Source organism: Eulemur rufifrons, chromosome 7, assembly GCF_041146395.1.
Source record: "Eulemur rufifrons isolate Redbay chromosome 7, OSU_ERuf_1, whole genome shotgun sequence".
Classification (NCBI taxonomy): domain Eukaryota; kingdom Metazoa; phylum Chordata; class Mammalia; order Primates; family Lemuridae; genus Eulemur; species Eulemur rufifrons.
In genome coordinates, this window is record NC_090989.1 from 145,377,935 (window position 1) to 145,522,113 (window position 144,179).

Below are 144,179 nucleotides of genomic sequence, written 5' to 3' on the forward strand. Positions count from 1 at the left end.
TTTGCCAATTCAAGATCATTAATATTTTCTCCTGTGTTTTCTAACAGAAATTTTATAATTTAGCTTTCCATAATCACAGACTCAAGCTGAGAAGGCAGGCACCATATTGCTCCTACACCCACCACGCACCTTTGTCCTTCCTAAGGGGCTTCACTCCCAGTTTTCTTCTTGCTTATTCCCACACAAACATTTCCCAACTCTGGCCCAGACCGAGGGAACCACAGGGGGCCAGTGGGTCCTGGGGGATCTGTGTGATCCAAGCCTGGACATTCCAGGTGAGCTGCCTTCTGGAGAGAGGGACAGAGATGACCAGAGTGCTAGCTTTCCTCATTCAGACTATTTTCCTCCCCTTCCCCTCTGTTGGTGCATCCACCACACTGGGGCTTTCACAGAGAGTGGAGCTCAAACCTCAAGACCTGCAGCAAACTAAGGAATGCTCAGACTGTGAGCTCTCTGCTTACTGGCCCTCCCTGGTGCTGCTTGCCTGGCTGCTTCATCAAAGCAGGGCACACCCTGAAGCAGAGGAACATTGATCCTACTTGAACACCCAATAGGCAACTTGAGACCAGCATGTCTCTCCCTGGCATGGTCAGGGATAGATCTTTAGGGACCTGGGAACAAGACCACAGGCCAGATCCGATACCCCCAGGATTCAATTGTGTTGCTTGGGGGCTTGGAAGGGAGATTTGTGAACTGATCTCAGGAGATGAGGGAGCCCACATGTGCAGAATTGAAAAAAGGGTGCAGTGTGGGTCCCAGCCACAGTGTACTTGCAGAGCACCCCTCCCCCCACAGGAAGGCCATGTTCTCAGCCAGGGCAGGATCCTGGACAGTGAAGCTCCCAGCCTACAGTGTCATCATATGGGAGCTCAGATACTTTGAACTCCTGCATGCTAGCAGACACTGGAGGGAGACCATAGAGCAGGGGAGGAGTGAGAAGAGCAAAACCCACTCCTGATAGCCAGATTGTAAATCTAAGATAGCCATGTCCCCACAAGCAGACTTTCTGGCTGCGTGAGGCCACTTCAGCCCCTCCCTAGCAGCTCTCCCCAGAAGCCTGGCAATGGACCTTTGATCCCTGCCAAAACAGCTACCTCACCAGCTTTTGTGGAGCCTGGGGGCAGGCTTACCAACCCAGACCCACCCACCCTAACTCCTCCACCCATTGAAGCTGTGGTGGAGAATATGGACTCACCTGGAAGTTCCAGGGCCCAAGCCACCACCTGGGGCATTTGAGTTCTTCCCTGAAGAGCTAGAGCTGTTCATACATCCCCAAAATGACACTGCAGCTTGCTCCTTCTGGCAAGCACCACCTACTGACAGGGAGGTCAATTTGCACAGCCCTTTACAGCATTTACTGACTCAATCATACAGCATGTGATTGATTCATACCAACAAGCAACACCTACTATCTCAGATATTAAACTGGGCATGCCAATACAATTCACACTATTAAGAAGTCCATGAGGCTGAGGAAAGAGAAAGGTTTTCAAAGACCTCCATCCTCCTTCATCAAAGAGAGACAGGGAAACTGCCCACACACATAACTCACTACTCCTACAGCCTACAAACAACTAGCAACTGAGAAAACCTGGATATATTTAACCAAGGCATCCATCCAGAACCTACATTGCCATCAAAGCACCCACAAGCAAAGCCATAAGTTCTTACCTAACATATACTACAGACATACACTTATGAATATGTGTGTTGGGGGGGGAAACCACATCTAAACAAAAGAAAATCCAAAAATAAGAAGTGACAGCTAGTCCAGATGAGAAGAAATCAGTGAAAAATCAGAGCAAATGGACACCCCCAAAAGGGAACACCAGCTCTCTAGCAATGGATACCAACTAAAATAAAAATATTGAAATGACAGATAAAGGATTCCAAGTATGGACTATAAGGAAGCACAATGAAATCCAAGAGAAAATGGAAAATAAACTCAAAGAAACCAGAAAAACTGTTCAGGAAATCAATAAAAAATTCACTAAATATATCAACATATTTTTAAAAAATTGAACTGCTGGAAATGAAAATTTCATTTAAGGAAATACATAGCACAGTGGAAAGTTTTAAGAATAGACTAGACTAGGCAGAAGAAAGAATCTCAGAGTTTAAAGACAACTGTTTTGAATTAATTCAGTCAGTCAAAAATAAAGAACAGATAATTAACAGGAATGAACAAAGCCTATAAGAAATATGGGATTATGTGAAACAGCCAAATATAAGAATCATAGGCATCCCTGAGGGTGAAGAAGAAAATGTACATGGGCTAGAAAACTTATTTGAGGGAATAATAGAGGAAAACTTCCCTGGTCTTGCTAGAGATTTAGACATGCAGGTACAAGAAGCTCAACGAACGCCTGGGAGATTCATTGCAAAGAGGCAATCATCAAGACACATGGTCATCAGACTGGCCAATGTCAACACGAAAGTGGAACTCCTGCAAGCTATGAGGTGAAAACATCAAGTAACTTACAAAGGAAAACCCATCAGGCTAATTGCAGATTTCTCAATTAAGACCTTATAAGCTACAAGGGATTAGGGCCCCATCTTCAGTATTCTTAAACAGAACAATTGCCAGCCTAGAATTTTGTACCCTGCAAAACTAGATCTCATATATGAAGGAGAAATAAAGACTTTTCCAGACAAGCAAACACTGAGGGAATTTGTCAAGACCAGATCTGCTTTTCAGGAAACACCCAGAACTGCATTATACATGGATGAGCACAATAGACACCCACAAGTGTAAAACCACCCAAAGGCTAAAGCTCAGAGTTCATATAAAACAATAGCACAAGTGGTAAAACAAGGCAATAAGATACTACCCTACAGGATGAACAAAACAGCATCCCACATATCAACTCTGTCAACCAAGGTGAACCTTTTGATTGCCCTACTCAAGAGACATAGGTTGGCTGAATGGATGGAAAATACAAGCCAAGTACCTGCTGTCTCCAAGAAACACTTCTAACCCACAAGGACTCATACAGACTCAAGGTGAAGGGATGGAAAAAAATATTCCATGTAAATGGAAACCAAAAGAAAACTGATGCAGCCATTCTTATATAAGATAAAATTGACTTTATATCAATAATGTTAATAGTAAAGAAAGACAAAGACGGTCATTATATAAAGATAAAGGGAGCAATTCAATAAGAAGACATAACAATCCTAAATATCTATGCACCTAACACAGGTGCACCCAGATTCATAAAGCAAATCTGAATAGATCTAAGCAAAGAGATAAACAGCAGTATTGTAATTGCTGGGGACTTCAACACCCCACTGAGAAAAGTGGACAGATCATCCAAGCAGAAGATAAATAAAGAAACACTGAATTTAAATGGGACTCTAGAACAAATGGGAGTAACAGACATTTATCGAACATTTTACCCCCAAACTATTCAATATACATTCTTCTCATCAGCACATGGAAAAATCTCCATGATTGATCACATCTTAGGCCACAAAACATGGCTCACCAAATTAAAAAAAAAATAGAAATTATTCCATGTATCTTCTCAGACCATAGTGGAATAAAACTAGAAATCACCTCCAAGAGAAACATTCGACTCTACACAAAGTCATGGAACGTAAACAACCTGCTGCTGAATGATTATTGGGTCAATAATGAAATTCAGATGAAAATGAAAAGATTCCTGGAACTGAATGACAAAGGGGACACAAGATACAAAAATCTATGTGATTCAGCAAAAGCATTCCTAAAGGAAAAATTCATAGCCTTAACTGCCTACATCAAGAAAGATGACAAATTAATAATCTAATGACACATCTCAAGGAACTAGAAAAAGAAAGCAAACCAAACCCAAAGCCAGGAGAAGAAATGAAATAACTAAGGTCGGAGCAGAACTATATGAAATCGAAAATAAACAAACAAAAAAAATACAAAGAATCAATGAAACAAAAAGTTGGTTCTTTAAAAAGATAAATTAAATTGATATACCTCTTGCTAGATTAATCAGGAATAGAAAAGAAAGGACCAAAAAAATTCAATCAGAAATGAAAAAGGTGATATTTCATCTGATACCACAGAAATACAAAATATCATCTGCGGATACTATGAAAATCTGTACACACCTAAACTTGAAAACATAGAGGAAATAGACAAATTTCTGGAAACACACAACCTCCCAAGACTAAACCATGAAGAAATAGAACTCTTGAATTGACCAATAATAAAGCAATGAGATTGAAGCAGTAATAAAAAATTTTTCAATAAAAGAAGCCCCAGGCCACATGGATTCACAGCTGAATTTTATAAGAACTACAAAGAATAACTGGTATTGATACTGCAGAAATTATTCCATAATATTGAGAAGGAGGGAATTCTCCCCAACTCATTCTACAAAGCCAGTATCACCTTGATACCAAAGCCAGGAAAAGACACAACATAAAATGAAAAATACAGACCTATGAATATAGATGCAAAAATATTTAATAAAATATTAGAAAACCAAATTCAACAGCACATCAAAAAAAATCCACCATGACCAAGTGGGCTTCATTCCAAGGATGTAAGGATTGTTTAATTATGTAAATTAAAAAATGTGATTTACCACATAGACAGAAGCAAAAACAAAGACCATATGGTCATCTCAATAAATGCAGAGAAAGCATTTGACAAAATTTGGCACCCTTTCATGATTAAAAACCCTCAACAAACCCTCAACAAACTAGGCATAGAAGGAACATGTCTCAAAATTATAAAAGCCATATATTGCAAACCCACAGCCGATGTCATACTGAATGCGGAAAAGTTGAAAGCATTCCCAATGAGAACTGAAACAAGACAAGGGTACCCACTGTCACCACTTCTATTCAACATAGTGTTGGCTGTCCTAGTCAGAGCAATAAGTCAAGAGAAAGAAATAAAGTGTATCCAAATCAGGAGAGAGGAGATCAAACTATCGCTTTTTGCTGGTGATATGATCTTATATCTAGAAAATCCCAAAGAATCCACCCAGAGACTCCTGGAATTGGTAAATAAATTCAGCAAAGTCTCAGGTTACAAAATAAATGTACATGAATCATTCCTTTATGCCAAAAACAGTCAAGCTGAGAGTCAAATCAAAGACTCAATACCATTCATAATAGCTACAAAGAAAATAAAACCTAGGAATTACTTAACCAAGGAGGTTAAAGACCTCTACAAAGAGAACTATGAAACACCAAAGAAAGGAATCACAGATAACACAAACAAATGGAAAAACATATCATGCTCATGGATCAGTAGAATCAACATTGTTAAAATGTCCATACTACCCAAAGTGATATACAGATTCAATGCAATCCCTGTCAAAATACCAATGACATATTTCACAGATTTAGAACCAGAAAAGAGCCTGAAATAGCCAAAGTAATCTTAAGCAAAAAGAACAAATCTGGAGGCATCACATTACCAGACTTCAAACTGTACTACAAGGCTATAGTAACCAAAACAGCATGGTTTGGGCACAAAAATAGAGACATAGACCAATGGAACAGAACAGAGACCCAGATATAAAACCATCCACATATTGCCAACTGATCTTTGACAAAGCAGATAACAATATACACTGGAGAAAAGAAGCCCTATTCAATAAGTGGTGCTGGGAAAATTGGGTAGCCACATGCAGAAAAATAAAACAGGATCCATATCTCTCACCAGTCACAAAAATTAATTCAAGATGGATAAAAGACTTAAATGTAAGGCCTGAAACCATAAGAATTCTAGAAGAAAATGTTGGGAAAACTCTTCTAGATACGGGAGAGAATTTATGAGGAAGACCCCAATGGCAATCATGGCAATAACAAAAATAAATAAATAGGACTTGTTTAAATTAAAAAGCTCTGCACAGCTAAGGAAATAATCAATAGAGCAAATAGACAACCTACAGAATGGAAGAAAATATTCACATCCAATACATCCAATAAAGGGCTAATAACCAGAATCTACAAAGAATTCAAGCAAAACAGCAGGAAAAAATCAAAGACCTCCATTAAAAAGTAGGCAAAAGAAAACATGAACAGTAATTTTTCAAAAAAAGATAAACAAATAGCCAATAAACTTATGATAAAAAGCTCAACTTCACTACTCATCAGGGAAATGCAAATCAAAATCACAGTGAGATATCACCTTACTCCAGTTAGAATGGCTTTTATTAAAAAATTCAAAAACAATAGATGCTGGCATGGATGCTGAGAGAATGGAATGCTTATATACTTTTGGTGGGACTGAAAATTAGTATAACTTCTATGGAAAACATTATGGAGATCCCTCAAAGAACTAAAATTAGACCTAACATTTGATCCAGGAATCCCACTACTAGGTATTTACCCAAAGGAAAATAATTCATTTTATTAGAAAGACACCTGAACATGAATGTTTATTGCAGCACAATTCACAATTGCAAAGATGTGGAATCAACCCAAGTGCCCATCAATTCATGAATGGATTAACAAAATGGGGTATATGTATACTATGGAATACTACTCAGCTATAAAGAAGGATGAATTAATGCCTTTTGCAGCAATTTGGATGGAATTGGAGACCATTATCCTAAGTGAAATATCTAAATAATGGAAAAACAAACACCATATGTACTCATTATTAAATTGGAACTAACTGATGTGTGCAGAGGGAAATAAAACTCAGTGGAAATCAAACGGGGGGGGGGTGTGGTAGGAGGAAGGATTGGGCAAAAATCTACTTAATGGGTACAATGAACACTATCTGGGTGATGGGCACACTTATAACCCTGACTCAAGCATTACAAAAGCAATCCATGTAACCAAAAACATTTGTACCCCCATAATATTTTGAAATAATAAAAGAAATGAAAGTTACTAAGAATTTTAAAAAATGATCAATTGAACATATACATGTAGGTCTGTTTCTTTTCAGGATTCTCATCTGCTCCATTGAGCTATTTGTCTGTTTACTGTCTTGATTACTATAGCTATATAATATTTCTCGAAATCAGGTAGTGTTAGCCTCTCCAACTTTATTCTTCTTTTTCAAAGTTGTTTTTGCTAATTCTAGGTCCTTTGTATTTCTGTATAAATTTTAGAATCAGCTTGCTAATTTCTACAAAAATCCTTCAGGGACTTCAACTGGGATGGCTTTAGGGGAAAATTGATATCTTAACAACATTGAATCTTCTGATCCATGACCATGGTGTTATCTTCTTTAATTATTTATAGCTGTTTAAATTTCTCTCAGCAATGTTTTGTAATTTTCAGTACACAAGTCTTGTACCTGAGTTGTCAAATTTATTTCTAAGTATTTCATTTTTCATGCTACTCTAAATTTAACTTTCAATTGTTCTTTGCTAGTATATAGAAATACAAATGATTTTAAAATAATGATCTTGTACCCGGATGCCTTCCTAACCTCACTTTTTTAATACATTCCGTAGGATTTTCTACATAGTCAATTATGTCTTTTGCCAGCATATACAATCATATTTCTTTCCCAATCCATTTGGATGCCTTCTACTTTTTCTTGCTTTATTTCCCTTGCTAGAATCTTCTGTTCTATATTGAGTAAAAGTGATATACGCAGACTTCTTTGCCTTGTTTCTGATCTTAAGGGGAAAGTACATCAGCATGTAATTAGCTCTCATTTACTTTGTGTCCTTCTTCAGTTGAGGAAGTTTCCTTATATGCCCAATTTGCTGAAATCTAAGAGCATTTTTTTTAAAGTTAAGGAATGGATGTTAGATTTTGATAAATGACATTTTTCCATGTGTTGAGATGATCATATGTTTTTTCTTTTTTAGTTCATTAATATGATGCATTACTCTGATTGCTTTTCAATTAGATCAACCATGTATTTCTGGGATAAATCCCACTTTATGAGAATATATTTTTAAAATTATATTTCTGAATTTGATTTGCTAAATTTTGTAAAAGATCTTTTAATCTATGTTCATGAAGGATATTGGTTTGTAGTTTTCTTTTCTTGATATGTCTTTGGTTTTTATATCAGGCTAATGCTGGCCTCCTAGAATGAATTGAAAATATTTCCACTTCTTCAACTTTTTGGGAAAGTTTGTGTAGAAATGGAATTATTTTTTCCTTTGATATATGATAGCTTTCATACCATCTGAAGCTATCTGACCTGGAATTTTCTTCACGGAAAAAGTTTTAACTACAAATTCAATTTTTAAAATAAAGCTAGCATTATTAAAGTTATTTCTTCTTGAGTGAGATTAGTTTGTATCTTTTAAGGAATTTATCCACTTCATCTAAATTGTTGAGTTTATCAGAATAAAATTGTTTGTGATAACCCCTTATTTTCCTGTTATTATCTATAGAATCTGTGGCAATACCACTGCTCTTACTCCTAGCATCGGTCATTTATGTCTCTTCTTTTTTTTCCTGGTCAGTGTAGCTAGAACTTTATCACTTTTATTGATCTTCCAAAAAAGCCAGCTTCTGGTTTCATTGATTTTTCTCTATTATTTTTCTGCTTTCCATTTCATTAATTTCTCTCTTATCTTTATTATTTAAGTTCTTCCGTTTTCTTTGGGTTTAGTGTACTCTTCTTTTTTATGTTTGTTATGATGGCAGCTGAAGCCATTGATTTGGGAACTTTCTTTTTTTTTTTTTTTTTTTTTTTTTTTTTTGTTGAGACAGAGTCTCACTTTGTTGCCCAGGCTAGAGTGAGTGCCGTGGCATCAGCTTAGCTCACAGCAACCTCAGACTCCTCGGCTTAAGCGATCCTACTGCCTCAGCCTCCCGAGTAGCTGGGACTACAGGCATGCGCCACTATGCCCGGCTAATTTTTTCTATATAGATTTTTAGTTGTCCATATAATGTCTTTCCATTTTTAGTAGAGACGGGGTCTCGCTCAGGCTGGTCTCGAACTCCTGACCTTGAGCAATCCACCCGCCTCGGCCTCCCAGAGTGCTAGGATTACAGGCGTGAGCCACCGCGCCCGGCCTGGGAACTTTCTTTTTTTAAACATAGCATTTAGTGCTGTACATTTATCTCTAAATATTGTTTTAGCTGTATCCCACACATTTTCATATGTTGTGTTTTTAATTGAGTTAGAAATCAACAACAGAAAGGTATGTAGAAACTGGAAACTATAAATAACATACTCCTGCTCACGCCTGTAATCCTAGCACTCTGGGAGGCCGAGGTGGGCGGATCGTTTGAGCTCAGGAGTTCGAGACCAGCCTGAGCAAGAGCGAGACCCCATCTCTACTAAAAATAGAAAGAAATTATATGGACAGCTAAAAATATATATAGAAAAAATTAGCCGGGCATGGTGGTGCATGCCTGTAGTCCCAGCTACTCGGGAGGCTGAGACAGGAGGATCGCTTGAGCTCAGGAGTTTGAGGTTGCTGTGAGCTAGGCTAACGCCACGGCACTCACTCTAGCCTGGGCAACAGAGTGAGACTCTGTCTCAAAAAATAAATAAATAAATAAATAAATAAATAACATACTCCTAAATAACTCATAGTTCAAAGATGAAGTCAAAAGGGAAATTAGAAAGTACTTTGAACTAAAGTTGATTTCTAACTCAATTCCATTGTGATATAATAACGTATTTTTAAGATTTAAATATTTTTAAATTTATCGAGACATTTTATGGCCCTATCTTGGTAAAAGTTCTACAGGTACTTGAAAATAATGTGTATTTTGCTCTTGTTGAATTCTACAAATATCAATTAGATTAAGTTGGCTGACAGTTTTGTTCAAGTCTCCCATACCTTTCTATATTCTTACCCAATCCCGGAGCCGTCACTCTTAGCTCCAGGCAGGCCATTTCCCTTGTTGGGTAAGTCTCGCTAGGTTGGTGAGCCATCCCTTGAGCCTCTGCTGCGCTCTCATGGAGTAGTAGAAACCTCTCCTTTCGAACTTTAGTGCTAAAATGGGTGATTCAGGACCTTATTGAGACCTCCATTTAGATCCAAAGAAAATTTTTTCTCAAGTATTTCACTTTAAAGCATTAATTTATGAGGAAATCTATTGAGGAGTCTGACTACGATTCCTCAATATGAGCCATCAGTGTGATTTGGCTCCAGAAGTGATTTTAAAATATAGGAAGAACTTAGAGTATGGAAAGGGGGTAAGGGAACTTGAAGCTGTGTTGTCACAGCAGATACACTATTTTTACTGAGCCTGTATATTCATTCAGAGTATCTTGAGTTAGGGGATTGAAGGAGATTAGAAGAAGCTACATTAGTAACCCTAGGATACCTCTTGGTACCATTACTGTCTGACTAGCACACTTACAGTCTACATTAATAGAGGTATATTGTCCAAAAGTAGGAGATAGTCCACTATCTCCTGGGCACCTGGTTTTAGAGGAGATAGATTACCCAGAATTTTTCTGAAGAAGGAGGGAGAGAAACATAAAAGGATGGAAACTGACAAAATATTCAGGAACCAAATACATCCACACAACTGAGTATATGAACCTTGGAGAGGGAGCATAGAATCTCCTCAAAGCAGGTTTCCACACTGTCAAAAGAACTTTTAAAATATACATTATCTCCGGATGATAAAAATCCCAAGGTTGCCCCAGAAATGGATGTTGAAAGGCTCACAGACACTACCAGGAAAAGCCCATTCCCTCTCTTGGACATCAATCATGGCGTCCTTTTTGTCTGTGGAGCAGTGCAGTGCAGTGGTTGGTGCCTGGATTTGAATCCTGACAGGGCCACTTATTGGCTACGTAGCCTTGAACAAGTCTGTTATTTTTTCTACATGCCTCAGTTTCCTCATGTGTATAATGAAGGTTAAAAATTGTTTCTACCTACTAGAGCTGTTATAAAGGAGTAACGCTGGTAAAGTGGCTACCTGACCCAGAATGAGTGCTCAATAAATGTGAGCTCTTGTTTTCTCAGTGCCACTTCCACTACTCCTTGTGTGTCAAGGGACAGGATTGCCCATTCAATGACCCTGGAGGTTCTGTCTGGGTTGCCAGGCAACAAGCTAGCTGGGCTCCCCCTCCTTGAGCAGGAGGAGCTGCACAGGATTTCAACTTCCCCAAGGGCATTGGGTACTAGTGGCTGACATTCCAAGACTGCTCCCTGGAACAGCTGGCTCCTGAGCCTGATTATTTATAAGGCAGGCTCTCATCCTTGCCCTATAAAAAGGTAGAGGAGTCGAGGGATGGGATCTGTTCCTGGATCCTGCATGCTTCTTGGTGGAAGGGATGAAAAGGTGGGACTTTGCATCACATTTTGTTGACTGAATTTTCCAGTGATGCCTGCTCTGTGCCTATAATATGTGTCATGGTATTTACCTTCACCTACTTCCGCACATCCTTCTCTGAACTGTCTCACTCCTCTTCATCTTTATTCTCTGAAAGCATGCCCCCACAACCCCCAGGGAAAGTCCTCTGCCTCCTTCCAGATCTGGGTATGCTCTCTCTCCCAGGACATCATCTGCTCCTGGAGTTCCAGACTCACTCTTGTGCCGAGGACTCCTCTCCACACCTGTCCTCAAGTTCTAGTCCTGGCTGGGCATCATAATTTGGACCTGGCATCTTAAACCTTTAAAATATTTAAAATTGAATTAATTTTTAGGTTTTCTTTCTCCTTAGCTATGAAACAAACAAAAAGAAAAACAACAACAAAAAAACTCTTGCTCCTCATATACTTATTAACTTGGTAACTTGTACTATCATCTATTCTGTCACCCTGATCCAAAATCCTAAGGTTCCCCCAGACTCCTGCCACACGGCCAGTCAGTTGGCACAAGCATCCTAGAATCACACCACATTGCTCCCACCTCCTTCCTGGCTCAGTGCCTCTTCACCGCCAGGAATGGTCTCGTTCTCCATTCCACTTTGCACGCCCTGTGCAGTTGATTTTCCTTCCCTGCTCAAACACCTTCAATGCCTCACTCTGGCATTTGAGGCTCTCTACAGACAGTCCATTTCTAAGCTTCAGTTGCTGCTGCTGTACTGTCTATACCCTATGTCCAGTCAATTGGGTAACTCAGACTTCCTCACACTTTCTAGCTTCCATGGTGCTGCCCGTGCTGCCTCCTCTGCTTCAAACACCCTCCCAAACCATTTGCACCTGTCAAAATCCTACACACCTGTCAAGTGCATCTCAGATATCCCTCTCTCACGAAGCTTTCCTGTGAGCTTGTCTCCATTCACATCCTCAGAGCAGAGGCATGTCCCTGGTTCATGGCACTTGTTATGTTGTATTATATTATCATCACATAAGCACTCATCTCATTCTCCTGACGAGCATATATGCCCTTGAGGCTAAGGACCACTGATTAGAAGCAGTTTACACAAATGTATTGCGTTGGTCCTCAGGAATATGTCTGTTGATTGACTTGTGCAGGGGCTGATTTACCTGGAGAAAAGAAGACTCAGAGGATGAGGGGATTGGTTTCATGTGTCCGGAGGGCTGTTTACCGTGGAAGATCAGTATGTCCCAGGAAAACAGTGCTCAGACCAATATCTCTGCTTCTGGCAGGGGTCCTGGATCCTTGCACAGTGAGCAATATCTCTGGGACTATCTCTATGAGCTTTCTAGCCCTCATCTAGGGTTTGGAAAATTCACCACTTCCTGCCTTGGCCTTCCTCCCCTCAGCCCTCTGGCTCTGTAAAGGCCAGGTTCACACACACCTGGGGTGCAGCATGCTCAGAAAAGAATGAGCTGGACTTAGGCTGCCACCTAGCGAAGGAAGCATGGTTCAACCTCCTGCTAAAGTGAAGCAGATACTGTTCTCTCTCTAGGAGGTGGCTCCAGAAATCCAGCCCTGGGCAAATGGAATCATGTCAGGGTGGACAGGTGCGTGGGGTGTGGGGAACGAATCTTCTATGCAGAACAGTTCACGTCCCTAAATAGTAGTCTGGAATGGGCAAGACCATGTCCTTCCAAATCCTCCGTTATCTCTAGCCAAGAAGTACCCTTACTGGAATGATGACCAGCCATCATTTTCAGAAAACTTGGTAGGAGTCTATAAAACACCCAGAGCTCATAATCAAGGGCATCTTTTAAGGGAGCTATAGGTCATTCCTGGTGCTTCAAGAAGAACTTTCCATGAGGTCTTCACAGTATTGCACAAGAGCCCCATGGCCCAACTCAAAATGGGACCGCCCACTCCCCCTTCCCTAGCATGGCGCAAAGGCTCAGGCTCTACCAGGCACACGCCTGTGTGCAGGTCACTCAGCTTCTCTGAGCCTCAGTTTTCTCATTTTTAAATGGGATATACCTTCCTCATTGAGTTTTTAAGAGATACAAATGAGATTATTCATGACAAATGCTTAGCCAGTGCCTGATGGGTGGCAGCCACAAAATAAATACTAGACAATGATATTATTACTACTTTCCCCAATGCTCCAGAGCACAAGGCTGCCTGCAAAACTCACAAAACTCAGGCTCTGGATATGAATACATCATCATGTTAGATCTTGTACACATTGAAAATAATCACCCCGCAGCCCAGCCTGGATCCAGCTGCCCTTTCTTCCTTCTGCTGGACAGTGTGGGTAGGTGGGAAGCTCAGACCGCAGACTCCAGGCTGCTGACAGACACGTCAGCTCTTCCTGCCTGTCTGAGATACAGGATTCCATGGCTATTTCTGAGGTTTTCCTCTACACCTAGATTGTCATAATGTAGGCTCTTTGCCCCTAGTCCAGCCTCTTTGGCGGCTGAAAGCCTAATTCCTTGTTTGGCCTCTTAGTGTCTCCAGTTTTTAGGGAAGCAGGGAAGTCTTGGGCTACTCCTGGGGCCAAGTCCTTCTGATGGGCCTTGAGTTTTTCTCTGGGCTGGATTTCATGAAAGCTTTCAGCCAGAACTGAGTGCAGGGCTCATCACATGGCTAAGACCAGTGGCTAAGAAGTATGTTTTTAGCTCCCCCACCCTGTGGCCCAGGTGTTGCTAAGAGGGTGTTCTCTCCATCCAGGGGTCCCACTGCAAATATTTTAACCAGTCAAGCAGGGCTCTCTCATGAGTTCCAGCAAGTGGTGTGCTGGAGCCAGCTCGGACCAGCTCTTGAGAACTTGTTACAAGCGTCTCTTCCTAACTCCGTATCTGGTAACATCATGTTGGTGGCTTGAAATCAGCCACGATGGCAGCATTCACACCACAGAGATGAGTGAATGCTACAAAGCATGGCTTTCTTTTTCCCTGAAGAGCCAATGGTTAAATACTTATCAGACACACAGCTGGATCCAGTCTTTAATTCCAAGCAAAGCACCACATTTAAACCACTACTTATACAACCACTGAACAAGAGGGAAGTATTAGTGTACTGGCTTAAAGAAACATAAACTGAAAGTCTTGTTTATTTGTTTATTTTCAAAACAGAGATTGTAGCTTGCAAAAGATAGAGTGGTAAATGACAAGTCAAGATTGTGCCTTTAGGTTTGAAATAAACCCCAAATATTTAATGTTGGTAAAAAAAAAAACATTTGCAATAAGATATTCATTTATTGGCAGGCTTCAAGTTTTTTTACTTAGCATGCAAAAGAGCTATGTGATAAACCACACACTTGTATTGGGAAAAACATTAAACAAAGGTCTTTGGGCAATGTACTTAGAAACATATGGAAAAACACACCTTAAAATTTTAATGTGCTTTTTGTTTCTTACTCTTTTGTTTTGACATAATATGAACTGTGTTTCAATCCTAACATTAGCACGTCCTTTGCAGCACATTCTAGTCTCTTCTTTCTTATTAAAGTATACCAGGGGTTAATAATTAGGCAGCCTTATCTTCTATCTCTGTAAGACTCATTTAAAATGAAATAAAAATATATCACTTCATTTAGCTAGAAAACAAATGGAATGGCTAGTTTAGTGAGTCCACTGCTTGTTCTTACACTGAGCTGCAGACCCCTGGGGCTCAGAGGCTATAGAGGCAAGGCTGTGTGTGGCTGTGAGGTAGGGGTGGAGGTGAGGGGCTCAGTCATAGTGGGCCTTGCCCTTGGCCACCCCTGAGCTGGACAAGTCTCCATTGCAAAGAGTCTCAAATGGTGAATGAGGCCTGGTTTCCAAGTCACCCTTGGTCATTTTCCTATACTTTCGAAAGGCCTTTTGAATAATAGCAGCACCTCTTTCCTCTTCCTTTCTCTTGGTGGTGGTGACTATGGGTTCATATAACTTCTTGAAAGGATTGGCTTCCATGAACTTCTCCTCCATCATTGCTTTCATGCTATCCAGGCCGCTGGAGTCACCAAGCACCCTAGTGGTGAAGGCGAAAAGAATATCCATGCAGTGGAGGCGATCTCCACTCACCATGGGCAAGTCCATTACTAGGAATTGAAATTTATTTGGCTTTGCGACACGCAAAGGCTCAGGTAGGGAATCAGCGAAGTCAGAAAGAGCAGAATATCTGATAAACTGTGTTGCTTCTGGGTCAAACTTTTCCCAGACTTCGTAGAATATTTCAAAGTCATCTTCACCCAGAGGGTCCTCACTTTGTTCAGTGGCTGTATTGAAGTTCTCTAAAATCACAGCAATATACATGTTGACAACAATGAGAAAGGAGATAATGATGTAACTGACAAAGTAGGTTGTGGCTATGACAGGGAGGTGGCGACAGTTGTCTGGGGAGGAATTACAGTTTTCGGATCGCAGCATGGGCTTGAGGAGGGCATCCCAACCTGCTGACGTGGTTATCTGGAAGAGACAGAGCATGCTGCTGGCAAATGTTTGGAAGTTGAATATGTCATCAATTCCAGACCCTGGCTTCACTTCGGAAAAACAGTTCATACCAAAAATGGCATAAATAAACATCACCAGAAAGAGTAGAAGACCGATATTGAATAGAGAGGGGAGAGACATCATCAGAGCAAAGAGGAGAGTCCTAATTCCTCGGGCTGCACGCACAAGTCTCAGGATTCGGCCAATCCGAGCCAAGCGGACAACTCTGAAGAGCGTCGGAGGGAAAGGAATGTGCTCCTGGTGTTCCAAGGCAGAAATCATTGTACCTCAGGAGAAAGAAGGGTCAATAAATTTCCAGCAGGCACACTGGTTTCAGACCCAGCCTGTCTCCCACCTAAGAATCTTACTGGGGCCAACTTTTTATACATACTTTGTGATTTATGCACACAACTAAGAATTTTCTTTACCAATATCAGGGAAAATATCTATCCGTACCTTAACTTGGAAAATAATTTCCAAAGGCCAATTTTATATGGGACTTTATATGGGAGAGGATGTCTAAAATATTGATGACAAGGAAAGGAATGCAGTTTACAAGAGGCTATTTTGTGAATTATCTCATGTACTTAAAGTATATTATCTATGTTGAGTTCTTAAAGCCACTTATGGAGAAAAAATTACAATAGGTTTCTGTACTTACTGAATATGTAGAATGTAAAAGAGATAAACTACAGCTTGAGTCTTTTAGATTAGAGTGCAAAGAGAAATTTCTGTTGTTGAAGTTAGCTTGAGCCTGAGCTGCTGGTGGAAATTATGAACCTCTGACTCCAAAGTTCTACTCCAAAGGGGAGGTTCTTATTTGTTTGGAGGAATTTGAATACAGCCCTGCTACAGGTGAAGACTTATCTGCTGAAAGAGCCACAATGTACGTAGGGCTAGAGGCAGATGGCAGCACTGGAATGCTCATCTTCAGGCTAAAGGTGCCCATGGGTCTTGCATATTTACCATTATGCTCACTCCTGAAGTCCAAACTCAAAAAGCCCAAGGGACAAAATTGGGAGTTATTTCCTCTGCTGCTATGAACACCCCAGAAATGGCATCTCAAGCAGAGGTTTGTGCAAACAGCTGAATATTGGCCTAAAATGTCACCCTGTTCTCTCATTGCCTGCCCTACAAGCAAGTGATACATGGATTTAAATAACCCACATTTTGGCTGGAACATGCTTGCTATGTGTAAACATAGCCTTTTTCTTGTTCTGAGGGTCCTCTAAGGTCATTAGGGGTCACAGGTAGTCAAAATGCTTCTGCCAGTACCTAGTGACTAAACAGAACTAGTTGATGATATATTTCACTGACTGCCCAATTATGCTAAAGCACTTTAACTCATACATTAATTGGAAAGTCAAATATGGTAAGATATGAAATTTATTAAATGCTAGTTTAGCAACAACTGGAGGAGGTCCATGATTTAAGGCCTACCACCTCCACAAATATTTCTTTGGCTAATCAAGCCCATAGTAATCTGTCCTTTCTCTGAGCTCAGTTCTGTGAACCGTGTGATTTGGTGTTCGATTACTTCCTCTATCTTCTTCTGACACTTTAAGGCTAGTAGGTTTTAATACCTCAACTGAATTGTTAACTCCTAGACAGAGATGGACTTCAAGTCACACTCATTTTGTATTTCTCTAAGAGCTTCAGAAACAGCTTGGGAAAGTATTGAGGCTGGACGTTGGATGGCAGACCTACTGGCAAAGGCACATAAAATTCTGCCTACGCTGGTGAGCAGGATTTGGCTTAACGTGGATTTTCTCATCCATTGGAGCAAAATGCTGTACAGCACATGTAACTGCAATTGTCTAGCAGCTGTTCAAAGGACAGAAGTCAGAGATATTCACACAAACCCAAAAACTGCACAATGCCTGGCACTGTGGAAGGAAGAAACTGCTCTTCACCTATCAGAGGAAGGGCTCTTTGAGCTCCCCGGGGGCTGCCTCAGACTCATCCTACCACCATTAGTTCTACCTGTTTTTACTTCTGTCAGTTTTGCCAGGACTTGTGATTAGAATTGACTGAGAAAAATCAAAGGTCTATTTAACCACAAACACACAGAAGAATCTAGTGCTAAACTTTATCAACATTAACTTCATGGCTTAGAAACCAGAACACACTACGCACTGTAGCTTTTTTTTGTTTTTGTTTGTTTTTTTTGCTCTCTGAAACATCTGCAGTGCAGCAGCAGCAGTAGGAACCAAAATATTTTGATCCAACATATCTCTTTGATGTATCCTTTCTGAGACTGCACCAAAGCTTCTACTTGTAATATCAGTTTTCCTTGTCTTCATTGCTTTTTGAACTATGAGAAGGGCTTCTGGACAGTTTTACGCAATTATAAAAAGTCAAATTAATGGTTTAGTTCAAACCAGACTTCAAAAACCCAGAGTAAACTCTATGGTTCAGCCATGACGAATTTAATTTCAATGCTGATGTGTGCGTGTCTGCGCTTCATAAAAAAGAATATGGCAATAACCCTCTTCCTTCCCTATTCTCCTTCTATAAACCTATAGTTAATCCTGCCTATGGTTAAGAAAAATATAGTCATTATAGAGTGAGGCTAGTTGGTAAATGTATGCGAGCAGTTGATACAAGCATAGTTCACACCGTGGTTTCAGTTAACATGGGGTGTGGGATAAAAGACATGCACTGCTTCTCTGTATCGTACACTCCTGGAAGCCCAATCTAGAGTGGGCCATGGGCCCTGTATAGGAGGTGAGGGAAGGCACGACAATGCCACAGGGGCATAATAATTGTGATCTGGCATCACAAATTACTCACAAATGAACAAAGGAAGAACATGGGCACTAAATACCAAATCCTTAAAACTATAAAAGGCTCATTAGGGCTTATAGTTGCAAAGGAAAGCTAGAACTTTGGCTCAATTACCTGAATAAATCAGGTACCACCACAGAAACTTCCAAGTCATCTTAATTTTGTCTATCTTCATCGAATAAATTATCCACCTAATTATTTAAGTCTCAATTTCAATTGTGTAGACAGGCAAGGGAATGGAAATTACCCCACTTCCTAGCATCTTCCCAGTAGAGAATGGCATTAGTACACCTATTTTTTCAGAAACCACATTGAGCCTAATTTGCTGAGTTGTGGGTAGTTTGGACATACTTAAAACGATAAGTCTTTCGTGTTTACTTCTGGCTCTCAGTTTAAAGCCCCTCTGGCTGCTGATTTTACTTACTAACAATAGAAAGAACCACGATCACACAATCAAATAAATTCCAGCCATTGATGAAGTAGTATTGCCTCAAAGCAAAGATTTTGATGAGACACTCTATTGTAAAGATGACCACAAAGGCCAGGTTGAGACGCTCAAGGATGAATTTCGTGTTTGCAGGTTGGTTATCTGATTCAGCCATCATGCTAATCATGTTTAGGATAATGAGACTTATGATGACGATGTCAAAGACTTGGTTTGTTACTAGGTCAAACACGACACCTTGACATTTGTTCTAAGGAAAAAAAAAAGAAATCATAGATCACTTTGAGTTGCAAGAATGAAATCACCTATATTAAAAAGACACATTAATAAAAGAAAGTTTGTTCTTTGTTACAATTAAAGCAGTTCTGTGAAAAACGCACAGACCCCTTATAAAGGGGAAGAAATTCTTACAGAGACCCACTGTTGCCTTATGTATTTTCATTTAAATTTAATTAGATAACTGGTTTTAAGTGCTTAGGCTTACAGCTTTAATTCCATTTTACAACAAAAAATATTAATAAAAAAAGTCTTAGTAACAACATAACTTTGATGTGATTGATGATGTTGCTTTGCTGAAATAAAACAGTGCATGTTGGATTTAATATTAAAAAGATGAACCTTGGTCTCTACGCTTCATCTGTTTTTTTACTTCAGTAATATTAATGCAAAGAATACCTTCGCACACAAGTATGTTGGGCAAAATGGAATTAACATCTCCAAGGCTCCATTTGCCAGTTCAGAATAATCAGAACTTATACTTAACAAAAACTCTGTATTCAAACAATTCTTGAATGCCAATTTTTAAATTCTCATTTACTTTTAGATAATGCTACACAAATGGGATTCTGATCCAATGATTACTAAAATGGAAACAGAAAAACTGATAATTTTATATTACTACTGATGGTGAACTTGCATATTTGTTTCTATATAGATAGCCATACTGTCCATCTATAGTGTGTATATGCTGATGGCTCTAGTATAGGTTCTAACTCAAGTTTGCACACCTAAGCTACCATGTGCAGTGAAATGACTCAATTATTCCATGATTTTCTTTCCTGTAAGTGCTCTGAAGCACTACTTTGTTCTTTACTTAGTGGAAAACTGTTCCTAAACACAAACTTGGGCAGTGAAATTTCATGGCATTCTTGAACTATATGTTGGTTATTTTATTATATGTGCATATGTTGGATTATTTTATATTTTATCATCTAATCAGAGTATCATACACTATTCTATTTAAAGAATTCATAGACCCCTAAGAACATCTTTAGACCCCCTCAGAGATCTGTTATGGTAATCCAGGCAAAAGATAATGTTGGCTTGTGGTGGTGATGGTAGATAAAGACAGAAGCATATAGTTTTAAGAGCTAACGTGGAGGTAGAAGCAAGAACAGTCAAGAGTGTTTGAAAGTAGTGAGCTGGGGAAAGTTAAGGCTGAGGTTACGGTTTCTGGTTGATGAAACCATTTAATCAGCCAGAGAATAGAGGATGAGGAGTATCGAAGGAAGATGAGGAGATCTGTCCTGAGCATGTTGAGATGGAGGTGCCAGTGGGGCATCCCGGGGCCAATTTACTTCTCCAGGAGCAGGTAGAAGTACGGGTTTGGAGCTTGGGGCAGAAGCTGCAATGCAGATATGGAGTTTAATGGCATTAATACTGACATTTATTAAACCCATGAGAGTAAATCATATCATTCAGGGAGAGCAGGAACAATGAGAAGAAGGATGGTAGGGACAGCACTGGGGGGACACACATTTTAATTGGTCACTTTCAAACCATGAGCCAGGAGCCCTAAGGCTTGTATTGAGGAGCCTGGAGAAGACACTTAAAAGCCAAGTGCTTTTCCTATATGAGAATGCATCTGGGAAGTCAGAAAGGAGCTGGAGAAAAGATACTCTTAAGGGCACAGTCCAGGGAAGTAGAATAAGGGGCAAAAAGAAATACGAGGAAGGGTGAGCATTGATTTTATAGTTATCTCTCACATTTAGACAAATAAAGGAAATTAAGTTTATAAATTACCTAAAGTGTTAGATGATCAAAAAGCATTCAGTGTCACTTTAGAATGTATAGACTCCTATACTGTAGTATGAATTTTTAAGCAAGTAATGAAGCCACCCTGTGGGGATGCTTCAGGAGAAATCAGAAATGATTCTAAATCCCTTGGTTTATTGCTGGAAATGAAATGCATCAATGCTCAGCCTAAAACAGCTGAATTTCCCTCTCTATGCAATTGCTATTCATTTGTTCCAAAGGTCAAAAGATAATATTTAGATTTTAGGGATTTAAAAAAAAATCTCTGGGGGAGATAAAGTCATGGGTCAAGAGCTAACTGTTGATTTGAATTCTTAGTTCAGACTGAAGGACTTCTGGAGATATGTTGGATTTATCTCATGCAACACTGCTCTCTGGAATACAGAAGCTAAGATAAATGTGCAGCGTTAACTGGTGAGATTGTACTTGGTTATCAGAATCACTCATTGAAGGTTTCATTGCTGAACTACAGCTATACAAGGAGGGCTGTGACTTGGCACCTACGCCCAGATGAGCCATGTGATAAACATTCTGCAAAAGATAGTTAAGGAGTGCAGGTGGCAGCTTTCCTGTGGTAAAGTAGTCCACACTCACTTTCTGTTCATCTCTTGCAGCCCAGCAAGCCCTGTGCAGAAGAAGGGCCAGGAATCTGCGTCTGTGCTGTTGCAACTTCTGTGTGGCTGTGTGCTGAATTGCTTGACAGACACTGGTAAATATGTGGGAACATGTTGTGTCTTGTGAGTCTTTTAGTTAGTTCCAATCCTAGGACCAACTGGTATTGAGCCAGTGGTTGTGTAGCATAAACAAAAATTCTCTTTTTCTTTTTATGTTGGCTCAAGTTCAAATAAGGATTTCAAAGTGAAATTTGTACTAGAAAGTGAGATTGGTATTTAAAAGCTAGATTCAACTGAGGTAAATTGAAGTTTCATATACTGTTGACAAATTTAACCTCTCCAAATACAATTTTGTCATTAACCCTATGGTCAAAATCTCTTACCATGTAAAGGACAAATTCTAAATACTTGGCTCTAACATTCACAGACATTTTTAGTGCAACAAAAATATTTAATCTTAGTAGAATGAAATCTGTTTGTGCTCTAAAATATATATTTTTTCATTCAATAAATAATTACCGAGAACACACTTTATGCCAATCTATATTCTGAGTGCTGGGAATAGCAGTAAATTAGACATATCTTTGATCCTTTGAGGTCTTGTGTTTGAATGAAAATCTCCAAATCCTCTACATGTTTGAGATTGCAAGCTCTTCTTCCATACTGCTTTCTCTGACTTTTAAGCCCCTGCCAACCCTCCCTGCCTTGAAAGCTTTCAAACTCACTGGTCAGAGCCACCAACGGTGCCTGCTGTACTACTTTATAATTTAATGTTCTCAAATATGTATATAGCATCTCAGCTCCTTAATTAGACTGCAAACACGGAGCAGCACTGAGTACTGCCTCTGTCTCGCCCTGTAGTGCCTGACACGACAGGATTCACAGAGAGCTGGGGCAGCAAACTATGGCCCGCAGGCCAAACCCAGCCAACCACCTGTTTTTGCACAGCCCATGAATGAGTTTTACATTTTTGAATGTTTGGGGAAAAAATCAAAAGAAGAATAAAATTGCGTGACATGAAAATTATATGAAATCCAAATTTCCATGTCCCTAATTAAAGTTGTGTTGGAACACAGCCGTGTTCGTCTGCTCGTCTGTTCTGTGGCTGCTTTTGTGCACAACAGCAGAGTTGAGTAGCAGCAGCACAGACCATATGGCCAGCAAAGCCTAAAATATGTACTATCTGGCTCCTTAAGAAAAAGTTTGCCAACTCTTGATATACAAAGCTTATCATAAATACTGTAAAGTGGAAATGAGGATGGGTGACCTTAACTTCATACCAAAGATACATTTTAAACTGGTCAAAATTAAGTTCAAACAAATTGCTAAGTTTGTGTTGTTGCAATGAGTATTTACTAAGTACCTACTGCATGTTCGCTAAAAAATAAACTTAAGTTGTTGCCCAGGCTCTTACTATTAAATTTGAATATCTAATTTTCCTAAGGATGTGAGTGTATCTGGGTTTTTGTTGAGCTCTTAGATAATGCTTGTAAACTTGAAAAATAAAGTAGGATGGCAATGCAGAAATATGAATTCCTCACAATCACTCAAGTGACCTATATATTTAGAATCATTCAATTGCTCTCACCAGAGGCCTTGGAATGGGTTTTTGAGGTTTTTTGGATCCTAATTTTTTCATTGCGTTATAGTATTTCTTCTGTTCTTCTGTCAGAAAAATGTCTTGGCCACCTAAGTATAAGAAGAAGATGAGAGCTAATTACCTTTAACAGGTTTTTTTTTCGAATCAAGTTCTGAATTTTTAGAAACAATTTTAAAGTTACATTACATTTCTATTAACAATTCCTAAAATTGCAATGGGAAGCAAAAGAAGCTGGACTCTAAGGAAAGGCTGTAAAGAAACAAGGTTTAAGTTGAGGAATAATGGAGAAATAAGGTTACTTTTATCACTTATGTTTTTACTTTTTGGAACATAAACAAAGATTACAAATTCTTTGCAAACATTGGCAGAATCTTTACAAAAATTGAATATATTTCAGGTTGCATAAATCAAGCCACAATGGACAAAAATAGAAACCAGTTAACAAAAATTTAGACCAAAGTCTCATAAAGTAGCAATTGAAATTCTCCTAAATAATGAACACATATAACATTATTAGTGAAATTGCATTAAATCTGTCCAGAGCCAGTCTCGGGGAAACAAAATAGAGTTTTACATATTTTAACTACTGAGCAAGAAAGGGTATAAAAATGAAGTAGGATTTCATTTCTGGAAATTTGGGGGCAAAATATCTAAAAAATGCTGGATGAAATAGAACAGAATTCTTTTTAAATGTGTAGTTGAATGTGCACAAAAGTAAGGAAAATTTCCAGAGTCTGAAAATGAAGAGATACAAAAGATTTAGTAAATTAGCCCCAAAGCTATGGCTGGCCTAAGAGCATTTGCTAATCTCTGTAAACTAGAATCCCAGGCTTTAATAACTGTAGGGAAGTTGTAGGGGAAAAAAAGGCAGTGGACTTAAGGGAAGGGAAGCACAGAGGTCCCTGCAAGGGACCTAGGACTACCAATAAAAGGATGAAGAAAAAACCCAGAATCTATCTGTTGGCAATGGAAGACAACCAAGAAACTGTCTCAGTCTGGACTATGAGTAAAAATCCAGTCTTTCCTGATAATTTGTGACACCAGGTTTGCACTGATGAGGGTTTGTGGTTTGGATTTACTCCACCAGTATAGACCAAAAATGTGTAGGTTTAGAAGTTAACCTAGAAGTTAATCAGGTTGTTTTGAGAGGATGAGCAAAAATAAGTCTTTTAGTAACCGTATTTGTCATGACAACATTAATAATATTATTCTGAGGCTGTAGTGTCTGTATGTGTGTTGCAGAATACAGAAAATGAGTAATTGTGGAAAGTTGTAATTCTATCATCTCCTGTGCCCTTAAGAACCATGTTTTTCAGTGTGGAAAAGAGGAGATACAGGTGTATCACAGAAGAAGTTAAATGAAAAACTCTGTAGTCCCAACTTTGAATTATCAGTATGCATATTTCCACATATTTTTTATATTCTTGGATTTGAAGTAGCTTTGTCCACTGGAAAGGCCTAGAAATAATGACAACGAGCATTCCACATTGTGGTCTTGGAACATCATCACTTCCCACAAAGAACCCAGCACTTTTTAGAGAAATGGCTGATCTCAGATCTAGGGTGGGAAGAATACAACCTAAGCCTGGAACATCTCAGCATTTCTAAGAACAAGAAAGCTGTCAAATGGGAAGGCTTATATATTTGAATCTGATTTGGAAACAAAACAAAAAAAAACCCCACAAATACAGCTTTAACAGAAATAAATAAATGAAAGAAAGAATTAATAAGGATTTTTTTAAAAATTAAAGGCTTGGAACAATTTGAACATAGACCATATATTTGATGAAGTTGAAGAATTCACATTAATTTTTTTAGGTGTGGTAATGGAATTGTGCTTATGTTTAAAAAGAGATATGTTCTGAAATATTTATGAATGAAATGATGTGATGTCTGTGATTTCCTCCATTAAAAAATCCAGTGGCAGAGTTGAGTAAGAGCATTGATGGCTTAGAACAAGGATGTTCTTAAGTCAATAAATGTTGTACTGGATCGTGGGTATTTTGGTTTTGTTCCAGCGTACTCTTGTGCACATTTGAAATTCTTGAGTAAAACAAAAGCAAAACAAAAGGATGCATGGACTGATCAAAACAAAGATTTCTAACGTAAGTTTAAATCTAAAATCACAAGGGCTGACACCCAAATTGCAAATGTTGATTGCAAGCAGGATGCATATTACAAAGGGGACTCTCCATCGAATACTCCTGAGTAGGAGAAGCCATATAGTTGTGTAACAACAGTGAGTGACTTTCCCAGCAGATGCTAAGAAGGCCAGTTTGTGTCAAGGTACATTTTGGATGAATTACAAGAGTCCAAAAGAAAAATTAGAAAGCCATAAAACAAGCAGGAAAGCAAAAAGTGAGTATTTAGTTACCTGATTTGGGGATTAAAAAAGGCCTCAGTTCATTAAGTGCATGAAAAGAAGCCAAAAAGAACTAGCTTGGGAGTTTGACTCTATAAAAATACTAATGTCTATAAGTCAAAAATGTAAGTAGCAAGCCACAAATTGGACTTACTATTTAAAAAGGCATGAGAAAAAGATGACAATCTCAGTCTTAAAAATAGATAAAGGATATAAACAGATAATTCTTAACGGAAAAATATTTATGGTTATTAACTTGTAAAAAAGTAAATAGCCTCACTAATGATCAAATAAATATAAATATAAAACAATGAGGTAACACTGTCCCCCATCAATCTAGAAAAGATAATAAAAATTATAACAAACAGAATGATGAGAATAGAGTAAACATTCTCATGTCCTGCAGAAAGAAGATACCCCGCACAACATTTCTGCAAGGTCATTTGACAATATGCCTTTAATGCCTTACATATTCTAATTCTGGAAACTTATCCTGAGGAAATAATCAAAGATACACAGAATTTCAAGAATGTTCATGCCTATTTGAGAAGAGAAGAACAGGAAATTTAGAAACAATGTAAATGTACAAAGAGAGGAGAATGATCAGTATAAACTGCAGTCTATCCCATAACATGGGATATAATTCAGCCCTAAAAATTCTTATAGCAAAGATGATTTTATGACACAGGCTCATAATTACTGAGCTCATTAACTACAAAATTAAAAACATAAGGCAATACCAACCCTGTAAAAGGAATATATATCTTGTTGGAAAGTACCTGGAAGGGATTGTACCAAAATGATAAGAGGCATTGTCTAAAGTGGTTATCATTTGGTGGTTACCTTTGGGTGATTTAAATTTTCTTTTTATCTTCCTTAATTTTCCACATTTACTACAAAGCTCCTATGGATTTCAGAGTCACCAAAAAGAGTCACTGTTTATTTACAATGTATTATAACTTCCCTAGCCCAGCCTCTTCTCCAATTATCTTCTTTCCACGTAGATCTGCTGAGGCTTGGGCATTGGGAACCAGGACACAAGTTTGTTGAAAAAGGAGAGTCCATTCTTTTCATAGTGGATAATCAAGTACACTTGAAAGGTTATTAAAATATGAGTATTATGTCATAAATACTAATCTGGTGGTGGTTGTTTTATTAGAGTTTAATTATCAGGCTTAATCTCAACTATAGCAATATCCATTGATTAAGACGGTAAGACAGAGAGTGAAAACAACGACTTCATAAAGCCCAGATGTTTTCAATCCCCTTTCAGCTTCATCTTTGAGGATCTTCACCAGGCAGAAGTTGTAGGTGCCCTCTTTGTTCTCATGCAGATCATAAAGGCTACTTTGCACAACAATCTAGACCAGAATTATGATCCATTAAAGCCCTTTGGAGAACAGAGGTGAAATTACCAAATCAAGACAGCATGCATACTTATCTTTTTCTGCTGTTGGTTGAAGTTGTCAATAATAACACCAATAAAGAGATTCAGAGTGAAGAATGAGCCAAAGATGATAAAAACCACAAAGTAAAGGTACATGTATGAATTCTGCTCAAACCCTGGCTGTTGTCCTTTCTGTTGTGGATTTTTTAATGAGAGAGAGGAAAAAAAAACAATTACTGGAGAAAAATATAAGCAACCTAACTGCCTTATGTAGAAGATCAAAGTGTTTCTCAGCAGCAGCATTGACTACATAGCCTTCTCCCAATAGCTATGGCTCCTGGACTGGGGGTGCGGAGGGCTCTTTTAGTTTCCCCAGCTCAGCTAGAGTGGTACCATGTGGTGGGGAGCTGGGGTGGTAGCACATTGGCCTTTATCTTGTAAGCAATGGGGAATCATTGAAGAGTTGCATGAGAGAGGAGTGACATGATCACATTTGTTTTGTGAAAAAGTCATCCATATAGGATGTCTACATGGGTATGTAATTGGACGGATCCAGCCTGGAGGTGAGGCAACCAGAGAAGGGGCACATTCACCTTGGGCAGAGGTGACTAAACTGCTAACTGTTGTTGAACTACTACATCTTCCATACAGAGCCTACTGTTCTACTTAATTTGTGGTTACGTTCTTCCACTCTTGAATTCCTAATGCCTAGCATTCCTTCTGGTATGTAGATTCTCAACACACATAGAATAAATCCATGAAGGAATGAATGGATAATCAAGCTCCAAAATAGACACAAATTAACTACAACCAAGGTCTCCCAGTTCAACAGCATCTGAAACACCTTTTGCCCAAGTTCTTCACATTGTCATTGGCTTCATGCACTTTGGGGCAGGTGGTGAGAAGATTTCATCTTTTTTCCCCCTGATCATATCAGAGATATAGATATGGGCATTGATAGCTCTGTCATATGTTGAATGTATTTATGAAATTTGTTATTTAACACCCACTACATGGACTAATATAATGGAGGTAATTATCTGAAAATGTGATTGATTTCCCCCTTTTGCCATGAAGAGTATCTGACCTTAGTTCCAGTTGTCTTGAGGCATCCACTCTGTACTAATGCCTGTCCTTTGAACTAATAATGGTCATAAAGACTAATTCTCATTCCTCAGGGCTGCGATATATAACACTACTTGTACCACCTCTACTGCTACTACAGGTTAAGCATCCCTAATCCAAAAATTAAAAAATTGGACAAAAGGTAGGTATTAGTACAGAAACAATGTAATGAAAAGAAATAATTAATATTCAGCACCAGATATTTAAAATAAGATTACCCAGTGGGCTAATAATCTTGCAAGTTAGGTGATTGCCTTGAAATATAAAATGTTTACATTCCTTAATGTCTCTCTTTGGTATATCAGGGCTTGAAGGGGAAGAGTTTTATGGGAGGAAAGAGGAAAGAGAAAGAGGAAAACCCAAAAGCTCACCCCATTCATCCCCAGAGTATTGTGGGAAAAAGAAACAGAGAGGCAGAAAATCAGAGCTACAAGATGTGTGTTCTGATTCTCCCTCTTTGGGTCTGGGGAGGTGGATTGGGGTCGAGTAAATTGAGGGGAACATGGAAGGCAAAGAGGGTGTTCTTGTTTCACTTCTGTGTGTTTCTGGGAGGAAACCGCTGCTGGCAAGGCCTGGGATATATTGGGCAGGCAGGCTGATATAAGGGGCTGGAGTAACATGACTGGACTGAGAGAAGTCTCTCGAACCTCTCTCAGTCCCCATGTGGCTTGGACATGGAGTTGACAGCCATGGACCTCGCATGGTGGGCCTTGTAGCAAAGGATAGGAGTGGACAGCCAGACCAGGGACCAAGTGGAGGATATGGCATAAGTCAGTACCTGAGGGCAGGAGGAGTTGAGGGGAGAATGGCCCACAGTTTCACCAGTTACAGCATCAATATTTGAGGCCATCAGGGTGCTGTGTGGCTGCACAAACAAGTGTCATCACACAAGAAGACAACATACAACAGGTGGCACATACCAGGATGAGCATCAAACAGGCACCCCTCCACACACCTTCTCCTGCCTGTCACTCACTACGGTAGCATATGTAAGCCACACACCTCGTCTATCACACCTGCAAAGCTGTCCTCCTCACTCCCAATCTCTACTTCAAGGCAGATGGATGCCCAAGGCAAACTAGAGTAAAAGTCATGTACTCAAAAAGACAAAAGAAATGAGTACATTAACATTTTAAAAATATTTCCTTTGTTATAAATTATAATAAAAAATTATATTGTATATGTAACTATAAAATTACATTGTATATAAAACTATTACAATATAAATTGTAGTTGTGATAAACAGATATCTACTATTAGCTTTGCCTTTCCAGAAACTTGATTTTATTAACACACCCAGGATTAAGCAAAATCACATTTGTTGCTATGTGTCATCTATATGTTAACTTATGATGACAGTCTATGAATTGATAATGAAAACTAGAATGGCCATAAAGACTAACTCTCATTCTTCAGTGCTGTTGTAACCCTACTCATATCACCTCTACTGCTACTACAGGTTGAGCATCCCTAATCCAAAAATTCAAAATCTGAAATGTTCCAAAATCTAAAACTTTTTGAGCACACAAATGATGCTTACAGGTCATGCTCAAAGTAAATGTTCACTGGAAGAATTTGGATTTTGGATTTGGGAATTAGAAATGCTCAACTGGAAAGCATTATGCAAATATTCCAAAATCTGAAATCCAAAGCACTTCTGGTCCCAAGCATTTTGGATAAGGGATACTCAACCTGTACCAGCTCACATATATTGAACACACTATGTGTCAGGCATCAACTATGCAGACTCTCAAACAGAACAACACACATGTGCTATGACAGGAAAAAATAAACAATTTTTTCCATTGACTCCATTCTTGACTCAACCATCTGCTCACTCTATGGTTTTGGACAACTCTATTCTTTTCTATCCCTCAATTTTCCCTGCTGGAAAATAAAAACTAGAGTAAGATTCCTGAGTACTCTTCAAACTTTGGGAATTTACAATTATTTTTTTCTTTAACTAGAATTCAACAGTTGGCAATCACTAGAGACCCCTCTAGTCTTCAGGGAGCCTGGAGCCATGGGAGGGTCTCTCCTGCTTATATTTAGTCCAGTCTTAACATTTTCCCATAGTTTAAAACAAGTACCCTTAGAAATTTGGCTTCTGCCTGTCCACCCGTTTGGAGAAGAGGTAAGAGGAAAATCAAGGCATACTGTGCTTCTGTTGCTTCTGACTCTATCTCCTACATGAGTGGTTTGCCCTTGGCCATCATGGAGAATGAAGACTGGACTTTAGAGAATACTGGGGTGTTAGATACTCACCAAAGGATGCATAAGAACCCTTTTATCAGGCAATGGTATTTCATAGTGTTTTGTCCCAAGGAAGACAAGGCAGAGAACCCTGGCCCCTGGAACTACGATGCAGGAAGTTCCGGACAGTCCCTATCATCATGATAGTCCTAGTTTGACCCTGACACTTTAGAACATGGTGGAACACAAACTCACCCCTCTGGAATCAACAGCTGCATACATAATATCCATCCAGCCTTTAAATGTTGCCTGCAAAAAAATGCAGAGAAACATGAACATGACTGTAGACTTGCCATCCATAGACACATGCCATGCAAAAGCAGGCAAGGCCCAGTGGGCTGATGAATATAAGATGATGTCTCACCCTTCTGGGACAGAATATTCAAATAAATGAACAGTAGAAGGGAACTCTAGGACACGTATCTTGCATTTTTTTCCATCTCCATTTGCACAAGATAAAGAGTTTAAAAACAAAAGAAATTTTCACCTTAAAATTTACTAAAGAAGCTGTGGCCCAACTATTGGGAAAAAAAGCCTGATTAAGTCTCTTTCCTGATGCCACATCTGTTTGCACTGTCCATCCAAGACTTGACAACTGTGGTTTAAACAGGCAGTTGTTCAAAATGTCATGACCTACATCTAAGGCTCCACTCCTCTCCGGCTGGAGCCCTGGAGAGCCAGCAAGACACAAGATAGGACAAACTCAGAGACGCAGGTCCTTATAGGAGAATCAGTGGGAGGTACAGCTCAGTAGTCTACAAAGTTAGAGATGCTCGGTAGGGGCCAATTCTAGAAGGCGTTGGCTCCCATGTGAAGCATTAGAATTTGACTCCATTATCTCAATGGAGTCACTGCATTTTTATTGGCTGAGAAAACATGATTCTTTCAGGTTTTCTCTCCTCAGAGTGAAAAACACAGCAACAGCACTCACCACCTGAAACAGAGCCAGGTAAGCGTTCCCCACATTGTCAAAGTTGACTTCCCCGTTGTACCAGGAGAAACTGCCATTCTCACATTGAGCTCGGTCGGCAACGATCTTATAATCAATGAGTGAGTTTGTATCTGTTCCGTTAACGCATCTTCCAAATTTTCCAGAAAAGAAGTTTACTCCCAGGATACAAAATATGAGCCAGAAAATGAGGCAGACAAGTAAAACATTCAGAATGGCAGGTATGGCGCCTATAAGAGCATTGACCACCACCTTAAGGAAACAAAGTGGAAGAAAAACATAACCGATGAGTAGGACTCGCCATGCTCTTCATCGTCACCAGATGGGCCTGATGTGCAGAGCTAGATTTCTTGCAGCTCCGTCTTTATTCTCCACACCCCCTATCCCCACCCCATGGCAAGTCCTGCTCTCAGCTCCATACCTAATGGGTCCTTTCTGTTGCCACTGAGGATAACTAGAGAAGTGCCATGTGATGATGGTGTTAGAGACATACGTGGCACCTGCCCTGGAATCCTGAAGGGAAGCCAGAGCTCTTCTTGGCTGTCAAAGAAGCTCTTTTAGGATAGAAAGTATATCTTAGACTTTTTCCACCTCTCAAATTCTAAGCACTGGGCTGGATGAGAGCAGCCTGGGAAAAGCTTGGCAATTTAAGAAAATCCCAGCCCAAGAAGAGCAGCCAGCGTCTCCGTCTTTCCCTGTGAGCTGAACTTCCACCCATTCCCCTGGAGAATGTACCTTCATTCCTTCAAACTGGGACAGTGCTCGGAGAGGCCTTAGCGCTCGTAGAGTCCGGAAGTACTTCAAGTTTAACTCAATGAGACTGGTCACAGAGACCTGGTGGGAAGAGAAGCCACAGGTAGTGCACCTGACTTGGTGTCCAGGGAAGCCAGTGAGGGGTTGAGAGCCCTCTTTCTGAGAGGCAGAATGCATCGTGCTCATAGTAACAAGTCAGACCCTGTCGGAAGTGGGAGAGCAGAGGGAGGGTCCATTTTTCTCCTTGCCTAGCAAATCTACAGTCCATTAAGATGGGAACAATGCATTATCATTATCTGTTTCATGAAAGACAAAGACAACCTGAGAAATTGTTGTAAATTAAAGGAAACCAAAGAGACATGACAAGGACACGTAGTATAGGATGTTGAATTGGATCCTGGATTGGTGTGGGGGCAAGGGCTGGATGGGTGGAGAGAATTAGCCATAAAGTACCTTGTGACAATTGACAAAATTTGAAGGTGGATGTGGATTTTAGTATTGAATCAATGTTAAGTTTCCTAACTCCAATCACTGTATTGTAATTATGTGAGACAATGTCCTTGTTAGGAAATACACACTGAAATGTTTAGGGGTAATGGGCATAATGCTTGCAACTTAATCTCAAGCAGTTTAGATTCAAAAATGGAGACAGAGTGAGACAGAGAAAATGACAAAAGCAGACAGGTGATATGGTAATAGTTGGCGAATCTGGGGAAAGAGTATGAGGGTTTCTTTATAATATTTCTTGCACATTTTTGCAAGTTTGAAATGATATCAAAATAAAAATTTACAAAGAAAAATTAATTATTAGTTTACTAGTGTTTCCCCTCATTTGAATAGCTCCTTTTGGGGGAATTAAATGCAATTTTTTTCTCCCAAAATACTTCTCCCCAATGGAACAGGACTGAGGATCAGAAAGCTCTGTTAAGTACACGAAATTAAAACCTGACAATATGCTGCACTTAAGCTGAGGACTACTTTTTGCAGATCTTTAGCCATTCTTATTAGTTATGGAGTGTCTTCAGAGGCTCAATTTGAAAGAGGTAAGGTTCAGCTGGACAGGAAGTGAATCATGATACTCCTGATCAAGCTGATGTCAGAGTTCGCTAGCATCTAAAAACATTCCCCACTATTCCTACCAACCTCATGGTTGTAGTGGAGAGAAATTAAGTTACTATGACAATTCTGTCAACAAGATTCAAAAATTTTTAATCAATTTAAAATGTTTGTATTTGTAATGGTTTTTTAAAACAGGCTTTTTATTTATAATGACATTACTTTTGGAGAGAGTTATTTAAGCAGTTTTCTCACAAATACTCCTTTTGGCCCTAATCAGATGGAAAAGGATGGTGAAGTTTAGCAGTTCTGGCTTTACCAAATCATTGTCATAAGTGATGTAAAGAGTTGTTCCCTAGAGGGACATAATATTCCTTTTCACCTGGGCCTCTCTCCAGTCTCTGTTCCAACAAATTTGGAGGCATCAATGAGACACTCATATAAAACATTCTTTCCCACTCTACAGCACTCTTCAAGTGGGAAGTCTTCTGCTAACTTTATCTTATTTTTTTTCTATCTAAATTGCATTTATCATTCTGCACTGTTTTTTGTTTTTGTTTTTTAGCCAAATTTTGAAATCCATCAAGTTGATATATATTCTTATGGTTTGCTCCTTTTAACTGTTATGGAATATTACAGCATATAAATATTTGTGTTTTATGGATCCATTCCCCCTTGGTTAATATATAGGTTATTTCCATGTCTTTGTTATCATGAACAATAGTATACTGGACAGACATGTGCATTTTACCTGAATACACAGATAAGAGTATTTCTTGGATCTGTTAATATAACAGAAAGTGGTATTTGTGGATTGTGAGTTGGGCTCATTTGTAATTTTACTTAATAGTGTAAAATGCTCCTTTCAATGGCTGTACTAATTAAATTGTTAGCAGTGATTAGAAATTACATTTTCCCATATCCTTCTCAAATTTTGATATCTTCCATGTTGGCGTGGGTGTGGAGAGATAGGTACACTCATACACTGCTGGTGGGACTGTAAACTAGTGCAGCCCCTCTGGAAAGCAATGTGGAGATACCTTAAACAGATTCAAGTAGACCTACCATTCGATCCAGCAATCCCATTATTGGGCATCTACCCAGAAGAACAAAAGTCATTCTATAAAAAAGACACCTGCACCCGAATGTTTATAGCAGCACAATTCACAATCACAAAGATGTGGAAACAACCCAAATGCCCATCGATTCATGAATGGATTAGCAAAATGTGGTATATGTATGCCATGGAATATTACACAGCTATTAGAAATAATGGCGATATGGCATCTCTTTGGTTCTCCTGGAGAGAGCTGGAACCCATTCTATTAAGTGAAGTATCCCAAGAATGGAAAAATAAGCACCACATGTACTCACCAGCAAACTGGTTTCCCTGAGTGCACATTTGGGAATAACACCAATTGGGTATCGGACAGAGCTCGGGGCTGGGTGGAAGGGATGGGTGTATACCTACTTGATGAGTGCAATGCGCACTGCCTGGGGAATGGACATGCTTGAAGTTCTGACTGGGGGGGATGGGGTGGGGGAAGGGGAGGGGTGCACACCTACATGATGAGTGTGATGTGCACTGTCTAGGGAATGGACACAATTGAAGCTCAGACTCGGGGGGATGGGGAGGCATGGGCAATGTATATAGCCTGATCTTTTGTACCCCCATAATGAGCTGAAAACAAACAAAAATAAAAAATAAAAAAAATAAAAAAAAATTTGATATCTTCCAACTTTAAAATTTTTGCCAATCTGATGAGTGAAAGAGGTCTCCCATTTTAATGTGCACCCCTATGCTAACTGGTGATATAGCTAGTGTGTATTTCTTCATACACTTATTCCTTTTGTGAATTGCCTGTTTGTATCCTTCTCCCATTTTTACTTTGGGTTGTCTTTTTTTGTCTGTGGATCTCTAGGAAATTTCTCTATATTGTGGATAATAATGATCTGTTGTGTACATGGCACATACTGTTTCCTAGGCTCTAGTATGTCTTTAACTGTAATTAGAGTATTGTTGAATAGAAAAATAAAAGTTTTACATACTGATGTAGTTGAATTTATTTATCTTTTTGTGCTTTATGTTTGTGTTTTTCTAATCCAAAATTATAAAAATAATTTTACATAATCTTGATTGACCAACATTTTAGGATTGTTCATATACATTCTCTCATTTAATTTATACAACAGCGTTGCAAGCTAAGCAGTGTTATATAACACCTATAATATTATAGACAAGGAAATCCAAAGCTCAAAGGATCAGCAATTTGTTTCAGCTCAAAGTGCTCATAAGTGGTGAATTTGATATTCACACCTTAGTCTGTATGATGCCAAGGCTAATAATGATAATAATGAACACCAACTGAGTGTTTTCTCTGTAATTGATAAAGGTACATAATTATAAGATTCTTTTCTTTTCTTGTTCTGTTCACTTTTTTGTCAAGATTATACTTGTCTCATTAAATACAATATTCAAGCTTTCACTCTTTTTCCATTCCTTGTAACAATTTGAATAAGGTTGGGGTTAACTGATCCTTGGAAGTTTGGTAAAACTTGTCTATAAAACCATTTGGGCCTGGTGCCCTTTTTTGACAGTATGGTTTTAAGCTACTATTTTGACATTTTTAATGGTTATTGCTAGATTTATTTTTTCTATATTGCATTCAGCAATTTGGCCATGCCCTAATTTTTATCCATGAGAAAACTGATGTCAAAAGAAGGGAAATGCTTTGTTTAAGGTTACACAAAAAGAGAACAGACATGTTAGCTTTAGGACCCAGTCTCCTAGTGTAGGGCTTGTATCCAGTAAACCGCAGGTCCCCATGATGGAGATAATAACCATCTGTTCACATGGTTTATACTGGGTGCAGAGTTATTATATTTGCACTCTGGAAATTGATAGGACTGACAAGAATGTGAATGAGCTTATTTCCATCTTTGAGTTCTGTTGGAGCTCCCATGGCACTGATGCCTTTCTAAAATGCCTGAACCACATGGCTTATTTGCGTCCACCAACACCATCATAGTTCTCTGGTGGAGTTTGCTGACCACATGGCTTATACACATGTATTTGTCTCATTTACATTCTTAAATAGTGGGGACAAAATCTAACTAGTTAGCTCATGATAGAAAGGATGTAAGTGTTAAAATCAAGGGCTTTGGAGTGAGACTTACTAGGTTGGAAACTCATCTACACCACTTGTAGCTGGGCATCCCTGAACATGTTTCCTAGCTTCTCTATGACTTACTTTCCTCCTCTAAATATGGGAAAAATAATAGTTCCTACCACAAAGAGCGACTGTGATAACTAAAAGAGAGAATGTACATGGAACATAGGGCGGAGCACCTGGTACAGAGAAAGCACTCAATAACTGTGGGCCATTATTACTGTTATTGCCTTTAGCATCATACAGACAGGGGTATAAATACCAGTTTCACCACTTATCTTCTCTATGACCTGAAACAAATTGCTAATTCTCTGAGCTTCAGGTTTCCTCCTCTTCAGTGTGGTAGGTATTGTATCATGCTGCTTAGCTCAGAATATTGTGGTACACATTAAATGAGAGACTGTGAACAATCCCCTTATGTTGCTTGGCAATCAAGGTGGGGACCAGCCTGGTCTGTTGGCTGCTGACCTGCTTTGAGAAGTCTTGAAAAGAAATGGAAAGCCGGAAGAAGAAGGAAATATTGAGGATATTGAAAGTTCTTCTAGGTACGCATGAGACACAAGTGCTTGTGGAGAGAAGTGCTTGTGGAGAGAAGTGGAGGAGTGCCATCATGGGAAAGATTGGGTGGTGAGCACGTAAAGTGCAGTGTATGAGTGGTAGGACCCAGGAAGGGGTGCGCTGCTGATGGAAAAATGGCGACTACTTACCAGTACTGTGAAGGAACAATGATAACAAGAAAAATATTTTGGAGAGGCATTCATCGGAGACACACAGGAAAAGCAGCTTTCGTATGACCCCCCCCCCTCCATCCCCCAGCCTGGTCTGCATGGAGACAGCAATGATAAACTTACAATCACAATGATGAAGTCGAGCCAGCACCAGGCACTGGTGAAATACTTTCTAAATCCAAAGGCCACCCATTTCAGACACATCTCCAGGATAAAAATATATGTGAAAATATTGTCAGTATAATTTAGGAGTTCTCGGATTTTGGGTTGTTTATTAAGGTTAACATCTTCAAATATCTGAAATGGTAAAATATAGCCATAGGCCAGGTTGAATATTTACAAAAAACTCATTGCTCACTTTATTTTTTACTTTTCTTCCTTGTGTGAATAAAAACTAGTATCTCTCTTCGTGATCTGGTTTTGCTCAAAATATGAAGACAGAACTTTTCTAATGAAACCAATTCCTTGAGTAAGTGAAAATGGAAGAAGGAAAATCCTATTTCTATACTTCTGTTGCCACAATAGTTCCTCGGTCTCTCTATCATCCCCCCAGCTATGGCAGTGGCTCTATTCAGCGCCTCTCCATCGCTCACAACGTTGAGCCCAAACGCCTTAGTCTGCATTCCAGATTATGCCAGCCCTGAGGCCCATCATCTCCCACCACAGACAGCCTTCTCCCTTTGCCCCAGCGTTCCCTACAGATACTAACATTTTGCATGCACACCATGACACACAAAATCTGGGAAGCCCTGGGCTACAGCACCCAGTGTAAATTACTTTGAATATTAAACATTCATTAAGTGTGATTATGAAAAAGAGACATCCTGGCTTTCAGAGAGACTCTTTTTCATGCTATATCCAAACACTGACTTCACCCAAAGTGTATGTGATTCTACAGGGTCTATATGACTAGGGTATAATCTGTCCTTTTGGCCTTTACAGGGTTTCTGAGGATGAAAGGAAGGGAGAAGGCCTGGTACTAAACCTGCCCGTAACATTTAGGCCAACACTGAAGGCAGGAAAGAAATCAGCTCTGCTGTCAGGGACTAAGGTAAGCCCACAGCCCCACATCCATGGGAAAAAAGAATGCTAAAAAGTAAAACGATCCCACTTCCAACTGCCAAGTGGGTTTTTGGCTGGAGAAGGCCCTCCATTTCCTTCTCTGCCCTGTTGGCTCCTCTTCAGCCTTAAGATTTCAGGAAACCTATAGGAAACCTAAGTGAAGACTGGGTTAGGTGCCCATCCTACAGGGTCCCATATGACCCACTGTTGCCCTTAGTGTATCATTTAATTGCCTCATCTATCTTGGTCTATAATTGCTCCATCTGTCTTTCCTACTGCACTCCAAGCTCCTGGAGGCCAGGGACTTGATAGTTTGTTTGCCTCTTAAGGAAAGACAAATCGGAGTGGTATTAGAAGTTAATTTCCTCCCTCACTTTGGAAGCTTAGCAGTAAGCTGGCTCAGCAGGTCTGCATTAGCTCAATGGATGACCAGCCAGATACCAGCAACTGAGCTTCAGAAGATTCTGCATTATATAATAACTAGGCCATTTTATGATCCAGGAATCTCTCATTATTGCAGAGTTGCCTAGACCAGAGCTTCTCAAACTCTAATGAGATCCAAATCACCTAGGGAACTTGTTACCATGTCAGACTGCATATCTAACAAGCTTCCTGGTGATGCTGATGCTTCTGGTCCATAGACCACATGCAGCGGCAAAGACTAGATGTCTCTTGTTCTCATTTCTCTACAAACAGGTACAGGGGCTGGGTTCCTCTCCTGCATTGTGTGGTCAGTCTTACTCTGCCCAGCCTACACTTGCCTTTCTGAAGGCAGATGGGAACTAGGATTGTGTGCCCTCTGCCACATCTCTGACTACAAATTTTCTCTTTATGGCACCGTGGGGCATTTGTCTGTGGCCTTTTGACACCATCACTGCTTTCCCACTGACTAGCACAAGTACCATTTGTGGAATAAATAAAAGGAAACCCTACCACTTGAGTAAGAGCAGATAGCCAGTGATAATGTAATCACTAGAAGACTACAGGTCACCCTGGACTCAAGACCAGCAATAAAAATTAATCAAGGGAGCTCCCTGGAATGCTTTTAGAGAAATTTGCTTTTTGTTTGAAGAACAATTTACATTGCAGTAAGTAGATAAATGGGGCTGTATGTTGATCACAGTCCCCGGTGGGTCTGGCGTCTTTCACCGAGAGATCACACAGGTGTAAAGCACTAACCAAAAGGCATGGGGAGCAGGAGCAAAGCATTTCTTTGACCTCTCCATTTCCTAGTGACATTTTATGAAATGCTCTGTCACTCTAAATAATAAGGGGGAACATAGGACTCCATTCATTTGACATAGCAAATGGTAAGAGAGTTTAGTTCCATATTACTTATGACCATTATAAGGGAAGACACAAGATAGAAGGGAGAGGGAGAGGGAGGGGGAAAATATGTAGGTAATAAGAGGGAAGATACTGTTCTCCAAGAGGGGGAGAGGAAATGGGGCAAAAAGGACCAGAAGGTGTGGAGAGGGGGCAGAAAGGAACTGATGGCTCTATGGCTGTGGAAACTGATGGATGCAGAGTTATTTCCAAACCTCACTGGGACTCACACCACACCTTGATCTGGAAGGACCATACACGTACAGAAGTATCTCACTATCTTTCCTCTTAAGGGATCATGAGTGATGGAAAATACCAAAAGCAACTTATCATATCCTAATCTGGCCCCTGTAGCCCTCTCCCCTAATATTTTATGTTTTAAAATGCAGCACTATGGTCTTCAGGAAAAAGGAGAGTGTAGGAGCATTGCTGCCCAGAGGAGGAAATATGTAGGACACAATGAAGATGTCTAGAAATCCTGCTAGAATGAGGGGTAGATGAATGGGCCTGGGCTCAAGGGCCGGACTCTAGAGGCCACTTTAAGGCTCTGGGTTGGGTTACTCTTCCACACAGACAATGCATCTTTGGCTTGAGGGTTTCCCAGTTGAGCACGACTCCAGAAGTCACGCAAATCCCCACCCCCTGAGGGAAGCATCAGGGAAGATCCCACTTCTGCCTGGCCTTGCACATTCACATCTCCCTGGGGGGCGGGGGCCAAATCAGAACGCGGCTCCCCCAGCTGCCCTAACACCCAACATCCCCACGAGACCATGAGGATTTACCAGTGCCCCACTGCTCAGCAGAATCACAAAGATAATAAAGCTCTCAAACCAACTGTGATTCACTATTTGGTAGCAGGTTTTCCGCAGCTTCCACCAAGTGATGCAGGGGGACTTTCTCTTGTCCATGCTACAACATGGAAAGCAGCAACCCAGGCCTGAAAGGAATCAGTGGTAGCAATATCATTAGTGTCTGCAGTCAGTTGCCCTAATAGCTCCAACTCTTTGCCCCTCCCTGTGTTCATGCCCCTTGCTATGACCTCTCTTTAATGAGAGAAGCAGAGTGTCTTTCTAACCCCTTAAATCTGGGCTCAGCCATGTGGCTTGCTTTGGCAAGTAGAGTAGAGTGGAAGTCACAGTGTGCCAGTTCTGAGCCCAGGCCTTGAAAAGGCACTTGCTCTCTTGCACCATATCTATAAAAAAGGCATATTCACGCTAGCCCATTGGTCCTGGGTGGAGGATGATAGTCACACAGAGCAGAGCCAAGCTGCCCAGTTGAGCCCAGGCTGTATCAGTTGACTCTCAGGCAATGGCACATGTATGAATACAGCCAGCCAAGATCAGCTGAGATACCCAGTCTAGACCAGCTGAATTGTTTTTTCTTGGCCTAGGTTAGTCCTAAACTTAAAAGGAAATTTTTAATTTTTAGATTCATTCATTAAGTTAAGTCACTTATTTATTTATGAACATTTGTTGAACCCATTATCTAGGTCAGCTTCTATTCCCCCACCAGAGATACAGTGCTGATGAAGTCACTGCTTTTGTTTTTAAGGACCTCATGGGGAGACAGGTACAAATAAATTTCTCATGATGAATGTAAGAAATAATGAAGGCCCATAGAAAGAAGCTACCACATTCACTCAAGAAATTAGGAAAGGCTTCATGTATTGCTTATTATGTGCCAGATACTCTTCTAAGTGATTTCTATTAACTCATTTAATACCCACAAAACTCTTTGCCATAGGTACTATTATTATCTTCGTTTTATAAATGAGGTGCAGAGAGATTAACTAAATTGAATAAGTCACACATCTTGTAAGTGGAGAGGCCAGAATTTGAGCCCAGGCAGTCTGGTTCCTGAGCTGGAGATCCTGATTACAACAGCCAAGCTCTCTTCTCTTGGTCTATGACCTCAAATACATGTGGCAGACATGTTGGCCTAGTGGGCTTTCTAGGAAAGTTTTCTAGAATGTTTACCCTGCTTGTTGGGCTCCATGAGTAGAGCCCACTTAAAGCAACAATTTCCTGAAATCCTCTCTGCCTCAATCTGACTATGGCCCCAAGAATCTACGGATGCCCTCTCTTGCTTTTGTTCCCAGTAGAAGTGGAAAGAGGCATTTACCATAATCCCAGAGTTTCAAAGAAGAACTGAAATCCCATGCAAAGACTCTGTGAACTGGATGCAGGAACACTACCACTTACCTTTGGGAAAACATCTCTCTGGTTCCTTTGTGGGAACCATTTCAGGTAACCGTCCAAATGTACCCTGCAGATCAATGGTGCTACATTCTGAAAGCATACTGGTAGCATCAGACTTCTGTATATCAGAACAAAAGAAAGGGGGTGTCATTTATTAAGACTCTCTCTCACCATGGTAGTACCTAATTCCTTACTGTCTGATTTGTTAGGGAAGAAACCAACTAGGCAAAGGTTTCTAGGTATAAGAGGTATCAAGAAAGCGCCCCACCTGTTGGGTCCCTTTCTAAGTGCTATGACCAGCCCGACTTCATACTCTCCTTGGCTGAGGAAGAGCAAGGCATATGACAATACAGTTCATTAACTCTTTTCTTCCTAAAAATCATAACCCTGGTAGGCTATCTAACCCCAATTAGGGAAAGGCTACCTTACAGATACTATAATTTTTCAGCTATCTCAACACCTGGAATCATAAGCCTAGACCAGTGGCTCTCATTGATATTTGCCCTCCAGGAGACATACTGGCAATGTCTAGAGACATTTTTGATTATCATAACTGGGGGAATGCTACTGGCATCTAGTGGGTAGAGGCTAAGGATGCTGCTACACATCTTACAATTCACAGAAAAGCCCACTACAACAATTAACTGTCCTATCATTGTAGTAAAGTTGAGAAACCTAGCCTAGACCTTTGCTTAAGATTCAATTCTGGCAATTTTGTCAGCATCAATGCTGATATTTTTCCATGATGGCTACTCTGGAGAAGGTGTGTGGATGAGCCACATGTTTCTTCCGACAACACACTAGCAAAATTACCTTTCGGGGATTCTGTATAGCCAGACAAGTATCATCAACAGAGAACACGTCAATTTCCACACTTTGAACTCCTGGGCTGGTGGGCTTCTTGGTCTCCTGATGGAGTTCATAGGTCTGACACAGAGAAGCCCAGAATAAAATTAATATTCCTCCTGGATATCTCACTTGAGATGAAACAAGTTGGAATTTTATTTGGTTTTCTGTTTGCCATGAGCATAGTCTGCAACAGTATTACTTTTTCTTTTCTTTATAAAATCTGCTCTGGGAAAAACTCAACATAAAATAATTCTAGGAAAACTACTTGAGGAAAAAGATTGAAACTTACTGCAAAGTTACATAATCAAAACAGTATGGTTCTGGTACAAAACTCAGCAAATAATTCAAAGATGAAACTTATATGGGAATTTAATGTATTTTAAGGTGTATCCTTTCAACTCAATGGCTAAATAATAAATTACTTAATAAATGGTACTGATATGTAATGCCATAATATAGTAAAAATAAAATCTATAATCATCTGATATTCTGATATAAAAATAGATGAGTACAAATGTTAAAAATTTTTGAAACATAATTTTTTTTATCATTTGGGATATGGAGGGTTTCCTTAGTAAAATAGAAAACCAAAAGGTATAAATAAAAATATGAAAATATATCACTACATAAAACTAACAAATAAATTTGGTTTGATGACCTGGCAGGGATATGTAAAAAGGATGCGTGAAGTCACATTTTAGGTGAGGGCTTCATCCTAACAGCTATGTGAGAATTCCTGAGACTCTGACATTGTAAGCTCATGATTTAAGAACATTGTTCCACTCTGAACACATGTAATAACTTACAAAAAAAATACACATACACAAATATACACAGAAACACACACAGAAAAAGAGGTAAACATACCTATGGCCTAGTGCCCTATGTGAGGAAGGGAACCAGAGGTACATTTAAGGTTTGAAACTGTGGGCTGGGGTAAAGTTTTTGCATTTAATAGAGAAAATGAAAAAAGGCAAATGCTTGTAATTACAATTATACAAAGCTGCATACCTAGGGAGGCAGGAGGAGGTACAGCCTCAGAAATATGACCTGGGCAAAGGTACCATTGGTTCAGTGTCCAAATCTGCAATATTCCCAGTATTACTATTAGACAAGAATCCCAAGTTGCAATATAAGAAATGAAATGTATGCCCCAGAAGGGTTTATTAGAGACAATCACAGAACTCAGACTGCAAAGAGAGTGACAGATCCTCTCACTAAAGATGAGGTTTTAAACTAATATCCAAAATATATGAGGAAAAAAACATAAATTCAGTAGCCTTCCAAAATGAATAACTAGGAGGTGAATTTACTGGAGAAAAAGATGAAAGCAATATCATAAACTGAAAGTGTCTTTGAAATTAATGTTTAGAATTTAATAAAAAAAATAATTAATATACAGAGTTTCACTTCCTGGATGACAACATGAAAATCTCTATAGATATTCTCCCCAGGGAAATAAGAGTAAGTGGTGAAGACTATTAAAAAATCATTTAAAGTCTCTAGAAATTGTCCTGAGGGCATACATCAAATGATTAAACATTTGTTTAAGAAAATATACTAAAATTCAGTAAGAATAGCAGAAGTCTATGGCATCTAAGCCATGACCTACCCTCTCCCTCCCCGCCCCCAGCCCAGTTTTTTAGAAGTTCCACTCTAGGCAGAGGAAGCCAAAAAGATGGGGCTCAGTTCCCAACCAAGGGATACAGTATCTTATCAGGACCTGCAGGCCACCAGTGTTTCTCATCCCCTCCACCTCTGAGTTGAAGAGTCTAAATTCTTGTGTGGCCAAAAAGAGTCTAAATTCTAAGTGTGGCCAAAAAGTTTACTCCTTTTCCCCATCCAGTCCCAACTCATAGGACAGAGACTCCACCCCACAAGCAGCAGCCTGAGAATAGCGGAGCCCTGAGCATCCTCACTCAAGCTTACTTGTAGGACTACAGGAGGCTACAAGAAGAGGGAAGCTGAGAAGATGAGAGGCTACTGCCCCCTGTTGAGTACCTGGACTAGTGGCTAAGAAATTTTGCCCAGGTTGGGAATCAATTCCTAAGAAAAAAGAACTCTGGAGCTGTGCTGGAAAGAACTGACTTTATTTGAAACAAAGTGTGGGGGAAGTTCAAGCCTAAGGGTGTTCTTGAAAACAATGGACATTGTGATAGTAAGCAAATAAGAAGAGGCTGGTAGTTCTTCTTCATTAAAGGCATAGGCCAGCAAGTTCACTGCAGAGAATCATAAAAAGAGACAGCTAAGAAGAATCCCCCTGGGGTCAAAACAAATCTCAAGGTCTGGCATTAAAAGCTACCCCTTCCTGAATTTAATTGAATCAGACTGTTGAGCAATTTATGCCTCATGGGTTGTCAAAGAAAATAGAGCAATTATCCAGCAATTAGTTGAGCTTAAAATCTGAGTGTAATACCAAACGAGGCAGATGGCTTAAGAGAGATCATAGAAAGAGACAGTCAAATAGAGCTCTGCTAAAACAACAATCATCCTAGACTGACTGTGTGCACATCCAAGGCTGTACTCTGAGTAGCGACACCAAAGATTTCACATTGTATGTATGTGGAGGGGGTGGGTTGGAGAGAGAGTAGACGTCACTAAAATAGTCTAGCCAAGTCACCATTTAATAAACATGCCCCAGAAAGAATAAAGATGACTCAGTTCTATAATATAATACTTAAAATGTCTAACATTAACAAAAATTATGAAACATGCAAAAAATAGGAAAATGTGATCCATACCTTGAAAAAAATCAAGTAACAAGAAACAGTATGTGAAAGGGCCAAGATATCAGAGTTAACAGACAAAGAATGTAAAGCAGCCATTATAAATACATTTAAAGAATTAAAACACACCATGCTTATAGAAGTAAAGGATGCTATGATGACAATGTTTAATCAAATACAGAATATCAAAAAAGAGATAGGAGTTACATAAAAAAAGATCCAAATAGAAACTCTGGAGTTGCAAATCATAACTGAAATGAAAACTTTATTAGAGAAACCAAAGGTACGTTTGAACTGGCAGAAGAAAGAACAAGTGAACTTAAAAATGAATCAGGCTGGGAGCGGTGGCTCACACCTGTAACCCTAGCACTCTGGGAGGCCGAGGCAGGTGGATTGCTCGAGGTCAGGAATTCGAGGCCAGCCTGAGCAAGAGCGAGATCCCGTCTCTACTAAAAAATAGAAAGAAATTAGCTGGACAACTAAAAATATATATAGAAAAAATTAGCCAGGCATGGTGGCACATGCCGTAGTCCCAGCTACTCAGGAGGCTGAGGCAGTAGGATCGCTTAAGCCCAGGAATTTGAGGTTGCTGACGCCATGGCACTCACTCTAGCCCAGGCAACAAAGCAAGACTCTGTCTCAAAAAAAAAAAAAGGTGAATCAGTGGAGATTATGCCATCCAAAGAGTACAGAGAAAAAAGAAGAAAGATAAATGAAAAGAGCCTCAGAGGAATGTGGGGCTCCATTGAGAACACCAAAGAGAAATGGAGGAGAGAGAAAACAAGCAGAAAAAGTATTTAAATAAATAATGGCTGAAACCTCCCCAAATTTGATTAAAAACATTAATCCACATGTCTTAGTCAATTTTTATGCTGCTATAAATTTATAAAGAACAGAGATTTATTTCCTACAGTTCTCAAAGCTGGGAAGTCCAAGACTGAGGGGCTAGCATATTGTGAAGGCCTTATTGCTGTATTATAACACAGCAGAAGGTATCACATGGTAAGAGAGGAAAAGACAGGAAGGGGCCAAACTCATCCTTTTATCAGGAACCCACTCCTGCAGTAATGGCATTAATCCATTCAGAAGAGCAGAGCCCTTATGATCTAATCATCTCTTAAAGGTCCCACCTCTCAACATTATTGCATTGGGGATTAAGTTTCTAACACATGAACTTTGGGAGTGCAAGGCTGGCGGAGGGCACCCCTCCCCTCCCTGATGGAAAAGAAGAGGCCCACGAGACCTGCCTCGAACAATGCCTGCTAGGCCCAGCAAAGTTAAAGAATAACCACACCCCAATGGTTACCCTACTAAGGGTCTCAGCTCCTGGAGTCCGTCATGGTTCCTGGAGTCCATACATACTACCAGCCCCTCCTATTTCTCAATACCCACCCTAAAACTACAATGGAAAATTCCTTGCTCTCTGTGCCATAAATCCTCCCGCCAAAGAAACCCCAATCCCCCGGCCCTAAAAACATATATAAACCCACTCAAAACTTCTGGGCAGCAAGGCGTCTCTTGCCCCACTCTTGGGACCCATGAACCTTGCCGGGGAATGCTCCAATAAAGCCTCATTACTTAACCCTTTCAACTCTACTCGTCTGTTTCTCTCTGGCGCCGACCATCCAAAAACCTTACAGGGGGATACCTTTAAACCATAGTATTACATATCTAAGAAGTTCAATGAACTCCAAAAAGGAAAAACTCAAAGAGATACACACCTACATAAGAGTGAAAGTGTGAAAAGGCAAAGAAAAAAATCTTGAAAGTGGTAAGAAAAGATTGGCCCATCATATACAAGAAGACACCAATAAATTAACACTGACTTCTCATTAGAAATAATGGAGGCCAAAACACAGTAGGATGATATATTCATAGTGCTAAAAGAAAAAATAACTGTGAACCAAGATTTTTATATTCAGCAAAACTATCTTTAAAAAATGAAGGTGAACCCGCACGCGGGGCCCGAGTACAGACAGAAAAGCAGCGCCTGAGTGGGAGCGGGCGCAGCAGCAGCAGGCGCGAGGCCAGTCCCCCCGGCGCCGCCCGAGCCAGGCACTGCACCACATACTCGGTGCGCAGCCGCTGGGACCGCTCATCCGCCGTGCACGCCTGGGCCGCGTCCACGCATCAGTTCTCTCCCGCCGGCCTCGCAGACCCAGGTGGTGGAGCGGGCAGGCTGCAGTGCTCTGTGCCCACTGCGTGCACACTTCACCCCCTCCCCCGCCACACTCTCGGAAGGTGAGGGGCGCTCAAAACCCGAGGGATGCAGAGTGTGGCCCCAAAACGTGGCTGACTGGCGCTGACTGGCTCTCAGTCGCGAGGATGAGCAGGCGTGGGCTCTAGAGATCTCTGCAACACGTCAGGGATAGAGGGGGCGCATTGAGGCCAAAGCCGGCCTTCCCGGAACCACCTCTATCCTCAGAATGGCCACACACACCCAGAGGGGTCCACGGGGCTTCTTCCACCCTCACGGGCCCTACCTGATGGGGGAAACAGGCTTTCTGGGGGCCTGGAGACCTCTCAGACGTGGCATGGAAGACAGCGGCCATTCCTTGTCCTCTCCTCTTGACGCGCTGGGAAGCCTGGCCTTGCCTTCGCTCCCCTCCTCCACCTCCCCCCCTTCCCCAACGGAGACCCTTTGGGTGGGTCTATAGGTTTCTCCCTCCTTTTCAACCTCGTGCACCCCACTCCTGCCCCCTGTATCGAGTGTCTTCTCGCCTCAGTCTTTCCTGATGCTCCGTAGGGTCTAACTCATCTTGCCCCATCTGAACTCTGGCTTCCCCCAGCCCCTCCACCGCCACCAGCCAAGCCAAGGAGGGATTCTGAGCAAGGGCTCTGGCCACTAGAGAGCCTGTTTAGGCCTGGCGGCCAGGGTGTGGATTCAGAGAGGTCCCTAACAGCACCTAATGTCGCCTGAGGTCTTGGACCTGCCTCTAAGTGCTTACCTGTTTTCCTTGCCAGGAGCGCCCTTACCCTATCTCCACCCTCAGCAGCTCCAAGATCTCCTGCTTTAAACATTTACCAGATTCCGTTCCCCACACCACATGCCATAAAGGGACCCAACCTCCTCATAACCCAAGCGGGGAAGGGGCAGTCGAACGTGGAACAGCAGATTCGAGACTCTGATGATTTGAGCAAGCAGTCCTGAGGCCCCAAGACTGAGGGTGGAAGGCTGGGTACAGAATTGGGAGAAGGGAAACAATAGGGGAAAGTTCCTGGTGCACAGGTACCAAGGCTGGACTTGGGTCGGGGGTGGCTCTGCTGGACCCAAAGGCTGGACGCTTGCCACACAGTGGATTAGGTTGCCACGTGTCCCCACACCCCGAGTACAGGCCTCTCCCCAGCACCCCTGCATGCATCTGGCTTTCCCCAGAATCACTCTCTTGTGCTCCCAGCCTGTCCCAGAGGAACAGGGACAAAGAGGCCAGGGTTGGGGGAGGAGATGGGCGCTCACCCAGTAGCAGCAGTAGCAGTAGCAGCTGCTTGGACCCCAAACAGCATGCCATGCCGGACAGTGAAGAGGAGGACAGAGAAGGACGGTGGAGGCAGAGCCTTTGTCAGACAGGTGCCAGCTTCCTAGCGCCTTCCCAGAAGGAATGCGGTGGAAACCTAAGTGTGTGCAACACGCTGGGAGGAGCCTTAGCAGTGGCAGTGACTCCCCATCCCCACTGAGTCCCCACCCCAGGCTGCCCTTTTAGGTAGATCCCAGAGTCACCGGATCCAGCGCCTGAATGTGCCGAGAGGGATCCCAACGCACTAGCCCTCATGTCCCCTGTCAATTCCTGTGCTACCCCTAGCCCCATTCCCCTTAGTACCCTCTAGCTACTATTATGTTGTCTTTCTCTAAACAAGATACAGTATTGTTTTGCATATGTACAGACTTTGTATAAATGGTTTACTGTATGTATCACTCAGGAACTTGCTTTTTCTCTCAACACTTTTTTGAGATTTATTCATGTTGGTGTTTGTAGAACAGTTCATTTTTTTTTTTTTTTTTTTTTTTTTTGCTGTATAGTATTCACCAATGTGACTACCATATTTTATCCATTTTTTTTTTTTTTTTTTTTTTTTTTTTGAGACAGAGTCTCACTCTGTTGCCCAGGCTAGAGTGAGTGCCGTGGCGTCAGCCTAGCTCACAGCAACCTCAAACTCCTGAGCTCAAGGGATCCTCCTGCCTCAGCCTCCTGAGTAGCTGGGACTACAGGCATGCACCACCATGCCCGGCTAATTTTTTCTATATATATTTTTAGCTGTCCATATAATTTCTTTCTATTTTTAGTAGAGATGGGGTCTCGCTCTTGCTCAGGCTGGTCTCGAACTCCTGAGCTCAAACGATCCGCCCATCTCGGCCTCCCAGAGTGCTAGGATTACAGGCGTGAGCCACCGCGCCCGGCCATTTTATCCATTTTTATATTGTTGAAGATTGAAATTTTTTCCTAATGTTTAGCTATTGAAAATAATGCTACTATGACCATTTCTGTACATTCCTTCTGGAGTACGTGGGCTAATATTTTAAATTATCTATGTATCTATTTGTCATCTAAACCTTAGGAAGTCTCTTGGGAAGACTTCCAGAGCTGAAACAGAAATGTGGCCCCAGGAGCAAATATCTCACGTAGGAGACACCCCCCCAAAAAATATATATACAAAAAGAGGAGAGAATGAATAGAGCTATATATGAGTAATGTTTCTATATCCCACTGGAATTAATATAAATTTGAAATAGAGTCTGATGAGTTAGATGTATATGTTAGGTCACAGTTTTTAAAAATTGCAAAAAAATTATTAAAGGTATTAAAATGTTATACTAGAATATATTCAACTTAATGCAATAAAGTAGTAAAGAAGGAATAAAGAAAAAAACACTAGGCGCATAAAAAACAAAAAGTCAAATATCAGAAGGATATCAACTATATCAATAATGGCATTAAATATAAATAGGTTAAACAATCCAATCAGAAGGCAGAGATTGTTAGACTCAATAAAAAAACAAGATCCAATTGTATACTGTCTATAGGAGACACATTTTGATTCAAAGATACAATAGATTGAAAGTAAAAGATTGGAAAAAGATATATTATGCAAACAGCAACCATAAGAAAGCTAGAGCAACTATAGTAATACCAGACAACATAGACTTTAAAACAAACAAAAAAAATTAAACAACACCCTTATAAATAACTGATGGGCAAAAGTAGAAATAACTTCCATTTGAGAAATTAAGTTACTAAAAAACAAGTAGAAATCATGAGAGAAATTAGAAAATATTTTTAACCAAATGAAAAGGAAGACAGCATAGAAAAATTAGTGGAATGAAGCCAAAGCAGTGCTTAAAGAGAAATGTATAGCTTCAAGTGTTCACAATAGAAAAGAAAAAAGGACTTAGATTAATAATCTAAGCCAAGGGTCAACAAACTTTTCCCTTAAAGGGCCTGCTAGTAAATATTTTAGGCTTTGCAGGTCATACAGTCTCTGTTGTAACTATACCTCATGTTCTCACTTATAGGTGGGAGCTAAGCAATGGTTATACATGGTCATACAGAGTGTCCTAATAGACACTGGAGACTCAGAAAGGGGAGGTGAAAGAGGGGTGCTGGATGGAAAATTACCTATTGGGTACAATGTACACTATTCAGGTGATGGGTAAATTAAAAGCCTAGACTGCCCCACTATGCAATTTATCCATGTAACAATAATCTATTTATACCCTCTAAATCCAATTAAATAAAAAATTAAATTGAAATGGATCATGGACTTGAACCTGAGAGTTAAACATATAAAATTCTAAAAAAAAAAAAAAAGAGAGAGAAAACTTCTGCAACTTTAGGGTATACAAAAATCTCTTAGAATGAAAACAAAACGTGAACCATAAGAGGAATTTTGATAAATTGTTTTTACATCATCAAAATGAAAAATTTATGCTCATTGAAAGATACCATTAAGAAAATTGGCCAGGTGCAGTGGCTCATGACTATAATCCTAGCACTTTAGGAGGCCATGGTGGGAGGATTGCTTGAGGCCAGGAGTTTGAGACCAGACTGAACAAGAGTGAGACCCCCATCTCTACAAAAAATAGAAAAATCAAGCGGGCATGGTGACATATGCCTGCAGAAGGCAGGAGAATCACTTGAGCCCAGGAGTTTGAGGTTGGTTGCAGTGAGCTGTGATAACTGCACTCTAGCCCAGGTGACAGAGTGAAATTCTGTCTCAAAGACTAAAAGAAAATATGGCAATATACATATCAGACAAGGGACTTGTATTCAGAATATGTAACAATCTCTTGCAACTCAATAGTAAGAAGACAAATCCCTCAATAAAAATAGGCAATAGACAAACCCACCAGAATGATTAAAATTAAAGAGGTTGATGACACCAGACATTGGCAAGGATGTAGAGCAACTGGAACTTCCATTCGTTGCTGGTGGGAATGCAGTATGTTTCACCTAAGTGGAAAATTCAGAAATATACACACAGCCCCTGTTGCATCCAGAATGAAGGTTATTTATTTAATGCATCTGTTATGGTCTGAATGTTTGTGTGCCCCCAAAATTTATATGTTGAAATCCTAACCCCCAAGGTGATAATATTAAGAGGTGGGGCTCTTGGGAGGTGATTAGGTCATAAAGTAGAGCCCTCATGAGTGAGATTAGTGTCCTTATAAAAGAGACCCAAGGGAGCTTGTTTGCCCAAGGGAGCTTGTTTGCCCCTTCCACTATGTGAAGACACAGTGAGAAGATGCCATCTATGAACCAGGAAGCGGGCCCTCACCAGACATCAAATCTGCAGGGGCCTTGATCTTGAACTTCCTAGCCTCCAGAAGTGTGAAAAATGAATTTCTGTTGTTTAGAAGCTACTCAATCTATGGTAGTTTATTATAGCAGCTCAAACAGGCTAAGACAGCATCCATTGCCCTCGCAGTCCCCCGACAGCCCTCAACTCTCACCACCCCTTTCCCACGAGACTTGTCCCTGCAGAGACTGAGTTTGTTCCTACCACTGTCTCTTTTACCATGCTACTCACTTCACCTTCCGTACCCCCTTTGTCACTTTTCAGCCAATCCAATCTCTAAATTCTTTTACGGTTCAACCAAAGGTACTTTCTTCCCCTGTCCCCTCAGCCCATTCTGATCTTGCTCCCCTCTGAACACTTCTGACACCTCTCATCCATCCCACATATGCAGAACCATGATTATAACCTGCCCTGGGATGTGCATGGGGGTATCAAAGAGCAGCCACCACATCTTATACCCGTATTATCCCAGCATAGTGCTCAGAATGGGGCAGGCAACCTCTGCCCTGTGGTAACTCTAGCTTTGTATGATCTCTAAGTCTATGTGTGAACCTTCATACCTGTCTTTCAGCCTCAGGTTGTGTGATGGGCTGTACATTTTCTTCATCAGGAGATTCAACATCATCTTCTTCCTCTGCAAGTGGGGCCAGCCAAGTCCGATCATACCCAATGCCCAAGGTCTTTGGTGTAGAGGTTAGTACGCCAAATGCCTCCTGGGTTTCTGGTCCCCTTTTCATCTCTGTGACCAGGGGAATGATGTCTTTGCTGTCTGCAGCAGGACTTCCTGTCACTTCTTGCTTTGGTAAGTTTTTCCTCCTGCACCACTTTTGACAGAAATGCTCAAGAGTGTGTAATACAAAACAAAAAGCCCGGCGGAACCGAAGCAGGGCCAACTGGACTTTAGTTTTCCTGGTTTCTCCTTCTAAGTTTCCATCTCTCTCCTCGTTGCTAAAGGAATTGAGCAGTAAGGCAATGAAGAGGTTGAGCACCTGGGAATGGATTGGGTAACAAAGGAGAATGGAAAATTTAGCAAAGGAAAGGATACAGTGTGTTTCCAGAACAACTTTTCCCCAAGACTAAAATCCGAATCAAATGAGAGTTCTATGTTCTGCTGTCTCCCAAGAAAGTTAATCTTTAAAATAAATGAAAGAAGAGAAGATTGAGGAAGAAATAGAGACAGTAAGATAGAACAAAAAAATTTGAAGTTAAAGGGTGTGAATAGCCAAATCCAGTTTACATACATATAAAAAACATGTATGTGTAGACCCTGGCCAGGGTAAAGCAGAGCAGGGTAATCATGGGGCAAAATTAAGAGTGTGCATTCCTTGGGAATCAGCTGGATCATGAGCTTGTATTTTTACCGGAATTGCCCACAGGTATATGGACCTGATATCCAAGGCTATTGTACAGTCCTCTCCTGTTTGCACAATTTGAGAGATGGTGTACTCTGTGCAGTGTCTTTAGGTTCTGTTGCCGTAACCTTAATGAGGTATTGGGGCTGAGCCAGAGGGGTTTGGACCAAATCTGCAACTTTTCTGGTGAAGCACATAGCGCTTTAAATTCAGATCATCCCAACAGCTTCCTTCTGGGGATTTTTGCTTACACTTACCCTCCAATCCATCATCTTTACCTTTTCAAATTCCTCTGTTTGTGGGTCTTATCAGCTCAAAAATAAACAGCCTTTGGGGAGAAGTGCCTTGTGAGTGTGAATGGTTCTAGTCACAGTCCTCAGCTCCACCATGGGAATTCCCATCTCCGGATCTTCGTGCAAGCTTTCGTCTATTTGCCTAAGCCCACCTTGCCTCTAGGGTGGTCTTCTTAACTACAATATCTTCCACAAATCCTTTCTCAATGCACTCTCCTCACTCCCAGTGGTGATGCCCTGCTCTTCCGAACTTTTACATCATTTACTGTCTACACCATTTATTAGGTACTTAGAATAAAGCTATCATGTGTATATAGTTAATTATATTTTCACAATAGCCCCAACTTGATTCTGAAGATCTTGTACTCAAGCATCCTTGTGTGTCTTCTGTCTCTTCATATCTTCACTGGCATTCACTTAATTAGCCTCTCCATAAATACCTATGCTTTCAGTTGCAAGCAACAGACTCAAGCCAGCTTAACACAATAAGAAAATGTAGCATAACGAGAAGTTGGAAATAGAACAGGGGACCAATTATGACACGAAGACAGGTTTGTTTCATCTTCCTACTTTAGTTTCCTCAGTGTTGGCTTTGTTTTAGGCTGGTTCTTCTCTTTACACGTAAAGAGATGTCCTCTGGAGAAACCTGGGAAAGATGTCTTGTTTTTAGAAAGTGTATATGGGAAAAATGGTTGAATGTGCCAAGGAGGTTTTGTTTCACGATTATCATAGTTTCCTCAAACTAAATTCAAATGGATATTTAAATTATTTATTTGGCATTATATTTGCAATAATAATTTTCACTAGTGAAGTGTTGCAAAAGAAGCTAATGAATTTGAAAGGCATGTATTTTTTTGGGGGGGGGGAGGGGGAAAAATCTAAGAAACTTACCACAAGTTTTCCTATCACCATGATCAACACAAAGACAATAACACACAATGGTATTTCAGCTTCCTGCATACATTCCCACATGTTTTCGATCCATTCCCCACAAAGGATGCGGAATACCACCAGGAAGGAGTGGTAAAAATCCTCCATGTGCCAGCGCCGTAAACAGGGGACAGAAGTGTCGCAGAATTTTTTACTCTTTATGGACTTGAATTTAGAGCCAAAAAGCTGCATGCCAACTACTGAGAAAATAAAGACCACGATGGCTAGGACCACAGTCAGGTTTCCAAGGGCTCCAATGGAGTGGCCAATTATCTTTATTAGTGTGTTTAAAGTTGGCCAGGATTTGGCTAACTTGAAGACCCTCAGCTGTAAAAACAGACAACAAACAAAAATAGAAGAAAAGCCAGTTAAGGACAAACTCCATCTGCTCATCTATATAGCAAATGGCATATTCTCAAACAGCACTTAGGACTCCCAAAACTCCTTTCAAGGCCAAATCCATCCTAAGCATAGTCCCCAATTCCCTGTGCCAATCTAATACTCATCTGTATCTACTTTTTATTTAAAAGTGGAAATATTTTATTCTAATATTTTTTAATGATAAAGACTTTGGGACCAGTATAGTGATTGAGCATACATGATTATTATATAAAACGAATGTTTTGGAATTGTATATAATATACCAGAGGTTAGCAAACTCTGGCCTGAGAGCCAAATCTAGCCCATTCCCTGTTTTTGTATAGCCTGGTCAAGATAAGAATGTTATTACATTTTTAAGTGGTTGAAAAATAATCAAAAGAAGGATAGTTCATGACATGAGAAAATCATATAAAGTTCAAAGTTCAGTGTCCATAGATAAAGTTATAATAGAACATAGCCATGCTCATTGGTTTTCCAATGTCTGTGGCTACTTTTGTGCTACAACGGCAAAATGTAATGATTGTAACAGAGCTCATAGGCCCATAAGGCTGAAAATATTCACTATTTGGCCCTTTACAGAAGAAATTTGCTAACTCCTGCCTTATATAATTCAGGCCACAAGCTTGAATCTAAACCTTTTAACAATGATGAGAGAAATGTGACATTTTGTACCCAGGAGAGAAAAGGTAAACAGCTATTCAAGACAGCTAAGAGAAATTTTATTCATGGAACCCCACAGACTGTGGGAAATAACAACCTTGGAGAAAACACAGCAACTAGCTTTAAGGTTGTTTCTTACAGTGATTTTCAACGTAAACTGGTGATTTTACTGCAAAGCGTAATCCTGTTAAGAATCAACTATTTGGGGATGGAAATATTGCAGGTCAATAAAGCTTATGACCATAGAGAAAAACTGTCATTGTCTACTCAAAAAGGAACTAGAGAAATCCTAGGAAGAAATTGTGGTTCTATTTTCATATCCACACAATGCCACAAAGTTCCTTGCTTCAGAGCGTGGCTGTGATAAGTGTAAGCAATGGTAAAGCCAATGTAATTTTGCTCACCTGAGTGCCAATAGTTAGTAGGGAAGCCTAATAATGCCTGACTTTGAGCAGTGTTACTGAACCAAGTGTCTCTATAGGCTTAAAAATCTTATCCATACCCAGCCCAAAAAGTAACTATCTTTGACAGAAGACAAAAGCCCATCTTAGAAGTTTCCCAATTCCCCTTTTAGATGTGACTTTTCTGTAGTTTTCTATCTATACCTCTTCTGGGCTCCGTCACACTCTACTGTGTGCTATGGTCACTTCTGGCCCACTTTTATACCATCTTGTCCTGCAAACTCCTTGAAGATGGTGATTTCTTCATCTTTCTGCCTTCCCTCATGTCAGCTCATTTTTAGGTACTCTGCAAAGGTTGCCAGAATGCCTCCAAATTAGCAGATAGAGGGCAAAACTATAGACCAGGAATGTGACCCTGGCAGCAGTGAGAAGGGACCTTATTGTGGGGCAGCATTGCTGGCAGCACCCATCGTCCCCTGGGCTCTGTATTCTTCACTCCCCTCGGTGAGTCCAGTGTGAAGGTGCCTGCCTCAGAGCTCCACGGGGTGGGATAGCATTGGAGGGGTCTTGCACAAAACAAGGCACAGAGTCCTGATCTGGTTGCCTAAAGGGTCATCTGTGGGTGGCTGGGTGGCTGGGCGTTAAGTGTTCAGCTGAGAGAAGACACACTTGGCATTCCTGAGGCTATTAAAAACCTAGATGAGAGGAGGAGGGATGCAGTTTTGGTTCTGGGGTTAACTAAGGTAAATAAAAGTTTAGTCCAAGATAGCCATTGAACTCACTCAAGACTCTTCAAATTTGGGAAGCTAAGTGATGCAGTAAAATGAGAAGGTGCCTTACCACTCTGAAGGAGCGCAAGAATGGCCATTTTTGTTTTCCAGAGAGACAGTTCATCACGTCTGCAAAACTCAGAACAGCAACAATGCTGTCAAAAATGTTCCAGCCTCGGCGAAAGTAGTGGTAGGGGTCAAGTGCAATGATTTTTAGGCACATTTCGGCTATGAAAATGCCAGTGAAAACCTACAGCAGGACAAAGAAGAGTGAGAAAAGGAAGCTAGCTCTCCTAGAGACACACTTTTAAGAATGGTCCAAGGGAATTACAGAGGTTACAAAGAAATGAAAAGCATTCTCACGGTTGATACACTGTACCCTGAAGTCCAGGCAACAGAAACATTTCCTGCTGCAGCATGAACCTCACCCTGCCTTTGCCCCTCTTTCCAGCCCCTCCATAGTGCCCAGCCCAGTGTTCCCAAGCTCATAGACATCAGTATGGAAAATGAGTTGTATTTCCCATTCTGTTGAAAATAAGGCAAAATGGGCTTCTTGGTAGATAGCAGGGAGATAGAAAGTGTTGGGCAATTTTTTGTCTCAATCTACAATAACTAGATAAAGAAATATGCTATATCTCTGCTTAACTTTTCTGCTAAGTGATAGCTTTATCTCAGAACTTTGAAGCTTGTCTTAGAAAGATTTTGTAACCATTTGCTCATGTAAATAGAGTCAATTAAGGGATCTGTAGAAGCCTTTTGGGAGACTTTTAACCTAAAACGAACTACCTGTTATTATGTAAATCTGATACCCCTGGCAACTGATCGCTGTATCCATAAATACTTATGTGAAACTTCACTCGTGGCCTCACAGCTCACGGGAATGCTGTGGGGTCTCCCAATACCCCAACTATTATAAATCTATTCTTTATAAACCTGTACTTTTGTCTGTGTGTATTCTTTTATTTCTCTATTCTATTATTTTCTATTTTCCATTATTTCCTTATCCTTTGCAATGCCCCCTGCCTAAGGGACCTGATTTTTTTGCTGGGAGCTTAGCTAACTTCCTGCACAAAGATTAGAATAAATACCTAACTCTCCAATGCCCAGACATTGACAAACATACATAAGCATCAAGAACATCCAAGAAAATATGGCCTCATCAAATGAACTAAATGAGGCATCAGTGACTAACCCCAGAGCGATGGAGATATGTGACCTTTCAGACAGAGAATTTAAAATAGCTGTTTTGAGGAAGCTCAGTGAATGTTAAGACAAGACACAGGAGGAATTCAGAAGCCTATCAGAGAAATTCAATGAACAGATTTAAATAATTTAAAAAATCAAGAACAATTCTGGAGCTGAAAAATTCAATTGACAAACTGAAAAATGTATCAGCATCTATTAATAGAATTGATCAAGCAGAAGAAAGAATTAGTGAGCTTGAAGATATGCTATTTGAAAATGCATAGTCATAAAATAAAAAAGGAAGCCTGATTACCAGATAAAAAAAATAACCTCAAAAGGGCAAATCTAAGAGTTATTGGGGCCGGGTGTGGTGGCTCATGCCTGTAATCCTAGCACTCTGGGAGGCCGAGGTGGGTAGATCATTTGAGCTCAGGAGTTCGAGACCAGCTTGAGCAAGAGTGAGACCCCCATCTCTACTAAAAATAGAAAGAAATTATATGGACAGCTAAAAATATATATATAGAAAAAGTTAGCCAGGCATGGTGGCACATGCCGTAGTCCTAGCTACTCGGGAGGCTGAGGCAGGAGAATTGCTTGAGCCCAGGAGTTTGAGGTTGCTCTGAGCTAGGCTGATGCCACAGTACTCTAGCCTGGGCAACAGAGTGAAACTCTGTCCAAAAATAAAAAAAAGAAAGAAAGAAAGAAATTAGCCAGACAACTACAAATATATAGAAAAAATTAGCTGGGCATGGTGGTGCATGCCTGTAGTCCCAGCTACTCAGTAGGCTGAGGCAGAAGGATTGCTTAAGCCCAGGAGTCTGAGGTTGCTGTGAGCTAGGCTGATGCCACGGCACTCTAGCCAGGGCAAAAGAATGAGACTCTGTCTCAAAAAAAAAAAAAAAAAAAAAAAAAAAGAGAGTTATTGGCCTTAAAGAGGAGGTATAGAGAGAAATTGATGTAGAAAGTTTATTCAAAGAAATAATAACAGGCAACTTTCCAAAGCTAGAGAAATATATCAATATTCAGGTACAAGAAGGTCATAGCAGATTTAGCCCAAATAAGACTACCTCAAGGCATTTAATAATCAAACTTCCAAAGGTCACAGATAAAGAAAGGATCCTAGGAGCCACAAGAGAAAAGAAACAAATAACATATAAAGGAGTTCTAATACATCTGGCAGCAGACTTCTCAGTGGAAACCTTACAGGACAGGAGAGAATGGCATGACACATTCAAATTCCTGAAAAAAAATTTTAATCCAAGAATATTATATCCTGAAAAAATATCCTTCAAACATGAAGGAGGAATAAAGACTCTTCCAAATATTCAAAAACAGGGATTTCATCAACACCAAACCTGTGCTACAAGAAATGCTAAAAGGAGTTCTTCAATCTGAAATAAAAGGACATTAATGAACAATAAGAAATCAACTGAAGGTATAAATGTAACTGGTAACAGTGAGTACACAGACAAATACAAAATACTCTATCACTGTAATTGCAGTGTGTAAACCAGTCATATCTTGAGCAGGAAGACTAAAAGGCTAACCTATCAAAAGTAATAACTACAACTTTTTAAGAGATAGATAGCACAAAAAGATATAGATAGAAAAAGCAAAAAGTCAAAAAATGGAGGGGGGATGGAGTTCAAATGGGTTTTTTTTTTAATCTTCATCTTTGGTTGATTGTTTGGTTTTTGTAATCAAAGTTAAATTGTCATCAGTTTAAAATAATTGGTTATAAGATTTTTTGCAAGCCTCATGGTAACCTCAAATGAAAAAACCTACAACAGATACATAAAAAATAAAAAGCAAGAAATTAAAACACACTACCAGAGAAAATCACTTTTACATAAGGAAGGAAAAGAGAGCCACAAAATAACCAAAAATCAAATAACATGCAATAGCAAATCCTTACTTATCAATAATAACATTGAATGTAAATGGACTAAACTCTCCAATCAAAAGACAAAGTGGCTGAATGGATTAAAAAAAAAAAACAAGAACTATATGCTGCATACAAGAAACTCACTTCACCTATAGAGACACACAGATTGAAAATAAAGTGATGGAAAAAGATATTCCATGTAAGTGGAAGCCAAAAAGGAGGAGAAGTAGCTATACTCATATCACATAAAATAGATTTTGAGACAAAGAAGGTTATTATATAATGGTAAATGGGTCACTTCAGAAAGAGAATATAACAATTGTAAACATATATGTACCCAACAATGGAGAACAAAAATATATAAATCAAATGCTATCAAAGCTAAAGAGAGAGACAGGCCCCAATAAAATACTAGCTGGATACCTCAACTCCCCCATTTCAGCATTGGACAGATCATCCAGACAGAAAATCAGCAAAGAAACATTGGACTTAATCTGCACTGTAGATCAAATGGACCTAATAGATATTTACAGAACATTTCATCTAACAACTGCAGAATATACACACTTCTCAGCACATAAATCATTCTCAAGGATAGATCCTCTGTTAGGCCACAAAACAAATCTTAAAAAATTTAAAAAAAATCGAAATAATATCAAATATTTTCTCTGACTACAATGGAATAAAACTAGAAATCAATAACAGAGGAATTTTGGAAACTATATACACTCACAGAAATTAAACAACATGCTCCTGAATGATCAGTGGGTCAATGAAGGAAATTTAAAAATGTCTTGAAAGAAATGGAAACACACCGCACCAAAACTTATGGGATACAGCAAAAGCAATAGTAAGAGGAAAGTTATAGCAATAAGTGTGTATATCAAAAAAGCAGAACAACTTCAAGTAAATAACCTAATGAGGCATTTTAAAGAACTAGAAAAACAAGAGCAAACCAAACCCAAAATTAGTAGAAGAAAAGAAATAATAAAGATCACAGTAGATATAAACAAAATTGAAACAAAAAAATACAAAAGATCAACAAACAGAAAGTTGGTTTTTTGAAAGAAAAACAGAATTGACATATCTATAGCCAGACTAATTAAGGAAAAAAGAGCAAAGTCTCAAATAAATAAAATCAGAGACTAAAAAGAAGATATTACAAGTGATACCACAGAAATTCAAAGGACATTAGAGACTACTATAAGCAACTACTAATATATGCCAAAGAACTGGAAAACATAGAAAAAACGGAAAAATTCCTAGACACATACAACCTACCAAAATTGAGCCATGAAGAATCTAAAACCTGAACAGGCAATAACAAGCAATGAGATAGAAGCAGTAATACAAAGTGTCCCATTAAAGAAAAGCCCAGGACTCAATGGCTTCACTGTTGAATTCTACCAAACATTTAAAGAACTAATAACAATTCTACTCAAACAGTTACAAAAAAATCAAGAAGGGAATACCCCCAAACTCACTCTATGAGGACAGTATCACCCTGATGCCAAAACAAGACAGAGACACAAGAAAAGAAAACTGTAGGCCAATATCTCTGATGAATATAGATGCAAAAATTCTCAAAAAAGGCTAGGAAACTAAATTCGACAACACATTAAAAAGATTATTCATCATGATCAAGTGGGATTCACCCCAGGGATGCACGGGCGGTTTGACATACACAAATCAATGTGATACATCATATCAACAGAATGAACAACAACAACAAAAAAAGATCATTTCAATTGATGCTGAAAAAGCATTTGATAAAATTCAGCATCCCTTCATGACAAAAACTCTCAAAAAACTAGGCATAGAAAGAACATATCTCAACATGACAAAAGCCATATATGACAGACCCCTAGCTAGTATCATACTGAATGGGGGAAAAACCGAAAGCCTTTCCTCTAAGATGTACAACAAGACAAGGCTGCCTACTTTCACCACTATTATTCAACACAGTACTGGAAGTTAGAGCAATCAGACAAGAGAAGACTATAAAGGGCATCCAAATTGGAAAGGAAGATGTCAAATTATCCCAGTTTGCAGATGATATGATCTTATATTTAGAGAAACCTAAAGACTCCACCCAAAAACTATTAGAACAGATAAACAAATTCATAAAAGTTGCAGGATACAAAATCAGCATATTAAAATCAGTGCCATGGGTTGGGAAGCCTGTGGCCTCAAGGCCATATGTGGCCCTCCAGATCCCCAAGTGTGGCCCCTCTACTGAATCCAAACTTCACAGAACAAATCTCTTTATTAAATTGATTTGTTTTATAAAATTTGGATTCATTCAAAAGGCTGCACTCAAGGATCCGGAAGACCACATGTGGCCCCAAGGCCACAGGTTCCCCACCCCTTTGAAAGAAACAAAGAAATTAATCTCATTTACAAAAGCTACAAATAAAAAGAAAACTAGGAATAAACTTAGCCAAAGAAGTGAAAGATCTCTACAATGAAAACTATAAAACATTGATGAAAGAAATTTAAGAGGACACACAAAAATGATAGATATTCCATGCTCATGAATTGGAAGAATAAATATTGTTAAAATGTTCATACTCCCCAAAGCAATCTATAGATTCAATGTAATCCCTATCAAAATACCAATGACATTCTTCACAGAAATAGAAAAAAATTCTAAAATTTATATGGAGCCACAAAAGACCCAGAGTAGCCAAAGTCATCCTGAGCAAAAAGAACAAAACTGGAGAAATTACAATACCTGACTTCAAATTATGGTACAGAGCTATAGTAACCAAAACAGCATGATACTGCATAAAAACAGACACATAGATCAATAGAACAGAATAGAGAACCCAGAAATAAATACACACATCTATAGTGAACTCATTTTCAACAAAGGTACCAACAACATACATTGGGGAAAGATAGTCTTTTCAATAAACAGTACTGGGAAAACTGGATATCCATATGCAGAAGAATGAAACTAGTTCCCTATCCCTTGCCATATACAAAAATTCAAATCAAAATGGATTAAATACCATTCTATTGGCTATAGCTTAAAACCAAAAACCAAAAATGGATTGAAAACTTAAATCTAAGACCTGAAACTATGAAACTACCAAAAGAAAACATTGGGAAAACACTCCAAGACATTGTTCTGGTCAAAGATTTCTTGAGTAATATCTCAAAAGCACAGGCAGGCCGGGCGCGGTGGCTCACGCCTGTAATCCTAGCACTCTGGGAGGCCGAGGTGGGCGGATCGTTTGAGCTCAGGAGTTCGAGACCAGCCTGAGCAAGAGCGAGACCCCACCTCTACTAAAAAAATAGAAAGAAATTATATGGACAGCTAAAAATATATATAGAAAAAATTAGCCGGGCATGGTGGCGCCTGCCTGTAGTCCCAGCTACTCGGGAGGCTGAGACAGGAGGATCGCTTGAGCTCAGGAGTTTGAGGTTGCTGTGAGCTAGGCTGACGCCACGGCACTCACTCTAGCCTGGGCAACAGAGTGAGACTCTGTCTCAAAAAAAAAAAAAAAAAAGCACAGGCAAACAAAACAAAAATAGACACATGTGATCACATCAAGCTAAAAGCTTCTGTACAGCAAAGGAAATAATCAACAAAGTGAAGAGACAACCCACAGAATGGGAGGAAATATTTGCCAACTACACATCTGACAAAAGATTAATAACTAGAATACTTGAGGAGCTCAGAACAACTCAATACCAAAAAGTCAAATAATCTGGTTTAAAAATAGGCAGAAGATCTAAATAGACATTTCTCAAAAGAAGACACAATGACCAAAAGATACATGAAAAAATTCCCAACATCATTAGTCATCAGAAAAATGCAAACAAAACCACCCACAATAAGATATCATCTCACCACAGTTAAAATGGCTTTTATCCAAAGGACAGGAAATAACAAATGCTGGCAAGGATGTGGAGAAGGGGGAACCCTTGTACACTATTGGTGGGAATGAAAATTAATACAACCACTATGGAAACAGTATGGAGCTTCCTCAAAAAACTAAAAATAGGAACTACCATATGACCTAGCAGTCCCACGGGTAGGTACACATTGAAAAGAAAGGAAATCAGTATACCAAAAAGATATCTGAACTCACATGTTTATCGCAGCACTATTCACAATACCCAGATTTGGAATCAATCTAAGTGTCCATCAATGGATGAACTGATAAAGAAAATGTGGTGCATATACACAATGGAATATTATTTAGCCATAAAAAGGATGAAATCCTGTCATTTGTAACAGCATGGGTGAAACTGGAGAACATTATGTTAAGTGAAATAAGCCAAGCACAGAAAGACAAATTTTATCTGTTCTCACTCATATGTGGGAGCTAAAAATTAAAACAATTGATGTCATAGAGATAGAGAGTAGCATGACAGTTACTAGAGGCTGGGAACGGTAGCAGGGAGTGGGGCGTAAGGTAGGGATGGTTAATGGGTGCAAAAATAAAATTAGAGAGAATGAACAAGATCTAATATTCGATAGCACAACACGGTGACTGTAGCCAACAATAGGTTATTGTATGTCTTAAAATAACTACCAGAGTGGAATTAGAATGTTCCTAACATAAAGAAATGATGAATGCTTGAGGTGATGAATATCCCAGTTACTCTGATGTGATCATTACATACTGTATGCCTGTATCAACACACCATACGTACCCTATAAATATATACAACTATTATGTACCCATAATAATTAAAATAAAAACAAACCAAAAAATATGTTTTAGATGTTTTAAAAGCCTGTTACCAAATTCCCTGTGTTCAACATAGACTCAAAATCGCGGTTCATATCATGATGCTCCATGGCCAAAAAGACAGTGTTGATTATGATGCAAATGGTGATGGCCAGCTCAGTAAAGGGGTCAGTCATCACAGTTCTCAGGGCCTTCTTAATGCATAGCCACTGGGGGCTACAGTCCCACACAAGGTATTTGGAGGCCAGGTCTTTCCCACATGGGAGACACGGTTCCTGTGCTTTTTCTTGTTCTGGAAGAGAATGAAAGAGCAGTTGAGGAGTTAGCTCTGAACCAATCTGGCCGCTCTTTGCCTGAGGACATTCTTTCCTCCCTCTTCCCCAGGGTCTCTTGCAAAACGTGATCAGTTGAGAAGGGCACTGACTTGTGTAGCCAGAAAGGATTTTCCACCGATCACAGTGCAGAAGAGACAGTGTCCAACATACAACTAACATGTGGTATAGTCAAGTACATCAGATCTTTACAGTCCACAAGCTGGACTGTACATTAGAGATACAGATGTGGAAGTCAACACTGGCTGGCTGTGAACCCATGAGCTAGATACAGGGGACAGCTGTGACAGAGGCACAAGGGGCAACCAGTACTTAGGGGAAAGAGAAAGAGTCAGGCGAGGGCATCTGTAGCACCAAAACAATAAAAGGACATAAAAAGCCGGCTGAAGTTCAGACCATAAAGCAGCTGCACACCTGATTTCCCTGGCACCATTTCGGGGACTCATGCAGGCCAAGTGAAGTGGTGCAACAGGCTCACAAGTGCTAAGGGATCCATTTGACTTCACACTTGCAGGGACTTGATCCTGCCCCTGAACACCAATCCCTTAGTTGGAGCCCTGTTACTTGCTGTTAATCTGGCCCATCAGATGGGTCCAGCCTGTCTACAGAGGTCCTCTCTTGCCCATCCAGATTCCTGACTCTAACCTTGAAAACAGCTGCCACCTCCTGGAGACATAATTATAAGTCTTCTCTTCTTTGGCTGACCATTGTCACTCAGACCTCCTGTGACTGCCTGGCCTGTTTATGAGGTCCTGTCTATGCTTTTGGTCCGAAGTCCCTGAAGCCCAAGTCTAGCCAGTTCCTACCACTACCCAAGTGCCAGCTCAGAGAGGGTCCACAGGGAAGGCCCACTTCTTTCAAGCTGCTTTGCTGACATGCTCTAGAGGCATAGAAAATTGTTCTTTGCAGGATGGTACAGTGGGTTGGTTCCAAAAAAGCCTCCACCGCAGAAGGTTTCTGGGGGACCAGGGAAAGGGAGAATGGACGGATGTTGAAATTAGGCTTTTCCTTGGACTGGGGGCAGAACTTACCCTGCATGGTGATGGTGAGGATGCTGACAGCACTCAGTGCTCTCTGCCTTTGGAAGGGGTCTCCATGCTCATCAAAGTGGTCCACTGACAGATTCTGGGACAGTCGTTTGGTTTGCTGTAGGAGCTGTGGCTGTAAGAGAAGGCATGGTGGATGTTCTAAAAACAGGGACTGCCTCTGTTCAAAACCTCACAGACTACTTTGTTTCAATGCCACATGCAATGAAGGTATTCAACATTTTATATAGGGCTATTCACCTCATCTTTACGGCATGCCAAATGTTCAGTTTTTTATTTCATGTTTAACACATAAGAGACATATTATGTGGCCATTCATATTTCTTTTGCCTGCACATTTCTCGAGTCCTACCTACAGAGATTTTTACCTTCTGTGCTTTATTCGTTGTCAACAAAGAGCAAACAAAATTTTACAAAAACTAGTAAGGATGGTTCAGGGAACGAAAGCAGTAAAAAGTCTAATTTGGAAACAATGTTTGCAAAGAGCAAAAGTCAGGGATAAATTTAGAAAGGTGGCTTGAAATTGGCCAGATAGTGAAGCGCCTTGAACAACTGCCTACACAGACTTAAAAAGAGTAACTAAAAAACAAAAACAAAAAACAGTCAAACTAAATATCACAAAATATATATCCTAAACCCCAAGCACCCTCTCAGGCTATGCCCAAGAGCTAGTTGATTCTCACTTTACCTACAATTCTAAAGTCACTGGAGGTTAAGAGACATAACCTGCAGCTATCTAGACAGCTGGAGTGCCCATAATGGCTTATTTCCCAAAGTTTCTGACCAACCAAGCCTTAAACGGAACTACCCCTTTGTGCAACCTAATCTGTGTAGTTTTCCTATAGCTATTCCCTGTTCTAGTTAAAGAGAAGACACGTTTTGTATTAGGTGTCTGGGTCTTTGTCTACTGTTTTGTGAATTGAGGAAAAATTTTTTAAATATCAAAAGAAATATCTGCAGTCTCTTCACTATGCTGTGGTCTCTAAACCATGAGACCTGTCCCCATCACTCCAGCAGAGAACTGACCATAACAGAGGATGAGATCCTTCTATCTAATTCTGCAAAGGTCCCTGGACTCCCTTTCCCCACCTCATTATCAGGCATGTATACCACCTTCTGCCCATTTCATCATCTTTCTCTCTCAAGAAAGTGGCTCTTGCCATCCTTCCCTGGCCTGTATCTTCAACATTTTCTTCTCTTTACAATTAAAACATGTCTGAACATTCCCACCTTAGTGATAAGAATAACTTTTTCTACTGACACCGCCCTGTGGCTTCATTTCTGCATATCACACTGCCTATTCAATATCCCGACTTGGATATCCCATAGGCAGCTCAAAATTGGCACATTCAAAACTGAACGTGCCATCTTTCCCACCTCAAGACATGTTCCTTTCTTGTCTTAGTAAATTACACTCCATCAAGTCAGCTACCTATGTCAGAAACCAGGAATCATCCCCACCCTCTACATCAATTCAACTGCCAAATTTTATCTTCTGTTGCTCACTGCAATCTGTTGGTCTTTCTTCGTCCTCACTGCCCTAACGCTGGTTTAAGCCTCTGCCACCTCTCTCACTTGAGTTACTGTAACAACTTCTTGTTTGCCTCCAGTCTTGCCCTCATCCAATCTCCTATCTTAGATGCATCCAGAATGTCAAAAATATAAATCTGATCGTATCCATCTCTTGTTTAAACCTTTCAATGCTGCTTACTTCTTGCCATCCATGCAAAGGGTGAGCTCCTTAGCTTGGTTTTCAAGGTCTTTTGTGATCACCCCATCTTACCACCACAGCTTCTTGCCACCCACCCTCCCTCAACCTCATCTCACACATACACACACAAGTTTTCTAGTGGGTCATATTCTCCTGCTCACCTTTGCTTCCAGGCCTTTGTACTTGCTGTTCCCTCTACCAGTAATGTTCCATTCTTCCTTTTGCCTGGTGAATTCATCCTTTCTGCTTATACACTGCTTCTTCTGGGAACCCTTTTCTGATCCACTGCTTTTCCCCCAGCCCCTACCAAGTCTGGGTTGGTTGTCTGAAGCAGATGCTGTTGGTTTTCCCATCTAAATCTTCCCTAGTGCATGCAAGTTCAAAATACAGGGAAATTGTTCTCTCTAGTCCCCAGCAATCTTTAACCAATGATGGACCAACGTTGGTGTGTGTACTTTGGTCCATCACTGGTTAAAGATACACACACACACACACACACACTCCAATGCCCTCACTCCAGAGGGATCGAACCCCAGCTACCTTCAGTGGTAACTGGCTTGATGGTACACCTTCACTGGCTCCTTCCCTTCTACATATCAGTTCTCCCTCCCCTCTCAGTGCTTCCTGGGCTCACTTCCCCAGTAATCTAATTGCACTCCAATGTCGTTGAGTTTGCTTCAGAGAGAACCCACCCTGACACGTTGCTCCTCCTCTCTTCTCCCACAGTGATCATCACGTCAGTCATCACATTCCATTGTAACTGCCTCTTTATGAGTGTGTCTTCATCATTAGTTGTAAACTCTGTGGTGTATCAACCATGTATCCCCAGTACCTAGCCTAGTGCCAAGCAGATGGCAAACACTGTATACACTTGAAATAGATGCCTATAAAAATGGGTAATTGAATAGACATAGGATGCATGTATGTGCAAATGGATGAATAGATTAATAAGTGAATGAATGAATCCTTTCAATTAGACTGACAACTGGACCTGTCCACCTGGACAGCACTGTGATATCATTAGTCCCTTGGACAAGACTTACCTTTTTGGAGGAATCTTCATCAGAATCTGATCCTGGAGGCTGATCTTTCCTAGACTCTCTGAAAAAGAAGGACTTCCTTTTCTTATAACCAAAGAGCTTTCTCTTTTTGGGAGAAAAGGATGATACTTCAAGGGAAGTAAGTGAACTTCTGTCAATTCCCATGGCAACCAGAGCCTTAGAAAGTGAACAAAAGCAATTAGCAAACAGATTATACCTCCTCATAAAGCATTGCAAATGACCTCAATCTTAGAGTGGTGGAACTCTCCTTTCTTTCGGTAGCATTGTACATTTAGATTGCCCATCATCTAACTGGAATTTGCTAGCTCTGTCATTACATATCTGAGGGAACATGTCCTGTTTTTGGACAGAGATTATAGCCATCAAAGGCAGTATTGTCTCTTTTATTAACATGGCTCTGTATCACTACCCCTTAGCACACTGTCCAGTATGTGCTAGGCACTCAATAAATGCTTGTGCATTTATTGATGATGCAGATATTAAGCATTTATGATGAACTTCCCTCTGATAAATCCCTGTAGAGGATGAGAAGGAGTATAAAACACAGTCTCTGCCTGAAAAGCTTAGAATTGAGCGGGAAGAATGTAAAGATTCCAGGGAAGCTATTAGAATGACTGAACAAACATGACAGGGATTTCAGGCAGGGAGAGATGATCATGGCTGTTGCTCTAGGGACCCCCCAAGCAAAGTCCCTGAACACAAAATTCTTTATATTTCCAGAAGAAAGCCTGGATCTGAGCCTGGATTTACATATACATAAGTTATATGCTCTAGTCAGTAATTTGGGACATGTCTGGAAGGCCTAGGCTTCAGAAGGTCAAAGAGCATCAAGACCAAGCATGCCCTGTTCTTAAGAGCCCTGTGCCTGGATGACTTTGTGAGAGACAGCAGAACAGCCAGTCTGCAATGGGCTTAAATTCTCAGAAAGGCACCAGTAGAGAAAGCATTTTGACCAGGCCGCAGACGGCAACCTTGAGCTCAAGGCCACATTGCCTCTGAGGTCCCTCCCCCAAGCAGAACCCACTGCCTGACCCCATGTCCCTACCTCCTTCTCCTCCTTTAGCAGCTGCTGGGCTTCCTGAAACATCTTTTCCTTGGCCTCCGTCTCTGCAGCTACATTTCTGTTCTGCTCCTCATAAGCCATGGTGACAACAGCCAGGGTTAAGTTAATCAGGTAGAAGGAGCCCAGGAAGATGACCACCACAAAAAAGAAGACTGAATAGAGCCCACAGGTGCGCAGGGTCTGCAAGGGACAGAGCACATGCTTGCATCTGAAGCGTTCTTCCCCACGGTGGTGACAGTAGCCTCAAGCGAAGATTACACAGGGACTCCTGATGCCCTGTCTCTCGGTGGGGAGATGCCATCCATACTGCCACATGGAAGTTTCAGGGACTTTACTACCTATGACTTTCTCAGGGGGATTTGCATTTTTTAAATTTAAGGCAAGAAAGGTACTGCTAGTGGTGAAACTTCAGACAGTAGGGAATCTGGACAGTGGTAATATTTCTAGGAAGAGGAATGTTTTTGCACTCTTATTCCAAATATCACATTTATAATTTTCTTGAAATTTCTAATACAATTTAACAGTAACACTGTTAAAGATGAGACAGAGAGGACAAAGTGGAGCATAGATGGTAGCTTATAAATAAATGATTGATAAGTAGGTAAGTGATAGACAGAAGGTAAGGGGAGGGAGGGAAGGAGGGAGAAAAAGGAGAGAGACTCTAAATAGATAACCTGTTGGTAAAGCTTCTCCCAGGAATCTTGGGTCATAAGCCGGAACATGGCAAGAAAAGACCAGCCAAAGTTGTCAAAATTCGTGTAACTATAGTCAGGATTAATTTTGGTGTGCTTGCATTGAAATTGTTCAGAACAGGCACTAGATATTAGAAACAAAGGAACAGAGAAAGAATTACATACCCCACAGCCCAGCTTCCCTTTTCCCCATGAGCCTGGTTTTTCAGAGGGCCATGGGCTCACACCAGAACGCCCTAGGAAGGAAGTCTCTCTAGACTGGCCATCCCTGTCTGCCAAGCCTCCCAGCCCACACCTTAATGTGGACACTCATGGACTCATTTTCCAACAGATTGATTAATAAATTCATATTAGCAAGTTCTTCACTAAAAAATTAAGAGCAATTACACACTGAACAATTGACAGCAAAACAATGCATACAATGAATATTAAGTCTCCTCCTCTCCCTAGTCCTTTGGTCCTGCTTCCTAGAGGTAGCAGTTACTTTTATAACTTTCTAGAAGTTTTCTATGACTATAGAAGCACATATATCTATACATATCTTTTATAATACACAAATGGGAGCATGCCTTGAACACTGTCCTGCATCTTGCTTTTTTTATGGAACAATATAGCTTGGAGATCATTCCGTATCAGCACACAGGGAGATATATCATTTCTTTTCATGCCTCCAGTCCTATGATTTATTTAACTGCTCTGCTAATGATGAATATTTAGGTTTTAGTGATTAAAAGTCCTTACAAACATTTGGGCAATGGGTATTTTTGAACATAGGTCTTTACCTATATTACCAAAGCACACATCATTGAGTACATCTACAGGATATACTAAGGGTATATACGTAGTATATGTTAATTTAATTACTATATTAACAGTTATGTTAATTTTTAATAAATGTAGTATTTTAATCAAAGTAATACATATGATTTAAAAATTATGTGCATCAAAATGCTTGTAATGAAATAAATGTGTCATCTTTTATGCACCCTAAATGCAACAACTTTTAACTCATTTATATCCATATCTCTGAATGCAGTGCTGACATTGATATTCGATTCATCAGTCTTAGTCCTTGTTGATTAACTTCTGCCTATGGTAGCTGAGGGTCAGCTCTCCCCCATCCCATACCACTTCATCACTACTTATGTCACTCTTCATAAAAAACATTGTGACCTGCGTTAATGGATGGCTTTCTTGGGTTGGGTACATTTTTTTCTTGGCTTTTGCACTTTACCCTTTTCTAGTTTAAATCCTTATTTTTCTGGAGCATCTCTCCAACAGCTTCTTAAGAAGACTGAGTGATTTTTGCATATATCTATTTTTATTCTACCTTCACAATCAATTGATAGTTTGACCAGAAAAAAAATTCAGGATCAAAAATCATTTTTCCTTAGAACTATGAAGGCACTGCTCAGCTATTCTGTGTTGCTATTGAGAATTTTGGTGCAATTTTTTATTTTTGTTCCTTTGTGGGTGACTTTCTTTTCTTCTTTAGTTTTAAGATTCGCACCCCTGCCCCCTGTCAAAGTTCTGAAACACCATGATAATGCATTTGGCGTGGTCCTTTTCCATTCATTGTGTCTGGCACTTTATGGGGCACTGAGGGACTTGCATGTTTAGTTGCAGGGATATTTTCCACATCATTTCTTCCCTGATTTCCTCCCTTTTGTTTTTTCTGGAGCTCTCTTTCTGGAATTTCTACTTAGCCAAAAATTGGCACTACTAGACTGATATTTACTCTCATATTTTCTGTCTTTGTCTTTTGTTTCTACTTTCTGGGCTATTTTCTCAACTTTATCTTTTAGTTCTATTATTGATTTTTTGTAATCATGTTTAATTTCTAATAAATCTTCCTTGTTTTCTGACTGTTCTTTTTTCATAACCAGCTATTTTTGGCTTTATGTATGCCATATCTCTCTTAATTTCACCAGAGACACTATTTAAAGTTTTTAAAGCCCTTTTTGGTTCTCTGAGTTGTTGTTGTTTTGTCCCTGACCACTTTGTCTGTTGCTTTCTTTTGGTATCCATTACAGCAAAGGCTTTCTTCAGCCCGGTGAGCCTGGGCTGTTCAGCCGTACTAATCAGAGGCCCCGACAATGATCAGGATCCGTCTGGTGGGCACAGCGGGACTTTGTGAGTGGATGCTTCGCTTGGGGGTGACTGAGAAGGAGGGCATCCATGGTGCCTGCCTCCCCCCAGCTCTGGAGGGAATTCTGTGAAGTCTGAGTGCCCTCCAGCTTCCAGGAGCCTGCTGAGAATGGACCCACCACACCTGGTCTCCCTCGTTTCCTGACTACCACTCGACAAATAAGCTTTTTTGCCCAATCTCTCCCTCTCTGGATGCACCTTCTCGGCAGCCGATACAGCTGACTAAGCCTCTCTTCCAAGGCTCCCATCACAAGTCACTCATACCAGAAATGAGAAACACCGGTAACAGTTTTCTCTCCTTTACACTTCCCACCACTCTCTCACACACGCATTTGTACACACAAGTAACACCAACACCCCCTTCGGTCTACAAGTCCTGTTCTTTCTGTCTCCTAAACGTCTTTGGAATTCATCCGTCCATTTCTCTCCATCGCTGCTGAATAGCTTCATGATTCTCACCTGTACTAACACAGTCTCATAAGTGGCTTCCTCATCTACTCTGTTCATCCATTCTCTACACAGCAGCCATAGATGGCTTTTGAAAAACTCTAATATCCCCAAGTCATTCCCCTGTATTAAAACCTTTCCATTACTCCTGTGTTCTCTATGATCAAGATCAAAGTTGCTGGCACTGATGGGCTGCTAGGTCCTGCATGGTGGGCTCTTGTCTCCCCTCCTGCCTCCTCTCTGCCCAATAAGCCGCTGGGCTTCTTGCCATCCCTGACATGCTCTCATGCCCCAAGGCCTTCACCCTTCTGTTTGTACAGTCTGGAATCATTTGCTCCATCTCTTCACCTACTAGAACCTCCTGCTCATACTTCAGATCTGAGTTGTTGTCACCAGTCAATTCGTCCTCAGGGCAGGAAGCAATGGAGCAAAGGGTGGAGACTAGGTCTGGGCCCTGGACTGCCTCAGAAGGTGACCTCAGATCAAAGAGTGCCATTTCCTAGGAAACTACCATGTTATGATCAATGTGGAATGTTGTGTACTAGGAGTTGGTTTACTGTGAAATTCCTGAGCTCTCATGTTGTACCTAGACTGAGTGAGTTATGCTTGGCACGTAAACTTGGAATGCAAAGAACACTGCAAAGACCAATTGGAAACCAAGGCTGCTGCTTCTCTGTGTCTAGATGACACACCCCACCTTAGATTTTTGCTATCATAATCACATCTGCTGGTGTGGGTGAGGGGTCAAGGAAGCATCGCATGCAGCAGCTGTTGGGCCCCCTTTAAGATGAAGACATTGTGGGTACAATGTGTCCCATCGACGATCATCCTAGAGAGCTCAGGAAACCTCATATTAGATTAAAGCCTATTGTGTCTTGCAAGTGAAGAGAAGTCTTCCCTAACTGTCCAAAGTCACATGCCCTGTCATATCTCTCAGAACCTGCATGTCTCCCTTGTAACACTCCTCACACTTTCTAGTAGTCATATGTCACTTAACGATGGGTACGTATTTTGAGAAATGCAACATTAGGCGATATCATGGTTGTGCGAGCACCATGGAGTGCACTTATACAAACCTAGATGGTGCAGCCTGCTTCACACCTAGGCTATCTGGTGGAGCCTATTGCTCCTGGGCTACAAACCTGCACAGCATGTTACTGTACTGAATATTGTAGGCAACTGCAACACAGTAGTAAGTATCCGTGTATTTAAATTTAGAAAATGAACAGCAAAAATTATAATATATAAAAATTGTTATAATTTTGCGGGACCACTGTCATGTGTGGCCCATCATCAACCTATATGTTGTTATGCAACACATAATTGTATTTCCTTTCTGCCTCTCTTCCTTGGAAGACATCAATTTCAAAGGTGTGGGGCTGCATTGTTCATACTTTCTTTTCTTGGATCTAACTCAGAGTTGGGCACACTGTCAGCTCTTGATATCTATGTTATTGAGGACTGAATGTGATCTATTTCATCAGAGTGCCTCGCATATTACCTTTATTTGAAATACACTCAATAGATCTTTACTGAATTGAATCTTTCAGCACAGAGAACACTGATATCCTAGAAGAAAGAAGCGTTTCCCCACAGGGCCAAAGGGGCGAGTGTATGTGAGTGTGTGTACAGCTGTGTTTCTAGTTCAGGCAGTGGTGCTCAGTGGGTCAGCAGAGAGAGACGCTCAGATATCTTGCGTCAGGCTGATGCCACCGACCAGGAAACAAGGGCCTCGTGGGGCTTTCAGTCACAACATCCCTTCTCACATTTGAAAGTCTTTAGTATCCACCCCATAAAGTTAAAACATCACTAAGTTTTCAGTAGGTCTCTTATAAGCTACAACTAGGGAGAAAAGCTGCTCTAAACACTTGAGAATAATTTTTAACTTAATATTGCAAGTCCAAACTTGCGTAGACATATGACATAACCAGTACCATGTGGGAACTATTATCGTTGCTTCCACCAGGGATCAGATGAAGACTATTTGCAACATCATTCCAAAAGGCCTAGAGGTGCTCTGCTTGGGGGAAAGATGGAGAGTATAAGCCTCTTACTTGTTAACCATCCAGTTGCCACACATTCTGAATTCAGTGGAATTTTGCTTCTTTTCAAAACAATAATCTAAGAGAAGAAAAAGTCATAAATTCAGATTTTAAAGAAAACACTGAAAGGAAAGAGAATAGCAAATATGCCAAAGTATGCTTGAAAATAAATTGGTTCTGAATCCTCTAAAATAATCAAAGTGTATCTCTGGAGAGGAGCGGGGGCGTAAGCCCTCAGAAAGGAGCAAGGGAAAGGAGGGAAAGGAAAAAGGAAGGAGAAATGGAGGAGGAAGCGATGACATTGCCACCACCACCCTGCCTGCTTGGTACATAATACTGAACCGGAGACCATCCCTGGGTAGCTGGACACAGACTCAGCCCATGACAGACATGGAGAGAATGTAGTCATGTGTGACTTGGGACACATGAAATAGGGGTAAGATTGACCTCAATGTGGAGAGGGTGGGCAGGAAAAGAAGTATTGTCTTTGGAGAAAATATTTAAGGAGGGGGACTGGGAAGTTGCTGGTTTCCTTTGGCCAAATCCAGGCATTCTGAACACTTCTGCAAAACATTACAAAGAAGTGGGCCGATATCTAAATTGCAAGGGATGGGAACAGACAATGCTCTTGCGGATGTGGCTTCAGGCTTTGCCTTCTCCATGGAAACCTGAAAAATGAGGCAATCCTCTAAGAAATGCATCTGCCCACAGGAGCACCCCGGATGGGTGAAGTCCTCCCTTGCTCCCCAGACTCTGCAATGCAGGCATGCAGGCAGGAAGAGTCGGGCTAAGTCAAGGTGAACCATGCACACACCACGGAGCGAACGCGGAGGTATTTACCGTGAGCTTCAAGGTCACTGATATTCTCACAGTCCTTCCTGATACATTTCTGATTCAGACCTCCCATGAAGAGCTGCTGACCTACCAGGGCGAAGATGCTGAGGCAGAAGAGGGTCAGGATCATCACGTTGACAAGTTTCTGCACAGAGCGCAGCAAGGCCCCCACAATGACCTTCAGACCTGAGGAGAAGGACAGGTGTGGAGAGAAGCCCATCCCCCTCAGCTACGAATGGGCCAGGGGCAAGGAGGCAGCAACCAAGGTCTTGGTCTCGCCAAATTGCAGGCTGGCATTAGAAACTGGCCTAGCCTAGGAGTTCTTGTTCCAACTCTGTGTTTCAGAAGCTGTGTGTCATCGAAGTGGTGAATTCCTCCGGGACTCGACATCTTCCCCTGCCCTATGCCTGCCTTAAGGCCTCTCTGAGGAGTGAGTGAGGGGACTTTGAGCAGAAACATGCCACACAGGCACAGGCATAACTTAATGACAGTTGTGAAGGCTCCTCCACAGCTGGGGCCACATTAGAGATTGAGATAGACCTGTATTCAGCATTTGGTAGTTACTGTCTCCTATCGAGGTACATGGGGTGCCATGAGATGAGCTAAATTGGGGGGTGCAGGAGCAGAAGAAGGAGCTTTGTCTAGATCCAAGTCATGAGGAGGTCCTGGGGAAAAAACTCAGATTACCAGTTAAAATAGGCTGTTTGTCTTTCCATTCACTCACTCAAGAAATATTTATTAAGCACCTACTATGCCCATGGCACACTGTTAGGCTGCCAACGTTACAAAATAAGGACATAATCTTGTGGTATGCTAGTAAGTGATTAAAACTGGCTCTTCAAGGGGGGTGGGTTGGGTTGGGGAAAGCCCTGATTTGGACCTTTTACAGGTTTTCTCATTTTCTAAATTCTGTGGCATAGATCCTGATCCCCCCTCACGGTCATAGGAGATTTCAAGCTGCTGACATGATGTCACTGGACATGAACTTGGAAAAAGAACAAGTCAGCTCCAGCAGCCCACTGAGTCACGGTCTTTGCTCTCAAGGTAGCTGGAGAGATGAGCTCCCAGATGTGAATTGTAATGCATGAAATGACACTAAGTAACAAAATTTCAGCTGATCAGAGTAGACCTTGAACGGTAAGCTTGAAGGTGGAGGAGGTGAGAACACGTGGCAGTAGTGTCAGTGTGAGGCCGAGCCCTTGGTGGATGGGCTTCCCACACGGCCCGACGCCAGATGGGGAGGAGCCTGGAGGCCGAGCTGGGACATTCACTGTATCTCTGACCAAAGCCAAACCAGAGGCTGCCACAGCCTCACCCAAGCCAGCTTTTAATCCCTAACAAGAGGCTTCTCCAAAGCAAGAAATTTAGATGAAAGACGGTTGTGTTTCCTGAATAATTTTTTCATAGTTTCATGCACCTCACATGCTTACTTCCAAAAAGCATCCAGGGATCTCAGAGTGTTTAACGGGCCACAATGGAGACCAAATTCACCTGCACAGAGATGAAGGAGACACCAAAGCTGCTAAATGACTGCCTGGATGTATATTTTATCCATGCGAAAATACGAGGGGCTCTGCTTGTGCAAAACACTCATAAATCTACCTGGGAAACCGAGGTCCTACTTGCAAATAAGGAAAAGAAGAAGGGACAGAGTTTACATAAAGTGCCCTCTGACAGCCAGTTTCTTTATCATGACATAGTTGCTTTTCTGGGTTTCAAAAAATAATCCATAGCCTCTGTTTGAAAGGATCCAAATTGCCTGAAGTGCAGGTATTGGGGCCATACGATATACGAGGGCTGCAGAGCTGGATACTTTCCGGACAGCCCTCATAGTTTAAGTCTACATAATCACACAACCAAGTAGTCCCCATGGATTTCCATAGTGTGCCAGAGCCACTGGTGGAAGAGAGTAGGAGAGAAGGGAAGAAGGGAGGGGAAAAGGACTCCAGAGAGGGAAGATTTTTTTCATGAAGTTTTTTGCTTGTTTGTTTTAGTAGAGAGAAGAAAGGGGAAGGAGAGGAGAAGGGTATGCCATGATAACCTAATTTTTTTAATAATCGAGAGTTCATATTCACAGCTCATCCTTGGCTTCCTCCTAATTCCCAGGGCTAAGGTACCTTCCTCACCTAGCTTCCAGGAGACCTTCCTTGGTTTCCTTCCTACTTCACCATTGGCTCCTGCTCATCTCCTTTTCTGGTTTCTCCTCTTCTCTCCTCCCTTTTTGCAGTGCCCTGCGGCTCAGGTCCTCTCCTGTTCTCTGCCAGTGCAAATTCCCTTGGTCATCTCGGCAGATTGCACGGCTTTAAGTACCATCTACAAGCCCATGATTCCCAGATGGGATATCCAGCTCAGACTGCTGCCTGGAATTCCAGACTCCTGTATCTGATTGCCTGCTTGGCCCTGTCCCTTGGCTATCCCACAGACAGCTCAAACGCAGCATGTCCAAAGCCAGCTCTAACCCGACCCGCAAGGCCTGCTCCTCTCACATCCTTCCCTGTCACCGTCTGTGACAACTCCATCTCGCCATTCACTGAAGCCAAAAACCTTGGAGTCATCCTCGACTCTTTTCTTTTGCCCACACCACGTATACAGGTGACCTATCAGGAAATCCCGTTGTTTCTACCTTCAAATTTACACAGAACCTGACCACGATCCACTGACTCCACAACTGCCACACTGATCTAAGAGTGCTACCATGCCTTGCGTGGATCTCGGTGTCTTGTGTCACTCTGCATTCAAGAAGCAGACAGTCTGGGATCAGATGCACAAGAGATTTGTCGAGGGTGTGGGAATGCCTGTGAAAGATGGGGGCGGGGAGGAGTGGGCAGAGAGAGGCCGCAGACTGTGACGCAGGTCTGGCATCTGAGAAAGGCAAAGGCAAGGAGGGAAGCAGGATAGGGCAGGAAGAGCCTCAGACTGCAGTGCAGCTGTGAGAGTCTCAGTCGGGCTGCTGGGGGCCAAAGGTCCCCATCAGAAGAGCCCCATGTCCTTCAGGAATGGGTCAGCACTAGTGCCCCTGCCATGCATGGCAAGCACGATCTTGGCGCCAGCAGGAATGCAGCGGTGGACCCAGTGGGTGGCAGCTGGGACCATCAGGCAGCTAGGCTCCCACAGCAGGAGACTGGGACTGCGTAATTCCATGGAAACACCACGCCTCCTACCTGTCTTCCTGCTTCTCCCGTTGCTCCTCTACATTCTATTCTTCACAGGACAGCTCCCATTTCTTCAGAGTGAAGCTCAAGTAGCCCAGTCCTCCCCGTGGCTCCAAGTCTCCCCTTCACTTCTGTGATCCCACTGCCCATGCTCCAGTTCCATCCCCATCCCTGCTGTCCCCCTCTCTGCGCTGGCTGTTTCCTATGCTCAGAACATTCTTTCCCATATATTGCTTGTGTCACTCCTTCAAATCTCTTCTTGCCTCTCCCTCCTCAATGACACCTATCCTGATCACTCTATTTAAATTGCTACCTGCTTCCTCTAACTCCTGTGACTTCTTATCCTCAGGGGTGTGCTTTCCCTTTTTATTTTCTATGGCATATAGCACTTTCTCACTTGCTACACGATTTATTTGATACTTCTTTGTCATAGTTACTGCTTCATGTCTTCCTCCTCACCCCACTCCAGAAGGTCTGTGTCTGTTTGCTCACTTACAGATTCCAAGCAGCAAGCACAGTGCCTGGGTATCTTAGGTGCTCAATAATTACTGCTTGAACAGTCAAATAAAGTGTAAAGCAGGGTTTGTTTGTTTGTTTTTATTTTACAGGATTACAGTTTGAAAAATTTAAATATAAAAGAACATTCTCTCCAGCTCAGAGCCAGTGTTGAAAGTTAGAGTGACTTACCTGAAACTACTGAAATGGCTTTCAAAGCTCTGAACACTCGGAAGGTACGCAGTGATGACATCCTGAAGCTGAACTGTGGCAAATATGATACAATCCTACAAGACAAAGCACAGGGCAAGCCTGAGCTTGCTCAGTCCTGCGGCTGCACCACACATCTCCACAAAGGCCACACATAAGCTCAGCCTGGGGCCTGCGTCCACCCAGGTGAAGTCCGCAGCCTCACCTTCCCAGCCCCACCTTCATCTCAGGATCTGGCAATATCACTGTCCATTGCCATGGACCATGAACTACACAAGAGGCTGTTCTCAGCTAATCTTTACATGTGGACACAGATGAGGATTCCTTGAAATAATCCATGACTATATCCATGGATAATAGAAATCCTCTCAAACATTTGTTGACTAGCTGTTAAGTTCCAGGCCCCAGTGCACTTTGCTAAGGTCTCCCAGCCACTACACAGCCAACCCTGGACATGAACCCAGGTAGTCTGGCTTCAGAACCCACATGCTCAACCACTGTGCTACACCACCTTTAAATAACCAAGAGCACGCAACTACTGAACTTCAAATGTAAAACTCTGAAACTAATAATACCTACCTCCAAGGGATTTTGTGAATATTAAATAGGAAAATATATGCAAGGTTCTTAACACAATGCCTCACACAAATTAAGTAGCGCTAATTACTTATTGTTGCACTGGCACTGGGCCATTGTTTTTCTGATTTTTTATTTTATTGACTCCGTCCCATGATTCAGATGCCAAATCAGCGTCCTTTCCTTCAGGAAGAACTTCAACCCTTACCTCACACCATACATGATAATTAGCTCAAAATGGACCATGGACTTAAACATAAAAGCCAAAACCATAAAACTTCTTTGTGACTTTGCAGTAGCCAGAAATTTTTTAAAACTGTTTCATTCCTCCTATATGCACTGACAGCCCAATATATACATAGCCCCTATTCTGGTACTCTAACATACTATATTGTAATTGTCATTAATTGTCCTCTTCCCATCTCAACTGTGAGCTTCGTGAGGTTGAGAGTCATGTCTTTTTCTTTCATTGTCACAACCCCTGTATCTTGCACAGAGCCTGGCCCATAACTACCCAGTGTTGTGAGTAAATGACTGAAGAAATGAGAGCATGACTATTGATTTAGAAATGGGTTTGTGTGGGGGGGCCTCTGGCCAATTAGCTGCATGGTGCTGTTCAGAGCCTACCAACACAGCACTCAGAGGTCTAGGTGTCATTAGGCCACAGTCAGCCACTCACATGGACACACAGAGCCCTAATGGCAGCAAAGGGGCTCCTTTCTTACCCCAAGGCCCTTCAGTAAAAATCTTTAACATTCTTACGCTGTTCCAATGACAATGGAGTCCAGCCAGTTCCATGGATCTCGAAGGAAAGAAAATTCATCCAGAATAAAACCTCTTGCCAATATTTTTACCAAAGCTTCAAAAATATAAATCCCAGTGAAGACAAGCCTACAAAGCAAATCATTCAGAAAAAGAAGGAACATTATAAGTGAAGTGAAAAGCAAAGAGCCCTGTTGTCATATCTGACCTTGATATTTTATTGCACTTCAGTGTGACATCTAACATCATGATCTTCAGCAAACCAGAGTTCAGAAAGACAAGTTCTTCAAGAAAGATCTAGTATTTAGAATTTCCAATAAACAGGCCCATAATAAAGTCACAAAGCTGCTTTTTAAGGCTAGCTTTACAGCCGTGTTCTTGAGAGTAGTTTCAGCCAACATGAGGCCCTAGGCCTAGAGGTTGTACTTTGCCACCACCATTCTAGAGCTGTCACTCTGATGTACAGAGGAGATGATGGTGAGAAACAATAAAGAGTAGATAACAGTGAAAAAAACTGGATCTTTCCATATCCTGTGTTCATGGGTTGGAAGATTTAATATTGTTAAGATATCACACTACTCAAAGTGATCTACAGATTCAGTGCAATCCCTATCAAACTCCCAATGGCATATTTACAGAAATATAAGAATTCATCCTAAAATTCATATGGAATTTCAAGGGACCCAGAATAGCCCAAATAATCTTGAAAACAAAGAACAAAGTTGGAGGTCTCATACTTCCTGATGTCAAAACTTATTACAAAGCTACAGTAATCACAGCTGTGTGGTACTAATATAAAGACAGACCAATGGAATAGAATAGAGAGCCTGGAAATAAACTTTCACATATGTGATCAAATGATTTTCAACAAGAGTGCCAAGACTCTTCAATGAGAAAAGGACAATCTTTTTGACAAATGGTGTTAAGAAAGCTGGATATCCCCATGCAAAAAGATGAATTTAGAACCTTACCTTACAATATATGCAAAAATTAACTCAATATGGATTAAGACCTGAATGTAAGAACTGAAAAAGTAAAACCTATAGAAGAAAATATTTGCAAATCATGTATCTGACAAGGGGTTAATAGCCAGAATATATATAGAACTCCTACAACTCAATGGCAAAAAATTAAATAACCCAATTTAAAAGTGGCCAAATAACTTAAATAGATATTTCTCCAAAGATGATATGCAAATGACCAACAAGCATATGAAAAAATGCTCAACATCACCAATCATTAGAGAAAGTAAATCAAAACCACAGTGAGACAACCTCATGCCCATTATGATGGATACTATTAAAAAATAATAATAACATGTATTGGTGAGGATGTGGAAAAATCGAAATGCTGGTATGTTATTGTAAAATGATACAATGCCTATGGAAAACAGTATGGAGATTCCTCAAAAAATTTAAAATACACCTGCAATATAATCCAACAAACCCACTTTTAGGTATATATACAAAAGAATGGAAAGCAGAGTCTTGAAGAGATATTTGTGCACCCATGTTCATAGCACTATTCACAATAGCCAAGAGGTAGAAGCAACCCAAATGTCCTTTGACAGATGAATAGATGAGCAATATTTGGTGTACACATGTGAAGAAATGTTAATCAGCCTTAAAAAGTAAGTAAATTTTATTACATTCTACAACATGAATGAACCTCCAAGTCATTATACTAAGTGAAATAAGTCAGTCACCAAAAGACAAATACTGTATGGTTCCACTTATATGAGGCACAGGCTGAAGGAACGGGGAGATGGAGAGTTAGTATTTCATGGATAGAGAAGTTTCAGTTGTACAAGGTGAAGAATTCAAGAGATGGATGATGGCAATGTTGTGCAACAATGTGAACATACCTAACTCCACTGAACTTAATATTACACATTTTTTGTTATACGCATTTTACCACATTTAAGAAAAAAAAAAAAACAACTGTGTTTTTTCTTTTTCTTCCCTGAATCTTACATCGTGTTCTATCCTTGCTATGGTTTGAATGTCCCCTCCAAAACTTATGTTGAAATTTAATTGCCATTGTGATGATATTAAGAGATGGGACTCTTAAAAGGTGATTAAGCCATGAAGGCTCTTCCCTCATGAGTGGATTAATGCCATTATCTCAAGAATGGGTTCCTGATAAAATGCAAGTTCAGGTCTCTGCTCTTGCTCTCTTGCATGTGCTTTTTTGCCCTTTCATCTTCTGCCGTGGGATGACACAAGAAGGTCCTTGCCAGATGAAGGTCCCTTAACCTGGGACTTCTCAGCCTCCAGAACTGTTATAATACATTTCTGTTCTTTATCAATTACCCAGCCTATGGTATTCTGTTATAGCAACCCAAAATGGACTAAGACTAACAATTCTCTAATTTTATTTCCCTTTTTCCTTTCCCCCCTTCAAAAAAAAAAAAGGCTTATATCTTTTGCTATAATACCAAGCTGTCAAAAATACTGGGTTTGTACACACATGCACATACCACACAAAAATGGGACTGAAATAATGAATTCAGTCATACAAGCTGTTGCTTCAGAGTAAAAGAAGTGGACCTCTTTCCTGGTAGAACATCCAGCCACTATTAGTCCTCAAAGCTAAAGAACCAAGATCTCAGAAACTTGAAAACCCCAAAGAAGCCAAGTCTAGGAGCAGAAACAGTCATGAGGCAGCCATAGGCAAGAGCTTCTCTTCGCTTCAGGATTTTTCTGGGCTGCTCACCTTTTAGGTGATAAGTGAACACATCAGATTAAACAATGTCTGTTCTGAAATATCACCTTTTAAACCCAGGAATAAATTATAAAATCATAGGTACTCTGATAAAAAGCTGTAATTGCAGGTTTGAAGGATCTTACAAGCCTTCATCTAGAGCTCAAGCAGATGAGACAGCAGACCCTGGCTGCCATTCCTGCTTGACCATCTAGCTTCCCACCTCCAGCCTCCTCATTCTCTCTTCTCCAGCTGAAGCCTGGCCCAGTGGTGGGACAAGCAGACCAAGATGACATCTGATATGAAGTAGAGCCAAGCCCATCAACAGAAAGCTGCTGCCTCCTTATCTGAGGACAATTTTCAATAGCCTCCTTCCAACCCCATTTTCACACGTTCACTGCCTGTCCAAAGGCCACCAGGGGAGAGAAGCAGCTCCCCCCCACCCCCTCCGCTCCCTTACCCCTGCCTCTCTGTTTCCCTATAGCCTAGAAAAGGGTTCTTTCGTATCTCTGCCTTATGGGTCTTTTAGTAGTGAAATAGCTTTAGAGCAAATCAGCTTCCCATTGGGCCACTGCTTCCTGTAATGGAGAGATAAAACTCAGTTGTATCTCACCACAAGTGCTGGGCAGGGCAAACCACTGTTGTGGAAACAATAGCCCATCCTGATCTTTCTCCTTCACAGGTCCTGCCCTGCTGATCACAAAGGCTTCCAGGGAAGCTGCAGTAAGCAATGAGCAGCAGCCCCTGCACTCTCAATTAGCTTTGCATACAAGAGCCAAGTTTCCATAGGGCAGTGATGCTGCCCGGATGGTTTCCATTCCCAAGGCTATCCGTGCCCTCCCCAAGAAACAGTCTCTAAGTTGGCTGGCCTTAACCAGATTCCAGATTCCATGCAGCAACAGAGAGGCGCCAACCCTACAAAGATCCCACTCAGCAGGGAGAATTTTCCAGAGACAAATGGAGCAGATCAGACCTCGTAGTCAAAGAAAGGGCAATTTCCAAAGTCTAACCTCTAACCCATGTCCCAGAAACCATTAGAACAAAGTAAAAGAGAACAGTCATGATTCAGAGAATATTTCCAGGAAGAAGGTAATGTAGAAGTGACTGGAGACTGCCTTCCCAAAGTCCCACTGAAAATCTGTGGAATGATCTGAAAATAAAAACATTTTCTAACACAGCATAATGAGAATGAGCAACACCCAGCTTGCAGGGGTAAGGGTCATCAATCCATCTCTCCCTGGAGCACCCACACCCACTCACAGAGCCCCTTTCCTGCTGATGCTGCATTCCTTGATCAGTTCCTCCAAGGTCTGGGAGTCCTTGGTCCCACTGCCCACGAGAAGCACAAACAGCTGCTCCTGCCATCACACCTCTAGCATGAGTACTTTCTTATCTGTGTGCCCAAGTCCCTCAAGCCTGAGACAGAGTAAATGAGTCCTTGCCTCACTCATTTTATAAATTATAGATGAGCCATTCCATTCACAAGAAGCTTTTGCATCTGCCTGAATCTGAGTGGGTCTCTGAATATCTAGAGTATCTGAAAGGAAATATATAGCTGCAAGCGTAACTAATGCAGGAGAAGTAGTATAATACTTGGAATTTGCCAAGTATGACACTAGGAACACTGCTATCAACATCCTTAAAAAGGAATCTGCAAGGAATCGAGTCAAGGAGAAAGGAAAAACAGAATACAAAGGACATTTGGAAAATATTAATCATTGAAATGCCACATATATTAAAACCTATAAGGCACAGGCAAAGTTGTACCCATAAGCATTGACCCATAAATATTTTCATTACTTACAAAAAGAAGGAAAATGCATGAATTAAACATTCAAATTTTAATTTTAGAAAATGTTAAGTCCTAATGAATGTATGATGAAGGAAATAAAAGAAGACAGAACCAAAAAATTGTATTTTATAGTAGAATTGAAGAGATAGTTTTGGAAAAACATAAAGAAGCGAAGCTCCTAGAAAATTTAATCACAAAAAAAGAGAAAACATATGAATAAAATGATAAATGAGAAAAAAGATACAGCAAAATATTCAGAGGAATCTTAAAACTAAAGAAGATCAATGACCAAGGAAAAAAACGAACATGTTATTAATAAATTTTTCCCATTCTGCTATCTAATTCCTTATATCCCACCCCATCCTCAGAAAAAGATGTTCAGATATAAATGATTTTACTGGGTACTATTCTCCCTCCCTCCCTCTCTCTCTCCCTTTCTCTCTCAGAATGGCTCGTTACCAAGCTGTAGAAAACATTTCAAAGCATGGAAATGATGGGAAGTCATGCAAGCCACCAACAGAGGAAATGTTGACAGCAAATTTTATCACAGATAGCACAAAATATTATATACCTAAAATGTTTATATATAATATTGATTATATATATCAATAGTTTTCTTTTATTATATCTTGTAACTAGTTGCTGTTGTTATATAAAACTACATTTATAATGGCAACAAAAAAAGAGTAAAATACACAAGCATAAATTCAACAAGAAATGTGGAAGATCTATATGAAGAAAACTTTAAAACAATTCTGAAGGACACAAAAGATTTTAACAAATGAAAGACATGTCATGTCCTCAATGAGTTCCAACCTCATAAAGATGTCAGGTTCCTCTAGGTTAATTTATACATTTTATCACCATTTCAAGAAAACTAACCAAACTGACTATAAAATTCATGTAGAAAAATAAACCAACAGGCCGGGCGCGGTGGCTCACGCCTGTAATCCTAGCACTCTGGGAGGCCGAGGCAGGAGGATCGTTTGAGCTCAGGAGTTCAAGACCAGCCTGAGCAAGAGCGAGACCCCATCTCTACTAAAAAATAGAAATAAATTATCTGGACAACTAAAAATATATATATATAAAACTAGCCAGGCACATATATATATATAAATATATATATATATAAATATATGTATATATAAATAAAAATATATATATATAAATATATATATATAAAACTAGCCACTCGGGAGGCTGAGGCAGAAGGATTGCTTGAGCCCAGGAGTTCAAGACCAGCCTGAGCAAGAGCGAGACCCCATCTCTACTAAAAAATAGAAATAAATTATCTGGACAACTAAAAATATATATATATAAAACTAGCCAGGCATATATATATATATAAATATATATATATATAAATATATGTATATATAAATAAAAATATATATATATATAAATATATATATATAAAACTAGCCACTCGGGAGGCTGAGGCAGAAGGATTGCTTGAGCCCAGGAGTTTGAGGTTGCTGTGAGCTAGGCTGACGCCATGGCACTCTAGCCAGGGCAAGAGTGAGACTCTGTCTCAAAACAAAAACAAATAAATAAACCAACAAGAGCTGTAAAAATTCTTAAAAGGGGGAGCAATGAGAGGGTCTCTAGCACTCCTACACATTAAGACATTAGGCAGCCTTGATAGTTTAAAAGCGTGGTTCTGGTATAAGAAAATGCAGACCAATGGAACAGAAGGGAAAATCCAGAAATAGATCCAAATATATAAGTAACATCTCAAATCAGAGAAGAAAAGGTGGACTATTTAATAAATGGTGTTAGGATAAAAGGATAGACAATAGACATCTGGGATGAAAATTTAAAGGTAGATCTACTTATCACATTCTATACTTGGATATACTTCCAAATTAATCAAAGATTTAAGTTTTTTAAAAAAACAACCTATAAGAGCACGCTCTGAAAATATGAGAGGATTCTTTTATAACTTAAGGCTGGAGATAGTCTTTCTAATTATAAATCAAAATCCATAGGCATAAGAGAAAAATTTGTTAAATTTTACTACACAGAAAAAAAAAAAACACACCACAAGCAAAATTAAGAGACAATTGACACCTGCTTCTGGTGATGAAGGTATGAAGTGGAAAATGAGTATTAAACTGAACAAAATATTAACATAGACAGTTATTGAAAGGTCCTGGAAAGTGAACAAAAGGAGGCAGAAACTGGAGCAGAGGTTCCTTTTAAAGGAAGGTAATGCAATGCATAAGAATTTTGAAAATGTTTAACATTTTTGGTCTGAGAGTGTTTTCCAACTTCTCCACTCCCACTCCAACATTGGCAAGTGGCTGCAGCCCTGAAGATTTAAGATGGAAGAGGATGCAGTTCAGAGCAGCTAGAAATTCAGGGAGGAAATCCTGGAAGCAAGTGAGAGACAGCTAAATAACGAGGACCAGAAAACATGGGAATGACATACTTAAAGTGCCAAAAAAAAAATTGTGAAGCAACAATTCTATATACGACAAAACTATTGCTCAAAAATGAATACAAAATAAAGACATTTTCAGGTCAATATAAACTGAGGATGTGTTGCCAAAAGAATTGAACCATAAGAAATATTAAAGGAAGTTGTTCAGGTTGAAGGAAAATGACATCAGAAGATAACTGATCTACAGGAAGGGATGTCTTTAGATGTTTCCACTGAAAGCAAAACTGTATTGTTGAGTTTATTATGTATGTTGATATGAATCTATGACAAAATAACAAACAAATAGAAAACTAAACTATTACAAGAATTCTGTATTTTACCTGAAGCAATTCAATATTAACTCTCAGTACATTGTGATAAATTAAGAATGCATATTTTAATTCCTGCAACAACCACTAAAAAATAATGCAAAAAAGTAAAGCTTAAAAGCCAGTAGAGGATTAAAGTAAAATACTAAAACATACCTGATTAACACAAATGGAGGCAGGAATGGAGGAGCAATGAAATAGCAAAGGAGCAAAAACCCAGATGAGATAAATAAAAAACCAATAGAAAGATGGCAGGCTGAAATCTAACTATATAACTATATTAAAAGTAAATGAACTAAACATTCCATTAAAAGGCAGAGATTGGATTGATAGATTGCATAAAATGCAAAAACCAACTATCTGCTGTTTATAAGAAATACACTATAAATACAAAGACGTAAAAGGGTTGAGAGTAAAGGGATGGAAAAAGGTATACCATGCAAACAAACAACAAAAGAAAGCTGGAGTAACTATATTAATATCAGGCAAAACAAACCTTAAAATGAGTATAACTAGAGACAAGACATTTCATAATGATAAAAGAATGAATACATCAGGAAGATATAATAATCATAAATCTATATGTGCCTAAAAATAGTGCCTCAAAATACACAAAGCAAAATTTGACAAAAAGACAGAAAAATAGACAAATACACAATCACAGATGGATATTTCAAGCCTCTCTTTCAGTCATTCCTAAAAGTATTAGGTAAAAAATAAGTAAAACTATAAAAGATCTAAATGATACTATTAACCACCTTAACCTAATGGCTATTTATGGAATATCGTACCAAATAACTGCAGAATCTACAGTCTTTTCAAGTACACATGAAAGATTTCCCAAGACAGACTCTAAAACAAGTTTCTCTTGATTTCAAAAAATTGAAATCTTATAGAGTATATTCTCTGACCATAATTAAATTAAATTGAAAATCAATAACAATTAGATAACTAGAAAAACATGAAATATCTGGAAATTTAAAAAACACACTGCTAAAGAACACATGGGACAAAGAAGAAATCATGAGGAATAGTAGGGACTATTTTGAACTGAAAGGCAATAAAAACACAAAACAGTACATTGAAATCTGTGGGATGTAGCTAAAGCAGTGTTTGGGCAGAAATTTATAGCTTTATATAATCGTATAAGAAAAGAAGAAAGATCTAAAACCAACTATTTAAGCTTCTACATTAAGAAACTAGAAATAGAAGAGCAAATTAAAATCAAAATAAATTGAATGAAAAATCAATCAAGACTTTGAAACTTTCATAAATTAACTTTCATATAATGATTCAGTCACTTTGGGAAAGTTTGGCAGTTTCTTACAAAGTTACACATATACTTTTGATAAGATCCATCAACTGCACATCTAGGTATTTATCCTAAAGAAATGCAAACATATACCTACAAAAAAACTTTTACACAGAAACGTTCATAGCACTTTTATTCATAATAGCCCCAAACTGGAAAAGACCCAAGTGTTCAGCAACAGATAAATGAGAAAATAAATTGTGGTATATCCATAAAATGGAATAAAAATCAGCAACAAAAAGAAAAAAAATAGTGATCTACACGACATGGATGCATCTCAAAGCATTATGCTAAGTGAAAGAAACCAGACACAAAAGTATAATATCATATATACCATATGATTCCGTGTACATAACATTCTAGAAAAGGCAAAACTAGTCTAGAATGACAGAAAGCAGACTAGTGTTTGCCTGGGGTTGGGAGTTGGGGTAAGGGGATTGACTACAAAGAGGCAGAGGAAACTTTTTGTGGTACTGTAAATGGTCTATGGTGATTGCACTGGTTTCTATCACATAATTAAATGTATGATAGAAATAAATAATCTATTTGTTCAATTTGTTATTCAACATATTCCTGAAAGATAAAAGCAGTAAATATGTTAAACTAGAAAAACCAGGACAATATAGAGGAAAATATTTATCAAAATATAAAGCTTTCTAAGTTAAAAAACAAATTTGTATGTCTGGAAAGCCAATTTAAAATGACAAAAAGTTAATATTTGAATCATACAAAGAACTCACTCAAACTGACCAGGAAATAAATGAAATTGATACATGGGCAAAGATGGGAATACACAATTCACAAGCAAAAACATCAAAAAAAAGTCTAATCTATCTGGAAATTAAAGAAATTTAAATATTTTAACTCCATAAATTAGAGAAGAAAAAATTATTGTTGGCAAAAATGTAATATGATTGGTTATAAAAATATACTGCTGATAGTAGAGTAAAATGATACAGGCTTTTTGCAAAATATTTTATCTACATATATTTTTAAAGCATTAAAATGTATCTTTTAATCTAGGAAACTCATTTTTAAGAATCTATCCTAACAAGATAATAATTAAAAAATAGCTTTCTGCAAAAAGATGCTTGTGACAATGCCATTTATGTTACTAAAATACCAGAGTGGTTAAGTAAATTATGGGTTATTCTGGTAAAATATTATATAGCCATCATAAGAATTCCTACAAAACCTATGTAAACACAAAGAGAACCAATTAAAATCTAAACATAAAATTGTATGTGTTTATTACAAACATATTTTAAAAGTCCTTTAAAGACAATTGTTAAAGTATGTATGTACAAAAATAAAACTGACTCTGCCATCATTTGTATTGGGGAATTGGAAGCATTGGTGACTTTTTCTTTCTCTCTTTCTGTAAACTCTATTATCATTATAACTCTTTTAGGCAAGTTTGTTGAGAAACTTAGCACAGCAGAGTGAAGGCGAACACTTACTCGGGAGGATCCGTGTTACTGTAGTTACCGAGCCGTGCGGCCATGAACACGCAGTTAATGATAACCGTGCAGATGATGAACATGCTGAACAACGTGGCCGTCATCCGTTAAGGCAGATACACTGCAGGTGGCACGTGTCATTAGTCATCACGGCGAAGACTGTGGGCGCTGCTCCTGGTCCCCTTTTCCGTAGGTGCATCTATCCTCTGACTGTGAGTGTTGGCTGAGAACTGTCGCCTTCTCTGGAGAACCGTCCCCTGCGGAATGGCAGCCTCCTCACCTGGAGAGCGGCACACCCCCTTCCACATGTTTGGCTGACCCAGACCCTTGCTGCAGAGTCAGACAGTTCTGCCGGGCAACACATGCTCCAGAGTTCCCCGTGGGATCAGGCTGAAGCGGACTCAGCTGAGACCACATCCTTGCTTGGTTCTGCCTCTTGTACAACCTGCTTCCCTCTCTCCTTCTCCAGAGAGCGCTCATCCATTAAATCACTTAAATAAGAATGTCTGACTCAGGCTCTTCTTCTAGGGAGCCCTACCTAAATAGTTATTCATCACCATTCTCCTCAATATTTTGTGTCTACTGATCCATGTTTTTTTCTCCTCCCCCTGCCTAAAACTGACCGGTATCTCCCCCACCTCCTGCACATACCAGAAATGCTTGAAAATTCCTATTTGCTGTTACCCCTTAAGACTGAGCTTGCAAACTCTAAGTCTTAAGAGCCTGGCAAGTCACATCAATGTGTGCAATGGCCCATTCATTTATTTTTGTTGCTGCTGTGATTGCCTTGGGGGTCTTCTTCATAAATTCTTTACCTAGGCCAATGTCTGTAAGAGTCTTTCCTACATTTTCTTCTAGAATTCTGATTGTATCACGCCTAAGGTTTAAGTCTGTTATCCACCGTGATTTGATTTTTGTGAGAGGTGAAAGCTGTGGGTCCTGTTTCAGTCTTCTACAAGTGGCTAACCAATTCTCCCAGCACCATTTATTGAATAGGGATTCTTGTCCCCAGAGTATATTCTTTCCTGCTTTGTCAAAAATTAGGTGACTATATGAGGATGGTTCTATATTTGGATTATTACTCAGCTATAAGAAATAATGAAGATACGACATCTCTATGGTTCTCCTGGAGAGAGTTGGAACCCATTATATTAAGTGAAGTATCCCAAGAATGGAAAAACAAGCATCACATGTACTCACCAGAAAATTGGTTTCCCTGAACATCACCTAAATACACATCTGGGAACGACACCAATCGTCCCACTGAGGTGGGAGGTGGGGGAGGGGATGGGGGTATGCCTACACAATGAGTGCATGGGGGTATGCCTACACAATGAGTGCATTGCGCACCGTTTGGGGAGTGGTAACACTTGAAGGTGCTGACTCGGGAAGGGGGGGTGGGGAAGGGAGGGATATATACCTACATGATGGGTGCAACGCGCACTATCTGGGGATCAGACACGCCTGGAGCTCTGACTTGGGGGGAAAGGCGGTACATGGACAACGTATGTAACCTGCAATTCTGTATCCCCCATAACAATAAGATGAAATAAAAAAAATAAATACAAAGGAAAAAAAAATGTGTGCAATGGGCTGATGCTGGGCCACAGGAAGGGTGTAGTTGTGGTGAAACAGAGCTTACATGCTCCTTCTAGAAAAAACATCAGTTTCTCACTACACCAATTTTTGCCAGGTACGAATATAGGCCTAGCCTTGCCAGAGATTCCATTTTTTAAGAGAAGCTGGAAATCTGGAGTATCCATGTTAGAAAGAGTTTCTGAAAAGTGTTAAACACTGTAGGTCCAACATAATACATTTATCAGTTCAATGTGGAGCATGGGTTTCCAGTTTGCAACCCTTGTTTGGGTGTCAACTAGATGTTCTTTCCTCCAAGAAGCCACCCTTGGTGCCTCCAAAGCACAGCAGTACCTCTCCACACAGCCACTTACATACTACTAATCTCACTAAAGAAATTGCCTGCCTTTGGGTCTATCTCCTTCTGAGCCCCAGGAACCCCAGGCCAGGACCCCCACACCTTGTTCACCCCCAGCACCCAGCAAGGTCCCTGCCATACAGCCATGGGCACTCAGCCAATCTGTGTGGCAAGAATGAGCTATTTGCCTCCACTCAATAATCATATGAACACCCTGGGTCTTGTGTACTTTTCACATGACCTGGACTTAGTAAAAGATTCAAGAAAAGGATATGAATGGACCGAGATTCTAATGGCTAAACTTCTGATTGAATTGAAAGGCCCAAAAATGAACAAGGCACGCTTGGCACTGAAGCGGTAGATTGTTCTCTTTTTGTTCAACACCATGAATGTCTGCAAAAAATCAAACACAACAGGAATTAAATGCAGTGACAAAACAATATTTATCATGAGTTCATTTAGAGAAAATTCAGTGGGACCATGGTTTGAGGCCTCCCCTCACTTCCTCTCCTCTCCTCTCCTCATAGGGTCTTCCTCTGTTGCCCAGGCCAGCAATGGCATCATCATACCGCACTGCAACCTCACACTCCCAAACTCCTGGGCTCAAGTGATCTCCCTGCCTCAGCCTATCACGTAGCTGGGACTAATGGCTCACGCCTAAATTTTCTGCTTTTTTTTTTTGTAGAGAGAGAGGGGTTTTGCTATATTGCTCAGGCTGGTCTCTGATTGCAGAGCTACCATTCTGAAGCCCAAGGTACTTGCTGATCAGATACACTGTGACTCTGGAGGCCAACAGGTTCCCCCACATGGCCTGGGTCTCAAGGTAAGTGTTGGGCTGTGGACTATTCTGGAGGAAACAGAGGTAGAAAACAGGAGCCCTGAAAATACCAAAAATGGGAGTATAGAGTAATAACCGGGCAAGACAAAATCCCTAATATCATACTCCCTGGTATGTATCTGCAGAGGCAAGGACTAGAAGAGAATCTGAAGAGAAAGAAATTGAGTTTGGACATTCATATTCAGCAGACCATTTTAAATTATTTTAATTATTAATGAAAACTTTGTAACTGATCTTAGAACAGTAAGTGACCTAGAGAGTCCATATTGTTATGCCTCAGGTCTGAACAATTCCACATGAAATAGCCAATCACTTCCAACCTTGATGATCTTCAAGAAGAAAATCACCAAGGTTCCTGGACTTGCTCTCCCATTCGCCCCATGGACACAGGCAAATCTGCCTGTTGTTCTTAACTGGCAGTAGAGGAAGGTACTGCCTCTAGAGAAGGCATGTGGAAGTGTGTGTGGGTGTTTTGGGCTGTCTGTCACAATGACTGGGGGCTCTACTGGCCTTTAGCGGGAAGGTCCAGGGATGCCAAACACAGGACAGACCTGCCAAATGGCGGCTTATCCCCCCCAGAGTGCCCAGGTGAGCCCCACTGAAGAACACTGGACCTGTGCCCATTTCCTCCTAGCATGGCTCCCTGGGCCCTGAGAATGAAGCAGCCCCTGGACAACAACCTGTCACTCACAGTCTTCTAACGTTAACACACAAGACCTCCCTCTTTCTGTTTAACTGTAATCTGGCTGTCCTCTTTTCTGTCCCCAAGGCCATCAATTACAAACACCTTCACAGGGTGAGGGTCACTCCTGTCTCTCATCTCACAGCTCCTAACAGATTTGCAAAACTGATCCGGCATGTTCTCAGACAGGAGAGACTGACCTTGGCACCCAGGCCCAAAGATATCAGGGCAAGTGGTGCCCTGGCTTAGGTACCAGTACTTCAGCCACTGCCAACCCTCAGCCTTCCTTTGGTGAGTTGCTAAAACTTACTGGTCTGGTGGAAGGGAAAATTGTGCACTAGGATATTTTTCTTTGTCTCCATACCAATGAAACAAGCCACAGGGTTCTTTAAAAGCTATAAGCCCAGGAGACCAAAACTTGCTTTGGGGATTCTGTGCCCTTCCTTTGAATAGACAGACAATTTTAGGGCAGAAGCAAACCTCTCTTTGAGGTGAGTCACCCCAGATTGATAGGTGGTATGATACGGCTTTGCTTCTGTGCCCTTTGATTTTGATATTTTATTGATGCTGCTTCTTACTGCTTTAAATATTTTAACTAATGGTGTATTTAACTACACTTGCCAGGGCTTTAATGATTAAAATGATAGGTACCAGTTCCTCTTGCCTGCTTGCTGACACATCTTCACTCCTTTCTCCTGTTGCTCTTCAAAACACGAGCTTCTAAAGAGAACATGGCCTGTGACTATAGAAAGAGCCCTTGGGATTGCATCCCAGCTCCACCACTCACTGGCTGTTTGGCTTGGTATAAGCCACTTCCCCATCTAGGTTTGGTTTTCTCATCTGTAAGGTGGAGGGCCAAGAATGACCACACATACCTCACATGACAGTCAAGAGCACTGGCTAAGTGAGATCAAGGGTGTGCAGAATTCTAAACAAATGTCATGTCTTCTGGTTTAAAGGGAAGACCAAGGATGAGAAGACATAGTCTTGGAATATTCACCCAGGCTGGAACAGAGCATGCCAAGATGCTACCAGACTCATGGGTCTCCTGTCCACCATTAAGGCAGAAGGAGACCTCTAGCAGTTAACTTCCCTCCAACAATGTGCCTCCAAGGAGCCCTAGGAATTCTAGGGCACAAAGAGAAGGAGAAATATTGGAGCACTTTGCTCCTTCATCTCTCTTCCCCTTGCCTGTCCTTTCCACTTGCACCTTACTTTCCTCTCTACACATGGTCCCCATTTGTCCTGGTAACCCTAAGTCTGTCCAGATTTAAGGACATGCAAACCAAGCAACCTTTCTTTGAGTGTTCAGTTATTTGCACATGCCAGCAAAAGTGCCGGCCCATATTTTTTAGGGATTCTCCCAAGCTCCCAGCCTCCTTCCTGCCCAGCCTCCATCTGGCAAGGTGGGCTTTCCATCATCAGCTGGATCACACAGTGAGATGATGGCAAGGTCTTCTGAGCCTTTCTAGAAAGGAGACAGTCTGCATACAAGTGTGCTCACAGCCCCGGGCTTTAGAGCAGCCCTCAGAGGAGCCCAAAGTTCACAATTCGTCAGTCAGAAACCTCACTAAGGAAATTTTACTAGAATTTCCCTGCAAAAACTACGCCCAGGTAGATGAAACAGCAAGGCATTCACATATGCACATTGGATTTACATATAATCTGTGTGTGCCCACTGGGTTACCATTTTCTTAGGTTTCATTTATTGAGCTCCTAGTATGCATCAAGTATGGGTTTGACCTTCATTAGTTTTATTTAATAGCCTAGAAGGCCTATTGTCAAAGAGTTTTTTGACCTTATTGCTGAAATGAGCATTTCTGGACAGTAATATTAATCTTTTATGTCAGCATAATGCTTTACAGTTATAAAGTGCTTTCTTAGCATGTCTATGCTGTAGGGTGGGAACATCAGGCATTATTCCCATTTCACAGATTAAGAAAGTGAGTGTTTATGAAGTGACTGGCCCAGAGTCATAAAGCTGATCACTTGAAATGGTCTTCACCTAACCTCTGGGACTGCTGGTACAGTCCTCGCTCCAGACTCCATTTGTGTTCTCTCTGTTCTCTTTTTAACATTTCTGTGGTTCCTCATCCTCATCTTCTTCCCCAATACACGCATTGCAGAGAGAAAGTGAGGACTGAAAGGGGTTCTCAGACTATGAAGGCAATGACCGGAGATAAGAGCAAAGGACAGGTACAGCCTGCCCTCTGCAGACCCCAAGGCTAGTATTTGGACAGCCTGTAACACCAGTTATAACTGCATGGTTAGAACACCCCAGCCTCCCCACGGAAGTACCTTATGATTTCTGTAGAATGGGTCCAAGTCTTCCAGGGGCTTTGCTATCAGCTCACGGGGAATGTCGCCGTAGAGCTTGGGCAACTTCCTAGAGGCCTTTAGGTCAAGCTGAGGCCGAAGCTGGGGTTCTGCCCCTGTCTGCTCTTCAGACTTCTTTTTTTCCTTTTGGATGGCTAGCCGCTTCTCAATTGCAGCCAGAGAGTCAGAAGTGAAGGGGCGGAAATTTCGGGCATCCGGGAAGATCACTGGGTAGCATCTGTCATCCATCTTCACCCTCAGGACAGAGACAAGCCACAGATTCTCAAAGAGCTCTCAGGGGGTAGGAAGAAAACAGGCTGCCTGGTGTTCCACTCTCCCAGGATGGTGTCATGAGGATCTGCAAGAGTTGAGGCTGAGGTGAGGGGCTTGGGAGCTGACTGGCAGTGGGGCAAGTCAGAAGAGGTGACCACCACTGTGGGGGCAGCAGGGACTTTGGGTATAGATAAGACCAAAGCAGGGCATCATTCCTGGAGGGTCTAGGGAGAGATGGGAAGTTGAGTTCCGAAAGAAGTGAGCAGAGGAAGCCCAGTCTCTAAAACTGAGACCCAAGCATCAAGCAAGTGACAAGGCTGAACTGGCTGAACCACAGAGTGGGGCCTGCAGACAAGTGGCCACCACGGTGCAAGCAGGAGGGGAAGGAACAGGCAATCGAATGGGCCATAGCTATGGGCTGCAAAAGCAAAATTATAAGTGCATAGGTTTTTTCTCAAAGTTCTTAAAATGTGATGGAATGGAAACAAAAGAGCCATAAACATAGGCATGAACATTGATACTAACAACTATGGTCCCATGACAGCTGTCTTACTTCCAGGACCCCAACCCTAAGAAAGCAGAAAAGATTCACCAAAGGTAATAGCGTCACTCCACTATAGGATAATGGCTTCCGCAAGGACTTTCTCAATAGTCCCAGGGTTAAAACTAGACTCAGTTGAGGTTGAATGCCTTTATTCTCCATGCCAGGCATCCTCTTCCCTTTTTATTTACTGAATGGTAATCTAGGATTTACTCTCACATTACTCTAGGGAGTTGCAGTGAGGAATGCAATGGAATATCACTGGTTTGTTCACTCAACTATGTGCCCAGTGTCTGTTCTAGGCATGGGTGCTAAGCACTAATGATGAAAAACCCCACCGTCCCTAGTCCTACAGTTATGCTGTCCTGGTGTAGTAAAGAAGACAGATAAAGACAAGAAATTACAATAGGACAAATGCTACCATAGGGAGAACTAGAAGGTGCTATGTCTGTGCATAGGGTAGGTGTCTAACCAGTTTTGGGGAATCAAGGATGGTCTTCTAAAAAGCTTTAATATCTACTTTGAGACCTGAAGGAGATTTAGGGAAAAAAATTGGGACATTAGGGTGTTGCAGGGAGAGCAAATAATGTGTGCAGGAACTCTCAGGTGAGAAAGAACATGGCGTCCAGCAACTGGTTCTGTTTTCCAGAAATGGCGATTTCATGGAGTGGAATGGCCAGATGAGGCTCTAGTCAGCAGACAGAGAACATGCGTGGGCATGTAATCCTTGGTAAAGACCATGGACTTCCCCCAGGGTAATGGGGAGTTACCAGAGGTTTGGGTTTTTATTACTACTATCATTATTATAATTGCAGGGGAATGACACTATCAGGTTTGTTTGTTTTAAAAAAAAAAACCCTCTAACTGTTGGGAATTGATAGGACCTGAGACAGGAGGGTGAAGGAGGTGGGGAGGAGAATCAGAGACATGAGCTTGGAGTCTGTTGCCGCTGATCATACTGCAGAGGTTGACCTAAGGGAATGGATGGATCTGAGCGTGACTTAAGAAATAGCCCTGATATGTGATTAATGGGGAGGGAGGGATTTGGGAGATGGTCCTTACCCAGGTTCCTGGCTTGGGCAGCTGGGAGAACTGTGGTGCCACTCACTGAGCTAGAGAGCACGAGGGAAGGACGCTGAGCGGGAATAAACCCAGTTCACAACACATGGAGTTGACGCTGCTTGGGGGACCTGCATGTGGAGAGACTATAGGGAACTTGAATACAAGGAAATCACAGTTTACACACGTCAGACTGAAAATAGTGTGAAAGAAAAAAATTGTAATCACAATTTCTGTTGAAAATCCCTTAGGAAGAGACCATACTAAAGAGGTATTCCAATGCATTTCTCAACGAGTTCAGTGCAGCCAGCCTTTTTCCAGTGCCAGAACCAGGCAGTCTTTTTTCAGTAAAGCCCCAAACAAGATAGCTGGATCGTGTTTAAGAGCCATAATAAAGGCAATGCATGTGTCCTTAAATATACAATGTTTAGGGCAATGTGATGCTAATACTGTGAGAGCCATACGTCAGCTGAAACCAAATGTGGGATTGCAGTCACTGTATTCTATTCCACATTCGTTCAGGGTCAAGCTCATTATTGATGGGCCCGGGTGATGGAATTACCCATAGTGTTTAAATTCCCCCTCCCTCTCTCTCTCCCTCTCATCAACATATATCAATATAATTCAGTTTGTATAAATGAAGTGGGCATATAATGAGACTTTACTGCATCTGGCTCTAGAATTCAAGAAAGACATTTAAGACAGGGATTAAGTCTTTTGCAGTCAACAGCATATGGATGCTAGTTAATCCTGTAAAATGGATGAGCAGAGAAAGACCCTGGATGGCAAAAACTGGACCCTATGCTCCGTTACAACAAGGAACCCAATGGAGGGCTGCTGCCATTATAATATGACTATTAAAGAAGAAACTGGACACTTTGACCCTGCCATTTTGACCCTGGGAGGTATTGTGACTGGATTCTTGAGGAGGACACTTGATAAAAATAAATCACACAGACTAAAACTGACAACCCCTGAAGCTGCACACATTAAAGTTTGTTATAAATGATGACAAAAACTGAAGAGCCACATGTTAAAATTGAAAAAATTGGCCTAGAAAGAGAGAACTTAATAAAAATTGTTAGCTCGAATAAATCCGACAGAATAAAACCATGTGCAGTAAAATTTGCTTATTAACTGAAAAAAAAAATGATAGAAGAATCAAATATTGTTTAATAATAGTAAACTCAGGAAAATTGGACTATGGAACTAGAAGCTCTGTACACAAAATTAATAAATTTGATAAGTTAATAGAAAATCAACATGGCACATACTATAATTGATAAATTTCGGAATGACTCAAATCTCTATTGTGAAATTTATTCAGAAAATACTTAATTCTGAAAATTTTCTGTACAGGAAATAGATTGTATTGCTAGAAAATTGGTCAAAGAATTAAATTGGCTAAGTGCAATTATTTCCTAAGTCCTGCTAGCAATCAAGTAGGAAGGCAAAATTTTCAGTCACTAAATGACTCTTTACAAAAAAATTATTTAAGTATATGCTCCCAAATAATGAAAAGAGAATGCAAAAAAACGAGGATGCATGGAATCCAAAACATAGTATACTTAACCGAAGAGTGCAGTAAAAAGTTCAGGGTGATTACAGTTCAATAGGTTTAAAAAGCAATTGGTTTAACTACAATTAGAAGTCAGAGAACCTTGAGAAAAATCCTTAAAGTATAAACAAAATTCTATGTAACAAAGAACATGATTAAGAAACTGGTTTTTCATTTAGAAACTGGTAAAAACAAAGGTAATTAAAAATTCCATTTAAACAAAACGTTCCTCAAAAGTCATGGTTTACATATGAAGCCAACTAAATGATTTGAGCAGCTGACAGAATATAAGAATAGGAAAAAAAGAGTCCATTTGACCTGGACACTTAGAACATTCCCCTTCATGCAGCAGCAGGTCTGTGACTTCAGAGTCCCTCCCTGCGCACTGTGGGTTCAGTGTAGTACGGTACAGTACAGTATTTGGTACAGTACTTGGTTTTGGAGAATAGTAGCTACAAAATCATTTTATTATAAAGGTTATCGATTGGTTTTTAAATTTAACAACCATTCTATAGATAAAATGGAATTAGTTATATTTATAGAATAGAATACAAATGCCATAAACGTCATCGAATGTTGTTGCAAGCTGGAGTTGGGGAGAACAATGGAGGGAAGCTCAGGGACACCAATGTCCTCGCCTTAAACGCTTGAGGAGTCGAGACATTCTCTGAAAGTGTGATGGATCAAGCAATACAAGAATGAGTTTATCCCTTAGAATTATGCAAGTAATCAAGTACAAAACCAAATTTAAAGTATAAATGATAAAATCTGGAAGAACAATGGCGAGGACAGAGGGGTGCCAGTAAGTTAAATTCTTCATCAACTTCTACTCAAACTTGATAACTCAAGAAATAGCAGTGTAAGTGAATTTAAAGTTAGAGAGACTCCACAAATACATACAATTATTATTTGTCAATTAAAAATAAAATAAAACTTTTTAAAAATTAAAAAATATATAAAGTTAGAGAGGCAAAGGCCAGAAAAATTAAAAACTGAAATGGTTAAAATCAGGATCAGGTATAGAGAGGAGGATATTTTTCATGGTATATCCTTCCCAACATTTTCTCTTGCTGAGCTATTTGAATTATGTGTTCATGTTTCTTGTATAGGTTTGCAAAACGATTGTAAAAATCCTTCAGGGCCTCAAAACATTTTCTGATTCAAAATAGACAAAATACCAGGCACAGTGACAGGCTCTAAATCCCCTTGAATCATAAAGGAAACACGTATAATCTCAGTCTGCAGTCCTATGCCAGGAGGGCAGTGACATGTGAAGTATGACGTGACGTGGGGCAGTCTCAGAGCCTGGGAGAGCCACAAGGAAGACCTGCATGAGGTGAGGGGCAGGGAGGTCAGGGCTGCTTGTTGGAGAAGGCTCTGCTCTTGCTCCTCTGAGGACCACCGGCCCAGCAGGCTCCCAGGCCCACTCTTGCCACATGGACAGAAAACAAATGCTCACCTGGGAAAGAGGACCAGGACCTCACTTCCCTGAGAAGAGACCCTAAGTTCCTAGGGGATTCACTCGCAGGTAAGATGAGGGCGCTCCAGCCCTTACTTCAAAGGGATATGAAACATGCTCCCAGCCCACAAGGGTCTTACAGTCTGTCGGGAATCAGGTAAGGAAACGACGGGGGATGGAACCACAGATGTGTACGGCTGCATCGGGTGCTGTGGGGGCCCACAGGAGGGGGTGGCTATGAGGAATCCAAGTGGTCTAGCTGGGAAGAGAGAGGACGGTGCCCTAGACAGTGCAGTGGGAAAGCACTGAGGGTGGCACAAGGGCTTTCAGCTCTTATTTATGAATGTGCCCATAATCATAAAAGTCACACAGCCTCACTGTGCCCTGCAGCTCACCCTGCTCAGTGCTCATGAAGCTGACCCACAGGGGGCCCCTCAGTGGGATCCCTTGCACTCTGGCTTCTGGTTGGGTCTGGCCGGTGGGAGGCACCAGCCCATGGTGGGAGAGTGAGGTCAGCACTATCTTCCCCAGCTCTCTCCTGACGGTGGCCACAGGCCACAGCTGCTGTGAGGTGACTATCCACGTGGCTCTCTCCCCAGTTCTGCAGCGCCTCCTTCCCCCTGCCCCTTCAGATGAGGTGTAATGGCACCCGCTCTCATAGACCCGACAAGTGCACCATCACCTGTTTCTGTTAGTGAACTCTGCCCATGCCTTTGTAAAAAGTCTCCTTAATAAAATATCCTCAAAATCCCCTATTTGAATATACCATCTGTTTCCTGCTGGGGCCCTGGCCGATAGAGTCATCCATTAAATAAAATTTAGAAAACGAGCAAAGGAAATGATTACCCACAGCCCTAGCCACCTATTACATGCATTTCTTGTCGGTAGCCTTTCTGTGCAGATATTTTACATGGCTGTCATTGTTACGCGTAAGCAATTTTACACGGTGACCTTTTCACTTACCCCTATATCACAAACATTCTCACAGTGATAGCTACCATTTAATGAAGACACTCAACACTTTGACCCTGCCATTCTGACCCTGGGGGATATTTTGCCTGGGTTCTCGAAGAAAAGAGACTTGATAAAAATAAATAACACAAACTAAAACTGACAATCCCTGAAACTGCACACATTAAAATTTGTTATAAACGATGAAAACTGAAGAGCCACATCTTAAAAGTAGCGTTGAAAACTGCAATCCTGTTCCAGGTAAAAATGTGGGTGTGTTAACATACATTATCTCATTTAATCCTCAAAACAGTCCTATGGGATAAATATTATCCTTGGGTATTTCTGAAAGAAATGTTCATCTGGAATCAAGGTGTGAAGTGTTTGTCACCTTCTCTTAAGGGGAAGAGATTTTAACCTTATACCTTCCTTGACTAGTATTTTTCTCTAGTTTTGTCTCTGACCCTCACGCTTGACCCTAACCAGGAAGGGAAGTCACAAAACGTTTGCAACTGCTCACCCAGAACATTTCAGCATGGATCGGCCCACACACACCGGCATGCCAAAGAGTCACACTGAGGGTAGTAAGAGCTACAGGCTATGGACTCAACATGGTGTCAAATGCTTTCAATGGATCATCTCTCATAATTTCCAAAAGAATCTACAAGGTGGGCATTATTATATTATCCCATTTTACAAAAGAAGACATTAGGGCTTAGAGAAATTGAGAAACTTGCCTATGATCTCATAAGTGCCAGAGAATCTCAAGCCGAAGCATTCACGTTCCAGGCCTCATCCTCCCAGCCACCACGCACTTCCACCCACTTGCGCACTTCTCTATACTTAAAGCTAAGACATCCCCAGGGAGATGGGAGAAGGGAGTCAGGAGGAGAAAGCCACACAGCTTCCACCTGGGCTAGACTGCGTCTGTGGCAACCTCACTGTGTGTGACGTGCCTCCCAGGACCTCAGCCTCACGGCCACCTCCCCACTCACATGTCGGTCCCACAGGCATTCCACTGGCCCCACAATGACACCTCTGCCCACCATGGAAGCCAGACAGCCTAATGGTGGCTGTGCCTTTGGAATGCCTCCTTGTCCATTTTGGGTAGTGACCTGAACAAGTTCTTGACTGTGATGACACATAAGCCATGTCCATTAATGTGGATTACAAGAAATAACATCTCCTTCCCCCTTCATAGATCCCATAAGAAAACCAGAAAGCAAATGAACATGATCAGAAAGCAATTGTTCGCGATCCAAAGCCAACACCAAGATTAGTTTTCTAGCTCTTCTGTAAAGAAACTGTGTTCATCAATTTCTCATTAAGTTAATTGGCCACAGGGAATTCAGAAAATATTGGAAGGATTTATACCATAGCCTCGGATGGAGACAAGATTTGAGGACATCTTTTCTAGAAAAGTTCAATTGCCGACACAAAGTCCAGGGTTGCACCCATCAAGCCAGCCAGCCATCTCCTGTCCCTGTGTTCCCATGACCTCTCGGTCTATTTGAAAGTAGGGAGAGCCACCCGAGGTACCCCATTGCCTGAACCACGTATCTCCTACCTGGTCTCTGCCTCTAATTTGAGCAGGCAATGGTCATAAGAGGCCTATATTCCACTCTGATGAAAAAACAAAACAAAACAAGTTCCACAGTGGCAGGTTCCAGGCTTGAAAGAACAGAAGAGGGCTGATCCCAGCCCAGAGGACTTACCTGCCTGCTTGGGAAGGCAGCTCCAGACAGCAGCCCCTGTAACACCTCAAGAAGCTCTCCACGGAGCCAGAGCCGGTCTCTCGCCAGAGTCCGAGCTCCTGCTCCCGGCAGCTGACTGCAGCCCTTCTGGGAGGGGCGGCTTGGAAGCTGGGTGGAGAGCGTGGAGGAAGGCGGACGGGAAGAGAGCCAAAGTGATTTTAAAGAATCGTGTAGGAAACCCTGTAACCGGAGAAGTGACTGAGAGGGTACTTACATTTATACTTTGGAAGCATCTGGCTTTAATCAGTGCTTAATCTAACCCTGCAGAAAGCATCATTAATAAAAAAAAAAACAGGTTGGTTTTTTTTTTCCTTTGGCCTCATCCAAGTGGGTGAGGGAATACAGAAAATCTGTCTGAAAAGCCATGCTGTGCTTCCGCATTCCATTTAACCCGTGCGCCACCTACCTGGGGGCTCTGGGGTCTTGCCCCCTAGGGCCTACTGAGGCCCACACAGCATGAAATTGCTCACGAGGCACCCACTCAGCTCTTCTCCTTAAGTCTTCTCTTCAGACCTAGGAAAATAACATGCTTATATGGTAGCCATAGGTGTGCCAAGAAGACCCTTTGGCCACTAAAGCAACCCCACAGCACACCTGTCACCAACCCAAAACTTCCCTAAGTGAGCTACTGTTTTTTAAATTCCTGGGGAAAATTGAAATCTCCCTGGAAAGTATCACACCATAAGCTATTTTCAGCCATTGTCACTTTCGGGAGATAACTGACAGCCAACTGAGATAAAGGGCACAAGATGAGTGTTTACCAGGCGGCAGGAGGTAGGAAGTAGGTGCTTGAAGGAGTGTGGGCTGGGAATCACAGGCAAGTTTCTGCCTCTGCAGAAGGGGCACTGAATACTAGTTTCAGCTCCATCACTGATTAACATAAACTGTCTGATACTGGATGGATCACCTAACTTCTCCAAGCTTTAATTTTCTCCATGTAAAATGAGGTAATTCTTTCCAACCTGCTACTGTTAAGGAGTAAAGGTGATAATAGCAAACACTTGATTTAAGTGTCTGTTGATTGATAAAAGGGAAAATGCCTGGTTGCTTTTCTCCCCCTCCTAACCCAACACCCAGATCCTGCAGAGAGGAACTGATACCACCAAGGTGGGATCAGCACTTGGCTTGGCACAGGGTATATGGCCTGGCTTTTTAAAGCAGGGAATTCTACGCCCTTGTCTGATTTTAGGGTGACTCTCAGAATAAGAGAAAACCAAAGAATGATAGAAGTACCTAGAGTTAGTCTACGACCATCCCACCCTGAACACGCCCAATCTTGTCTGGTCTCGGAAGCTAAGGTCGGGCCTGGTTAGTACTTGGATGGCAGAGGTACTTAGAGTTAAAAGGCATTTTTTACATTAATAAAAACGTGTGCATTTGAAGAGGTAGATGGCCTCTAAATCCATTATCTTAAAAAGCCCTGGCCTTTTTAAATAAAAAGTCTTTGCAAGTATTATTTTTCTAAGCTATTAAGTAATATTCAGACTTCCTGAGATTTCAGAGAATTTTTCTAGCGCCCTCTTCAAGGTGAATTAAAATGTTTTCAAGAGGAAGGACTCAAATGACAAAGAGTAATACACACACACACACACACACGCACATACATACACACACACACACACACACACACACACAGAGGTCACCAGAGCAGGAAGGGTCTGCATTCACGACTTGCCCCATTCTCTGTCCTGTGGGAATGCAAACATGCATTTGGCAGGTGGAGCAGAGCGCCTGTGCTGAGTCCACGTAGCAAGAGGATCCCAACATCAGACATATTCAGGATGCTCTCCGCACACTTGCATTCCTGGAACCACACAGCTTGCTACCCTCACTCAGTGCTAGCAGGCACCCACCATCTGACAAGGAGACCAGCTGCATCGGCAGTGGCCAGGTAAGGCTCATTAGTTCTAGCAGCCACATCTCCTATCCATTCATTTAGCAAAGATGACATTGAGCTTCCACTCTTGAAGAGCTCTGTGCTAGATCCTGAGAATATAAAACAGGACCTGAGCCTTTGAGGAGCATGCAGTCTGCTGTATGAGAAAGAAAGATGTACAAAGATCTATAAAACAAGCAAAAGAGCATCAGGGAGCTGCCAGCAAGATACAAACAAAGGCTTTCACAGCATGGAACAGGGACCAACTCATTCTGGGTGGCCTCCAAGAAAAGGTGGGATTTGAGCTGAGGCTTGGAGGATGAGTGAGAGCTCAATAGGCAGAGAAAGTAGAAATGGGCTTTTGAGGAAAAGCAGGAGCAAGGACTCACAGGCCTGGAAGTACAGGGCATGTGTAGATGATGTCAAGTTTTCCCACGAGGATGGAGTACTGGCAAGGGGAAGGGCATAGAAGAAGAGGAAGCTAAGCTGAAGGGATGATTTGCATGGCCTTGCCTATCTCTTGAGTACCACTAAGGAATTTGAACTTTAACTTGTACTGAGTCACACAGCAGGCATGGCACTGGCTCTGTCCTAAGCTTTTGATCCCTTTATACATAACCACCCATCTGCTGTTTCTCTAATGTGTACCACTGCTGACATCTCCCTAACAATGAGATATCTATGCAAATAAGTAGATGTTAATGGGCAATGTTGAGGGTAGGAGGTTTGCCAAAGCAGAAAAGATGAACACCAAAGTGAATAGAGCGTTTTGTGGGAAAACTTGGAGTGAGCAAACCAACGGGAACTGGCTGTGACGGATTCTGGGGCCACAGCTCTGAAGGACAGAATCCATTCCTAGGAAGCACTTGCCCTCAGGGTTCTAATGAAGCCTCCAAGGTAGATTCTTTTAGGAAACACGCTCATCGAAGACACAGAGTTTCATGATCCTGTTCACTGCTGTGCCCCATGCTTAAAACAGTGCGTGTCACTTAATAGGTGCTTGATAATTATTTATGAATAAATATAAGAACTGCTAACCTCCTCACAGTCCTTTCTGAGACCCAGGCCTGGCTCCTCAGGGTCCCTATAAATTACCTTTGTAAGGTCTTGCTCTTCACTCCATCTTTTGTTCCCGCCAGCCTTGCAGGGTGCAAGCCCTTCTCACCTCTCACCTCGACTGTCACGAAGGCCTTCCCAATAGAAAGTCAGCTCCAGCCCCTTCCTGCTAGACTGTCCCACGTACTGACCACTGTTGCCCCGGTCACTCCTCACTCACTCTTCTCTGTCCCCTGTTGTGACCAGGCCCTGCTGCCACTCTGAGCATTGCTAAAGCTGCAGTGCTCTCCTCTTGCCTTTTTTCTCACCGCCCCTCCCAATCCCTCAGTCTCTCAGTTCCTGCCACTTCCGTGAAGCTTTCTCGGCCACATGGTCCCTCTGTGTGCTCCCTCTACACAACTGATCGCCACTATTGCAATTGTCAGTGCATTGTGCACTGTTATGATCTGTTCCACACCATTTCAAAATTATTTTAGATGTTACTTTTGTGTTTTTGTTTGGGTTCCCCCAAAACATTAGGCAAGCACTTCAGTGCAGAAATGTATTTGGGAGGTGATCACAGGAAACAGGGGCAAGGGAGTGAGGAATGGGAGGCTGAAAAGGAGGAAAGCCAACAGAGGGGGTGCCCTTGAGATGATTACTGATGTGGCCAACTGTGGCTCTGCCCCTCTGGGGACCCTCTGAGGAACCACGTACTTGGATGTTAGGAGGCTGGGCATTCATTCTCTGGCTTACATCTTGAGTGCCATGGTAACCAGTGGCCAAGGTGGCTCAATGATTCTTGTCTCCTGATATTCATGTTCTTGTGTAGTTCTATACCAAATTGGACATAGCTGGCCTATGTAACCAATATGATATTGCAGAAATGACAATGTGTAATTTCTGAGCCTCAGTCACAAAAGGCATCATGGATTCTGTATTGCTCACCTGGATTGCCGGCTCTGGGGGAAGCTAGCCACCATGCTGTGAGGACTCTCAACCAGCCCTGTGGAGAGTCCATGTGGGGAGGACCTGAGGACCCTCACCAATAGCCAGCACCAACTTCTCAGCCGCGTGAGTAAGTCTTCTTAGAAGCAATCCCTCCTGTCTCGGGTTCATTTCCCTTCCACCTCCAAATCCCAGGGCTATGCTCGCTTATGGGCTTTGGAGACAGCACAGAGACAGAAAAACCAAGAGAAGCAAGGCAGACCCTAGAGGTGGGATGCTGTTAGCACGCAAGGGAACTGTCCACCACAACTTTAGCTAAAATCAGAGGTGGGTGTCGGGAATGTGCCAGGGACACCAAAAGCAGGTGCTCTACTCAGAAACTTCCTAAAAGATGGTTCCTGGATATTCTTATTTCCCCGTCAAAGGGCTGCACACACATGTAGGCACTTAGCAAAGGCATCAACACCAGCGTATGAGATCTCCTGCAGCACCACAGTGAAAATTGTTCCCTCCTCTGACACCCACAGTTCCTTCCTTGTACCTTTACCTAGCATTGAGTTCAGTCTGCTTCCAACTTCAAATATATATTATTAAGGATTCTTTTTGTTGCAAGTAACAAAATCCTAACCCTAGCTAGTATACACATGAAGGAGACTTTGTTGGCAGGGAACAGGGCATCACACAGAATTGAAGAGAAGAGAAGCTACTGAGCCTCATGCAATAGAACCAAATACTGAAGACCTGCAGGATTCAGGAAGTTCTATCTCTCCTTATGTCGTGTTTGTTGCTGTTCTACAGCCTCTTTGCTCTCCCTTCTCCTTGTACGCTGGTTTCCTCTGGTCCCCGTAGACCGGAAGAAAATGGTCACTCTCAACCTGCTCATGTTTCACAGACTGATCTCTTTCATTCTCAGATACAAAAGTCCTAGGGAGGGACTGAGTAGCCCCACCTGGCTCAAGGGCCTGACTCTGAACCAACCAACAGAGGTCAGGGAGATGGAGATTAGGCAGCTGCCACTGCCAACCTGCAGACATATTAGAGAGAAGCGATTCCTAAAGAAATTCTGAATGTGGGTGGCAACAACATCCCAATGTCTTAGGGGTGAAATAAGGCTATCTATATGAACTTCCCTTTGTATACTCTAAAACGTCAGACAAAGGTACAACTTTATAGGTATTTGGAAACCAGTATAATGTAGAGGGGAAACACACACACACACACACACACACACACACACGATAATTAGAATCAAAGACCTGGCCTTGAAGCCCGCCTTGTACTGCCATTTAATAGCTGAGTGATTTCTTTTTAAAATTTGAGCCTCAGTTTCCTCATCCTGAAAATGGCACTAATAACATCTACTTTATAAAGCATTCATGAGAGCTAAATGATTAAGGGATAACACTTTGTACACTGTAAAGTACATGTCAAAATAGATGCATGTGGTTGTGGTAAGAGTCCGTGTTTACATATGTGGTCTCCCACTGGCCACCACGTCCCTACCCCACACAGAGATGCAAATACACACGCACTCCAAACTACATGCCCACCACAGCCCCCGCCACACCGAAGCAAGTAGGTACCGTGGAGTGCGGACTTACAGCACAGGAGGGAGCAGGGAAGAGGCAAGGAGGGAGGCAAGGAATCAGGCAGGCAGGCGAGCTGCCAGACTGAGGCTGGGAGAGGTGGCCAAGTCTACGTGGAAGCCCAGAGAAGGGACTGGCTGGAAGTCAAAAAGGATATAATTAACTTAAGAGTCACAATAAACTTGTTGCTACGCTTAATAGGTTTCAAATATTTTCTCAATTTACCCTGGCTTCATTATTCTGGGTTTGGTTTGCTGTGACTGGGGAAGAAGGGAGAGGAAATAGCAAGGAAAGGTCTTAAAGGGGCAGCACCCCCAAGTTTGGAAAAGGGGGGGACTGGTCTAAGCTGTGAACAAACTCCCAGTGGCCTGCCATGGCATCAAGATATCTGCAAGGTCGCTCCTGCGGGAACACCCCGAGCCAAGCACTGAGCCACGGAGTTGAACTGCAGTGACAGGAAGGAGCACACGCATCTTAGCTGGCCGGAAAGCTGCCGTCCCAGGCCCCGGGGCCCAGGTGCTTCAGGTCAGTGTCTCTGGAAGAGTTGAGGTAGAGTTTCCTCAGGATGCTCCACTTGTTTGGTCATTCCAGCTTTCTTTCTTTGTTTCTTGCTGACCAGACAGAAGTGGATGCTGGTATTTCTGGAGCAAATGTAAAAGCATCTGGAAATGAATTCACAATGTGCGTAGGAACGGAGACCACGTCTGATAATGTTCAAGTTCAGAAGCAGGATGATTGGGTGTCACAGGATCAGCTCCCCAGCCTACATCCTGTACGGTGGCCCAATCAAAACCCCCAGGCATGCCTGACCCTGTGGCCATCTGTAGGATGCTCCCTTTTATCTGTAGCACCGATGTTAGCTGCCTGTCTGTCTGCTGTCTCCTGTGTCCCTCCTGTGGCCCCTGCCTTCTGGCCTCCTAAGAGTCTACTCTCAGGAGATCGTTAGTGAGCAAATGTAGGTCTCACTGATGTTTCTATGGGGGAAAGAGCAAAGGGGGTTTTATTGCACAACCCATGGCAAGAAGAGGCCTCTCTCTTGGCCTTCCCTAACCCTACTGGACCCTCGGTTCTTTCTATTCACCTCAATTTCCCACCATCTTTCCTTTCAAGAATGAGGCAAATTTCTTGTGACACCGTGAGCGTAACAGTTTCAAAGATGCCCCCTTTATTTTTTGTATGCATGTCTTTGGGCTTTTACCCTCCAACTCAAGTAATTTATCTGAGTATTCCTTTCAAACCAATAATATACCCTCTCCAAAAGAAATTTTAGTAAAGAGGCTCGTACACAAATCTACACTGTAATCCTGGGAGGCCCCTGCATGAGCTGCCCTCTCTGTTACTTCCTCCCCAAACTCACAGCAACACTGAAAACTGGTTCAAGGCCTCTTCTTCCAGGGAGCTTTTCTCACTGCAAGGTCTGACCTCTCCGGGGCCCCAGTAGCGGGACGTGCACTGACAAACACTGTCTGCTCCCTCCTCCTCTGCCTGCTTCAGGTAGGGTGAGCCTCACCTCCCCAGTTAGGCTGAAAGTCGCTCCAGGGCAAAGACTGTATCCTCCTCCCTATATCTCTCAACACCCAGCCTAGAGTTCATGTGCATAAATTAACATTTGATTCCCTATGCACTGGGACAAAATACATTAGATGGAAGATGGCTCAGTGGCTTCCAGAAAGACACTTGTGCTTCAGTGCTCAAGGAAGGCAGGAGGGAGGAGGGAGGCAGAGAGGGTGGGAAAGAGGGCGGGAGGGAGAGGAGGCACTTGCTAAAAGCTTGTGGAATACACAGAAGAGCTGAGCACCAGAACAAAGCCTCATTTAAAAGGGCAAAGGAAACACTAGATGTCTGTTAATGGTGAACTGAATATGATAAATTATTACTTAAATCACTTGGTTTCACTCCTTGTTGTTATGCACAGTTAATTGGAGGGAACAAAATGCTGCAGAGAAGAGCCTCAGGGCTATGCCTGCCTAAATGGGGGTGGGAGGTGGGAGGTGGGAGCCTGGGGAGCCCCCTCGCAGTCTCAGGCCTGTGGCTTCTCGGGGACCACAGAGCCTCCAGGGAGGGCTGAGAAGCCATCGCCCACGCCCCAGCCCCCTGCAGTGGCCAGGTCCCATTTCCTATCTCTGGTCCCCTACCGGGCTTGAGTCATTAGCAGCCAGGTGGCCTAAGAGAGCTAGAATCGCAGAGGTGGGCTGAGTGGCCTGACATCACCCAAATGATGCCCCAGTCTGAACACCAACCAGGGTCCAGTTGAGCCCCACTCAGATGTCTCTCACCCTAAAGAAAGCCAGGTGGCCTCAACAGCAGATTTAACCTCAGCTCAAAAACTTGGATTGTGACTCTGTTTTCCCTTACGTTTCATATATATATATATATATATACACATACATACACTGAGTTCCTACTAAATTGTAAAGCACTTAGTGGGAAGGGGGTCAAAGGAGACATACAGAAATGAGTAAGATACAGTTTCTGCCTTCACTCACTTGGAAAGACAGATATGAGCATATTGAACTCATTGTGGGCTGCATAGGAAAAAAATCGTTCTAACACTTAATTTAAGACAAAGAATCTGTTAGAGTTTGGCATTTTATTAACAATCCTGTGGCCAAAGGGAGAAGAGGCAGGCAGCATGTGCCTGATAACACCATCAGCAAAGAAAGAAATTCAGGAACAGAGAGAGCAATGTTACAGACCAGGATTTCACATGCAATGTTTACGTGAGAACTAATTAACAAGGCTGAAAGAGTTTTAGTTACTTTCTGTAGGAGACAACATTAAAATGCTGAGGTCCACATGTCTGTAAGATAGTTTAACAAATATTATCAAAAGTCATTTTTATGATCGTAGACGTAGAAAAAGAGGATTCTTAAGATATACCACAGGTGTAAGTTTGAAGATGATGTCACTTTTTTAAAACATGCATCTAAATTTATATTTAATCTAATGTTTTAGAGACTATTCTCAAGCTCAGTTTTATCACAAGAAAAAGTTTTTAATTGCTATACTCCTTTGAATGTAGCTTTTGAGTATAGGAATGTTATCTCAGGAGAAAAAGCTTTTTCACAGGTCTGTTAATTAGAGGCTCACAGTTTTTTCTTGTAGTCAGAAGTCACACTAATACCACATATATATTATGTTGGTTTATAAATATATATATAGAACAAAATCAAAATGCTAACAAAGAAAGGAATATGAGATAATGGTTTTTATACTAAGAAACTGGTGCTTTAAGAAGAGTCAACATGTCTATCAGTATAAAGAGTTAGATAACTTGAATAATTCTTGCAATTGAAACAACCAAAATCCTGGATAAAATATGAAAAATTAGGACATTTATAAACTGATGATTTAAGAAATCTCCAGATAAATAGAAAACAGAAACCCTAGGATAGAAGAGAGTGCTGGAACCAGCTTTTACCTGAAGGATGTCTGCAAATCCTGGAGATTTTGTGCTTCCATTTTGATGACAGCACAGGATTAGGGACAGAACAGAAGGCCTGGGAACCATCTATAGTGGGATACATAAGGAGATACATAAGAGGAGTCCACTATGTACACCTGGAGCATCAAAGGGCTACATCCACAGGGTAAGGTTAACAAGAAATAAAATCTGCTCTTAGAAAGAGGCTGAGAGAGGCCAAAAAAAATCCTTTCTGGAGGAATTCCACTCTGACTCAGGCCTCAATTCCCACAAATAAAGTTTTAATGAAAATATCAGCTTACAGTCAAAATCACAAAACATATAAGGAAATAAGTCACCACAAGTGAGAAGTAGTCAAAGCAATAGACAACATAAAGATTTTGGGTACTAGAATTATCAGACAGAAAATGTAAAAACCAATAGAAAAGATTAAAAGCATGAGGGTACAAGAAACCATAGGAATAATCTTAGCAAATTTTAAAATGAAAGAAATAGAATTTCTAGAAAAGAAAATATTTAGCAATTGCAAGTAGAAACATAATGTACAAGTTAAACATCAGATTAGACAACTATGAGGAGAAAATTAGTAAACTGGAAAGTAAATGGAAGGAAATTAAACCAAAATACAGCACAGGAATACAAAATGATACAAAATAAGTAAGGGGCATTAAGAGACATGGAGGATAAATTAAAAAGGCCAAATATAAGTCTAATTGAATTTCCAAAAGGAAATGAAAGAAAGAACAAAAAAATATATATAAAGTATTTTATAATAATGGAGATATTTTCAGAATTATTAGGAAAACACCAGTCTTCAGATCCAAGAAGCTCAATATATCCAAAGCAAGACGGATTTTTTTAAGAAATCAATAATTACATGCATAATAGTGAAATTTCAGAACATCAAAGGCAACTAGATTCTGAAAGCTGCCATAGAGAAACCACAGATCACATACCAATGAATGGCATTTAATTGACTGCTGACACCTCAATTGCAATAAAAGAATCCAGAAAGCAATAAATCAAAATGTCTAATGTACTGAGAAAAAAACCCAAAACAGTCAATCTAAAATTCCATGTTCATGAAACTATCTTTCAAGAACAACTGCAAAATATAGACAATTTCAAACAAAAACTAAGAAAAGTTTATCACCTAAAAAATTTCTAAAAAAATATATTTAAACCAGAAGAAAAATTTTTCCAGATGGAAAGACTGAGACATTGAAGGGATGTAAAATATGAGATAATATGTGGATACAGCTAAGCAAACACTGATTGTGAAGTTGATAATAACACTAACATTAGTAACAATCTAATTTGAGGAGTGAAAAGGTAGGCTGGAAATAAAATACTAAATAACAAAAGAGGCTAACAGCATTCTCAGATCCTTGTATTGTCTGATCAGCAGGAGGATTAAAATATTGATTGGCTTTGAACTTGTGTAGGCATGTTAACTTTCTAAAGAAAGAGACAGAGAGTGTATAACTTTTTCCATACAAGTCGAGTGAGAAATTATAGTAAGAAAAAGAAAAGAAATCAAGAATGAAGATGATTGGACATTATGCAAAGTGAAATAAGCCAGTCACAAAAGGGGAAATGCTGTGTAATTCCACTTATATGAGGCACCTAGAATAGTCAAATTCATAGAGACAGAAAGTAGAATGGTGGCTGCCAGGGGCCGGGGGGAAGAAGGAGAGTGGTGAGGTGCTGTTTAATGGGTACAGAGTTCCAGTTTGGGACGATGACAATTTTCTGGAGATTGGTCTCACAACCATGTGAATGTGCTTAACACTATTGGATGGTACACTTAAAAGTGGTTAAGATGGTAAACTTTATGTTAGGTGTATTTACCACAACTTCTTAAAAAGAAAAAAAAAGTGGAGATTGTTTAAAAAAATTTTTTTTAAAGAATAGGAAATGCAGTATAAAAGGAAAACATAATAAGACAGTGGAGATAGATCTTAATAGATCAGTAATCACTATAAAGTTAAATAGACTGAACTCTCCAGTTTCAAACAATTTATTACATTGGATTTAAAATAAAAAATCCAGTTATGTGCTTGTTAGGAGACACAATTAAAATATAAGAAGACAGAAATATTGAAAGTCAAAGAACAGAAATACATATACTGTCATAAACCAAGTTTCCATATTTCTGAGGATTGTTTCTCAGTTTTCACACACTCGAAACACCCATTTACACCTCCCACAGGACACTTTTGGGTGCAGCACACTTTACTGAAGGCCTGGGGAGATGCCAGCAGTAGCCTGGCATTACAAAAATACAAACCATTTCGAACCAAACATCGCACACTCCCGATCCCCAAGCCTCTCCCTCTGCCTTCCCCCCTCCCTCCCTTGCACCCAAGGTCCCTAATTCTTCCAGTCCTTCATACGGAGCAATTGGGCTTTCTCCAGTTGCTCTGCCCAAATCCAGTCCACATCCAAATCCATATAGACGCTTGGAATATTGACAGGCCTTTTACTTAACGAGAATCTTCCTCCTCAAAAGACAGTCATTTATTATTACATGTCGAATTAGAAGTAGCTGGGAAAGTATTTCAATATCCAATGCTGCTCAGAGTGTGGATCATTCGAGAGCACTGGTTCCTGACCAGCAGCGAGAATCAAACCTTTAGAAAGCTTCTCTGTGGACCCTCCTACAGTGGATTTGGAGAAGCCTGTGAAACAGAAGAGAAAACGTGGAAGAAACTGCTATTGCTGAGTAGGTCATGATCATTCAAAATGAGAAGAAAAGAGGAGTGGGTTTCTCCCACTCTTGCCTTCCACCGGCCGAGGCTGGCTCTAGCAATCTGGCTGGAACGTTGCCATGGCATCTGCTCTGGCCGGTGTGCCTGCAGCTCCTCCTCCCGCCATTGGCCCCCAACGCACCATTCGAAGACCAGGGCCTCTCAGAAGACTTGGAGGGCTCCCCATTAGCATTGGGTAAGAGTCACACAACCTGAACAAGTTGCTTCACCTCTCTGTGCCTCAGTTTCTTCATCTGTAAATTGTAGATAACAATAATTTGTGGGTGGTGATGAGGTTGATAGAAGAAGAATCAATATTTGAAAAGCCTTTAGAACATTGCCTGATGCATCATAAGTGCTCAACAAATGTGAGCCATTACCACTGTTCCTGTTGGTTTTTTCTCTTGCTTTGATCACAACTCTTTACGCTGCAGGTAAAGCTGCAGAATATGGCCCTACGCTCACCTGCCTTTCTAGACCCATGTCCCACTGTGACCCAAATTGGATCATCTCCACCCCACCCTCCCCAAACATGCCTATGAGTTCTCACTTCTGCAGTTTGCTCACTCTGTAACTTTCATTTGCAGTGTGTGTTTTTCTCTCTACCTATTGATTAATCGGCAGGTAAGCCATTTTTAAAGGCATAACCGAAGTTTACCTCCTCTACAGACTTTCCTCTTCTTGCCAACTTCCTGTATTAAATCAGCATCACTTCTCACCAGGAATTTTTAAATAGTCAAACTACCCTTAGCCTCCACCTGCCAATACCACCATTCTTAATGCTTCCAGAAAATTATTTTCTCCTTAGAAGCACATACATTCACTGATTGCCTATGATGTGCCGAGCGCTATTAGAACCTTCTACAGCATTTTCTTACTCATCACAGCTACCTACTAAAGCAGGTATTACCATCCGCATTTTATAGGCAAGAAACCTGATACTCTGCACCAAGATCACAGAGCTGGTGGTGGAGAGGCCAGGGTCCACCGCCCAATCCGCTTCCTCCAGCACCCAGGCTCCTTCCACTGCAGGCATCTCTGTGCCGGGTTTGCCTACCATCTGTGTAGCTACTAACTTAACTACTTTTATTTATATCAAGTTAATTTTTAATCTTAAAAATATTATTTAAAAAAATTTTATGTCACTACTATCCATTAAAATCTAATAAAACTTGCCATAAATAGAAAGGAGGCTAAAGATAACACAGTGGAGATAACAAGATGTGATTAAATTTTAAACATAATAAGCAAGGACAAAGAAAACCCCCCTAATTTGGTTCATAGGCCAGGCCCAGTGTGATCTGGCCCTGGCCCTGGCCCCTCAAGCCTTGACCCCTCCACTCTCCCCCTTGTGCTTTTCAGTCCAGCCACAACAGCTTCTTTCTGCTCTTAATGCTTACCATGCTTCTGCAGCCACAGGGCCTTTGCACATGCTATTCCTGCCCTCTTCCCCACCATCTTTGCTTACTTACCTCCTTTCAGCCCTTCAAATAGCAGTGTGAGAGTCATTTCCTCTGGAAAACTTCAAAAACCTCCTAACTGGGCCAAATCCTCCCATCTTTGGCCTCAGAGCACTGTGGATCTTCCCTTCATAGCAGTTTTCCAGTGGCAGTTTTTTTTTTTTTTCATTTGTTTATGAGATTGATTGACGTGTTTCTCCCTCTAGATTATGTACATTCCATCGGGGCTATGACCATGCCTAGTTTTGCTCACCACTGAAGTTCCAGAATCCAGCATGCTGCCTGATACATTGTAGGCATTTAATAGTATTTGCTGAATGAATGAGTGAACGAACGAGCGATTCCCAGGTTTCCGAGATACAGCTAGCGAAGTCCTGCAATTCCTTGTGGGCACAACTTTTCTCTCCCTACTCAACAACTGTGTTCCGGCCGGGCGCGGTGGCTCACGCCTGTAATCCTAGCACTCTGGGAGGCCGAGGTGGGCGGATCGTTTGAGCTCAGGAGTTCGAGACCAGCCTGAGCAAGAGCGAGACCCCATCTCTACTAAAAATAGAAAGAAATTATATGGACAGCTAAAAATATATATAGAAAAAATTAGCCGGGCATGGTGGTGCATGCCTGTAGTCCCAGCTACTCGGGAGGCTGAGACAGGAGGATCGCTTGAGCTCAGGAGTTTGAGGTTGCTGTGAGCTAGGCTGACGCCACGGCACTCACTCTAGCCTGGGCAACAGAGTGAGACTCTGTCTCAAAAAAAAAAAAAAAAAAAAAAACAACAAAAAAAAAACAACTGTGTTCCGATTTAATTATGTGGCAAGACAGATATTGCAAGTTATCTCCAGCGGGGCCACCACTGCTTTGGCAGCAGAGGAACAGGTGGGTGTGTGGCACACAAGTTCTGAGAGTCAGTGCTTCCCAAATCTCCAGATACTGCCATTTCCATGGTCCATTCTCTGCAGATTGGTGCCATGTCATTCACATGAAGCTGTGACAGATGGCTTCCACATGGTAAAATAAATATGGAACTAATAAAATTTAAGACAGACTTCCATTAACTTTTAAACTTCACTCTTCATAAAACACCAAAAATCTGATCATTTCTCTGCCAAGTCTGCGTAGCGTTCTTCCAAAATCTCTCCTGACTTTGTTTCCTCATCTCCACTGCCAAACTAATTCACACTCTTGTCCTCTGGCATCTAGACCATTCTAAAAGATCTCTCCAGCCCTTTTCTTCCCTAATGGGTTCTCTAGACCAGGAGTGGGGAAACTTTTCATGTTGGAAGCCCACATTGAAAAACTTCGATTAGATATACTTAAAAATGTACATTATTTTGTAAATATCAAACTACTATGTACTTAATAATTCCAAAAAATGAAAACTATTTGTTAATTTTAAAGTTAACTAACCTTTTAATGACTTTGTTGTATCTGCTTTTTGTTGCAAAGCATTTGAATATTTGGTTGCTGCACGGAGGTCTGCATTTTCAGTTGATCTTCCAGATGGGTATCAGTCATTTGTGATCTTAAGGGCATCTTAATTTGGGTTAGGTAGAAGACTGTAGATTCACAGCAATAAGTGGTTGAAAAGCAAGAATACATTTTTCAGGAATGTTGCCGAGGTGTGGGTATTCTGCTGCATTTTTCCATATTTCAATTGGATCTTTCTTAGCATCAATGACTTTAAAATGTCATCTGCTGAGAGCTCAATCAATTCCATCTGTAGTTCTTTAGGTGCCTTGGTGATATCAACTAGGTGAGGCTGAAATGCTAATCTGAGTACGATGTTGTGATTCTCAAAGTCAGTGAACCTTTCATTGTATTCTCCAATTAATAGGTCTGTAACAGCTGTGTATTCTTCAAATGGTTTGAATATATCATCCTGCTCATCAGTGACCTTTGCTAACTGGGGAAAATGTTCATCTGAAATTTCCTTTTGAAGAAGAACTGTTTGAAAAAAGATAGCTTTTTTCAAAATGCTTGCATTTTTTGCCACATATCATACATAGACCGAGTCTTACGCTGCAAAGAAATATTTGAGTCTTTTTGATTTGACATGATATCACACAGAAATGCTGCATTCCTATAGAAATCTTCTTTCAATAATTCACATTGCTGATTCTGTATGTCATAAAATTTAACTATCTGTTCTTCCAGAGATAAAATTTTGGCTAACAACTGTCCCTGTGATAGTCAATACACTTTAGAAGGATCTGTCAAATTCACACTGAATACTTCATCATTCAACTTCAGCATGTTATGAAGCTTAGGATGCCATGTTGCATTTGCAGGAATATAGTTAACAATACTTATAACTTGTTGCAAAGTGTCACTTAAAATAGTAGGTTTAGCACAGAGATTTGGCTGATGCAAAATACAATGAAAAGAAATGAGAGCATCTGGATCTGTTAATACTTTTTTTATCTGTGCAATAAACCCTTCATGTTTCCCTGTCATGGAAGGTGCACCATGTGTACACAGACTCACTAAATTTACCAAATTCAGTCCAACTTCACAACATTTACCTTGAAAGTTGTTAAAGATATTTATTCCCTGTGTTCTGGTCTCAAGAGTACCCAAAGCGAGTAACTCTTCATAGCAAAGAAAATCTTCTGTTGTGACCCGATGAAGTATAAAACCTGCACCGAGTCAGTAATATCAGTTGATTCATCCAAAGCAATTGAATAATATATATTTTCCTTTTGAAGTATTGCATGAAGTTGTTCTGTTAAGTTGAAGGCTAATTCATGCTGCTGGTCAGTTATGATTCTCTTTGAAAGAGGCAGTTGTTTGTACTTTGAAACGTTATCAGGGTCTAAGCATTCACAATTTCTACGTCACTGAATGGCGTCTTTTTTTTCCAGATATATAAGCTACTTTATAAGTTGCTTCAGTGGCATTATTTCCAGGTCTTGTTGCTGCTTGAAAGAATTGTCTTTGCTTTTGCTTTTCATCTTTTAATTTCTGCGATACAATCTTCTACACCTCTCCCTCTAATTTAAAGTATTTGTGTTCCTTATGAGTGTTATAATGCTGATGAGCATTGAATTTCTTTAATGTCGATATTGTAGTATCACAAAGCAAGCAAATCATTTATTTTAGCAGAAACAAGATAATACTGCACTTCCCAATCCTCATTAAAAAATCAGTTTTCTTCCTTCAGCGTTCTCTTAGTCTTCTTGGACATGATGGGCTATTAAGCAGACAGAATTAAAAAATACCATCGAGCTGTGCAACTATTCACAAATTCCACTGCAAACAGAAATACAGTTCACCACTGTCACCGCTGATAAAGACTGATGTACTCCATCCCAGTAAACTCTCACCAACCAGCCTCATGTGGTAGGGGCACCAGTCAGGCGGGGGAAGTCAGAACTAAATCATGAGTGTAGCAGCTGTCAATTTAGCCCTTAAGGCTTATTAATGTTCTAATTGTGCGGGTCAATCTGGGAGGATTATTTCGTTGAAACTTATTCTTGATATTTTAAATACTTTCATTTTAAAAATAAAATAAAAATATAAAAGATGAACAAAAATGTGTTAATAAAAATAAAAGGATTTGTTCTATAAAAGTTGGATTCAGTCAAAAGGCCATGCTTAAGGACTAAGGCTGCAGGTTCCCCAAGTCTGCTCAAGACAGTCAAAAATTCATATATGGGCAGGTTGCCTCTTAGCTGAGAAAACTGGGAGGTCCCCAATTCCCTACAAAATCACATCAAGACTTGCCAGCACAGCATTTGACTCTGTTCACATTCTCTTTTTCTTCTTTGAACATCTGCCATTAAATTTATGGAGTTCTTGTTCAAGTGCTCACTTTTTTTCTTCTAGACTTAAAGGGAATGGTCAAGCTTGCATTATGGTTGGTTTTCCTATGGAGAAATCTGCCTGAAAAAAAATGTCTTATAAAAGGTTATGTGCAAGAACCTGTATGTTCATTAGAGTTGATTTAATGGCATATTAGTAATGTAACAATCCAAAGATTTGGATATCTTCACTCATATTATGCCCTGTGTAAAGGGTATAAAATATTGTCTATATTATTGATAGTCACTAAGACCCATTCTAATTAGATGTTTTATCTGTGTGTGTGTATAATATATATATATATACACATATATATATATAAAATCTGTGGTCATTTACCCATTTGAACTTAAAGCTTGACTACAAAGATATTCAATAGTCTTAAAATGGTGGCGGAAATAAAACTTCCTAGTAAATATTTAAGGCCCCCCTCAGGGTGGCCCCAAGCCTACTGTTCAGCCTCTTTGCCCAACAAGGGAGAAAGCAGCTGAGCTGGCTGTTCTATAGTCACCCTGAGATTCATCCCAGGCCTGCAGCTCACCCACAGCCCACACCACACCCACACCAGTGCCAGGCCCCAGGGACCACGCGGAAGGAGAGTGTGAGTGACCCGCGTTAGTCCCCACAGCTGGGGAAACTCTCAGAGGAGCAGGTGACCCTTGCTGCTTGCTTGCTGCACATAAATCCTGGTGGAGGTATCACTTTAGGTCCAACTCTGTCTATGTGAATGAAAGGATCTTTTTCTGCTTTCCTTGAGGAAAAAAAATTTCCAACTCCTCTTGAAAGAATATAATCATTTACTTTACACAGATCCTGGAAAAAGCATGAAAAACTGCACTCAGACAGAAGGATGGCAGAAACGAGGGAAATCACTTCTAGCGGCAAAGTCATTTTTAAATCATCTCTCCAGGAAGGGAAGTTAATGCAGGAGCAGCCCAGCAGAAGACCCAGAACCACTAGGCAGCTGGGATTCAGTGATGTCAGTCGCTGATGGGAGTTAGCAGTGGCAGCTACAATAAGCTCTCACTGCGGGAGCCCAGGAAAGTCACAGAACCTGTGAGCCTGTGATACGGTGGAGACTGCAGAGTCCACGCCATTGGAAAGGTGGGAGCATAAGGGGAGATATGAGAAAAGATGTTACAAACTGTAACCAAGGTTCAAGTGTATCTGAGCCCAGGCAAGAGATTTGGGGGCTTTTTGAGTTTCCTGCAGGTGGTTGTTTCTGGCAGGGAGGAGCTCACAGATGGATCATATCAGACCCAGAATCTTGTCCTCAGCTTTGATGGTTCAGAAACATTTCATTTAACCAACAAAATAGTCCTTCCCAGCATCAGGATACCAAGGAAGCCAAATTAACAACCAGAGGTTTACTCACTATGGGTGGAAGCTGAGCCAAAGGGGACCAGATAGGCACAGATGCATTTTTTAAACTAAAACTTGCACAGAGCCTGAAATTCTGATACAGTGGAGAAATGATCCAAAAGCCAGGGTGAGAGGACCCGGAGCACTAGTCATAGTATCTCACTGCCTTTGTGGCAGCTGAACAAACCCTGAAGTTGCTTTTCTCCAATTCAGGAGAAATCCTTTGTCTACCCTTTCTGTAGACTTCCACTCTTCTTTCTGCATCTGTCACAGTTTCCAAGGTTGCAGTTTATGTGACGTGGCTCTTGGTTTTCATCCTTATCCTCCTAATTCAGAAAAACCCTAATCTGATCAACCACATGTTTACGAGCCTTCTCTGAGTTGGGCTTCCCATATAGTATGGAAATTCTTATTATCCAGGAATGTCACTTCCTTTTTTTTTTTTTTTACTCTTATGTGCAGTAAAGAAATGTCACTTCCTGACCTGATTCAGAGTGTAACTGTCTCCTGTTGAAGCTTAATTACATTTCTGAGAAGTAGTTCAGCAACACAGACCTGGGAAATGGCTTGAAGTTGGCTCCAATGTGAATAGAGCTGTCAGGTGAGAAGGACTGAAAAAGCAGCAACGCTGAACACCAAGGCAGCCAGCGCCTCTGGGGCCCACCCCTCGGTGGTGCCTTTAGGAGTCAGTCTTCGGTTTACTTTTTGGGTACTCTTCATCTATGGCCTAAGGAAAGGGCAGCAGGTCATTCGATTTATGGCTAACTTTTTAGGCAAAGTGCCATAGTGGCCCTCACAAGGCAAAGCATGAGGCTAGTAGGGCAATCCACAGGGAGAATTCCTGTTCAAAAGTACGGGCACAGGGAGCGGCCCCTTTACCCTCAGACTTACTAGAATGGAGTGAATGTGACAGAGAATGCAAAGTGAGGTAGCATGAACTTAGAACTGTGGGAACAAGTGGAAGACAAAAGAACCAACCGAGGCCAACCCCAGGCCCTGTCTGGAGCTGTGAGAGCCAAAACAGCCCAGTGCTAAGGAGGAAGTGATAGCCCCGCTGCCTGCTCTGTGGGACCACACCTGGACCACTAGAGGCTGCAGAACTCCTGGAAGTTTTAATGGGAGTAAAGGGCATTTGTTTCCACAGAGCGAGAGGAAATTAGCTTTGCTCCCAACAAAGTGCACAAATCTTCCTGGCCCTCTAAGGAGTCGTTTTTTCCTTAATGGTTTAATGGGCCCTGGGTAAACAGTAGGTAAGCCCCTGACTTAAATGGAAAAGTCTGAGTTTATATAATACAGCCCTGAAGAGCCAATAAGGCAGGGTGGGGAGCTGCTTTAAAGCTGTTACTTTTATATGAACCTAAAGGGAGATGAAAGAACCCTGTGGATTGTTTTACTGGAACAAGCTTAAAGAAAGGTTTCATTTATTAAAGGGAAAAAATCTCTCTGAAAGTAGGGAATCAGTAGAAATAATACATGAAAGATACAGTGGTGAGGCTGTTAGTTAGAATGTGTCATGGTGCACAGTGACAACGGTGATGGCTCAGGAACGGGGTGCGGTCAGGAGAGGAAACCAGAAAGGAAGATCCTGGACCCAGGGTCAGGAGCCTGGGCTGTCACGTGACATCTGCTGCTAACTGTGATCTTGAGGGAGCCCACCGTGGGCCTTGGTTCCTACATCTGTGAAATGCTACTATAAAAGCAACGAACACTTACTGAGAGCTTATCCCATATGCCAGACACATATTCCAAACACTTTGTATGAGTTACTTCACTTAATTGTCACAACAATATGAGGTAGGGGAAAGAAATTCTGGCTTCTCTTGAAAAATCAGAAAATCAAACAGTGTTGGGCACAAGTCCAGCATGGCAACAATGGGCCAGTGCTGAATAGAGAAGGCTGCTTCACATGAGACCATCAGCACAGACCTCAACCCTCTTACTGTGCTGCCCATTTTGTAGATGGCACCAGAGCGGTTCTGGCAGCACATGGGTGTGTGACCCTGATCGGATGGTCCCCATGATTCCTCCTTCACCCCTGAGAGTTGATGCTCTTTGCTCCATGCTCTTTGCTTTTTGCTCCTGCCCAGAGTGGTCAGGCCATTCCTCAATATTCAGATCCAGGCAAAGTGTGCAGGGTGAGCTCAACTTCCTCCTGTTAAGGCTCCTAGGAAGCAGGGGCCCTGAGCTGGGGGATGGTGCTCACCGTGCCATGAGAATAGAATTTCAATGGGATGGTGGGACTTGAAAGGGGAAAGGAAATAATGGAGAAATTTACAAGGAAATTTTGAAACCCCTAGGACAAAGAAAGAAACCCCTATCCTAGAAGCAAGACCAAGCGTGGCCATAAGTCAAGTTACTTAACCTCTCTGTGCCTCAGTTTCCTCATTTATAAGTTACTAATAGCTTATATCTCATAGGAGGTTGTGCAAAGCAGAGTAGGAAGCTCTCTGGGTTGCTAATGACTCTCAAGTTTCTGATTCTAGTCCTTTGACCATCAGGACAGTCCTGTGGTTTCATTAAAGAGCTATTAATCTCTATTTTAAAAACACAAAAAATATAAAAATCTTTTCAGCTTAAGCTAGCTTGTGTTGGATTTCACCCACCAGGAAGCTAGAAACAGAAATTACTTACAGATAAACTAACACATTACAAATCCTTCAGTTCTGTGTGCTTTTTCAAATGTTCTATTTCTAAATGGGCCTCTGGTGAAGATAACGATCAGTTCATTGATTTGTTCCCAGGAGAACAGGGTAAGATGAAGTCCTGCTGATCACATTTCTAATTCTTTTTAGTCCCATTGCTTTGGGAAAGTCTCTACACCGTCAAACTTCTCCAGGCTCTCCCCTTTCCCGCCCCACCCCACCCACCGCCCCGGCTCCCAGGACATAGGAGAAATCAAGAGCAGCCTTGCTCCATGAGCAGCAGGTCCTTTTCACTAAGAATTCACTTAGACCACAGTCCCCAAGTTCTGATGACTCTTTCTTGAATTGAGATCCCTCTGCTAGGGCAGGTGCCCTATTCATCTGGAGACCAGCACGTTCAGAGCTGCTTGTATCTGCCTCTTCCTAGCTTTTCAACATGGCTTTCAATCCAAGGAGCTCCCCCTACCTTCCTATAATTGCTGTTTTGGAAAGACCTTATTTCCATTGTTTGCCACTCAAGAACCCTGCCTCTAATATGGCACCTCAGTGGTGAGGACAGGAAGTAGATGGTAAAAGGGAGGTATCGTGTTGGGAAGGAAAGCTTTTTAGACCAAGTGAAATTTGTGCTGAGCTTTCAATAAAGTGTGGGAACAAGGCAGGCAGAAGTCTGGAAGGAGAAGCATTCCAAGGAGGGAATAGCAGATGCAAAGACTTTGACTTGTAAACACAGTCAAAGAGCACATGGAGGCCAATGTGGCTAGAGTCAAGTGAGTGAGGAAGAGAGTGGTAGGAGATGAGGGTAGAGGGGGATGTAGAGTCTCTACGCTGCAGCGAGTAATTTGGGCTGTATGATGTTGTATGAACCACTGAGGGACTTGACCAGAAGAATGGCATACTCTGATTTTTAAAAAATACCTTTCTAGCTTGCTGTCTTCAGAATTGACCATGTAGAACAGTCAATGCACTTAGGGACAAGCGTAGACATGGAGAGACCAATTGTCACTGGGAGGATGCTATTGCAGGAGTCCAGGCAAGAGGTGACCATGGCTTGGGTATGAGTTATGGCAGTGAAGATGGAGAAGCTCAAACAGATTTGTGGGATGGCTTTTTAAGAAAGCTGCCTTAAAGAATTTGCTGAGGTGGGGTGTGAGAGGAAGAGAAGAATCGAGGTTGAGTCTGGGATTTGGGCCTAACGACAGAAGTGAATTTTCCATTTGCTGCGTAGTGAAAACTGGAGGAGAGAGACTTGTCATTTAACACTCTATATTAGTCATCTACTGCTGTGTGAGGAAGGACTTGAAAACTTAGTGGCTTAAAATTACAATAAACATTTACTATCTCACAGTTTCTGTGGGTCAGGAATTCTGGAATAGCTTCTCTGGGTGCTTCTGGCTCGTGGTTCCTCCATGATGTTATAATCAGGATGTCTGCTGGTCAGTCTTGTTTGGGGCTAGAGGATCCACTTTGCAGGTGGCTCACTCATGCGGCCAGGTTGTGCTGGGCACTGGTGGGAAACGATAATTTCTCACTGTCTGGACCTTTCCACAGTCTTGAGTGTCCTGTACAAGTGATGTAACAAAGTAAGACAAAAGTCACAATGTCTAGCCTTGGAAGTCACACTATTTCCATAGTATCCTGCTGGTTGCACAGGTCAGCCCCATTCATCGTGGGAGGGGACTATGCAGGGGCACGAATGCCAGGAGGTGAGAATCCCTAGGGGCCCTCTTGGCGGTCACGATGCTGTCCACACAGATGGCAGAAGGAAGTGCGGACAGAGCCAGCACTGTGCCAGAGGGGCCAGGCTAATGAGAAGGAACTGGAGGATGGGCAGGGCTGGCACTGGAATGAGCAGATTCTAAGAGACAAAAATGGCTGAAAGGGAGTTATTGCAGACACGTGGAATGGAGATGTCAGTGGAGCTGGATGTTCTCCAGCAAAGGGGGAGCTGAGCTGGAAACCCCTTCTGCACTATGTGTCGACATCCCTGCAGCTTCCTGCTTAGGGTTCAGGACACACTGAGTAGCCCGCCAGAGTGTACGAATGGGGATGTGGTGAGGAGACCAGCAGAAGGAAGAGGGAATCCCAAACTGAAGATGTAAAAATAAATCAGTCCAGGCTACTAACTGGAGTTAAGATGCAAGCATCTCTCTCTCTCTCTCTCTTCCCCCTCTCTCCTCTCTCTCTCTCTTCCTCTCTCTCTTTCTCTCTCTTCCCCCTCTCTCCCTCCCTCTCCCCCCCTCTCCCCCCCCTCTCCCCTCTTTCTCCTCCCCCTCTTTCTCTCCCTGTATGTCTGACTGTCTCTCTCCCCCACACCACACCCTCCACCACATGAGGGATTTAGGCACAAAGTCTGCAGCTGAGCCTCAGAATCAAGCCTGATGGCAACACAAATGCTGCCCTGCCTGCAGGACTAGCTACATAATTCGTGGTGCCCAGTGCTCGTGGGAATTTGAGGTCCCTTGTTCATAAATAATTAAGAATTTCAAAACAATGACAAGAGAACATTCAACCAAGCATCAGGCTCTTGTAAGCGCAGGGTGCTGTGTGAATGCACAGGTCACACAAACACAAAGCCAGCCCTGCCTGCCTGTCGCTGCTCCTGAGGCCACAGCCTTGATGCCTGCCCTTGACATTCTTCCAGCCAGTCTCCTTACACGCCCACTCTAGCCCTGGGTTCAGCCACACAGGGCTCTGAAGGAGAAATACTCTCCCTCCCTCCCTCCCTTCTTTCCTTCTTCCCTCCCTCCCTCCCCTCCTTCCTTCCTTGTTTCCTCTCTCTTATTCTCTGCATGTTGGCACTTCCATCTTCCCACCTCCTGGGGCCAGTACACGCCCTGTGGTTTCCATCACAGTCTCTGAGCTCCTCCCTCCTTCTTACAGCTCTTTTCCTGTTATCAGCAGCAGCGACACCGCACAGCCCACACCTGCCCTCCTGGATCGCCCTGCAGCCTCTTCCCGTCTCTTCAGCTCTTCCTCACACACACCTCTCACCTCTGTCCAGCCCTTACTCCATCTCCTCAGCGTTGTTTCTGAAATCCCTGTGCCCACTTCCCTCTTGTCACCAAGATTCTGCCCAACAAAAGAGCTCTTCCTGCAGCCTGGCAATATTCCAACCCCTCATAACAATTCTGTTCAGTTTTATAAGACAGCTACATTTTAAAGCTATTTTATTAAGTGACAAGAGATATCTAAAAGCTTATTTTTGTTACCACTCTGATTTTATCAATGAGGAAATAGAAATTTGGATGGGTTAAGAGACTTGTCCAAGGTCACAAGTGGCAAAGCCAAGGCAGGATTCCAGTACCTGAAGATTCCTACTACAATTTTTAAAGTAATTAGAAATTAATGGGGTCATAGAGGGAAAAAGGAATAACACAATATGTGGATTTTTAAAATAGTGGCTGCATATTTTTTGGCACCACTGGGAGGTGGGGTCTGTGTCCCTTCCCTTGAGTCTGGGCAGGTTTGTGGCTGCTTTGACCAACACAGTATGGCGGAAGTGATGTCAGGCCAGCAAAGGTCTGACTGGTTCTCATGTGGTGCTCATTCTGGGGGGAGCCAGCCTCCATGTAAAACCTCTAAATATCCTGGGACCGCCACGCTAGGGAGGCCACATGTGGGTGCCCTGGTCAACAGCCCCAGCTGAGCATCCAGATGACAGCCAACATCAACTGACAGCCATGAGATGAGCAGTCTTGGACATTCAGCCAGTGGGCCTTTGGAAAATTCTAGCCCCTGCCTATAAGTTTTTCCAGCTGAGGTCCTGGACACCATGGAGCAGAGACCTACTGCCCTGCCCAAATTCCTGGCCCACAGAACCTGTAAGTATGACAGAATTGTTGTTCAAGGACAATAGTTTTGGGGTGAATCCTTATGCAACAGCAGTAACTGGAACAGATACTTACAGCCTGTGCATCTGTCCACTGATGTTTAAGTCATAAATTTCCCATGACTTTCTCCAACAGCTTTCAGAATTCCCTTCACAGGCAATGAAAAGGTGACGCTTTTGAAGCATGTGCTGAAAGAGAGCAGGGCTTCCCCCTCCTCATCTATGCTCCTCATTCCAGCTAGGTCTGCTTTCTGAAAAGAAGTGGACGGGCTAAGGTTTCAATGTCAGTTCCATATGGAGCCTCCTGAACTTCAGTTCCTCCTCTACGAAATGGGAATTAGGGACATGGAATTGTTGGGGGATTCCAGGAAAGAGAAGGTGTGAACATGCTCTGGGAACTTTACAGCACATCGTAAGGATAATCATTAAGGCCGCGCACAGTCTGCTTCCCCCTCCAGCCCACCCCACCCCTCGCCTTGGCGCCCGGTGCATACGGCCTGATGCTGTGGAGAGAACTTTCCCAGCCCAAGCTATTAGCTTTCCACAGCCTTACACAGCTGTCATCCTTCCCCTCCAGTTTGCACCTTTCCAATAAAAGCATTGCTTCTTTTGATTACAGGAGAATTCTCCACTCTAATTGACTTCCAGGCATTAAAGTTTTACTGAGATGATCTCAGAGGCTCTCTGGGGAGCAAGGGAAGTGCCGAGCATTGCTGCCTTAGGCCCTGGTGCTTGCGGAGAGTTCCTAAAACTGCTGGCTCTAAAATTTTGGCAGAGTACCTACTGAGGAGTATAAAGAGCAGCTCAAGGCAAGGGAAGCACCCTGTCTCTCTTGTCCTGGGTGTAGGAGGGAGGAGCCGCTGCACCCCCGGCTCCCTGCTGCCACACACTGCCCTCTGACACAAGGGGCAGAGCAGCACACAGACCAGGAGGCCCTCACACCTGCATTCCTGCCCCGGATCTGTCCGCCTGACGCCTCTGTGGGGACACAAAGGAGCGAAAGGCATGGTGCCCGCCCCTGAGAGGTCAGCAATACACCTGCACATAGATCGTGAGATAATAGGAGGCAATAGAATTAGGTACTAATTTGGGTGGCACAATTAGCATGAAAAGAGGTAAATTGGAGGAGGAGAGAGGAGCAGGGATTAGGGATAACTGAGAGAGGTTTCCTACTAGAAAGGAAACAAGTACTGGGCCTTTGAGAACAATAATAGTAAACAGTTATATACCATTTGTTTTATGCCAAATCCTGCCCCACCCCTTTGTATATTTTAACACAATCATTCCTTCCAACAACCCCTTGAGATAGATTATACTTTGAATTCCCGTTTTGTAGATGAGAAAATTATGGCAGGAAAAGGTTGAGAAACTCAGCCCAGGTCCGAGCTAGTGCACGGTGGAGCCGGAAAGTCTGACTCGAGGGTCTGTGTACTTCCCCACTGCCCTGCGCTATCCTTCCAGGCACGAAAGGAGACAGAAGAAAGGGAAAGACCCCCAAGCAGGACACACAAGGGCACAGAGGTGGGACTCTGCTCTCTGTTCAATGGCCAATCGGATCTTTTCTCCATTTCCTGGGGGGAAAAAGAATGTACATGATTAGGAATGTACATGTTTAGGAAATTTCTGGAATGATACAAAAACGTGATTGGTGATTACTTCTTAGAAAAAGAAATAGAGGGGAGTAGAGTGAAGAAAGAGGAATTCTTACTTTTTAATTAATACTCTTTAAAAGTTAGAAAATTTTGCCTTGAATCACTTTAACAACTAAATATTCTTTTATTAAAAAAACAAACAAAGAAAAGACTCTCCCCCCCCACCCCCATGCCTAACATTCCACTGAGGGAAACGGCAGCTCAGATGGGGAAACAGACCACGCCAGGACCAGTGCTTGGGCTGCAGGTGTGTGGGGGGAAGATGAGCCTCTGGATTCTTCCCTCCGCCCAGCGGGAGCTGGGCACCGCTGCCGGCTCAGAGGACCCCTCCTGCAGGCTCAGGACGCCAGGCTCACCCCATCCCCTCCTCCCTCCTCTTCGAGCTTTGCAGCTTTCCACTCACCACCATGTGTTTGCAGGGATGGCAAACAGAGCTGAAGACACATTTGTTTGACTCCATGACGTTTTGCAATTTTTAAAAATTAGTTGAGAACTTACAAAAATTGACAAAATTTATATAAACATCTGGATTCTGGACTTCCTTTGATAAAAAACAAACAAACAAACACAGAAGATCTGGCCATCCTAGGCCTGCATTCTCCTCCAGCACCTGGGAAGCTAAGTTGATTCCATCCCCTTAGACAGGACACGTGCCCTCAGTTTGACTCCATCCTCACCACTTCCTATATTCTCACAATGGCAAGGTCAAATGCCATTTATATTGCACCTATGCTATTGTTTTTCTTATAACTAGCAGCTTCCTCAGCTACGTCACCTGCCAGGTCCTGGTAAGCAGTTGAATTTGCAGTCTGTGGTTTAGGTCGCAAATAATGTCCAGTTGTTTCACAATTCTGTTCTTCCGAAGATCCCTGAGCACAGGAACAAAGTCCAGCACATCCTTTGCATTCCACACATCCTCTAATGGTGGAGCTTTTCATTGAAGGCCTGATGAATTGATCTGTCATGATTAAGTTAGGGAGCAAAGACCTGGTTTCAATCTACCCAGGACTGGCTGTGGCCACATCATCTGGGCAGCTCAACGGTCAATGCTCCCCGAGAATGCTCTGTGCTTTTATGCCTCGGAACATCGATAGACAACATGCTGCTCTCCCTAGACTTGTGGGTTTACTAAATATAACTGCTGATTTCTGTTCTCTGTCTTTAACAACCTGCATCCTTCTGGCTGATCTATCTTCCCCCCTTGACAGCCAACTTCCCATTACATCTCTCTCCTGCTCATGCATATTATATGAATGACTCATGTATCCACAAAAGGAGGAATCCCTATATCTTCTACCTGATTCATTTCAAATAGTAAAAATACCCTGACAGTCAATGTGTCCTGCTAAAGCTCTTTCACATCTTTAATTTCAATCCTTACAGCAACACTCTGAGGGTGGCATGGTCACTATATTGCAGATTAGGAGACCAATGCACAGATGGGTTAAGTGACTTGCCAAGCATGGCATCTCCCAGCTAGGCCCTGGATCTAATCCAGTGCCCTTTCTTAATACTTTAAGGACAAGTAGAGTTTTACTGGGTACCTTTGCATTTTCCATCTTGTTCTTATCCACTGTCTGGCCTTCAGCTGTGTATCAGGCTGAGGGTTTCCTACACCACTCTTCTTCCTCACTGCACATTGTAGGGAGGTACAGACATCCTTGATTCTCAGGAGCAGTGGCTGATGCTGCACTGAGCCCACGCGGTCCCAGAGAACCAGTCCTTAACGTGCTGCAGTGAGAAGAGGAAAGAAAAATGTCATTCTCCCGCGGCACCTCTCTGCCTCAGATGACCCGTGACTGTGGTTGTTTGGGATGACTTGGGGATCCACTTGGACGCCCCTGGGGTGGCTGTAGGAGAAGAATAATCCGTTTTGAGGAGTCTTGTGAGGGGCAACAGATCCCAGACCCTGGAGCACGCCTGGGAGTCTTATTCATCAAAGAATCCGGGATTGAGGTTCCTGGAATTGGCAAAAAGGAGCCCTAACAAAAGCAAACCCCAGGTCTGCTGAGAGGCACTCAGCCAAAGCTGTGTCGCACCTCTGCTCAGCCAGGTTGCGCCACATGTGGGTGTCTCAAAGCTGTCCTGACCTTGGCTCCCTTCTCGGTCCTCTCAAATTACTAGTTTCTAATCAAATACTTTCATACTAAAGAGGAGGGGGTTTGGTTTTACTATAAGAAACAAGTCATGTGTTGACCATAACACCAGGCCAATGGAAGCTTCCAGTCACTGAAAGAGATTTCATAAAATTACAGGAGGCACTATAAATCCAGAAGAAATAGAGGTCTGAGAAAGAAAAGTTCAAGGAAAGAAACACCCAAGTGGTTTTCACTCATCACTTCCCTCCCAGCCTGTGTGCAAGGGTGGCCGTCGCTGTCCATGTCCTGCCTGACATCCTTCCCAGCCCACCTAAGTCCCACAGCTCTGGAGAGGGCGTCCGGCCCTCAAGTCCCTGCGCATCTCTCTTCTTTTCTGCCTGACGGTTTTCTCCTGCATCTAGGGAACTTTGGGTTTGGGGCTGCTATTAATATCCCTGGGGGCAACTTCTCCATAAATTGGGTAGAAAGCAGCCTCACCTTCCTCTGGCGGGAAAGTTGTGAGGCATCTCCCACCCAGTGTCTGAGATTATCCACAGTGAGGTGGAGCCCGGGCTGTCCCCGTGGTAACCATCCATTAGTGTACCCTATATTGGCCTTTCTCCTTTCCCTGCCCCAGTCTCCTCTGTCCTCTATATTTCTTCTGGAGTCACCTCCCAAATAAACTGTCTGCACCCAAGTCCTTGTTTCAGAGTTTGAAAGAAAGGAATCAAACTGGATACAAGATGAGATTGAAAGCTAACACAACAATATACTTTTGATAGCAATTAATCTTATTTTTCTTAATTCTAACTAAAAAGTATTCCTATATATTGTTGTGGCTGAGTGAGGGACCAGCTAAGTTCCTAGATCCCTGCGTAGGGACCTGTAAAAGCGATGTTAAAACGAGCACCCAGGATACCAAGTGCTACTTTTAAAGTGAAGTGCTAGACTTGGATAGGACATATTCGAAACAGGTTTAGGATGTTCAGAACATGTCTAGGACTTACATAAAAATCCCACTTCTGTGAAACTAGCAAGCTTTACAGGAAAGGGTAGAGGAGACAGAGTGTGACATCCAGACCCAAAGTAGGCCCACACTGAGGGACCAGAGCAGTCTTAATTTAAGAATTTGAAGCAGGGATGTAAATGAAGCTTTCTGGATGAAATTAGTATTTGAATTGTGGATTACTTCCCCAGTGTGGGTGGGCATCATCTAATCTGTCGAGGGCCTGAATAGAACGAAAAGGCAGAGGAAGGAGAAATGTATTCCTTTTTCTTCCTGCCTGCCTGTTTGAGTTGGAACATCAGTCTCCTTTTGCCCTTGGACTGGGATTTACACCATCGGCCTGGTTCTCTGGCCTTTGGACTTGGATTAGAATTGGATTACACCACAGTCTTCCCTGGGTCTCCTGCTTGCAGACAGCAGGTTGTGGAGGCTTCTCAGCCTCCACAGTCACATAAGCCAATTTACCCCAACTAATGTGAAGCCGTAACCCGCCAATGTGACTATATGTAGAGATCGGGCCTGTGAGGAGGTGATAAGGGTCAAATGAGATTGTAAGGGTGGGGCTTCGATCCCACAGGGCTGGTACCCTTGTAAGAAGACAAAGAGATGCCACAGCACCAGTGCTCATGCTCTCATGCGCGCTCTCTCTCTTCCTCTCACTCTGTTTCCACCATGCGAGGACACAGTGAGAAGGTGGCCATCTGCAAGACAGGAGGAGAGCCCTCGCCAGGAACCTGATTGACTGGCACCTTGATCTTGGACTTCCCCAGCCTCCAGAACTATAATAAATTTCTACTATCTAAGTCATCCAGCCTGTGGTATTTCATTTATAGCACTGAGCTGACTAATACATTTACACGTAGTAAAAAGTGGATGGATAAAGGGGCTCGTTCACAGAGAAAATGCTGTCAAAAGGCAGAGTCCAGCAGCACCCAGGAAGCATTATCCCGGGCAGGGAGTGCCTCGCAGATAGGGCATTTCAATCTGCTTGGAGAATCTGTCCTTTTAAAAGACGGGTGCATCTAGCTGTCAAGCTCCATGACACCAGCCATCAGTCATCGAATGAGCCTCATTTGCAGGAATCCCTGGCGTCATGATTAGGTGGCTTTCAGGAAACAATTTCCTAAAGGAGGACTCTAGTAAGCTGCCATAAAGACCCAGTTCCCTTGGCAGTTTTGCCACTAGCAAATGAATAAATCAGCATGCTCCTGGTGTGGGCTTTGAACTTGAGACCTTACCTTTGAGAAAATTGAAGCACTCAGAGGAGAATTCCCCCAGAATCCCACAACCACATGGGCCCACCTAGTAGTATCTGTACCTGTAATCACTGTCTTTCTTCCTTTGGCATATTGCAAAGGTGACCACAAAGTCTTCCCCTACCTGAATCTATGCCCCATTGCAATGCAACTTTGCAGTTTCTCCCATCAAGAAGGAAAGTTGCCAGGCACAGTGGCTCATGCCTGTAAAACCAGAACTTTTGGAGACTGAGGTGGGAGGATCACTTGAGGCCAGGAGTTCAAGATCAGCCTGGACAAAATGGTGAGACCTTGTTTCTACAAAAAACTTCTAAAAAATTAGCCAGGCACAATGGCACACACCTGTAGTCCCAGCTACTCAGAAGACTGAGGCAGGAGGATCACCTGAACCCAGAAGTTCATGACTGCAGTGAGCTATGATTGCACCACTGCACTCCAGCCTGAGTGACAAGATGAGACCCTGTCATTTTTATTTTTAAATATAAATTTTTAAAAAAAGAAGGAAAGTCTATTTTTCTAACCCTTGAATCTGACCTTGGCCACATGACTTGCTTTAGCCAGTAGAACATTAGAAATGTGATGCAAACAGAGGCTTGAAAAATATTTGCACATCGGCACTTGCCTTCTCTTGCTGCATTTGGAACCCTGAGACCACCACATGAACACGTTTGAGCTAATCTCCCGGAGGATAAGAGACCATGTGGAGAACAACTGACACACCTCAGCTGACAGCAAGACAATTGTTAGATTTATGAGTGACACATGACTATCAAACAGATGATCTGAGACCACCCAACTTGCAGCTAACCCCCCAGTTGACCACAGCTAGCCCAGGAAAGATCAGTCAAGCCAGCCAGACAAAAGAACCCTCAGCTGACCTGCAAATCCACCTGATATACCTCCTATTACTTTGAATGAACTCTTCATGGTCCTGCCTAAAGCCAGTCTCTCCACTTGTACACCTGCCTCATCCTACTCTTAGCTTTAGAGACATGGTGTCATCATTTCTCTCTTCTCTCTCCTGCATCAAAAATGTTTCCCATTTTAATGAATAATTTCCATTACTTTATAAACATGCCATAAAAGAGAACGAAAACCTTCTTTTGACTCCACTTCCCCTGCCAGCTTCTGCCCTGATTGTCTACTCCTTTTTGCAGCAAACTTCCTTAAAAGCATCATTTATTCTTCCTCTCTCGATTTCCTTTCCTCTTGTTCTCTCTGAAACTCTATACAATCAGACTTTTGCCTGCACCTCTGTAACAAAACTCCTCTTGTCAAGATCACCAGGGGTGCCTAAGTTGTTAAACCCAAAGGCCAGTTCTCAGTCCACATCTTCCTCAATCATTCAGCAGCATTTGACACAGCTGATTGTTTGCTTCTCTTATAGACAGTTTCTTCTCTTGGCTTGTAGGTTACCATTCTCTCCTGGTTTTCCTCCTATCTCTCTGGCAACTCCTTCCCAGTGTTCATTTATGGGTTCTCCTGTTCTCAACAACTTAACATGTGAGTGCCACTGGCTCCATCCTGGGCCTCTTCTCTTCTCTGCCTACCCTTGGTGATCTCACCCATCACTGTGGCTTTACATACCATCTATTTGCTGCTGACAGTCCACGTATATATAGCTCCAGCCCACACCGCTCTCCTAATCGCTAAACTCGTATTTTCAGTGCCTATTTGATATCTCCACTGGGATGTCTAGCAGACATCTCAAATTTAAAATACCCTAAACTATTAAGAATTTCTTGTGCTTGAACCACAGTCTTCCCCATGTCAGCTGAGGGAAATTCAATCCTTTCAGTAGCCAAAAAACTTCACATCAGCCTTTCTTTCACACCACACACACAGTGCATCAGGATAAATTTTGGGTATACCTTCAAAGCCAATCACTTCTTTTTTTTTTTTTTTTTTTTTTGAGACAGAGTCTCACTCTGTTACCCAGGCTAGAGTGAGTGCCGTGGCGTCAGCCTAGCTCACAGCAACCTCAAACTCCTGAGCTCAAGCGATCCTCCTGTCTCAGCCTCCCGAGTAGCTGGGACTACAGGCATGCACCACCATGCCCGGCTAATTTTTTCTATATATATTTTAGCTGTCCATATAATTTCTTTCTATTTTTAGTAGAGATGGGGTCTCGCTCTTGCTCAGGCTTGTCTCGAACTCCTGAGCTCAAACGATCCGCCCACCTCGGCCTCCCAGAGTGCTAGGATTACAGGCGTGAGCCACCGTGCCCGGCCGCCAATCACTTCTTACCACCATTTTTGCCCCCACGTGGGTTTAAGTGAGCATAAATGCCCACCTCAGCTACGGCAATGGCCTCCCAACTGATCCCCCTGCTTCCACCTTTGCCCCCTGCCATCTAGTCTCAACACAGCAGCCCAGTGATCCTTCAATAAAGTCATGTCATGTCACTGCTCTGCTCAAAACCTTCCCATGGCTCTCTGTTTTACTCAAAGTCTTCACAATGACCTACAAAGCCCTGTTTAATCTGCTTCCCACACACCCCCATTATAGCTCTGATCTCACTTCTGATCACTCTCACCTAAACTCCCTCCGCTCCAGCCACACTCAGCTCCCTCAGCCCTGGCCATCCCCTCTGGGGAGTGCTCTTCCCCAGATGTCAGCGTGACCAGCTCCCTCATCTCCTTCAGTTGTTACCTTCTCTGTGATGCTTACCCCGAACAACCTACTTAAATTATGACCCACAAGGAAATCTCAATCCCCATATTTTGCTTTATTTTTATTTATTTTTTGTTTCCATAGCACTTATTCCCTTTTAACATCCTATACAACTTACTTATTAGGTTTGACGCTTACCCTCCCCACCCCCAACATTGCTACTTACACAAGGGCAGGGATTTACATCTGTTTTGTTTACTGACAATCCCACGTGCCCAGAACAGTGCCTGGCACACAAATGAGGCACCTAGTAAATGTCTGTTGAGTGAATGAATTAATGGTTGGATAATGAAGATAAATGAATATGGGAATCCAAAGATTTGGAAAGGAGCCTGGGCCTCAGACAATGGAATAATGGGGATTCCCCCTCCCCCATCTGCATTATCACATAATATCTGTAAGTATTCATTGTAAATACTAACCAATGTCTGTTAAGGTACATGTTTATGGATTAATAGTTTTAGTTTAAGCTATTCTCCCTCCGGACAATGACGGTGTCTGTTGATATAAGAAAACTCAATTTTAAAAATAAATACATTAGACATCTATAAACTGGGAAATGAGGAGGGAAGGATTTCCATAATCCCCTTCCAAAAAGGAGGGATTCTTTGCTTTAAGAACCTCCTCCCATAAAAGGAGGAGTCTCTGCTTTTTAAACATGAAATTTCCCCCAGGCCTTTAGAATTGACTTGCTTTATAAACATTTTATTTACATGTACTGCTTTTTAAGAAATACGATTACTATGTTAAGGGAAGGAAGGAAAGACAGCTATACAGCAGCTGTATTTCTCACTAAGTCCAGAGAGCAGCTTCTATGAGCCAGCCCAGCATTGCCGTGATTCAAGTTTGGAGCAAGCAGATGTAGCTGTCATAGGGAAACCTCAGTCCTCTTAGGGAAGGAGCTGGGTTAGCAAGTCGGGAGCCAGGTTTGCAATCTCCACTAACCAAACACAGAGCACATTTGTGATTCTTTTAGGCCTCATGAGCCCTACCAGTTCTTACAACACAGAATTAAGGAGTTCCTTAGAAAAAAGCCTATTTGAGGATAACTGTTCCTGGGAAAAGGTCATTTAACGTGAAACCACTTAACTGGGAAGCAATGTTTTATAGCAAATAATGGAGGTAGGGGAGAGTGTGGATTAAGGCTTTTTCTTAAACAGAACTAAAAATTATAACACTAAATGTATTTTATTTTATATATAACTACATTTTGATTATAATTGCAACTATGGACTAATTCTTAGGACAGGAAAATGAATCAAGACTTGTTTTGGGTGTGCTTTTCTCTGAAAAAAAAATTGTAACATAGCAAAATATGGAGTCCATCACTTCTCATTTGACCTTCACAGCAAAACTTCAAAGAAGGTAAATTTTGCAAAATAGTCAAGGGCTTACTTTCCCCAGGACCTCTCCTAACCCTTTGAATTGCCAATTATCCTCCTTTAAAGACTCTGTTATGTCATGATCTTTGTTAATTTTCTCTTCTTCAGTTGTAACCAGACAAACTCTGCCAGAACCTCCCTTTTTGAAGGCATTCTAATAATTATTACATCAGTTCTCCACCATCACTTTCATTATCTTAGTGAAATCCTACATTTTTGCAAGATTGACAATTTCTTTTTTTTTTTTTTTTTTTTTTTTTTTTTTTTGAGACAGAGTCTCACTCTGTTGCCCAGGCTAGAGTGAGTGCCGTGGTGTCAGCCTAGCTCACAGCAACCTCAAACTCCTGAGCATAAGCGATCCTCCTGTCTCAGCCTCCCGAGTAGCTGGGACTACAGGCATGCACCACCATGCCCGGCTAATTTTTTCTATATATATTTTTAGCTGTCCATATAATTTCTTTCTATTTTTAGTAGAGGTGGGGTCTCGCTCTTGCTCAGGCTGGTCTCGAACTCCTGAGCTCAAACGATCCGCCCACCTCGGCCTCCCAGAGTGCTAGGATTACAGGCGTGAGCCACCGCGCCCGGCCCAAGATTGACAATTTCATTTCACAATTGGTTGGCATAATAATCACAATAAAAACGTCTGACATTAAGGAGTAGACACCAGTGTTAAGCTGAAGGGAGGTGTAAGTGGGGACTAGATTTATAAGGTTCTGTTTTTAATGAACATTTCATGTTGGGATGACCTTTGCTTTCCACTTTGTAATTATGGGTTCCCACACGCTCAAAAACAGGAATTAGCATTGCAGGTTCTGGGTGAAAGGATTCCATGGGGCGAAGGGTGATGATGGGCCCAGCACCGGGGAAGGTGGGCAGCTGTAACCTATGAATGCTGGCGGAAAGATTGACCAGGGTCCCCTCAGGCTCCCAGACCCCCTGGGTTTAAGACCTAAAACTGTGGTTAATGTCTAAAGCTAGACTACAAAAAAAAAAAAAAAAAAACACCAAAGATAAAGTATCCAAGTAGCTTTGTGGTTACTGCCATCTACTGGATTTAAGCTTCATTTCCTATTTTATCGTTGTTGACATTATAACTTACTCTAGTGGGCAATACATTGTATGCAATCTATGACTTGGATAGGTTGGCTACCGATCTAAGGAGCTTTGCAAGATCGGACAAGACTTAAAATCCCTTCCTCCTGTTGGAGATCCGTTGGGAGGTCCTGGATTTGTGTCTGGTTTGGTCTGGACTGGGAGGAGTCTGACTCTACAAATCCTTAAGGCATGCATGGTGACTGGGACATTCAGTCTTGGGATAAGGCCTGTTTGTTCATATCTCACTTTGTACGTGTTCTTTACACTACTGACCCACTCTCCGGATTCTCTTCGCTTGCTCAGCAAAATGTTCTCCTTCAAAATTAAGTCCAAATGTTCCCTCTAGAAGGATGTTCTCAACTCCCCCCACCCCAACACACACACACAAGTTATTCTCACTTTCTTTCTGTGCTTTTAGATCAAGTTTTACTCAGTTCTGTTACAGCTTTTACCACATGCAACTTAATTATCTCATAGTCCATTTGCCTCCTCTAGACTCAAGATTTTAGGGTGCAACTGTCATGATGACATCTTATTAGCATATGTTCCACTATCTAGCACATTGAAGATACTTATTAAACATTTATTAATATTAAATGAATGAAAAATACCACAGTCCTGCCAAATGGCCCTTGATTTCACCAAGGTTACATCAACCTCCTGAACTCATTGTTTTAAATGAGGTAAAATTTACATAACACAATATTTACCATTTTAATCGTTTGAAAATGTCCAAGTCAGTGGCTGCTGATACACTACCACTATCATGCGACCATCACCACTACATAATTCCAGAACATTTCATCACCCCTCAGAAAAACTCCATGACCATTAAGCAGCTGACCTCCATTCTTCCCAACCCCCAGCCCCTGGAAATCACTAATCTACTTTCTGTCTCTATGGATTTGCCTATTCTGGACATTTCACATAAATGTGAGCATATAACATGTGGTCTTTTGTGACTGGTTTCTTTTACTTGGCACAATGCTTTCAAGGTTTATACATGTCATAGTACGGATTAGTATTTTACTCCTTTTTACAGTCTCATCAACAAAGCATGGGGGTTCTAATTTCTCCACACCCTTGCCAACACCTGTTTTTTGTTTTTTTTTTTATTTATAGCCATCCTAGTGGGTGTGATGTGGTATCTCATTGTGGTTTTGATTTGTATTTCTTTAATAACTAATGATCTTTTCATGTGCTTATTGGCCATTTGTTATCTTCTTAGGAGAAATATATATTGGGTTGTTTGTCTTTTTGTTGTTCAGTTGTAAGAGTTCTTTCTATATTCTGGATACTAGACCTTTTCAGGTCCTATGATTTGCAAATATTTTCTCCCATTCTGTGAGTTGTCTTCTCATTTTCTAGATAGTGTCCTTTGATGCACAAAGGTTTTTAATTTTGACGAAGTCCAATTCTCCTATTTTTTCTTTTGTTGATTGTGTTTTTGGTATCATATTTAAGAAATATTGCCTAATCCAAGGTCAGGAAGATTTACATCTATGTTTCCTTCTAAGAGTTTCATAGTTTTGGTTCTTACATTTAGGTCTTTGATCCATTTTCAGTTGATTTTTATGTATGGTGTGGAGTAGGGGTCCAATTTCATTCTTTTGCATGTGGCTATCCAGTTGTCCCAGCACCATTTGTTGAAAATACTCTTTCTCCACTAAATGGTCATGACACCATTGTCAAAAATCAATTGACCATAGATGAATGGTTTATTTGTGACTCTCAATTCTATTCCATGCAGCTATATATCTATCCCTATGACAGTACCACACTCTTTTGATTACTATAATTTGTAGTAAGTTTTGAAATCTGGCCAATGATTCTTAACCTGTAAGATTCAAAGAAGTCTAAGTGAGAAGCAAATATTGTGTATTGTGTACTTGTAAGTTTACTTTGCCTACAATATGACCCACAGTCAGTGCTTTAATAAATTCTCCTTATTCATATATGCTTCGTGTAAATGGACTATGTTTGTTAAGTAAAAAGAGAGCTGAGTTTCACTATCTGGGGTGATTCATACAAGCAAAAGGCCAAAGGCAAAAGGGATCATGAAAATGTATATAGTCCAGGAATTTGCTGGTTTTTGAGTAGGGATTTAGATTTCTACAGGCTTTGCAATTGAAGATTCAAAGCCATTTTACTGAGATCACACAAACCATGGAGGCGGCCACAGACATTAGGGGCATGAAAGATGTCAGGAGACAAAGTCCAGTTCTTCACCCTTCCCTGTATTCACACTCTTTGCCACATGACTTTGTTCCTTTCACTCCTTGATTTTTGATTTGGCTGTATGATTTGCTTTGGCTGATAGACCAAAGCAGAGGTTATAGTATGCTGGTTGCAAGTCTTAAGTGCTCTTATGTAATTTTCTTTGCTCTCTTGAACCACTAATGCAGCCAAAGAGAAACATGCCTGGGTTATCCTGCTATGTCTGGAGAAGGATAAGAGACCATAAAGCCAAACTGAAGTACTCCAGATGAGCTCGGTCTAGATCAGCCAATCCCCAGACACGTGAGAAGGCTCAGCCAAGATCAGCCAACTTTCAGCCAACTTACAAATCTATGAGAATAAGTTATTATTGATAAGCTACCAAATTTTAAAGTGGTTTGTTCTACAATAACATTGTGGAAAGAGCCAGCTAATACAGACACATATGAGGAGGGATATTCACTTCAAATTGAGTATTTTATTAGTATTTTCAAAGAATCAGCTTTAAGTGTTTGGATCTTTATGTAATTCATTTGTTTCTGTTTAATTTTTTTCTGCTCTTAGTGTTTATTTCCTTTCATTTTTATTCTTTGTATTGTCTCTATTTTTTTCTAGCTTCTTGAATTGAATGCTTAGCTTACTTATGTTTCATCTTTTTTTTTATTCTCTAGTAAATACATGTAAGTCTACATGTTCACTATAAGTACCACTTTGGCTGCAGCCCACAAGTTTTATTGTATATCACTTTCAGACTTGGCCCTTAAAACCGTCTGATGAGTGATCTTCCATAGTCTTTGCCTCTCTGACTACTCAATGGAGAAGATCTAGGGGAGCAATAGGTCTACAAGATGAAAGGATCTTGGGTCCTGCAGTCACTGTGTGGAGAATAGCTGCTTAGGAAAGTTCCCCAACCAGGACACCTGAATTGGACTTTTGTATGAGCCAAAGATAAACTTTTATTGTTTTTTATTGTATTTCTATTGTGTTTATTGAGATAAACCACTGAAAATTGGGGGTTGTTTATTATAGCATTTTGCCTACCCAACTAATATGGGATAAACTTATTCAGTCTTTGTAGGAAAATATTTTCACTTTACCCTCACACTTCAACTAGATGTAGAGTTCCAGGTTTACAGTTCTTTTTCTACCACTCTTGGTAGACATAATTCTATGTCTTCTGCAGCAGTCTCATGAGATGCAAGAGTCTGAACAAAATCTGCCATCCTGTTCCAGAAGCTTCCCAGACACCAGCAAGTGACTACAACTTTTATCTTTAGCCCCTGTTGTATAGGCATGATCTAATTTGTTTAGGAGTGACAGGTAGATGGCCAAGTTATTTCTTGCACATCTATTTTTTTGCAGAAAAATAATAGAATTTGGAAAATGGAATAGATTAGTTCATAACAGCTAGTGGCTTAATATTTTGATTCAGAGACCACCAGAGTAAATTTGAGATTTTAAATTTTGACTTGAGAAATGGAAGATTATAATATGTTTCCCAACTGGGAGAGGGAATATAAAAGAAAGTCACAAGGGTGGGATTGCTAAGTGGGAATGTGCGTGGTTTGAAGAAAAACAACTGTTCATTTGAGAACCACTGATATTTATAGAAAGAGTGATGGTATAATTGAGAGATTGTGGACTGTGGTTCCAGTTCTGCCACTTACTCCCCTAAGTGACTTGGTCTCAATAAATAAGAGGGCTGCACTTGATGGTCACTCAGATTACAATTAAGTCTAA

General features: G+C 41.5%; 1 protein-coding gene across 1 annotated transcript; it reads right to left on the bottom strand.

The window, feature by feature from the left end:
* Positions 1–14,897: 14,897 nt before the first annotated feature.
* Positions 14,898–97,024, bottom strand: SCN11A (sodium voltage-gated channel alpha subunit 11). Its single transcript, XM_069473459.1, has 26 exons — positions 96,758–97,024; positions 93,214–93,332; positions 91,007–91,099; positions 80,989–81,117; positions 79,633–79,727; positions 75,800–75,979; positions 74,972–75,038; positions 70,305–70,446; positions 69,613–69,810; positions 68,550–68,723; positions 65,781–65,910; positions 64,471–64,709; positions 56,712–56,891; positions 54,391–54,756; positions 52,415–52,843; positions 42,301–42,414; positions 41,491–41,605; positions 40,072–40,226; positions 37,025–37,198; positions 31,930–32,028; positions 31,177–31,446; positions 30,441–30,494; positions 26,918–27,059; positions 23,107–23,207; positions 18,850–19,120; positions 14,898–15,925 (listed from the first exon to the last, which is right to left on the bottom strand). The coding sequence occupies exons 1-26, from the start codon at positions 97,022–97,024 to the stop codon at positions 14,898–14,900; spliced, it is 5,331 nt and encodes a 1,776-aa protein (XP_069329560.1).
* Between the last annotated feature and the right edge of the window lie 47,155 nt (positions 97,025–144,179).

What these genes read in the sequence shown, in the direction of transcription:
- SCN11A (XM_069473459.1), bottom strand. Translation starts at nt 97,024, where the DNA reads ATGGATGACAGATGCTACCCAGTGATCTTCCCGGATGCCCGAAATTTC. An exon ending in CTATACAGAATCCCCGAAAG is followed by an intron (nt 41,606 to 42,300) that starts GTAATTTTGCTA and finishes TCTGATATACAG; the next exon opens with AAGTCTGATGCTACCAGTAT. An exon ending in AACCCATTCCAAGGCCTCTG is followed by an intron (nt 19,121 to 23,106) that starts GTGAGAGCAATT and finishes TTTTTTCCTTAG; the next exon opens with AACAAATGTCAAGGTGTCGT.